Source organism: Nerophis ophidion, linkage group LG09, assembly GCF_033978795.1.
Source record: "Nerophis ophidion isolate RoL-2023_Sa linkage group LG09, RoL_Noph_v1.0, whole genome shotgun sequence".
Classification (NCBI taxonomy): domain Eukaryota; kingdom Metazoa; phylum Chordata; class Actinopteri; order Syngnathiformes; family Syngnathidae; genus Nerophis; species Nerophis ophidion.
This window is the reverse complement of record NC_084619.1, coordinates 57,415,917-57,560,095: the sequence shown is the minus strand read 5'-3', so window position 1 is coordinate 57,560,095 and position 144,179 is coordinate 57,415,917. Positions and strand designations below refer to the sequence as shown.

General features: G+C 40.7%; 2 protein-coding genes across 9 annotated transcripts in view; both read right to left on the bottom strand.

The window, feature by feature from the left end:
• The window catches only part of ehbp1 (EH domain binding protein 1), a 360,301-nt gene extending 333,396 nt beyond the window's left edge, over positions 1 to 26,905 (bottom strand). For 2 of the 6 annotated variants that reach the window (XM_061911324.1, XM_061911326.1), the window contains exons 1-4: positions 26,523 to 26,905; positions 23,826 to 24,249; positions 1,285 to 1,342; positions 905 to 1,000 (exon numbers count right to left, since the gene is read on the bottom strand). In XM_061911324.1, the coding sequence (XP_061767308.1) occupies positions 905 to 1,000; positions 1,285 to 1,342; positions 23,826 to 23,929 (258 nt within the window). In that variant the 5' untranslated portion in view covers positions 23,930 to 24,249; positions 26,523 to 26,905. The remainder of the gene's footprint in view (positions 1 to 904; positions 1,001 to 1,284; positions 1,343 to 23,825; positions 24,250 to 26,522) is intronic. The other 4 variants (XM_061911325.1, XM_061911327.1, XM_061911329.1 and 1 more) reach the window with 2 other exon arrangements.
• Positions 26,906 to 55,633: 28,728 nt separating this feature from the next.
• On the bottom strand, positions 55,634 to 121,181 carry b3gnt2b (UDP-GlcNAc:betaGal beta-1,3-N-acetylglucosaminyltransferase 2b). Of its 3 annotated transcripts, none has more exons than XM_061911319.1 (3): positions 120,543 to 121,181; positions 94,117 to 94,225; positions 55,634 to 64,643 (listed from the first exon to the last, which is right to left on the bottom strand). In XM_061911319.1, the coding sequence occupies exon 3, from the start codon at positions 64,638 to 64,640 to the stop codon at positions 63,450 to 63,452; it is 1,191 nt and encodes a 396-aa protein (XP_061767303.1). In that variant the 5' UTR covers positions 64,641 to 64,643; positions 94,117 to 94,225; positions 120,543 to 121,181; the 3' UTR covers positions 55,634 to 63,449. The 3 variants fall into 3 exon arrangements, with proteins under 3 accessions (XP_061767303.1, XP_061767302.1, XP_061767304.1); XM_061911318.1 differs by having other exon boundaries at positions 120,533 to 121,180; XM_061911320.1 differs by lacking the exon at positions 120,543 to 121,181 and adding an exon at positions 113,583 to 113,668.
• Between the last annotated feature and the right edge of the window lie 22,998 nt (positions 121,182 to 144,179).

Below are 144,179 nucleotides of genomic sequence, written 5' to 3'. Positions count from 1 at the left end.
GTGTCGCAAAAAATATACATATTTAAACACAACATAAGTCCATACAATAAGTTGATTGGCAACTCTAAATTGACCCTAGTGTGTGAATGTGAGTGTGAATGTTGTCTGTCTATCTGTGTTGGCACTGCGATGAGGGGGCAACTTGTCCAGTGTGTACCCGCCTTCACCCGAATGAAGCTGAGATAGGCTTCAGCGACCGCCCGCGTCCCCGAAAGGGACAAGCGGTAGAAAAAGGGATGGATGGATGTATATGTCCATACAGTTAATAATAAATAGGTTAGTGTTTTTCATACCAACTCTTGTTCTGGGCTTGACTCATTTCAGGTGATCAAACATTTTCTAACATTTCACACCACAAAATAATACAGTATGTCTGATTGGTGCTGATATCACATCAGGTCAATACTCAAAGCTCGTATTGGAAGAGCTAAAGTGCAATCGGTACGCCGCTAGTATATTCCTATATTGTTACAAACTTTAAGTGTTTGGTTATTTTGCACAGTTGACTTTTTTTTATAACAATTGTATGCAATAAAAAGGGAAGCAATGTAATATTGTATTGATATTTTCCCTTTGTATGATATTGTTGAATTTCTAAGAAATCTTTGTTTGCATTAGACATTAGTCCTGTGTTTTATTCTGAGTACCATCATAGAAAAAAAAATACTGGCAAAAATCATATCCAAGTAAAAAGTATCAATATTGGTATTGATGATACTAACCCTATTTGATATCAGAATAGTACGACCATTTTTAGGAATTGCCCACCTGTATTATCCAATTTATAATACGTTTCATGCTTTTACTTTATGGTGGAACCTTGTTTGCATCACAGCAACAAAGGAGGAGAAGTACTACACACGATACTAAATATAAATATATATGTATTTAAACACACAAGTACCTTAAAGAGAGTGACAGTGATTTCAATGTTCTCCGGTACGGGCCACACCACCACACCTCTGTAGGGGTTTTTGATGCCAGGCTGCCAGCTGTGGGACTGCAGGACAGAACAAACACAGTCAGCAGAATACAGGCATGTGGTAAAAAAAAATTCATAGCAGTTACAGTCATAACAGCAAAACTGTGACATGAACAGAAAGTCAAGTGAGGCAAATATGGACATCCCTGAAGCATTTCTAAACATCTATTAGCGAGGTTGGAACGCCCCCTAGTGGACTAAAAGGATGAACCGTGTCGCCACGGGAAACACTTGAGGGCAGGATGACTTATTCTGAAAGTGATTTTACAATCCCATTATTCAAATGACAGTGAAATACAAACCTTGGAGGATTTCCGTCGACTCCTGCGCGTCCAAACCACCACCAGTTTGTCTGGTTGCCTGAAAGAGAAGATGGAGTCTTGAGTAAAAGTAACACCATCATATGCAGATATATATATATATATATATATATATATATATATATATATATATATATATAGCCATCACAATTGTTTTAGTTTTTTTTAAATGGTTTACAAATAATTATGTATTTTTTGTGGAAAGAGTAAAGGTCAATAGAGGCCCTCAGTTTAATAGATAAAATGTTCTTGATAGGGGAAGTTTTAGCCCAACCCTTGCATTAAAAAAAATATGAAAGGATACACTAAAGGACAAACTTGCAAGGGGCGATAATGTGAAATAAAAAGAACAATTACTGCCAAAATATTGTATTATTATTATTGCCACTAGGGAAGAAGAGTGTGTGTGTGTCAATTTGTGCGCGTGTAATTTTCTTCTTCTTTTTTTTTAATCTGTCTGTCCGTATCTCAAATGGTGTGTGTCTGTATGTGTGTAATCACATCCGTGTGCGTGTTTTAACTTGCGTCCGTATTTTAATTTGTGCGTGTGTTAAAAAAAATTAAAATAAAATCTGTCTCGTCTGTATCCCAAACGAGGTGAGTGTGCGCGTGTATTCAGATTTGTGTGTCCATATTTTGATTTGTGCGCGTGTAAAAAATAAATAAGGTTTGTCCGTCATATCTCAATCTGTGTGTGTATGTGTGTAATAAAATCCGTGAGTGCGTGTTTTAACTTTTGTCCGTATTTCGATTTGTGCGTGTGTGAAAAAAACAAAAAAAAATCTGTCTGTATCCCAAAGGAAGTGGGTGTGTGTGTGTGTGTGTGTGTGTGTGTGTGTGTATTCAGATTTGTGTGTCCATGTTTAAATTTGTGCGTGTGTAAAACAATAAATCAAAATTGTTCGTCCATATCTCAATCCGTTAGTGTGTGTGTTAGTGTGTTTAATCGGATCTGTGTGTGCGTGTTTTAACTTGTGTTAACTTCGATGTGTAAAAACAAACAAAAAAATCTGTCTCTCCGTTTCTCAATCAGAGTGTGTGTGTGTGTGTGTGTGTGTGTGTGTGTGTGTATATGTGTGTGTATGTGTGTGTGTGTGTGTGTGTGTGTGTGTGTGTGTGTGTAAAATCAGGTCTATGTGTGCGTGTTTTAACTTGTGTGTCCGTATTTTGAAGTGTTTGTGTATAAAAAAAAGTGGATGTCTGTATCAATCAGTGTATGTTTATGTGTAATCAGATCGTTGTGTGTGTTTTAACTTGTGTCCGTATTTCAATTTGTTTATGGAAAAAAAAGGTCTGTCCGTATCTCAATCCGTTTGTGTATGTCTGCAATCAGATCCATGTGTGCATATTATAATTTGTGTGTCTGTATTTCAATTTGTGTGTATGTAAAAAAAAAAAAAAATCTGTCTGTTCGTATCTCACTACGTGTGTGTGTGTGTGTGATCAGATCCTGGTGTCCATGTTTGAATTTGTGTGTCTGTATTTCAATTTGTGCGTGTAAAAAATTAAAGAAATAGGTCTATAGGTGTGTGTGTTTAGTCATATTCGTGTATGCGTGTTTTAATTTGTGTGTCCTTATTTTGATTTTTTTATATGTAAAGAAACATATCTGTCTGTCCTTATCTTAATCTGTATGTGTGTGTGTTCAGATTCATGTGTGCGTGTTTTAATTTTATAGTCCATATTTCAATTTGTGCATATGTAAAGAAAAATATATCTGTCTGTCCGTATCTCAATCTGTCTATGTGTGTGTGTGTGTGTGTGTGTGTGTGTGTGATCAGGTCTATGTGTGCGTGTTTTAACTTGTGTTCATATTTGGAAGTGTGTGTGTGTAAAAAAAATGTGTCCGTCCGTATTAATCTGTGTGTGTAATCAGATCAGTGTTTGTGTTTTAACTTGTGTCCGTATTTCGATTTGTGTATCAAAAAATGTCTGTCCGTATCTCAAACTCTGTGTGTGTGTGTGTGTGTGTGTGTGTGTGTGTGTGTGTGTGTGTGTGTGTTAACTTGTGTCCGTAGTTTGAAGTGTGTGTGTATAAATAAAAGCTTATGTCCATATCAGTGTATGTTTATGTGTGCAATCAGATCCTTGTGTGCATATTATAATTTGTGTGTCCGTATTTTGATTTATGTGTATGTAAAAAAAATCTGTCTGTTCGTATCTCACTCGGTGTGTGTGTGTGTGTGTGTGTGTGTGTGTGTGTGTGTGTGTGTGTGTGTGTGTGTGTGTGTGTGATCAGATCCTGGTGTCCGTGTTGGAATTTGTGTGTCTGTATTTCAATTTGTGCGTGTAAAAAACAAAAAAAATAGGTCTATCGGTGTGTATGTGTGTGTGTTTTAATTTGTGTGTCATTTCGATTTGTGTATATGTAAAGAAACATATCTGGTTGTCCTTATCTTGATCTGTGTGTGTGTTCAGATTCATGTGTGCGTGTTTTAATTTTATAGTCCGTATTTCAATTTGTGCATATGTAAAGAAAAATATATCTGTTTGTCCATATCTCAATCTGTGTGTGTGTGTGTGTGTGTGTGTGTGTGTGTGTGTGTGTGTGTGTAATCAGATCCTGGTGTCCGTGTTTGAATTTGTGTGTCTGTATTTCAATTTGTGCGGGTAAAAAACAAAAAAATAGGTCTATCGCTGTGTATTTGTGTGTATTTTAATTTGTGTGTCCTTATTTCAATTTGTGTATATGTAAAGAAACATATCTGGTTGTCCTTATCTTGATCTGTGTGTGTTCAGATTCATGTGTGCGTGTTTTAATTTTATAGTCCGTATTTTAATTTGTGCATGTGTAAAGAAAAATATATCTGTTTGTCCATATCTCAATCTGTGCGTGCGTGCGTGTGTGTGTGTGTGTGTGTGTGTGTGTGTGAGGATGTTGTGGCAAGACCAGAGCTTCCTGTGAGGCGGCAGGAAGGAAGCACTTCACATCCAATACGAGCGGCCAGACAGCGATTGCGAGTGTAAACACAAACAGCAGCGTCGGGTTCATTTGAGGTCGCTGGCAGGGCAACAAAACAACCGCGAGACTCAAGTTTGCTGATAATGTCATCTCAAACTAACAAGTGTATAACGTTTATCGTTGTTTGCCGCACGTTCATTGTTTGCCTTCCCTCATAAACACATAATAAAAGGGACTAAATGTAGCTTGCCTTAACAACTCTATACCGTATGTAAACCGCGTGGTTCAGATTTACACTACTTAACACTTCTCATACATCTTGGGCCTCATGTAATAAGAATTGCGTGGATTTCCGACTAAAAATTGTTGTAAGTTCAAATCGTGAGACCTTGAGCCTGTCGATTGTGTGGAGTTAGAGAATTGCACAAGGGAACAAATAAGAAAGAAAGTGAAAAAGAAGATATGTGCATGGCCAAAACAGGCGAGGGGACGACAGATAAAGTAGTACTGCATCTAGGGCTATTAATATTTAATATTTTTAGGCCATGTCACAATACACGATATATATCGCAATATTTTGCCTTAGCCTTGAATGAACACTTGAGGCATATAATCACAGCAGTATGATGATTCCATGTGTCTACATTAAAACATTCTTCTTCATACTGCATTAATATATGCTACTTTTAAACTTTCATGCAGAGAGGGTAATCACAACTAAGTCAATTGACCAAACCTGTATTTATTAAACAGTTATTAAGCAGTGGCACAAACATTCATGTCATTTCAAAACAGAAAGTGCAATATTGTCAGAGACATTTTAAAACAAGCTATGAGTCCACTTTTGTGCATGATGTCACTAAGATGACATATCAAAACAACACTAAATTAAAGTGCACTTTTTGTACAGAACGCCACCAGAATAGTTTAAAATAAATAAAGTGCACATTTGTGAATGATGTCACACAAGATATTTCAATAACTATAAAAAATAAAAATGAGCTGCATAATAGGAAATCAAATAGTGTATGTCCTTCGCTATGTGGTAGGTTACTGCGGACGTTATCTCCTTCTGTTTTTGACTATTTTATTCATACGGTGTTGCTTTGGAAATGGTTGCTTTGGAATTTTGTGGGTGTGGCACCGAACGGAGATGTTGACATGCGGAGTTTCAAGCACTTGAGCAACCTAACTCATCATGCTTATTGGGACAAATGAAAAGCTATGGCAAGTCAGATGTGGCCCATGGGCCCCCAGTTGAATCGGCCTGACATAGAAAGAATGGCGATTCTTTTTTCCCCATTGGCATTAGCCAGCGTGCGAGTCCTCAGGTCACCATAACAAACTTGAATTAATATTTACAATAGCCTTTTTATAGAGACACATTTTGGCACGAGCGGTTACATCCACGTCCTGGCAAACAACATTGATGTTTTTTCCGTTTTTGGAATCAAGGGCTGCGTCTGTGTGAGGGACATTAAGGTGCAGGTTTGACTCCGCTCGCCCGGAGGGGAAGAAGGCCAGTTCAGAGGTAGCTTGCACCGGCAGGGAGGAAGAGAGACGTGAGTGCGGTGACTGATGGCTAAGAGGAGAGACTGAAATGTCTTTGCAAGCATCGCCGTGATCAAAGTACTCTTCTATCCCGAGTGTCCTCTGAGGGGTAAGGTAAAGACAAGAATGAAATTGCATTATATAATGCGAGCAATTAGACAAAGAGGTGCATAGCCCGCCGCACAAGTTAGCCTTTAAAATAAAAGGACCAGCATAAATGAGCGTGAATGGCATTAGGTTTCTTCAAAGTCTGCATAAAGGCCAGTTGTATGTTCAGAGTAGGACTTGATTTGCCTCTATTCTTTTTTTTAATGTTAGGATAATCTCTGATCCCCCAGTGCCACTACCTTTTAGCAGGCTGATTAACTATTGAGAGGGTTTTAATACAAAAAAAAAAAACAATAAGACAATTACCACACCAGAAAACACTTGGCTCTCCAAGTACCACCATAATCACCAACATTAAAATACAGTAGTGTAGTAATCGGAATATAGAATACAATAGAATAGAGTTTTATTGTCATTATTGCAGTGAACAGGTTCAAAGAACAACGAAATTGGAGCAGATCCCCTAAGGTGCATACGCAATAATTTGGTAACATAAACAGTAAAAGAAAGATAAAAAAGAAGATATGTATCTATATATATGTATATATATCCACACACATGCATATATCCATACATATGCATATATGTTAAGTAAACGTGTGGCGTTCCCCAGGGTTCGGTTCTTGGCCCTGCACTCTTCAGCATCTACATGCTGCCGCTAGTTGACATCATACGCCAATATGGTGTTAGCTTTCACTGTGACGCTGATGACTCTACATGCCCCTAAAGCTGACCAACACGCCGGATTGTAGTCAGCTGGAGGCGTGTCTTAATGAAATTAAACAATGGATGTCCGCTAACTTTTTTCAACTCAACGCTAAGAAAACGGAAATACTGCTTATCGGTCCTGCTCGACACCGACACCTATTTAATAATACCAACTTAATATTTGACAACCAAAAACAAAGCGACTCGGTAAAGAATCTGGGTATTATCTTCGACCCAACTCTCTAGTTTGAGTCACACATTAAGAGTGTTTCTAAAACGGCCTTCTTTCATCTCCATAATATCGCTAAAATTTGTTCCATTTGGCCCACTAGTGACGCAGAGATCATTATTCATGCATTCCTTACGTCTCGTCTCAATTACTGTAACGTATTATTTTCAGGTCTCCCAATGTCTAGCATTAAAAGATTACAGTTGGTACAAAATGCGACTGCTAGACTTTTGACAAGAACAAGAAAGTTTGATCATATTAGGCCTATACTGGCTCACCTGCACTGGCTTCTTGTGCACTTAAGATGTGACTTTAAGGTTTTACTACTTACGTATAAAATACTACACGGTCTAGCTCCAGGCCATCTTGCCGATTATATTGTACCATATGTCCCGGCAAGAAATCCGCATTCAAAGAACTATGGCTTATTAGTGATTCCCAGAGCCCAAAAAAAGTCTGCGGGCTATAGAGCTTTTTCTATTCGGGCTCCAGTACTCTGGAATGCCCTCCCGGTAACAGTTAGAGATGGTACCACAGTAGAAGCATTTAAGTCCCATCTTAAAACTCATTTGTATACTCTAGCCCAGGGGTTGGGAACCATTTTGGCTGAGAGAGCCATGAAAGCCAAATATTTCAAAATGTATTTCCGTGAGAGCCATATAATATTTTTAAACACTGAATACAACTAAATGTGTGCATTTTTAAGTCAGACCAACATTTTTAGAGTATAATAAGTCTCTTATTCTTTTTAAGAACATTGGTATTCTAAAGTTAACCAATAATAAATATAATACTTCTTACCACTAATGCGACATCTTGAACAGGTGCAATAGAAAACGGATGGTTGGATTAAAATGCATGAGAATGTTTTATAATTTGAACGTTATTTTTAACACTGTGATTACCAGCGGAATTATCAATTACTTATCGTGTTAAGCAATGTCAGCTAAGATTTATCTGAGAGCCAGATACAGTCATCAAAAGAGCCACATCTGGCTCCAGAGCCATTGGTTCCCTACCCCTGCTCTAGCCTTTAAATAGACCTCCCTTTTAGACCAGTTGACCTGCCGTTTCTTTTCTACTCTACCCCCCTCTCCTTCGTGGAGGGGGTGGGGGGGGGGGGGGGGCACAGGTTCGGTGGCCAGGGATGAAGCGCTGGCTGTCCAAAGTCGGGACCCCGGGTGGACCGCTCGTCTGTACATCGGTTGGGGACGTCTCTGCGCTGCTGATCTGTCTCCGCTCGAGACAATCTCCTGTTGGCCCTACTATGGACTGGACTCTACTATTATGTTAGATCCACTATGGACTGGACCCTCACAATATTATGCAAGAACCACTCGACGTCCATTGCACCAATCACCCCACATCTCCGTTCCCCCCCAAGGTTTTTTCATTGTCCCATTGGGTTGAGTTCTTCCTTGCCCTGATGTGGGATCTGAGCAGAGGATGTTGTTGTGGCTTGTGCAGCCCTTTGAGACACTCGTGATTTAGGGCTATATAAGTAAACATTGATTGATTGATTGATTGATTCGTTAGAAACAAGGCAGAGGTTTTATTTAAAATGTTTATTTATTCTATAATCTATATTTAATATTTTTGGCCACTGTAACACTACACAGACAGTTTGAACAGTAACACAGTGGGTTTTTTTATATAAAAAAAATTAAACACTGTACTTTAATCAAGTGATTCCTTGACGTACTACTAGATGGAGCCTGCATTCCACTAGAACCACATTGAGAATCCCTGGCCTAGATCACTTTTTTTTTTTAAAGTTTTTTTATATTCCCGTGAAATGTTTCCACAAATGTAAATGTCTTTAAACATTGATCCACAACACTTACACATTGTACCTCCCAGGTTTGAAAACAAAAAGAAGAAGAATAGATGAATTTTCATGGTCGCATTGAAGATAGTTAGCTGTTTTTACGTAAGTTAGCAGCTAGCGATTAGCGGCATAATACTGTCATTTTTTAATATCTGTACTGCTCATTATCAATGTTTTTTTTTCTTTTTTTAAAACAGTAACATTTAAAACACACTTTTATTCAAAATATTTAAGGAAACTTTTCTCACCGAGGGCTGCATATTGGAAAGTCAAGTGACATTTTGATATTTGTTTTGTTTTATATTTTTTTAAAAAAACTAAAAACAAACAGATATATTTAAAGACAAAACATTGTGTTTGTGCTAGGGTATTATTATTAGTAATTAGTAGAAAAAGTTCAGCTTTTACATCATTACATTACATGTTTATTCTCTTTTTTACCCCACATTTATACTGTTTTTTTTAGTTAAGTTTATTTCAACACTGCTGTGGGCCAACAAAGATTCAGCAATTGATCCACACTTTGGACACTCCTGAATAAGAGGTTCTCTCTCTATCAGTTTGGGCATTGGCCTGAAAAAACATTGAAGAACCCTGTTTTAGAAGACATTTTTTTTCATAAAAAATGAACAGACAAGTGTATTTAGCCCAAAAGATAAAGTACCGTAAATTTTAGACTACAAACCCCGTTTCCATATGAGTTGGGAAATTGTGTTAGATGTAAATATAAACAGAATACAATGATTTGCAAATCATTTTCAACCCATATTCAGTTGAATATGCTACAAAGACAACATATTTGATGTTCGAACTGACAAACATTTTTTTTGTGCAAATAATCATTAACTTTAGAATTTGATGCCAGCAACACGTGACAAAGAATTTGGGAAAGGTGGCAATAAATACTGATAAAGTTGAGAAATGCTCATCAAACACATATTTGGAACATCCCACGGGTGTGCAGGCTAATTGGGAACAGGTGGGTGCCAAGATTGGGTATAAAAGCAGCTTCCATGAAATGCTAAGTAATTCACAAACAAGGATGAGGCGAGGGTCACCAATTTGTAAGCAAATTGTCGAACAGTTTTAGAACAACATTTCTCAACGAGCTATTGCAAGGAATTTAGGGATTTTACCATCTACGGTCCGTAAAATCATTAAAAGGTTCAGAGAATCTGGAGAAATCACTGCACGTAAGCGATGATATTGCGGACCATTGATCCCTCAGACGGTACTGCATCAAAAACCGACATCAGTGTGTAAATATATCACCTCATGGGCTCAGGAACGCTTCATAAAACCACTGTCAGTAACTACAGTTGGTTGCTACGTCTGTAAGTGCAAGTTAAAACTCTGCTATGCAAAGCAAAACCCATTTGTCCACAACATCAAGGAACGCCGCTGGCTTCGCTGGGCCTGAGCTCATCTAAGATGGACTGATGCAAAGTGTAAAAGTGTTCTGTTATCTGACGAGTCCACATTTCAAATTATATTTGGAAACTGTGGATGTGGTGTCCTCCGGAACAAAGAGGAAAATAACCATCCGGATTGTTATAGGCGCAAAGTTCAAAAGCCAGCATCTGTGATGGTATGGGGGTGTACCAGTGCCCAAGGCATGGGTAACTTACACATCTGTGAAGGCACCATTAATGCTGAATGGTCTATACAGGTTTTGGAGCAACATATGTTGTCATTAAAGCAATGTTATCATTGACGCCCCTGCTTATTTCAGCAAGACAATGCCAAGCTACGTGTTACAACAGCGTGGTTTCGTAGTAAAAGAGTGCGGGTACTTTCCTGTCCCGCCTGCAGTCCAGAGCTGTCTCCCATCAAAAATGTGTGGCGCATTGTGAAGCGTAAAACACGACAACAGAGACCCGGGACTGTTGAACAACTGAAGCTCTACATAAAACAAGAATGGGAAAGAATTCCACTTTCAAAGCTTCAACAATTAGTTTCCTCAGTTCCCAAACGTTTATTGAGTGTTGTTAAAAGAAAAGGTGATGTAACACAGTGGTGAACATGCCCTTTCCCAACTACTGTGGCACATGTTGCAGCCATGAAATTCTAAGTTAATTATTATTTGCAAAAAAAAAAAAAGTTTCTGAGTTTGAACATCAAATATCTTGTCTTTGCAGTGCATTCAACTGAATATGGGTGCAAAAGGATTTGCAAATCATTGTATTCCGTTTAAATTTACACCTAACACAATTTCCCAACTCATATAGAAACGGGGTTTGTTTATATAGACAATATTTGTAAAGTTACAAAGAACCTAAAACTAGTATTATTCACACAAACAACAAAACATCTTGATGTCAAAAAGCAAAAGACAGTCAGTGAGGAGCAAGCTGCAGTCCAGCAAAGTTCTAACAGCAAACTTTCAAGGCAGGAACATGACGTCAGGCAAGCTGGCAGGGAAATGTTTGTCTGGCAGAGATGACGGACGCAGCGTGCTGAACAGAAGAAACGTGTCACAGCCTGACACGCGCCAGCCGTCTGCACTACAAACACTGACTCCATTTTTACTGCAAGTTGTTCCATGCGAATAAAGCGTCATATTGGCCGTAATGCAACACAGCTCTCCTCAATGCAAACCAAACATTCTGGACCACCAGCGTTTGGAGCTATACAGCTCAAAAGTCACCCCAATAATGCAAAAGATAAAAATGAGGTTAAATAATCATAACTTCTTTCTGTGCCAAACACACACTGAACTCATTATTAAATTAGCTAGCATCCAAACATCTAAAAAAAAAAAAAGGCAGTCAAACATTTCAGAAGAGCGGAGGTGTGGAGAAGAAGCGTAAGATGATACCTCTACAAGCACTGAGGTCATCAATGTGGATAAATTACCCAAATAGTTATTAGGAAACATGCAGCACTATGTGTTAGCAGGATTGCAATCTGTAGTTCGAGGTTTCTTTAATGGTGCCTGCAGGTAAAATGGTTGTGCTGACAGTAGTGATTCAAAGAAACACACACAAAACATATAAAAACATTAAAAACCACAAACAATTATCAGCATACAAGCACTCTGTGGTGCGGGGTTGATGCACACAAGTACTTGTGTACAAAAAGTGTCAATAAAGTGTAATTTTAAATCAGCATGTGCAAGTTAGCCATAACAGGTCATTAGGAGTAAGATGCTATTTACTAAATAAACACAGCAGGCATTCTGGCTGTGATGACATCAGTAGGGATGGAACCATATTAAAATTCTATATCACGGGTCATTGTGATCGAAATGATCCGGTATTGTTGAATGTGTTAAAAAAGTACTTATGCACACACTGAAAACATTTAACCAAATAATATTTCAAAATAAAATGAATCATTGTTCTGACTTCTTAAGAGCAGTATTATTTTTATTTATATGGGGAAACAACTACAAATGTGTGCTACTTTCGTTAACTGTGTTGCAAAAAAGATCAATTAGAATAATACACAATGTTGGATATAGAGAACATACAAACCCTTTCTTTATTGAGTCAAAACTATTAAAGCTCGATGATTTGATAAAATTGCAAACAGCTAAAATGATGTACAAAGCAAATTATAACCTGCTACCAAAGAATGTACAACAACTCTTCTCAACTAAAGAGGAGAAATGTAACCTTCGAGGAAAATCTAATTTAAAACATTTGTATGCACGTACAACACTTAAAACCTTTAGCATTACAGTATGTGGAATTAAATTATGGAATGGATTAAGTAAAGAAATTAAACATTGTACTGATATGATCCAGTTTAAGATGTTCAAATTAATAGTGCTTACAAAGTACAAAGAAGAAGAATTATGAGAAACACTTTCAACCTTATTGAAAATAAGATATTCCTTATCTCGGTATGTTGGTAATGACTGAATTAATTATTTACATGTTACAGAACTGTTGTATTATTCATTCAGGGATGTCATTTTGCTATTTTGCTGTAAGGAAAGTCAGTAGATGAATGTTAATATTTGTGGGCACTGACGTGGGAAAGGGGTAGGATTAAATAAGCTTTGCTTCTTCCTGCTCCTTTTCGGACATGATGCGATGTAAGGTGATATGAAACTGTGTGCTGTATTTTGTTGTAAATGTGCTCATGTTCGAAATAAACTATGAAAAGAAAGAAAGAAAGAAAGAAAGAATTTAAGTGTTTAAATATGTTTTAGATGTTATGGTGTGTTTATTATTGATAAAGTTAAAGTTAAAGTACCAATGATTGTCACTTACACACTAGGTGTGGTGAAATGTGTCCTCTGCATTTGACCCATCCCCTTGTTCACCTGTGGTGAGGGGAGCAGTGAGCAGCAGCGGTGGCTGCGCCCAGGAATCTTTTTTGGTGATTTAAACCCCAATTCCAACCCTTGATGCTGAGTGCCAAACAGGGAGGTAATGGGTCCCATTTTTATAGTCTTTGGTATGACTCGGCCGGGGTTTGAACTCGCAACCTACCGATCTCAGGGCGGACACTCTAACCACAAGGCCACTGAGTAGGTAAAGGCAAAAAGAGGGGTGCACTTCCGGTTTATAGGATTCACGCGGTTTAATTTTTTGTTTGAGACACCTCCAAGTCAAATTCCACTAAGTATAGATCACACAGCTTGTAGCGCCAATGTGCACAATTCAACAACTTAGCTCTGACAGAATGTTTTTATACACGTTTACATTGGGGTATGTTGTTTTTAAATGGGAGAAGACGTTAATGTATCTTGTAATAATGTTAGCAGTTAAGTTAAGTAAACATTAGCACACTAGCTTAATTCTCCAGTAAATAGGCAGTATCAGAGGTTTGTGAGTTTACCAAAGTGAGGTTATATATAACGGTTTTATAATACCGTAAATTCCAAACTATAAGCTGTTACTTTTTTCCTGCGCATTGAATCCTACGGCTTATAAAACCGTGTGGCTATTGAATGGATTTTTCTTCACTGACGGCTATAAAGCAAATACACATGCAAAGACACTTACATTGTGTGTTATTGTTTGTTCTATGGCGCCGTCTTTTGGATGGGTTTGCTTATAGCAGGTGCGGCTGGTTGAATGCCTACAGGTAATTCCTGCTGTGTAAAGCTTTGAATTGGAAGTAGGAGTACAGTTCTGTCTTTTAATAGTCCTTAGTTTTTTCTACAAGTATGGATTCTTCATTAAATACTCCAAACAAGGTTTGTAAGTTTTACAATATAACTAAAACAAATCTTACCTACTAAACCGTCCCATGTGTGAGGTCTGTGGGTAGTGTTTTCATGCATATTTGTACGCGCTATCGTAATGTAATGAAGCTAGCGTCGTTAGCATTAGCTAATATGTCCACAAATTTACAAGTGTCTGTGTTAGTATTATTAACTTACAATGGAATTTTTTTGTATTGTTTCAGATTCAGAAATTCCCCAGTAAACCTCACCATGGAGTTATTGAGTCTTTTTTGCTCATTGGAGAGCTTGCTTACGCAGCTAGTGGGTCCATGAAGATGACTTCTCTTTTGTTTGATCTACCGTTTTTCTGCCCTGTCATAGACACTGTTTGGAAACCATATGATTATGTAATTATGTATAACTAATTTCACAACACATATATATATATATATATATATATTAGGCGTGTAACGGTACGTGTATTTGTATTGAACTGTTTCGGTACGGGGGTTTCGGTTCGGTTCGGAGGTGTACCGAACGACATGGACATATTAAGTAGCGCACTGCACGTTGTGTAAACAATGCACACCGAGGCACCATGAATTGATTTACATGGACCCCAACTTAAACAAGTTGAAAAACTTAATTTGGGTGTTACCATTTAGTGGTCAATTGTAGGGAATGTGTATTGTACTGTCCAATCTACTAATAAAAGTTTCAATCAATAAAAAAAACAACACACGGCATGCTAGAAACGACTAGGCTATGATAGACTGACCACACCTCCTCTTTTCACAGGATATGTCCTCCTTGCGGAGCTGTCCAGGTGGAGTTTCTTAAATGCCTTGAATGTCCGGCATTTTAAGTAAGGGTTGCATGTATTTTCAATGTACGTTCAGGGTTAAGAAAGGGTTAAAAACAAACAAAAAAAAGTGTTGCACAAAGCAACATTCGTGAGGGAGGGGCAGAGACAGACAGAGTGAGAGAGTTATGATAAATGCGCATGCGTCTCCAGGCTCTGCTTTTTACCCATAGATTTATCAGATTTTATTTTTTATTATCTATAGCAGGGGTGTCAAAAGTGTGCCCCGGAGGCCATTTGCGACCCACAGGTAATGTTTAAAAGGCCCACGGCACATTCTAAAAATACTATCAAAATAAGCAAAAACATAAACAAAAGTGAAATAAAAAAGCTTAAAGGCTAAATGTAATTTAGAAAAAGTTACAACGTTGACTAATAAAACAAAGCTGTTTTTTTTTCTTTCGAACTGTCATTGCTCAAAACATAATATTGAATCAAAATCAATATTATGAATTATTGACCTATCCAAGATTCCGATTACTTCACATCAAATATTCAACTAAGAAAAATATTTTTGGTGGGAGATTTAGCAAATGTGTTAAATCAAAAAATGTATATTTTGTTGTTTTCTTACTGTACTGAAAATGAACCGAACCGTGACCTCTGAACCGAGGTACATACCGAACCAAAATTTTTGTGTACCGTTACACTCCTAGTATATATATACACACACAGATACACACACACATACAGTACATACATGTCTATGGCTTGTAATCCGGTGAGGCTAATATATGGTGGAAAACATTTTTCTAAACTTTTGTGTGTGTGGCTTATATGCCAGTGGGCTCTATCCATCTATCCATTTTCTACCGCTTATTCCCTTTGGGGTCGCGGGGGGCGCTGGTGCCTATCCCAGCTACAATCGGGCGGAAGGCGGTGTACACGCGGTGTACACCCTGGACAGTCCCCACTTCATCGCAGGGCCAACGCAGATAGACAGACAACATTCACACTCACATTCACACCCTAGGGCCAATTTAGTGTTGCCAAACAATCTATCCCCAGGTGCATGTTTTTGGAGGGGGGAGGAAGCCGGAGTACCCGGAGGGAACCCACGCATTCACGGAGAGGACATGCAAACTCCACACAGAAAGATCCCGAGCCCGGGATTGAACCCAGGACTACTCAGGACCTTCGTATTGTGAGGCAGACGCACTAACCCCTCTTCCACCGTGAAGCCTCGGTGCACTCTATAGTTTGGAAAATACGACAATTATCATTTAAAATGTAATACTAACCGTCGGGAGGTTAATCTATAATACCTCTAATCATTACATCCCTAATGTATGGGAAATCTCAACTTCGAAGCTTCGGATATTGAACTTGTTGTGGTTCCACCTGCTAGTCTACAAAGTGGATGTTGTCAAATCAAAATAGTGAGCGTGTGTGTTGCTGTATCCCACATGCGGCGCACTATGAACTCACTGTAAATACTGCATATTTCTTGCCCAGACCATCAAGTAGCGGCAAAGAGCTGAGGACACGTTGAAAAACTAAGTGGAGCGTCAACTAGAAGCCGAGCCCACCCACTCCTCTCTGCTCTGGGAAGCCTTGCACATTTTTCTCATTCCATTCCCAAACACGCCAACATCTGTCCCAGGTTGTGAGCGCTGTGTCGGGGCCGAGTTAGTATCCGCCTACGGTGGGCCGCTCAAAGAAGCTCTGCACGTCCTTCTCGAGCCTCTGGGTTTAAGTGTAACAAAATCTCCACAGGATCTTCCCCGCTGGAAAACACAGCTTCTACGCCTTCTTGCAGGACCTCTACTCCAGCTTTCACCACTCTGTGCCTTTTGTCCTTTTGAAATCAAATCGATGTTCTGTGCATACATTGTTTCAACATTCTTGCACGTGTGAACGCACCGGTATATTCAGATGTGGGTCGATACGGTACCAATTTCTGTTAGCTTAGTCAGAGGTTCTGGGACATGCCTAAAATTCCGGATGAGGGAATCGATACCTGTACTCAGCTGTACCAATTTACAGTACTTTTGTGAGCAATACATGTTAAGTTGTATAATAATAACATATAAATCATTTAAAACTGAGCTGATAACTGTGCTGTCCTGGTATATCTTGTTTACCAACACTTATAAGTCTCATTTGCAAGCATGCATTGATTTCAGTTTGTCCTAGGTGTGTTGCCGTAGTCTGGAAGTAGTCTTTGTAGTCTTGGTGCGTTCCAATTGTACTGGAAAGTCGGAATTTATTTTCTTAGTCGGAAATTTCAACTGTAACTTCCCACGAGGTCGCATTTCCTTCTTGGAAAGTGGAAGACTCCTCAACATTCCTGAGTTGGCTTCGAAGAAGAGTGTAAACAATAATAGAAGCTTTTGTAAAGTCCATTATTTGCACTTCTGGCTATTTTTAGTTGCACTAAATCAGCCGTATCCGATTTATTGTTGGAGGTTTATACAAGGTAATGAGTGTTGTCCCGATACGGATATATGTATTTTGATACTTTTCAAAATAAAGGGGACAATAAAAAATTGTATTATTTGTTTTAGTAAAAATAACATTTTATGATACATTAAACATGTTTTTTTATTGCAATCAAAGAACACATTTTGTCATGAAATAAGATAGTGAACATACTAGACAACTTCTCTTTAGTATTAAAGGGGAACATTATCACAATTTCAAAAGGGTTAAAAACAATAAAAATCAGTTCCCAGTGGCTTGTTGTATTTTTGGAAGTTTTTTTCAAAATTTTACCGGTCTCGGTCCCTAAATAAAGCTTTAAAGTGCCTTATTTTCGGCTCTCTGCGAAGACACTGGCCATTTCCCTGTGATGTCACACAGTGCTGCCAATGTAAACAAACAATGAGAATACCACAGCAAGATATAGTGACATTAGCTCGGATTCAAACTCGGATTTCAGCGATTTAAGCGATTCAACAGATTACGCATGTATTGAAACAGATGGTAGGAGTATGAAAGTATTGAAGAAGAAACTGAAGCTATTGACGCTATTCATAGCCATAGCATGGCCGAATAGCTGCGTTAGCATCGCCGGTAAAATGTGCGGACCAAACGATCAGGACTTTCGCATCTTTTGACACTGGAGCAACTTAAATCCGTCGATTGGTAAGTGTTTTTTTCGCATTAAATGTGGGTGGAAGGAAACGTAATATAGTTGCAAATGCATTTACAGGTTATCCATACATCTCTGTTCCATGTCTGCCTTAGCACCCCCGGTAAATAGCATGTTAGCATCGATTAGCTGGCAGTCAACATCAACAAAACTCACCTTTGTGATTTCGTTGACTATCGTTGCAAATGCATTTGCAGGTTATCCATACATCTCTGTGCCATGTCTGCCTTAGCATCGCCGGTCAAATGTGGAGACACTCTGGCACATTCAATGAGGGTCTGGCGGCAGACACTTTCACATCTTCGGGCCAGTGGTGCAACTTGAATCCCTCCCTGTTAGTGTTGTTACACCCTCCGACAACACACCGTCGAGGCATGATGTCTCCAAGGTTCCAAAAAATAGTCAAAAAACGGAAAATAACTGAGCTGAGACCCGGTGTTTGTAATGTGCTGAAAATGAAAATGGTGGGTGTGTTACCTCGGCGACGTCACATTCTGACGTCATCGCCTCCAGCGCGATAAACAGAAAGGCATTTAATTCGCCAAAATTCACCCATTTAGAGTTCGGAAATCGGTTAAAAAAATAAATGGTCTTTTTTCTGCACCATCAAGGTATATATTGACGCTTACATAGGTCTGGTGATAATGTTCCCCTTTAAGTAAGCAAACAAAAGCTCCTAATTTGGCTGTTGTCGTATGCAGTAACATGTGTCATTCTATTATTTTGCCAAAATTATGAGGGACAAGCAGTAGAAAATTGATTATTAATCTACTTGTTCATTTTCTGTTAATATCTGCTTACTTTCTGTTTTAACAAGTTAAAGTCAAAAAGTTAAAGTACCAATGATTGTCTCACACACACACAATAGGTGTGGTGAAATTTTTCCTCTGTATTCAACCCATCCCTTAGTCACCCCCTAGGAGGTGAGGGGAGCAGTGGGCAGCAGCGTTGGCCGCGCCCGGGTATCATTTTTTGTGATTCAACCCCCAATTCCAACCCTTGATGCGGAGTGCCAAGCAGGGAGGTAATGGGTCCCATTTTTAGAGTCTTTGGTTTGACTCGGCCGAGGTTTGAACTCACAATGTACCGATCTCAGGGTAGACACTTTAACCACTAATCCACTGAGTAGGTATGTTCTATCTACAGATCTGTTAAAATGTAATAATCACTTATTCTTCTGTTTGATACTTTACGTAAGTATTGTGGGATACTACAAATTAGAGTATAGATCCAATACCAAGTAGTTACAGGGTCATACATCAGTCATAATTAAAGTTCTTTCTCCAGAGACGTATTTCCTAAGTTTACAAACAAAACAAAAAAGACAAAAGATTTTGTGATAACACTATCAACTACATATGTCTCTTGTCCGTGGTATCGTTACAGTCGATATTTGTACAGATCCACCCATTTGTTTCCAATCCCGAGCGCTATCTTGCTGCTAGCAGTTAACTATTGTATCTTCCTACAGTGTGTAGTGAAGCATGTTTAGCTATTCCTCATCCTGCAGGGATGATGCTTGAGAGAAAAGTAGTTCATCACCATTGAGGCGACGATTAGTGGATTAGACATAGCTAAAACACTGTGGACGGACGTTAGCTGCTGGACTCTGCAGTGCATTGAGGAAGTGGTAATTCTATTGTGACTGTCAAATTTTTCCGGGTATCAACATGCTATAGCAATAAAAAATATTGTGATTTATAATATCATTTATATCGCCCAACCCAAAATGTTTTAAAGCATCTCTGGAGCGGCACTACAGTGTTTATTGTTTCACCTTTATCATTACTTTTGAAGCCAAAATATGTCCATTCTCCATCTTCCGTCTCCACACTGTTTCCACTTTAAAAGCACTCTCTGTGTGTGTATTGACTTAAAATCGTATTACCTGCAATGTCACCACAACACGCTACCATACCCATGAATTAAAAAAAGAAATACTGGTATTTTTCAAAAGGCAGTATATTACCTTTTGAATTAATTAGTACCGCAATACTTTATTAGTAGCAGTATACCGTACAACTTTAATAATGTTACTGTAGTGTAAATACATTTTTCCATGCGTCAGCAATAGCCTATGTATTTCCTCCTCATCCCCCTTGTTTGAAAGTTGCAAAAAGAGTGTATATTTCTCCATAAGTTATTTACATCCAGATAAGGCAAGATGTGGCCATCTTGATTTCCGACCTAGTAATTGCAACGCTCATAACTCGGCTGTGACAATTCCCAGCTCCGACTTGTAATGTCTGACGTAATGGGGACGCACCATCAGGCTTGTCTTTTGTTGAGTCCTAAAAAGTGTTTATTAGGAGTGCACAAAAATTGGCCTGCGAGAGGAAAGTCTGAGCTTTTCTGCTTAGCCTGCCACCTCTGCTAGACAGACAGACAAAAATATAAACCATAAACATATACACGCACACACAGTTGTTGTCAAAAGTTTACATACAGTTGTAAAAAACAATGTCATGGCGTTTCCAATAATTTCTACAACTCTTATTTTTTTGTGATAGAGTGATTGGAGCACATACTTGTTAGTCACAAATTTCATTCATGAAGTTTGATTCTTTTATGAATTTATTATGGGTCTACTGAAAATGTGACCAAATCTGCTGTGTCAAAAGTATTCATACAACAACATACATTATCAATTTTGGAGATGTAATAAAGTTGCAATTAAATCAAATGAGCTTCATGGCAAGGCCTCTTAACTTCATGTGAGTGATTATGATTGACAACACCTGTTGACTTCTCTGAGCCCATTTAAATAGGGCTCATGTGATGCAGTCATTAGAATCGGTTACGAACGCGACTACAGGGAAGTCAAAGGAACTCAGCACAGATCTGAAAAAACAAATCATTGACTTGTACAAGTCAGGATAGTCACTTGGAGCCAATTCAAAGCAGCTTAAGGTCCCAAGAGCAACTGTGCAGACAATTGTTTGTATGTATAAAGTGCATGGCACAGTTTTGTCACTGCCACTATCAGAAAGAAAAAGCAAGCTATCACTTGCTGCTGAGAGAAAATATATGCTCCAATCACTCTATCACAAAAAATAAGATTTGTAGAAATTATTGGAAACTCAAGAAAACCATTATATTATGTTCTTTACAAGTGTATGCCAACTTTTGACCAAGACTGTATATACAGACACACATACATATATATACACATACATATATATACACTCACACACACATCCTTTTTCTATAAGAATTTTCAAGAAGATATTTTAGGCCATATATATATATATATATATATATATATACACACATACATACACACACACACACACACATCCTTTTTCTATAAGAATTTTCAAGAAGACATTCTAGGCCATCTCCATGCCACCAGAAAGTGCCATTCTATCTTGTAAACTTGTTTAGAAAAAGTATTGTCATACCAAATAATACATTGCAAGATACGGTTTGAATCGAATCGTCACCACAGGAATCAGGAATCCAATCGAATCATTGGGTGCCCATAGATATACACCTCTGGTGTCTATATTGCAAGTAATGTACTCGTTACGCACCAGCTGTTTGTAACGTTAATCTTATATGTGTTTTTTTTAATACCAAATTTGGAGGTGTTTAATTTGCCATGTTAAATCGGCAATAGTAATGAATAGCATGTATCTTTTTTTTTATTGTGTAAATGACCGTGTGTGAATGGGTGAATGGGATGTATAATGTAAAGCGCTGTGGGTATAATTTCAGGTACAGAAAAGCGCTATATAAGCACGGACCATTTACCATTTCGAAAAGTGGAGCCTAACTTTTGAGCACTTTCTATAAGGAATGCTTGCTTTTTTGGCATGGAAAATTGTGACATTACATAGAGGATGCCCGGCACAGATACGCCTGTTTGCTCGCCAAGCGCTTCAGCCAGTGCCAGGTTTGCAACCGGATGTCCCCTCACGTGCAATTAAAGGTATCAAAATGGGGAAATTTCTGATTTTAGGTGAATCGGTACCCAGTCACGACTGAATTCATCAAGTACAGATTTGAGTACCCATCACTAATTCAGGGTGGTGTTATATTCAGGTCAATATGGTCATTAGATGCCTGATGACATCATCTGTTGGTACGTGTATAACATTTACACATCCCCAACTGCTTACAACAGCACGAACGAATGTCATGTTGTTAAAGCATCTCGTCTGTGCCGTACCCACAGAAACAGACGCCTTTTAAGCGCTGTGTGTTAAAGGCGCCTTACTTCCGGCTCATGAATAATGATTCAGAAGCGCTTGCACGGCTTTCCTCCTTGCATCAGGGTCAGATGTCAAGATCAGATAGCCAGCACCGTCCCTGGAGCTTGAAAGCAGCCTTGCACACTCATCCCTCAAGCCCTAAAAGCAACCCTCGGTGGCCGGGAAAATGACCATTGCAACTTTGCTTTAAGGCAGGGGCGGCCAAACTTTTGCAACTGAGGAACGCAAACTAAAAAATCTAAGCATAAGGGGGACATTTTTACATTTTTCATTTTCAAAACCATTAAAAAAAATAGTTTTACCTTTAAGGCTCCCTCAAGTTTAGTCGCAGGGACCTGTAAGGTTCTCAGTTACATAAAGTCTTTAAAATTAAGTCATATAATTTTTGTTCTTTCTTAAATCTCTAGATCAACGTCAGTTACTTTATGTTATATGCCCTTTTTGTTAAAAAAAACAACAATGCATTTCAAAGTGGATCATTTGATGTGAAATAATTGGAGCCTTTAAAATAAGTCAATTAATCATGAAAACATTTTTTATTTTTTTTTTTAAGTCCCACAAAAATTTTCAGGCATCCAAAATTGTCTCACTCACAAAAGTTTTAAAAATAAGTCAAACATTTTTTTTTCTTTCCATGCCCAAATCACTAGATCAGGGGTCCTCATACTGCCCGCAGGCCAAATGTGGACCGCCAGCGTCCAAAATTGGCCCGCAAGAAGTCCCAAGTTAAAAATATATATATATATTGTTTTTAATTATTATTATTTTAAATGTGTACTTTCTAATCCATTTTCTACCCTTGTTACTCTTGATGTCTCCTAACCGCTCAGGCAAATCATATTGTGTAAAAATACATTTTCCCATTGATAACATGACATCATCGCGCTTGCTCCTTAAGTCAATTAGTGTGCAAGGAATGAATGAATGAATGCATATTATATATATATATATATATATATATATATATATATATATATATATATATATATATATTGTAGGTGAGATTGGCGCCAGCGCCCCCCGCGACCCCGAAAGGGAATAAGCGGTAGAAAATGGATGGATGGATATATATATATACATATATGGAGCCTATCTCAGCTGCATTCGGGCGGAAGGCGAGTTACACCCTGGACAAGTCGCCACCTCATTACATATACATACGTATATACACACACACACACACACACACACACACACACACACAGTCCGGCCCCCGACAAAATTGTTTTAGCCCAATGCGGACCCCAAGTCAAAAAGTTTGGAGACCCCTGTTCTAGATGAACTTCAAATCTATCAGCCAATTAAGTTTTTATGGGGAGTTTTTTTTGTTTGTTTTTTTAAGTCCTTTTGGTTTTTTATGGAAAACACTCTAAATATGAAATATTTTCTGTAAAATATTTCAAATTGGAATATCTGTTGTAAAGTAATTAAAGCCTTTACTATGTCATTATTATTTTTTGGCAGTGACAGTTATAAAAAAACAGCCTGCTTTGTTTTATTAGAGTCAACATTTCAACTTTTTCTTGTTACATTTTACCTTTTTGCTCGTTTATTCCACTTGTATTGTTTTTTTTTTTTGTAATAGTATTTTTACAATGTGCTGCGGATAGTTAAATAATTAGCTGCGGGCCACAAATGCCCCCCCAGCTACATTTAGGACACCTCTGTTTTAAGGCGTCCGAGCCCCTCCCAACATGCTGACAAGTCTGCACACCAAGGAGTGTGTGTGTGTGTGTGTGTGTGTGTGTGTGTGTGTGTGTGTGTGTGTGTGTGTGTGTGTGTGTGAGAGAGAATTATGAAATGAGCTCCGCATTCCAGCGAGGACACACATACACACTCTCACAAACACACACACGGCTTCCATGGGGCTTAAATGACAGCACTGTCGTCGCCCCCAGAACTCACCATTTCTTGGTGCATTCCACCATCAGCTCCTGATAGGAAGCCACAAACTGAAACTTGGAGGCGTGCTTCCCCACACGTTGGAGTCTCTTCCAAACTGAAGCCATGCTTTCCCGGGGAGCAGATATCCCGTCCTGGGGCTCCTTCTTTGGGCTTTTTGTTTCTTTTTTTCCCCACAAGACTGTACGCCAATGTTTACCCCAGCAAGTCCGAGGCGACCAGACACATAGTCAACGTCTCACCGGAAGCACGCGAGATAAGACGTCCATCCAGCGGTAATTATTGTCAGAGAAATGCCGACTGCGAGCGCTCAAAGTCTCTGCAGCGCGGGTCTGGCGTGACGAGCATTATCTGGCGGGGAAAAACATTCCACAGTTTCCAGTGGCATGATGAGTAATGTGCTGGGTGTAGATGCGAGTCTGACGTCCTGCAAAAAGGAGAGAAAAGACCAGATAGTGAATCCATCAGAATGCTCATGCTGGCCAGACAAATCAAAGTTAGAAGTCGTTCCAAACCTGTGATGAGCTCGCCGTTTTAATAGCTTTTTCATACCGTGGCCAACAGGGTCAAACAAAAAAATGATCCAAAGACAAAAAAATCTAAGATATATGCAACAGGGAAATGGCAATAAACCCCAAAAACAATTGCATGAGAAATGCTGCAAGTTCACGGGACAAAACGAAAAGTTAGCCAAGCTATCGGGTAAAAAAATTATCGATTCGCCGATGCATCAAGATTAGATTTGTGGGAGACTCACGAATCGATGGACAAATGTCCAAATATCGATTATTTACATATATTAAATAAAGTAGTACATATGATACTAAAATGTGGCATTAATGCTAATGTTCTCTAAACGTTAGTTCTATTAGATTTGGTTTTAACTAACGATGGGAGAACCATACAAACAACAACATAAACATACTGTATATACATGATACATACATACATACGCACTAAATATACACGGATATATACCCAGTTTACGAAACACAGGATAAAGTGTAAAGTCCTTTGTGTTTGCACATACTTGAGAGTGTGCATTGTTTTGTTTATGACTATGGACTGGACTATCACTATTATGTTAGATCCACTATGGATTGGACTTTCACAATATTATGCTAGATCCCCTCCACGTCCATTGCACCGGTCGTCCTAGAGAGGGAAGGGGGGTATTCCACATCTACGGTCCTCTCCAAGGTTTTTCATTGTCATCCCACTGGGTTGAGTTTTTCCTTGCCCTGATGTGGAATCTGAACAGAGGATGTCGTTGTGGCGTGTGCAGCCCTTCGAAGCACTTGTGATGTAGGGCTATATAAATAAACATTGATTGATTGATGACTGGTGGAATGGTGGATAGATGTGTTGCAATTTGAAGGTTGCAAGGAGAACGGTACATTTCGGACTGCATTGTGCAGAGTGTGAAATTTGGTGTAGGAGGAATTATGGTGTGGGGATGTTTTCCAGGAGTTGGGCTTAACCACTAAGTTCCAGTGAAAGGAACTTTGAATGGGTCAGGATACCAAAACATTTTGGACAATTCCATGCTCCCAACCTTGTGGGAACAGTTTGGAGCGGGCCCCTTCCTCTTCCAACATGACTGTGCACCAGTGCCCAAAACAAGGTCCATAAAGACATGGATGACAGAGTCTGGTGTGGATGAACTTGACTGGCCTGCACAGAGTCCAGACCTGAACCCGATAGAACACCTTTGAGATGAATTAGAATGGAGACTGAGAGCCAGGCCTTCTCCACCAACATCAGTGTGTGACCACACCAATGCGCTTTTGGAAGAATGGTCGAAAAAATTCCTATAAACACACTCCGCAACCTTGTGGACAGCCTTCCCAGAAGAGTTGAAGCTGTAATAGCTGCAAAAGGTGGACCCACATCATATTGAACCCTATGGGTTAGGATTGAGATGGCACTTCAACTTCATATGTGAGTCAAGGCAGGTGGCTAAATACTTTTGGCAATATAGTGTACGTTCTACATTGCTAGCATTAGCAGCTGTTTCCTCTTCAACCAACGTGTTAGAATGTTGCAGAAAAAGTGCATATTTCCCCGTAAGTTGTATATAGGCAGCGCACCTGGCCATATTGATTTCCAACATCGAAATTGGAATGCTCACATCCATACTTGCCAACCCTCCCGATTTTCCCAGGGCACTCCCGAACTGTAGTGCCCCTCCCGAAAATCTCCCGGGGCAACAATTCTTCCGAATTTCTCCCAATTTCCACCCAGACAACACTATTGGGGGTGTGCCTTAAAGGCACTGCCTTTAGCGTCCTCTACAACCTGAAAAGGAGACTATTATATACTGTATGTCTCCGCCCACATATGTAGTCCTCTCCAAGGTTTCTCATAGTCATCATTGTCGACATCCTACTGGGGTGAGTTTTTCCTTGCCCTTATGTGGGCTCTACTGAGGATGTCGTTGTGGTTTGTGCAGCCCTTTGAGACACTTGTTATTTAGGGCTATATAAATAAACATTGATTGATTAATTGATTGACCTCACCTGCCAAACCGGCAAAGAGCAGCGGTGTAAAATGAGAGCCCAGCAGGCATGTTTTTTGTGTTTTTTTGCCACATGGAATATTTAGTGGAGTGATGCCGAGTCCAGGGAATAGTCGGCGCCAAGCTAGGCTAACATCTCGCCGTGCCCCAAAACGCAACAACCGTGCTCGAGTGACACTCACCTTGTTGTGACGCCCGACGCGGTGCCTCCAAAGTGGAGCCAGAGAGGAGCTGTGACGAACCGTCGGAGAGTAATTACGAGCGCTGCTTTTTTTAATGGTCGCCTTCGTTAGGGTTGCTAGCCTGCTAGCTTGTAGCCATCATAACATTAGCGCCAATGTTTGGCTGGCGTCATGACACATTTGTTCCCCCGGTTCAGAGGCGGCTCCGGAGGTCAAAAATGACTCAGAAGTGACATTTTGCGGGAAGTTGTCCTCACGGTGGTGAATAAACAGCGAGCCGCCTCGCACAAACCGGGTGTAATTCTCACGACAAAGTAGTTGGGACGGGGTGTACTGTACTTTAAGCGAATTTGCAGACATATGCACTGATGGCGTTTTTCAGAATAAAACCGGAAGCTGCCACACACGGTTTGATGGCTTAAAAAATGGGGCGTGTACATTCACAAACATATAATTTATATACGCGTACATGTTGCTCAAAGATGAACCCGTCGACTTTTTTCAGTGGACTCTGACATCTTACTAGTGGCGGGAGAGTTTATCTTGTTTTATTTTGCAGGCTCATTGACCAGATTCCGGCAGGATGTGTGCTTCTTCACTGAGCTTGATTGCAGCTTCTTCTTGATGTTTCCATCACCTGGATGATTTAAAGGCAGTGGTTCTTAACCTTTTTTTCAGTGATTTCATTTTTTTAATTCAAGTACCCTCTAATCAGAGCAAAGCATTTTTGGTTGAAAAAAAAAAAGAGATAAAGAAGTCAAATACAGCACTATGTCATCAGTTTCTGATTTATTCAATCTGTGTTGGCCCTGCGATGAGGTGGCGACTTGTCCAGGGTGTACCCCGCCTTCCGCCCAATTGTAGCTGAGGTAGGCGCCAGCGCCCCCCGCGACCCCGAAAGGGAATAAGCGGTAGAAAATGGATGGATGGATGGATGTATAACAGTGCAACATATTGCTCATTTGTAGTGGTCTTTCTTGAACTATATGGAAAAAAAGATATAAAAATATCTAAAAACTTATTGAAAAATAAACAAGTGATTCAATTATAAATAAATATTTCTACACATAGAAGTAATCATCAACTTAAAGAGCCCTCTTTGGGGATTGTAATAGAGATCCATCTGGATTCATGAACTTAATTCTAAACATTTATTCATAAAAAAAGAAATCTTTAACATCAATATTTATGGAACATGTCCACAAAAAAATCTAGCTGTCAACACTGAATATTGCATTGTTGTATTTTTTTCACAGTTTATGAACTTACATTCATATTTTGTTGAAGTATTATTAAATAAATATATCTATAAAGGATTTTTGAATTGTTGCTATTTTTAGAATATTTTTGAAAAATCTCACGTACCCCTTGGCATACCTTCAAGTACCCCCAGGGGTAGGCGTACCCCCATTTGAGAACCACTGATTTAAAGGTGAAGAAAAATATTGTGTCTTTATTACAAAAAAAAATTTGACACTAAATTGATGTAACTTTTATTTATTTTTTTGAGTTTGAAATTTGTGGTCTGAATTTTTTCACATCAATTTATGCTGTCAATTTTTTTGAGCAAAATGTGTGGTACATTTTAACAAACTTTATATACAGTGTTTTAAAATTCAGTGTGTATTTTTTTTTTTCAAATTCAGTGTAAAAAATGACTGTATTGAAATTTTGTGTAAAAGATAAATAAACAGTGCACCAAATTTTTCCGTAAAATAATTTAGTGCAAAAAAATATCTGTGTTGACAAATGTAATCAGTGCACAAAAACTAAAAGTAAAAAAAAAAAATGATGCTAAAAATTCAGTGGAGAAAAATTCCATCCATCCATCCATTTTCTACCTCTTGTCCCTTTCGGGGTTGCGGGGGTCGCTGGAGCCTATCTCAGCTGCTTTTCGGGCGAAAGGCAGGGTACACCCTGGACAAGTTGCCAACTCATCGCAGGTTCGTTGTACAAAAATTGAGCGCAGAAAAAAATCAGTGTAAAGAAAATCCAAGAGAGAACAAAACAGTGTGAAGAAAAATTCAGTGTAAAAAAAATAGTTCAGTGTAAAAAAAAACTGAGTGCAGAAAACTTCAGTGCAAAATTATCGGTTGCTTCAAAACTCAAGACCCACTTCCAGTAAAACAAGACTGAAGTGCCTCATTGGCTGGTTCTAGTTCAGTATCGATTCCTCCATGCAGTCTTAACTTACCAGAATGGATTATTGAGTTTTGAAGCAATTAATATTTCTGCACTGTATTCCTATACAATACATTTTTTTGCACATAACTTTTATACATGAATTTTTATACACTGAATTTTAAAACACCGTTTGTTTTTTTAAAACACACACATTATGCGTCTCAAAAAAATGTTGAAACATGTTTTAGCATAATATGGACAAATTTCAAATGCAACAAAAATCAATGACAGTGTAAAAAAAAAGCATTTTTTATAAATGTACATATTAACTTCCATTAAATACCATCCGTCCATCCATCTTTTTACCGCTTATTCGAGGTCGGGTCGCGGGGGCAGCAGCCTAAGCATCGAAGCCCAGACTTCCCTCTCCCCAGCCACTTGGTCCAGCTCCTCCCGGGGGATCCCGAGGCATTCCCAGGCCAGCCGGGAGACATAATCTTCCCAACGTGTCCTGGGTCTTCCCTGTGGCCTCCTACCGGTCGCACGTGCCCGAAACACGATAAAAATCATCATTAAAAAAAATTATAAAAATGTACAAATAATAAAAACCTCCATAAAAAGCGTCCTAGAATCTCTCGTTTATTGGGAATTTTGCAACATTATGTCCACACTCTCCTATTGTTGTTGTTGTTGTTGTTGTTGTTAAACTGCAGAAAAATATAACATATGGATTTTTACCGCTATTTATTCTCTTTGGAATATATATATGCATATATATATATATATATGTGTGTGTGTGTGTGTGTGTGTGTGTGTGTGTGTGTGTGTGTGTGTGTGTGTGTGTGTGTGTGTGTGTGTGTGTGTGTGTGTGTGTGTATATGTATGTATGTATGTATATATATATATGTATATATATGTATATACATATATATACACACATATATGTATATATATTTATATACATACATATATATGTGTATATACACTATGTATATATGTACATGTATATATCTATGTGTGGGAAAAATCACAAGACTTCTTCATCTCTACAGAACTGTTTCATGAGGGGTTCCCTCAATCATCAGGAGAAAAAAAAAATCTTCTGATGATTGAGGGATCCCCTCATGAAACAGTTCTGTAGAGATGAAGTAGTCTTGTGATTTTTCCCACACATACATATTGCGCTCTACCACGGTATCGAGCACTATTCTCTGGATAATCCAATCTATTTTTGTATATATATGGGTATATACATATATATATATATATATATATATATATATATATATATATATATATATGTATATAAAAATATAGATATATACATACGTTTATATATATAAATACATATACATACAAATGTATATATATATATATATATATATATATATATATATATATACACACGTACACACAAATGTGAGATTAAAATTAAATCTACATACATTTAAAAAAATACAAAAAGAAAACACTTGTCTTGTCTAAAACAACTTTTTTATTTATTACACTTTAAGTTTTTTTTTTTACTTGTAACAGTTTTCCAGGATTCTATTAAAAATTTGCAATCTCTGATCCAATGTGAGAATTGGGGTTTTACTTCCAGAAATCAAATTTTATGTATGAAAAATAAAGCTTGCAACATAACAACAATATTCCCAGTTGAACACACAGGTTCCCTTTGTACTTCCTTTATTGGTTATTATCGCACGCACGATTATTGGTAAACGACAGATCAACTTCTTCATAAACAAAAAGATGACGTGTTTAGTTGTGATCTTTTTATTCATGAAATATGAGCCTGACTTTAAAGTATTTGGAGGCTTTTATTTCCTGCTCTCACTGCATCCATAAGTGATGGTACATTGTCGTCACGTGCAGGGAGGATGTAGAATACTCAGCAGCATCTATTAGGGATCAATATACACGACCTTGTAGACATGCCCCCCAACACACACACACACACACACACACACACACACACACACACACACACACACACACACACACACACACACACACACACACACACACACATCCCAGGGGCAAGTGGAGGCCCACAGGAAGCAGACCAACCCGATATGAAAAAGACGTTAGCTTAATAAGAGGAAATTGACATTTGGACAATCACACAATTTACACACACACTTTTACACCGGGGGTGTAAAAGATGAGACTCGGGGGCCATTTGTGGCACACGAGTCATATTTTTGTATCGTTTATTTACAGGGCCGCCGAAATACATGTTTCTCAGCTGTGGCCCGTGCTCAGTTGTAATACACTCTTCCGCCACTTGTGGCAGTAATGACAATATCACACAGACAGAAGAGGTCTTGAGTTGAAGTCATCGAGAAGTTTTTTAGTTAAGCGCCAAAATTATGACTAACTTTAAGACATATATTATTATTTTTTGTTGTTTTTAAATCTCTTTTTTCATAAATCTCTTCTTTTGCAGTACATTTGATTATATTTATTTTTGTAATCAGCCTGACCTAAGCCTTGACAACAAACTTTGTGATTAACACATGCTTTCATACTATTTGATGACGTTTATCCTGTTAAATTGTAAGTAGGTTAGATATAATTGTTGAATACCATTAAAATCAAGAATAAGATGACTAATTCAGTGTTCATACTGGTGTGGGTCCCGGGCCCCTGTGTAGTGGAAAAGGTTAAGAACCCCTGATTCACAGCGTAATAATATCAAAACAAGTACCAACTCCTGTAATTGCTTGTTTCCTATAAAACAAAGCTGAGGTAAATACGTAGCATATTTTGACCGACTTTGCAGTCAAACCCCTGACCAATCGCAGCCGAGTATGAGTGGTAAGGGGAGGAGCCTAAGTTTCGGCCATCTTTGTACGTACAGTAAATGCTTCAAAATGTAAACCATCGTCAAATGTGATGTTTGTAAAACTTTAGAATATTTCAACTCAGGGCTGACATTTTTTTTAATGAGGAAGAGGAAAAATGTGATGATAACCATAGAACCAGAAACAAATCTTACACCTGCCTGGTCACTGCAATATGATATATATATTCCATCCATCCATCCATCATCTTCCGTTTATCCGAGGTCGGGTCGCGGGGGCAACAGCCTAAGCAGGGAAGCCCAGACTTCCCTCTCCCCAGCCACTTCGTCTAGCTCTTCCCGGAGGATCCCGAGGCGTTCCCAGGCCAGCCGGGAGACATGGTCTTCCCAACGTGTCCTGGGTCTTCCCCGTGGCCTCCTACCGACTGGACGTGCCCTAAACACCTCCCTAGGGAGGTGTTCGGGTGGCATCCTGACCAGATGCCCGAGCCACCTCATCTGGCTCCTCTCGATGTGGAGAAGCAGCGGCTTTTCTTTGAGTTCCTCCCGGATGGCAGAGCTTCTCACCCTATCTCTGAGGGAGAGCCCCGCCACACGGCGGAGGAATCTCATTTCGGCCGCTTGTACCCGTGATCTTATCCTTTCGGTCATGACCCAAAGCTCATGACCATAGGTGAGGATGGGAACGTAGATCGACCGGTAAATTGAGAGCTTTGCCTTCCGGCTCAGCTCCTTCTTCCCCACAACGGATCGATACAACGTTCGCATTACTGAAGACGCCGCACCGATCCGCCGGTCGATCTCACGATCCACTCTTTCCCCACTCGTGAACAAGACTCCTTGGTACTTGAACTCCTCCACTTGGGGCAGGGTCTCCTCCCCAACCCGGAGATGGCACTCCACCCTTTTCCGGGCGAGAACCATGGACTCGGACTTGGAGGTGCTGATTCTCATTCCGGTCGCTTCACACTCGGCTGGGAACCGATCCAGTGAGAGCTGAAGATCCCGGCCAGATGAAGCCATCAGGACCACATCATCTGCAAAAAGCAGAGACCCAATCCCGCGGCCACCAAACCGGAACCCCTCAACGCCTTGGCTGCGCCTAGAGATTCTGTCCATAAAAGTTATGAACAGAATCGGTGACAAAGGACAGCCTTGGCGGAGTCCAACCCTCACTGGAAACGTGTCCGACTTACTGCCAGCAATGCGGACCAAGCTCTGACACTGATCATACAGGGAGCGGACCGCCACAATAAGACAGTCCGATACCCCATACTCTCTGAGCACTCCCCACAGGACTTTCCGAGGGACACGGTCGAATGCCTTCTCCAAGTCCACAAAGCACATGTAGACTGGTTGGGCAAACTCCCATGCACCCTCAAGAACCCTGCCGAGAGTAAAGAGCTGGTCCACAGTTCCACGACCAGGACGAAAACCACACTGCTCCTCCTGGATCCGAGGTTCAACCATCCAGCGTAGCCTCCTCTCCAGTACACCTGAATAAACCTCACCGGGAAGGCTGAGGAGTGTGATCCCACGATAGTTGGAACACACCCTCCGGTCCCCCTTCTTAAAGAGAGGGACCACCACCCCGGTCTGCCAATCCAGAGGTACCGCCCCCGATGTCCATGCGATGCTGCAGAGTCTTGTCAACCAAGACAGCCCCACAGCATCCAGAGCCTTAAGGAACTCCGGGCGGATCTCATCTACCCCCGGGGCCTTGCCGCCGAGGAGCTTTTTGACTACCTCAGCAACCTCAGCCCCAGAAATAGGAGAGCCCACCACAGATTCACCAGGCACCGCTTCCTCAAAGGAAGACGTGTTGGTGGGATTGAGGAGGTCTTCGAAGTATTCCTACACCGATCCACAACATCCGCAGTCGAAGTCAGCAGAACACCATCCGCACCATACACGGTGTTGATAGTGCACTGCTTCCCCTTCCTGAGGCGGCGTATGGTGGTCCAGAATCGCTTCGAAGCCGTCCGGAAGTCGTTTTCCATGGCTTCCCCGAACTCTTCCCATGTCCGAGTTTTTGCCTCTGCGACCGCTAAAGCTGCACACCGCTTGGCCCGTCGGTACCCGTCCACTGCCTCCGGAGTCCTATGAGCCAAAAGAACCCGATAGGACTCCTTCTTCAGCTTGACGGCATCCCTCACTGCTGGTGTCCACCAACGGGTTCTGGGATTACCGCCAGGACAGGCACCAACTACCTTGCGGCCACAGCTCCGATCTGCCGCCTCAACAATAGAGGTTCGGAACATGGTCCACTCGGACTCAATGTCCCGCACCTCCCTCGTGACATGTTCAAAGTTCTCCCGGAGGTGTGAATTGAAACTTTGTCTGACAGGAGACTCTGCCAGACGTTCCCAGCAGACCCTCACAATGCGTTTGGGCCTGCCAGGTCTGTCCGGCATCCTCCCCCACCATCGCAGCCAACTCACCACCAGGTGGTGATCGGTAGAAAGCTCCGCCCCTCTCTTCACCCGAGTGTCCAAAACATGAGGCCGCAAATCCGATGACACAACTACAAAGTCGATCATGGAACTGCGGCCTAGGGTGTCCTGGTGCCAAGTGCACATATGGACACCCTTATGTTTGAACATGGTGTTTGTTATGGACAATCCGTGATGAGCACAAAAGTCCAATAACAAAACACCACTCGGGTTTAGATCCGGGCGACCATTCTTCCCAATCACGCCTCTCCAGGTTTCACTGTCGTTTCCAACATGAGCGTTGAAGTCCCCCAGTAGGAAAAGGAATCACCCGTAGGAGCACTTTCCAGTACTCCCTCGAGTGTACCCAAAAAGGGTGGGTACTCTGAACTGCTGTTTGGTGCGTAAGCAAAAACAACAGTCAGGACCCGTCCCCCCACCCGAAGGCGGAGGGAAGCTACAACAATACATAAATAGTAATAATACTATTAAAATAACAATGAAAATGGTAATAGATTTAGATAAAAAATAAATACGAATAAAAATAATAAAAATATAAATAAAATAAACAGTAATACATTAATAACAATGAAAAAGAAAACACAAATAAATAGTTATAGTAATAATAACAACCCTAACAATAATAACAAAAATATAAACAACAATAAATGATAATAATGAAAAATAATAATTATATCAACAATAATAATGATTATTGTATAATAATCAACAAAAATGGATGGAAACCCTGAAAGTATTTATGCTCAGCGCCTGGTCTGTGCTTTATCACTGCTAAATGTCAGCGAAAGCTTCGTCGCTTGTCCTATTTGTGTGTTTCTGCAGGGACACACCTTCCTGCAGCTATCAGCCGGGCAAAGTGTGTGTTGTCATCAGAGCACTTGAGAAGAGCCGTGAACAAAGCCGAGTCCTTCGCAGAGTGTGTGGACACTTCATGCCTGCAGAGATGCAATCGAGCACCCTGACAAGAAAAGGGGAAAAAAAATCCTCAAAAAGAAACCGGCTTCCTTCCTCGCTTTAGTCTTATTTTTTTTCTTCTTATACTGCGCACTTTCTGCTCAGTCATGTTCGTGTGTGCTGCATACAGGAAGCCGGGATGTTTCCTCAAGGATGACTAAATGGATTCACGGGCGTGGTGGCACTTTCCTCTTTGGCCTGCTGCCACACCGGCCTCATATTTCCACAGCAAATGTATCATATCGAGCGCATACTCTCAAATAGTCTGTGTGCATCTTGTGACATACTTTATTGTGCAAAGACCCGGCTAAATAACCCTGAAACGCCTAATGTATCATAAGTGATACATATGTTTTTAGACCTTTGCATCATTTGTTTATTACTAAAAGCCTGACGGATCAAATTAGATACATGCAATATATGTGTAGTCCACATGGGGGCAGTTTTTGACTGATTAGAGGGCTGTCCAGTGATCATGCAAGAGTGCCAAAAAGAAACCAGACACCAGATTTTTGAGGAAAAACTTTGCCAAATTTGAAAAGAAAAATGTGATAAAAAAATTTATTTTTTTACTGACGCATCAGTATGAACAGTTAATCTGTGAAATTAATTAATATTTTACAATATATTTTATGTAAAACTGTGTTGAAAATGACTGTATCAAATTTGAAACAGCAGGTATTTAAGGTAATGTAACTGTAAATTAGTTAATTGGTCTTTTATTGCATTTCATGCATTAAACAAAACATGGCGCAACATACAGTATTTAGATGTTTCAAATAAACAAGTATAGTTTTTACATTACACGTCCATCCCATCCATTTTCTACCGCTTAGTTCCTTTGGGGCCGCGGGGGGCGCTGGCACCTATCTCCGCTACAAACGGGCGGAAGGCAGGGTACACCCTGGACAAGTCGCCATCTCATCACAGGGCCTACATTACACATTATGGTATATTTAAAGGTAAAATACATAGATTTAACTTGCTGTATTATTTTGTGGTGATCGCACGGTGTGTGTTGCCATAATTAATTATAGCTTTCTGAAAAAAAATAAATCTTACTAAAAAAAATACATAATGACGTTAACTTTATGTAAGTTTTTTTTAATAAATGAAAATAACAACATTCGAGATGCTTCGAAAATGATTTTAAAAACAGTGAATTCTACTGACCTGATTCAAATGTTCTTTTTATGTTTGGAAATAACATGATAGGTATGTCTGTGTGTTACATTGTGTTTTGGTTTGTTGGAAAAATAACATTAGAAAAATATTTTTGGACCGGCAGTGTCAAATATGATACAAATTGAAAAAACAAAACAAAAAACCTGTCATGATCCGTAGTCTGGATCATGTTTAGTTTAGTTATTTTCTGTTAGTTTGGACTCCCTTTGTTGTTTGTGTACCTTTTTGTGAGTCAGTTTGGTCACCATGGCAACATATTAATTTCACCTGCTGAGGGTTCCAGACGCACACCTGTTTTTGTTAATTACTTCCTTATCCAAGCCTGCCTTGTCCCGTCAGTTGGTCTTGGTTCCTTGTTTGCAGTATGCAACTGTTTCGTTGGTAATTACTAGGTTTCTTGTTACCTGATCCTGTGCTAGTGTTAGCATTAGCTTCTGTGCTTTCGCCACGCGTTTCTTTTCGTCTGTTTTTGTACCAGTGTTTTGTTATTAAATCATTCTTACCTTTTAGTTGTTGTCCGGAGTGTCTATGTTTGCGTTGGAGAAACGATCCCGCATTAAAATGCGACCCCCACGTGACAGAAGGGACCAAGCTTACAGTTCCTTCGCCATAGACTCTGAAGATGTGGAGCAAGGTATGTGGAGAGCAATGGAAGCGGAGACTCTACGCCACTCGCCCTTGGAGCGCCAGGACCTGATGTGGGGTCCTAATGGCAAGTTGATTCCGATCACCTCCGTATGGCCCGAGGACATCGATCCACCACAGTACCGGACGCGTCAGCGAAGACGGAAGCCGTCCAAAAGGGCTCCACTTCGCTACCGGGACGCACCGCTCCCTCAGACTCCTCCGGACAGCAAGACGCCACAAGCAGCAAAGTTTTCCTCGCCGCCGATTTTTGGTAATCCAGTCACTCATTTTGCCAAACAATTTTCTGATTGGGCTGCTAACAAAATCAACTCCGGCTACGACTTCACTCCATCCACTCTTCATGACGTCACTCCGCCCACTTCTGATGACGTCACTGAATCGGCGCGCGGCGATGACATCATTCCGCCGGCGTCATCTAAGGAAGTCACGGACCATAATGTTCTTGTTGTGCCTTTTGTCTCCAGGTGTAAGTCACCTACAAAAGACTATAATTCAAAGATAAAACACTACCAGGACATTTTTTTGAAATTTAGATTTCCTCAGTCTTCTTTTGATTGCCAAGCTCCGCCCCCCATGGCTCTAGTCCCGCCCACGACACGGACGTTTTCTTCTTGTCCTCCCACACAATCTCAGGTGGGAGAGGGAGATGCACTTGCTGAACATTTTTTAGGGGAGGAAAATGAACTGGCTGAACATTTTTTAGGGGAGGAAAATGAACTGGCTAAACATTTTTTAGGAGAGGATTCTACCCACCTCCTAACCTCCCTCCACCCACCCCGAAAGACGGTTCCAGACCGCAAGAAGTGCGTCTGGTATCCGCCCCTTGGGGGGGGGCTGGGGCAGGGGGGCGGTGCGGGGGGAGTGGCACAACTGCGCCCAGCCAAGCCGCAACCTCCTCCTAGGCCGCCTCCACCAGCTCCAGCACCAGCTCCACGACCAGTACCAGCTCCACGACCAGTACCAGCACCAGCTCCACGACCAGTACCAGCACCAGCTCCACGACCAGTACCAGCTCTACGACGAGTACCAGTACCAGCTCCACGCCACCAAGCTCCGCCATGCCAAGAACCAAGCCATGACACGTCGTCTTCTGCTGCGTCCACGCCTGACACGTCGTCTTCTGCTGCGTCCACGCCTGACTCCTCGTCTTCTGCTGCGTCCACGCCTGACTCCTCGTCTTCTGCTGCGTCCACGCCTGTTACGACGGCGCCGACGTGCCAACTTCCACGTCGACCATGGATGTGGCCGCCCCCTGGTCGTCCGCCATGCCAAGTGCATCCACCTCCCTGTCGGCCACGGATGTGGCCGCTCCCTGGTCGCCCGCCTCGCCGGCTGCAGCAGCGTTCCACTCGCCGCCGCCACTTGACTTTGCCTCGGTGGATTCGGGGACACTTGGCCTGGCGACCCACCGCCAATTCCTCCCTCCGCCCTCCCGTGACTCCTCACCCTGCTTGTTTTTGTTTATGGACATCTGGTATCTGTCCTTGAGGAGGGGGTACTGTCATGATCCGTAGTCTGGATCATGTTTAGTTTAGTTATTTTCTGTTAGTTTGGACTCCCATTGTTGTTTGTGTACCTTTTTGTGAGTCAGTTTGGTCACCATGGCAACATATTAATTTCACCTGCTGAGGGTTCCAGACGCACACCTGTTTTTGTTAATTACTTCCTTATTTAAGCCTGCCTTGTCCCGTCAGTCGGTCTTGGTCCCTTGTTTGCAGTATGCAACTGTTTCGTTGGTAATTAGTAGGTTTCTTGTTACCTGATCCTCTGCTAGTGTTAGCATTAGCTTCTGTGCTTTCGCCACGTGTTTCTTTTCGTCTGTTTTTGTACCAGTGTTTTGTTATTAAATCATTCTTACCTTTTAGTTGTTGTCCGGAGTGTCTATGTTTGCGTTGGAGGAACGATCCCGCATTAAGATGCGACCCCCGCGTGACAAAACCTAGTTTTAAATAAATGGAATTTTCTGACAAGTATTTAGTGGTTTTGGTAATGACCAAAATTCAATGGTCAAATGAACGTCAAAACCCGACATTGAATAAACGTTGTCAAAAAGCATGCTGTTTTAACGTATTTGTGTTGTAGAATATTGGTTGGGAAATGATCAAAATTCAATGGTCAAATCAATGTCAGAACACAACATTGATTAAACCTTGTCAAAAAGTATGTTGTTTCAACGTTGTTTTTGTGTTGCAAAATATTGGTTCGTAAATGACTAAAATTCAATGGTTACATCTTCGTCAGAACCCAACATTGAATAAACGCTATCAAAAAGTATGTTGTTTCCACGTTGTATTTGTGTTGTAGAATATTGGTTGGAAAATGACCAAAATTCAATAGTTGTATCAACGTCACAACCTGACATTGAATAAACATTGTCAAAAAGCATGTTGTTTAAACGTAATGTTTGTGTTGTAGAATATTGTTTGAGAGATGAGCAGAATTCAATGTTCAAATCAACGACAGAACCCAACATTGAATAAACATTGTCAAAAAGCATTAAGTTTCAACGTTGTATTTATGTTGTAGAATATTGGTTGGAGAATGACCAAAATTCAATGGTTAAATCATTGTCAGAGCCCAACATTGAATAAACGTTATCAAAAAGTATGTTGTTTCAACGTATTTGTGTTGTAGAATATTGGTTGGGAAATGACCAAAATTCAATAGTCAAATCAAAGTCAGAACACAACATTGATTAAACCTTGTCAAAAAGTATGTTGTTAAGACGTTCTTTTTGTGTTGCAAAATATTGGTTTGTAAATGACTAAAATTCAATGGTTACATTATCGTCAGAACCCAACGTTGAATAAACGCTATCAAAAAGTATGTTGTTTCAACGTTGTATTTGTGTTGTAGAAAATTGGTTGGGGAATGACCAAAATTCAACGGTCAAATCAACGTCAGAATTGAATAAATGTTGTCAAAAAGCTTGTTTCTACGTTGTATTTGTGTTGTAGAATATTGGTTGGGAAATGACCAAATTTCAATGGTCAAATCAACATCAGAACCCGACATTGATTAAACTCATCACAAAGCATGTTGTTTCAACATTGTTTTTGTGTTGCAAAATATTGGTTCGTAAGTGACCAAAATTCAATGGTTAAATCATCGTCAGAACCCAACATTGAATAAACGTTATCAAAAAGTATGTTGTTTCAACGTTGTATTTGTGTTGTAGAATATTGGTTAGGGAATGACCAAAATTCAATGGTCAAATCATTGCATTGCAGAACACAACTTTGATTAAACGTTGTCAAATAGTATGTTGTTTCGACGTTGTGTTTGTGTTGTAAAATATTGGTTAGTAAATGACTAAAATTCAATGGTTAAATCATTGTCAGAAGCCAACATTGAATAAATGTTATCAAAAAGTATGTTCTTTCAACGTTGTATTTGTGTTGTAGAATATTGGTTGGGAAATTACCAAAATTCAATGGTCAAAACAACATCACAACCTGACATTGAAGATACGTTGTCAAAAAGCATGTTGTTTCAACGTTGTATTTGTGTTGTAGAATATTGGTTGAGAAATGACCAAAATTCAATGTTGCAGGACACAACATTGATTAAACGTCTTCAAAAAGCATGTTGTTTCAACATTGTATTTGTGTTGTAGAATATTGGTTGGGGAATGACCAAAATTCAACGGTAAAATCAACGTCAAAACCATATTGTGGCTTGTGCAACCCTTTGAGACACTTGTGATTTGGGGCTATGTAGGTTAACTTTGATTGATTGATTGATTAATGTTGTTTCAACGTTGAATTTGTATTGTAGAATATTTGTTGGGGAATGACCAAAATTCAATGGTCAAAACAACGTCACAACCTTACATTGAAGATACGTTGTCAAAAAGCATGTTGTTTCAACGTTGTATTTGTGTTGTAGAATATTGGTTGGGAAATGACCAAAATTCAATGTTGCAGAACACAACATTGATTAAACGTCATCAAAAAGCATTTCGTTTCAACATTGTATTTGTTTTGTAGAATATTGGGTGGGGAATGACCAAAATTCAACGGTCAAATCTAAGTCAATCAATCAATCAATCAATCAATGTTTACTTATATAGCCCTAAATCACTAGTGTCTCAAAGGGCTGCACAAACCACCACGACATCCTCGGTAGGCCCACATAAGGGCAAGGAAAACTCACACCCAGTGGGACATCGGTGACAATAATGATCCAGTGGGACGTCTGTGACAATAATGATTATGAGAACCTTAGAGAGGAGGAAAGCAATGGATGTCGAGCGGGTCTAACATGATACTGTGAAAGTTCAATCCACAATGGATCCAACATAGTCGCGAGAGTCCAGTCCAAAGCGGGTCCAACTCAGCAGCGAGAGTCCCGTTCACAGCGGAGCCAGCAGGAAACCATCCCAAGCGGAGGCGGATCAGCAGCGCAGAGATGTCGAGGCGGATCAGCAGCGCAGAGATGTCCCCAGCCGATACACAGGCAAGCAGTACATGGCCACCGGATCGGACCGGACCCCCTCCACAGGGGAGAGTGGGACATAGAAGAAAAAGAAAAGAAACAGCAGATCAACTGGTCTAAAAAGGGAGTCTATTTAAAGGCTACAGTATACAAATGAGTTTTAAGGTGAGACTTAAATGCTTCTACTGAGGTGGCATCTCGAACTGTTACCGGGAGGGCATTCCAGAGTACTGGAGCCCGAACGGAAAACGCTCTATAGCCCGCAGACTTTTTTTGGGCTTTGGGAATCACTAACAAGCCGGAGTCCTTTGAACGCAGATTTCTTGCCGGGACATATGGTACAATACAATCGGCAAGATAGGATGGAGCTAGACCGTGTAGTATTTTATACGTAAGTAGTAAAACCTTAAAGTCACATCTTAAGTGCACAGGAAGCCAGTGCAGGTGAGCCAGTACAGGCGTAATGTGATCAAACTTTCTTGTTCTTGTCAAAAGTCTAGCAGCCGCATTTTGTACCAACTGTAATCTTTTAATGCTAGACATGGGGAGACCCGAAAATAATACGTTACAGTAGTCGAGGCGAGACGTAACAAACGCATGGATAATGATCTCAGCATCTTTAGTGGACAGAATGGAGCGAATTTTAGCGATATTACGGAGATGAAAGAAGGCCGTTTTAGTAACGCTTTTAATGTGTGCCTCAAAGGAGAGAGTTGGGTCGAAGATAATACCCAGATTCTTTACCGTGTCGCCTTGTTTAATTGTTTGGTTGTCAAATGTTAGAGTTGGATTATTAAATAGAGTTCGGTGTCTAGCAGGACCGATAATCAGCATTTCCGTTTTTTTGGCGTTGAGTTGCAAAAAGTTAGCGGACATCCATTGTTTAATTTCATTAAGACACGCCTCCAGCTGACTACAATCCGGCGTGTTGGTCAGCTTTAGGGGCATGTAGAGTTGGGTGTCATCAGCATAACAGTGAAAGCTAACACCGTATTTGCGTATGATGTCACCTAGCGGCAGCATGTAGATGCTGAAGAGTGCAGGGCCAAGGACCGAACCCTGGGGAACTCCACACGTTACCTTAACGTAGTCCGAGGTCACATTGTTATGGGAGACACACTGCATCCTATCAGTAAGATAAGAGTTAAACCAAGACAGGGCTAAGTCTGACATACCAATTCGTGTTTTGATACGTTCTAATAAAATATTATGATCGACGGTATCGAAAGCAGCGCTAAGATCGAGGAGCAGCAACATAGATGACGCATCAGAATCCATCGTTAGCAATAGATCATTAGTCATTTTTGCGAGGGCTGTCTCCGTCGAGTGATTTGCCCTGAAACCGGATTGAAAGGTTTCACATAGATTGTTAGACGCTAAGTGTTCATTTAACTGCTCCGCAACAATTTTTTCGAGGATTTTTGAAATAAAGGGAAGGTGAGACACCGGTCGGTAGTTTACCATGAGGTCAGGATCGAGGTTAGGTCTTTTAAGAAGAGGATGAATAACCGCTTTTTTGAATGCTAGGGGAACAGTGCCCGAGGAAAGTGATAAGTTTATAATATTTAGCACTGATGGACCTAATAATACAAAGAGCTCCTTGATCAGTTTCCCTGGAAGAGGGTCAAGTAAACATGTTGTTTGTTTTATTCCATTTACACGTTGTAACAATTCCTCTAATGTTATTTCCTCAAAACGAGAGAAACGAGAGAAACTATTTTGGAGGGCAGTATCTGACACGATGGCGAGGCATAATGGATGCGTGTTGCTACCCCAGGGATGCAAGAGGACCAGGACAGGCAGGAGTTGCAGGTAAGATTAGATTTAATACAAAAAACAAAAATAATACTGGTACAAAATGCAAAGAAAAGGCGTGCCGAATGCACGGAGAGCTATGCTAAGAATTAGCAACGAGAGCAGAGTACAGGAATAGAGGTGCAGAGCGCACGCAAAGCTAAGGCGAGACTTAGCAATAGTGATTACAAAAATAAGAACCAACGTGCGTGTTGCAAGTAGCAAACAAAACAGCCAGGAGGAACTAAGGTAGCAGGTGGTCTTAAATACAACACAAATAATTCAAAACAGGTGTGCGTAATGAGTCCGTGCAGGAGGCATACTTAGGTTGCCATGGTGACAATACAAAACAAGGAAGTGCGCTAACAAACGGGATCGGTAGAGTCCAAAACATGATCAAAACATAGTAGGACAATACAAAAAAGACAAACATGCTAGAGATGTGTGATCCGGAAGCCGGATCACAACATTACCCCCCCCTTAAGGGGCAGATCCCAGATGCCCCCAAAAAACTGCAATAAAGAGAACCCCCTCCCAAAACCAGAAAGTTCACAAACGAAGGGAGGGCGGAAGGAGTCCACGGTGGAGGGTCGCCAGATCGCATGTCCCCGAATCCACCGAGGACACATCATGTGGCGGCGGCGGGTGGAACGCTGCTGCCGAAAAAGTTTTGGCGGGCGACCTCGAAAAGGCCACATTAGTGGCCGCCTCGCAGGATGAGGTGCCCGGCGAGGCGGACGACCCGGGCACGGCCACATCCGTGGCCGACATGGAGGAGGGAGTATCTGGCGAGGAGGATGACCTCGCAGAGGCCACGCCCGTGGTCGACGTGGTGGACGACGCCTCAGCACCGAAATCCCAGCAGGCTTGGAAGCAGCAGACGAGGGTGCGGGGACTGCAGCCAAAGCAGGCCCGAGTGCAGCTGGCGAGGATGATGCGGGTGCTGCAGCCGCAGGAGTCGTCGGAGGCGGCCTGGGAGCCGCAGGAGTCGTCGGAGGCGGCCTGGGAGCCGCAGGAGTCGTCGGTGGTGCTGGTGTGGGCTCCAGCCCCGTCGTCGACGCTGGTGTGGGCTCCAGCCCCGTCGTCGGCGCTGGTGTGGGCTCCAGCCCCGTCGTCGGCGCTGGTGTGGGCTCCAGCCCCGTCGTCGGCGCTGGTGTGGGCTCCAGCCCCGTCGTCGGCGCTGGTGTGGGCTCCAGCCCCGTCGTCGGCGGTGCTTGGCGGCACGGAGCTGGCACCGGTGCTTGGCGGCACGGAGCTGGCACCGGTACCTGTCGTGGTGCTGGTACCGGAGTGGGCTCCAGCCTTGGAGTTTGTGCTGGTGTGAGAACCAGACTGGGAGCTGGTGTGAGAACCAGACTGGGAGCTGGTGTGAGAACCAGACTGGGAGCTGGTGTGAGAACCAGACTGGGAGCAGGTGTCGGCTTCAGCCGAGGAGCAGGTGTCGGCTTCAGCCGAGGAGCAGGTGTCGGCTTCAGCCGAGGAGCAGGTGTCGGCTTCAGCCGAGGAGCAGGTGTCGGCTTCAGCCGAGGAGCAGGTGTCGGCTTCAGCCGAGGAGCAGGTGTCGGCTTCAGCCGAGGAGCAGGTGTCGGCTTCAGCCGAGGAGCAGGTGTCGGCTTCAGCCGAGGAGCAGGTGTCGGCTTCAGCCGAGGAGCAGGTGTCGGCTTCAGCCGAGGAGCAGGTGTCGGCTTCAGCCGAGGAGCAGGTGTCGGCTTCAGCCGAGGAGCAGGTGTCGGCGTCAGCCGAGGAGCAGGTGTCGGCGTCAGCCGAGGAGCAGGTGTCGGCGTCAGCCGAGGAGCAGGTGTCGGCGTCAGCCGAGGAGCAGGTGTCGGCGTCAGCCGAGGAGCAGGTGTCGGCGTCAGCCGAGGAGCAGGTGTCGGCGTCAGCCGAGGAGCAGGTGTCGGCGTCAGCCGAGGAGCAGGTGTCGGCGTCAGCCGAGGAGCAGGTGTCGGCGTCAGCCGAGGAGCAGGTGTCGGCGTCAGCCGAGGAGCAGGAGTCGGCGTCAGCCGAGGAGCAGGAGTCGGCGTCAGCCGAGGAGCAGGAGTCGGCGTCAGCCGAGGAGCACTAAGAGACTGGCAGAGAGGAGGACTAGGACTACTATGAGGATTTAGACTAACACTAGGACTTGGGCAAGGACTTGTGTGAGGACCAGTACTTACAATCAAACTAGTGCTTTTATAAGGACTTGGGCAAGGACCAGGACTTACAGTCGAACCAGGGCTTGGGCAGGAACTAGGACTTGAGGTCAACCTAGGGCAAGGACTGGGACTTACAATCATACTGGTGCTCGGGCAAGGACTTGGACAAAGACTAGGACTTACAGTGACACTGGGGCTCGGACAAGAATTTGGGCAAGGACTAGGGTTACTGTGAGGACTAAGACCACGAGGGGAATTAGGACACGGACTACGATCAAGACTACACGAAGGTACGTAACTGGGACCGGGACTTGGACTACCATTAAGAGAATGACTTGAGCAAGGACTTGGGCTAGGACTCGGACTACGACTCAGTCTACGAGTTGATCTACAATGTTGGCCAGAAGTCGGACCAGGACTGGGACTAGGCTTGAACACCGGTGGTGGAGGGCGCACTGGAGGTAGTGGACTAGCGAGTCGAAAAGTCGGTGGAGGAGGTCTAGGTGGCCTTAGTGGCTTGACCGGGGGAAACACAGGTGGAGGAAGAAAAGTAGGTAGCTCATGTTGCCTTAGTTTGCATCTAGAAATAACATCTGTATAGAACTTAGTTGTGTCTATAGAGTCCAAAAAATCATAGTCAATATTTGAAACAGGTTGAGAATAAGACTCAACAATATAAAAATCCTCAGAAAAAATATCATCGACAGGGGGTGGTATTGAGTCACCAGGGGGCGTTGACGAAATGACGTCACCGTGATGGACCGGTGGGCCGGAGGTATGCCCTGGCCTTACAGCCCAGTCGGAAGAGTGGTTGGAATATGGAGAAAAAACAAAACTTCCAAACCTCAGGGAAGAGTACTGGGCTGTTGTCTGCGCGCTGCTGTCCGGGGAAAAAGTATTCGCGGCTTGGCGAAGGGAAGACTTTTGGTGGTCCACTGCGAGGCGGCGTTGTGCTGGCTGTTTTCTGACACGATGGCGAGGCATAATGGATGCGTGTTGCTACCCCAGGGATGCAAGAGGACCAGGACAGGCAGGAGTTGCAGGTAAGATTAGATTTAATACAAAAAACAAAAATAATACTGGTACAAAATGCAAAGAAAAGGCGTGCCGAATGCACGGAGAGCTATGCTAAGAATTAGCAACGAGAGCAGAGTACAGGAATAGAGGTGCAGAGCGCACGCAAAGCTAAGGCGAGACTTAGCAATAGTGATTACAAAAATAAGAACCAACGTGCGTGTTGCAAGTAGCAAACAAAACAGCCAGGAGGAACTAAGGTAGCAGGTGGTCTTAAATACAACACAAATAATTCAAAACAGGTGTGCGTAATGAGTCCGTGCAGGAGGCATACTTAGGTTGCCATGGTGACAATACAAAACAAGGAAGTGCGCTAACAAACGGGATCGGTAGAGTCCAAAACATGATCAAAACATAGTAGGACAATACAAAAAAAGACAAACATGCTAGAGATGTGTGATCCGGAAGCCGGATCACAACAGTATCCGCCGTATATACAATCGTGTCAGTGTTAATAGAACCCCGTTGTAGCTGGGACGCATTGTCTTTAATCTCCTTTCTAATGACTTCAATTTTCTTACTAAAGAATTGCATAAAGTCATCAGCTGAGTGGGTGGAGCTACTGGAAGGAGTCCCTTGTTGGGTTAGCGATGCTACCGTACTAAACAAAAATTTAGGATCGTTTTTATTGCGGTGGATGAGATTTGAGTAATAATTAGCTTTAGCTAAGGTAAGCATGCGTTTATAAGTTATTAAACCATCACTCCATGCTTGATGGTGCACGTCAAGTTTAGTCGTGCGCCATTTGCGTTCCAGCTTTCTGCATAATAATTTCTGAGCTCTAGTTTCTTCTGTAAACCACGGGGTCCGCTTTTTTGGAGCCTTTTTTAACTTTAGCGGTGCTATGTTATCAATGGTTTCGCGCAGGGCGTCGTTAAAGTTGTTAGTGAGGTTATCAATAGAGCCCACATACTTTGGGAATGGTGCCATTACCGAGGGCAGTAGGTCAGCAAGAGCTGTCGTTGTGGCCGTATTAATGTTGCGGCTGCTATAGCAGTTATTATTATTATTAGTTTGACGAACATGCGTCTGAACCTCGAATTTTATAAGGTAATGATCGGACAATACTTTAGTATACGGGAGTATCGTAACTTTGGAAGCGGTGATACCCCTGACAAGCACTAGGTCTATCGTATTACCGTTGCGATGCGTGGGTTCATTTATTATTTGTGTGAGACCACAGCTATCAATTACAGTCTGGAGCGCTACGCACGGTGGGTCCGATGGGGTATTCATATGGATATTAAAGTCCCCCATTATGATTATATTATCGGCGTGTGTCACTAGATCAGCAACGAACTCTGAGAATTCATTGATAAAGTCCGAACAGGGCCCTGGGGGGCGGTAGATAACAGCCAGGTGTAGAGGCAGCGGTGTGACAGACCTCATAGTAAGCACCTCAAACGATTTATATTTATTATTTATGTTAGGACTAAGGTTAAAGTTTTCGTTGTATATTAGTGCGACCCCCCCACCCCTTTTAAACGGACGGGCAATATGCGCATGTGTAAAGTTAGGAGGACATGCCTCATTTAGCGCAAAAAAGTCGTTTGGTTTAAGCCAGGTTTCGCTGAGACCGATGACGTTAAGGTTGTTGTCTCTGATGATATCATTTACTAACAACGTTTTGGGAGACAATGATCTTATGTTTAAAAAACCTATATTATAGGTAGTGGGCTGTTTTAGGGAATTTTTGATCAAATTATCCGTAGTAGCAATATTAATAATGTTGTGTTTATTATGCCCAGTGCATTCAGTATAATTACGGCCATATCTAGGAATTGATACGACGGGAATGTTCCGATTGTTTGTTTGTTGCTTTGATAAACTGCACGCATCATGGTTAGCCTCCTCAGTAACGGGGATTTTCCGATTGTTTGTTTGTTGCTTTGATAAACTGCACGCATCATAGTTAGCCACCTCAGTAAAACACATGTCCAACTCTGAAACACTCAAAGCAGAAAAAACTTGTTCTAATTTAACTGACTCCTTACCCAGACCGGTAGTCTCGCATCCCTTATTTAAATCCGTCTTCAGGGTGGAGGAAAGTGGTGTTCTGTGGGGATTAGCCTTCTGCTTTGTTTTTAGCCCCGCTCGACATCCGCGTTTCCGATCACACCGCTGGCGTCTGCTCCGTAGACGGCCCCCGCTGCCACTAGACTCCGCTGCTTCACAGGCCGCTGGATGTAGCCGCCGACGTATCCCCATGCTAGTTAGCATGTTTAGCACGCCCGCGTCTATCAGTCCAAAACGGCCCGATGTGTCCATATCCAGAAGTGTCTGGCGGTCGTACGTGATCACGGAGTGACCACGATGCGAGCCAGCCATGAAGTCTGTAGAACTATCCGGCATTTCCGCCAAATGTTCCATCTTTAGCAAGAGCACCGCAGTGTCGCAGCCCGTCCGGGCGCCGCCATCTTGCGTCAAAACCATGTTGTGGCTTGTGCAACCCATTGAGACACTTGTGATTTGGGGCTGTGTAGGTTAACTTTGATTGATTGATTGATGTTGTTTCAACGTTGTATTTGTGTTGTAGAATATTTGTTGGGGAATGACCAAAATTCAAAGGTCAAAAGAACGTCACAACCTGACATTGATTAAACGTTGTAAAAAAGAATGTTGTTTGAAGGTTGTATTTGTGTTGTAGAATATTGGTTGGGAAATTACCAAAATTCAATGGTCAAATCAACGTCAGAACTCCACATTGATCAAACATTGTAAAAAAGAATGTTGTTTCGACGTTGTGTTTGAGTTGCAAAATATTGGTTCGTAAATGACTAAAATTCAAATGGTTAAATCATCGTCAGAACCCGACATTGAATAAACGTAATCCATGTTGTTTCAACGTTGTTTTTGTGTTGTAGAATATTGGTTGGGAAATGACCAAAATTCAATGGTGAAATCAACGTCAGAACCCAACATTGATTAAACATTGTCAAAAAGTATGTTGTTTCAACGTTGTATTTATGATGTAGAATATTGGTTGGGTAATAACCAAAATTCAACGGTCAAATCAACATCAGAACCATGTTGTGGCTTGTGCAGCCCTTTGAGGCACTTGTGATTTAGGGCTATGTAAGTGAACTTCGATTGATTGATTGATGTTGTTTCAACGTTGTATTTGTGTTGTAGAATATTGTTTGGGAAATTACCAAAATTCAATGGTTAAATCATCGTCAGAACCCAACATTGAATAAATGTTATCAAAAAGTATGTTGTTTCAACGTTGTATTTGTGTTGTAGAATATTGGTTGAGAAATGACCAAAATTCAACGATCAAATCAACGTCAGAACCCGACATTGATTAAACGTCGTCAAAAAGCACGTTGTTTCAACGTTGTGTTTGAGTTGCTCAAAGTCAGGACATAATTCAACAAGTTGTTTCAATGTCTTGTGCCTGCTGGCTGGGTGTGCAACATGCTGGCCGACAAGAAGACGCACTCTGACTTGCTTTGACTGACGGCGGCTGGGCGAGCTCGCACACGTCGCAGGCCGACACGCAGGCCAAGTATGCGTGGAGATGTTACGCAACTTCCAAGATGAAAGGTCGCGTGACAGGTGTGCTCCCACAGACATGGCTCCGAGTGAAGGCTGCACAGGCGTCACTCGAGCGGCTTATCACGTGTACGTGGAAAGCGTCACACTCTACCCAACACAAATTATTCACAATATTTGTGTCACAAAATTTGGTGTAGTTTTAGTTTATGGTTTGCCAACACCACTTTCCCTTTCTCACTTGAGACAAAAATGACACATTTAAAGGAACGCGAACCCACAAAATATCCATGCTGACTTTGTTTGCTGCTGCTCTCTGCTGGTAAAAGGCCGTCACTGCACCAAACATAATACATGTTTGGAAATATTAAAAATAGGTTTGAGTTGAACAAAAAGATCTAGTCAAAGATTTTTTACATAAAATAATCTGTTTTCATGACAAAATAAAACACATAAATAATAAACACTTGTCAAAGTTTTTCTTCAAGAGTGCTCTACGGTTTTTTAATGACCTACTGCAAACTTCCATCCATCCATCATTTTACTATTGCTTATTCCCTGAAAATTGTAAATATATATATATATATATATATATATATATATATATATATATATATATATATATATATATTCACTCATATACATACATACATATACAAACAAATATATATATATATATACATACATACACATATTTACATATATATATGCACACACATATACTGTATATACACATATATACACACACACACACACAAATGTATATTTACACATACATATACACACATTTATACATACGTATATATATACATACATATATGTATATATACACACACACATATATATACAAACATTTATACATACATACATATATGTACATATGTATACATATATATATGTATATATGCACATATATACATATGTATATACATATATATAAACACACATATATATACATACATATATGTACATTAATTCATATATATGTATATATACACACATATATACACTTATATATACACACATACATATATATATACACACATTTATATACATACATACATATACATACATATATACATACATACATATACACACACATACATATATATATACACACATTTATATACATACATACATATATATACATACATACATACATACATACATACATACATATACACACACACATACATATATATCCTTATATTTTTATCAAACATTCTTTAAAATGACTGTTTTGCTGTTTTTAAAGACACATTGCAAAAGAACACTAGTCAAAGATCCTCTAAATGAGAGAGCCGTCTGCTCTTTCTCTAATAGACCTAAACTGCAAATTAAAAAATTAAATAAAAATAAAACCACTTGTCATAAATCATCCTAATAACGAATGCTCTGTTGTTTTTAAATATGTACTGCAAAAAAAAAAACAATATGCGACCCACTGCTAATTTGAGGAAAACAAAAACGTCACTCGTCAAAGATCGTCTATATAACAGGAGCTCCGTTGTTTTTAAGGGCTTACTTAGAAAGATCCTGCATGACAGACAGTGGTGTGGTGAAACTGCTTCAAAGATCCTCCGACGAGTCGACTGGCAGCTGTGAAGAGATTCCTGGCTCAGATTTGCAGATGTTTGAGGAGAGCAAAGACGGCGGAAGCTTCCACGTGTCTTACTTTGTTTATTCATGTTGCAACACAGACAAGTACATCCCACCACCACCACAACAACAACAACAACAACACATTTCATGACATCATTAACGTGTTTGTGAAATCATGAATAATCAGGCGCACATTTGGTCGGCCACTAGTCAGTCACGCCTTACCTGAGATTCTCCAACAAGTTGTCAATACCTTTAGCAGTACAACAAGTTATCTCTACCTTTACCAGTACAACAAATAGTTGTCTATATCTTTACCAATACAACAATTAGTTGTATATACCTTTACCAGTGCAGCAAATAGTTGCGTATACTTTCACCAGTACAACATTGAGTTGTCTGCACCTTTACCAGCACAGCAACTAGTTCCCAATTCCTTTACCAATACAACAACTAGTTGTATATACCTTTACCAGTACAGCAACTAGTTGTCAATATTTTTAGCAGTACAACATCAAGTTGCCTGTACCTTTACCAGCACAACAACTAGTTCCCAATACCTTTACTTTACCAATACAACAACTAGTTGTATATACCTTTACCAGTACAGCAACTAGTTGTCAATACTTTTAGCAGTACAACAAGTTGCCTGTACCTTTACCAGTACAACAACTAGTTGTCAATACCTTTACATGTTTTCTATACCCTTACCAGTACAACTAGTTTGTCAACACCTTTACCAGTACATGTGTATATACCTTTACCAGTATAACAACACGTTGTATATACCTTTACCAGTACAGCAATATGTTAATATCTTTACCAGTACTTCAACATGTTGTTAATACGTTTACCAGTACAACATGTTGTCAATATCTTTACCAGTATTACATGTTGTTAATACCTTTACCAGTACAACAACATGTTGTCAATATCTTTACCAGTATTACATGTTGTTAATAACTTTACCAGTACGACATGTTGTCAATACCTTTACCAGTACGATAAGTAGTAAATACCTTTACCAGTACATCAACATGTTAATACTTTTACCAGTACAGCAATATGTTGTTAATACCTTTACCAGTATAACAACATGTTAATACCTTTCCCAGTACAGAAACATGTTGTTAATACCTTTACCAGTACAGCAACATGTTGTTAATACCTTTACCAGTACAACACATTGGTACAACTTTACTAGTATAACAAGTTGGTAATATTTTTATCAGTACAACAAGTTAGTAATACCTTTACCAGCACAAAATCAAGTAGTAAATATCTACTAGTACTTTGTAATACTGGTAAAGGTATTAACTACTTGATTTTGCCAGCAGTTAGCAATACAACCATGTTGTTGTACTGATAAAGGTATTACAACATGTTAATACCTTCACCAGTATAAAATAAAGTTGTAATAGCAAGTTGACCATTTACCACAGCACATACTAATAAAAATATTACGTGTTGTTGCACTGGTAAAGGTATTACAACTTGTTGTTGCACTGGTAAAGGTATTACAACATGATTTTCTACTTGTAAAAGTAATAACATGTTGTACTGGAAACAGTACTATAAAATGTAGTTACAATAGCTTTGCCAGTAGGTATTGTTGTACTGGTAATGGTATTAAAAATGTGTTGTCTGGTAAACGGTATAACAACTTGTTGTACTGGTAAAGGTATAAGCTACTTGATTTTGTACTGGTAAAAGTATTAGAACTTTCTGTTTTTAATACACGTTAATACCTTTACCACGACAACACACATTGATAATACATTTACCAATACAACAGTGCATACTGGTAAAAGTCATACTTGTAGTGGTAATGTGTTACAACTTGTTGAAGTTAGTACTAGTAAAAAAACTAGTTGATACCTTTATAATACCTTTACCAGTACAACAGCACATACTGGTAAAGGTAATACAACTTTTTGTACTGGTAGCGTGTTACAACTTGTTAATACCAGTAAAACATCACATTGTTGATACCTTTGCCACTACAACACAGATTGTTAATACCTTTAACAGTACAACAACACATATTGGTAAATGTGTTAAAATTTGTTGATGTACTAGTAAAGGTATTAACAAGTTATAATGCCTATGCAAGTACAACAAGTTGACAATACTAAGGTATTACAAATTGTTGTTGTATTGGTAAAGGTATTAACAAGTTGTAATGCCTTTAACAGTACCACAAGTTGTAATACCTTCACCAGTATAATAAGTTGTAATACCTTTACCAGTATAACACGTAATAGCTTTACCAGTATGACAAGTTGTAATAACTTTACCAATATACAAGTTGTAATAACTTTACCAATACAACAAGTTGTAATACCTTTACCAGTATAACAACAAGTTGTAATACCTTTACCAGTATAACAACAAGTTGTAATACCTTTACCAGTATAACAAGTTGTAATACATTTACCAGGATAACAAGATGTAATACCTTTACCAGTATAACAATTTGTAATACCTTTACCAGTACAACAAGTTGTAATAGCTTTACCAGTATGGAAAGTTGTAATAACTTTACCAATATACAAGTTGTAATAACTTTACCAATACAACAAGTTGTAATACCTTTACCAGTATAACAACAAGTTGTAATACCTTTACCAGTATAACAAGTTGTAATACATTTACCAGGATAACAAGATGTAATACATTTACCAGTATAACAAGATGTAATACATTTACCAGTATAACAATTTGTAATACCTTTACCAGTACAACAAGTTGTAATACCTTTACCAGTACAACAAGTTGTAATACCTTTACCAGTATAACAAGTTGTAATAACTTTACCAATATACAAGTTGTAATAACTTTACCAATACAAGTTGTAATAACTTTACCAGTATAACAAGTTGTAATACCTTTACCAGTACCACAAGTTGTAATACATTTACCAGTATAACAATTTGTAATACCTTTACCAGTACAACAAGTTGTAATACCTTTAACAGTATAACAAGTTGTAATACCTTTTCCAATATACAAGTTGTAATAACTTTACCAATACAAGTTGTAATAACTTTACCAGTATAACACGTAATACCTTTACCAGTACCACAAGTTGTAATACATTTACTAGTATAATAATTTGTAATACCTTTACCAGTACAATTAATACCTTTACCAGTATAACAAGTTGTAATAACTTTTCCAATATACAAGTTGTAATAACTTTACCAATTCAAGTTGTAATAACTTTACCAGTATAACAAGTTGTAATACCTTTACCAGTACCACAAGTTCTAATACCTTTACCAGTATAATAAGTTGTAATACCTTTACCAGTATAACAAGTTGTAATAACTTTACCAATACAACAAGTTGTAATACCTTTACCAGTACCACAAGTTGTAATACATTTACCAGTATAACAATTTGTAATACCTTTACCAGTACAACAAGTTGTAATACCTTTAACAGTATAACAAGTTGTAATACCTTTTCCAATATACAAGTTGTAATAACTTTACCAATACAAGTTGTAATAACTTTACCAGTATAACACGTAATACCTTTACCAGTACCACAAGTTGTAATACATTTACTAGTATAATAATTTGTAATACCTTTACCAGTACAATTAATACCTTTACCAGTATAACAAGTTGTAATAACTTTTCCAATATACAAGTTGTAATAACTTTACCAATTCAAGTTGTAATAACTTTACCAGTATAACAAGTTGTAATACCTTTACCAGTACCACAAGTTCTAATACCTTTACCAGTATAATAAGTTGTAATACCTTTACCAGTATAACAAGTTGTAATAACTTTACCAATACAACAAGTTGTAATACCTTTACCAGTATAACAAGTTGTAATAACTTTACCAATACAACAAGTTGTAATACCTTTACCAGTACAACTACAAGTTGTATTACCTTTACCAGTATAACAACAACTTGTAATACCTTTACCAGTATAACAAGTTGTAATACCTTTACCAGTATAACAAGTTGTAATAACATTACCAATACAACAAGTTGTAATACCTTTACCAGTATAACAAGTTGTAGTACCTTTCCAGTACAAAAACAATTTGTAATACCTTTACCAGCATAACAACGTGTAATACATTTACCAGTGTACTGGTAAAGGTATTACAACTTCTTGTTATATATAACAAGAACTTGTAATACCTTTACCAGTACAACAACAATGTGTAATACTTTTACCAGTATGACAAGTTTTAATACCTTTACCAGCATAACAACTTGTAATACATTTACAAGCATAACTACTTGTAATACCTTTACCAGTACAACAAGTTGTAATACCTTTACTAGTACAAGTTGTAATACATTTACCAGTACAACAAGTTGTAGTATATTTACCAGTAGAAGTTGTTAAAACATTTTGCAGCACAACAACAAATTGTTAAAGATTTTTATCAGTAAAACAAGTTGTAATACCTCTACCAGTCAAAGTTGCAAAAGCTTTCCCAGTACAACACCTTTACCAGTACAACAAGTTAACAACATTACCAGTGTTTGCATCAGCAAAAAACAAGCCAGCGTTTAAAGAAAATTAAAAAAATGAGTTGAAGTCCAAGTCTGTCAATCATGGACGACCTTTGAAGTCTTCAAGTATCTGATCAAGTGACACCGAGGGAGCCGATTGTCCACCAGGGAGTCGACCGGACTAGTTCGACAGGGTCAAAGGTTGCATCACGTGATCACCGAGACTGGCTTAACGCAAACGGAACAAACCCAAGAAGATCAAGAAAGTCTGGAGAACACTTCTCCAAAAACACCATGGTACTGTTGCATGTAGGTGAGCACCCTGACCAGCAGGGGGAGTCTTAACATTCATTGTCACATAAAGCTGAAACCTAATAGTACTAATAGTACTGATAGTACTAATGGTACTAATAGTACTAATGGTACTAATGGTAGTAATGCAGTGGGGGGGATTGAAAAAGAAAATATAATTTTCCAGTTAAATGTGAGGCCAAAATGATTCCATAGCTGCACACAATTGCATGAAAGTGATCAAAAATAGTGAAAAGCGAAAAAAAAATTAGAATATTAGAGACACGCATATGAAATTATTGTAGCAATAGACAATCATGGCTGAATGAAATAAAACGCTAAGGCACTAATAAGTAGGAAAATACTTCTGGAAAGTTCCAATCAGACCATAAACATTTACAACGCCGCGTATACTTTCTCTTCTTTTGACAAAAAAAAAAACAAACAATGAAAATATTAAGATTTTTTTTGTAAAATAATATTTAAGTCTCGGCTGAGGTGATCTTCAATACAAAACAAAATATATATATATATATACATATATATATAGATAGACATATGAGCAATTTTTGAGCATCATCTTGAGTTTATAGAGTTTTAGCTTTCATGTTTCTTTCCTATTGTGACCTTTCGGAATAAAAATCTTTCCTGTGCAGCAACATGGATCCGTCATGGACGCACTTGCAGCAGGGGGTGGGCGATACAGCCTTACATCGATATCACCATACATATTCCAGCCTCCTGCCTTAAACGGTAAAATATTTGGAATTAAAAATATTTCCTGTCATCATGGATGCTCTTAAAGCAGGGGGCGGTGATACGGCATTACATCGATATCGCTATACATATTCCAGCCTCCTGCCATTAACGCTGTATTATTTGGAATTGAAAAAAAATCTTTCCCATCATCATGGACGCAATTGAAGCAGGGGGCGGGCGATACGGCCTTACATCGATATCGCCATACAAATTCCAGCCTCCTGCCATTAATGGTGTATTATTTGGAATAAAAAAATTTCCCTGTCATCATGGATGCATTTGAAGCAGGGGTTGGCGATACGGCATTACATTGATATCGCCATACATATTCCAGCCTCCTGCCAGTAACGGTGTATTATTTGGAATAAGAATGTTTTCCTGTCACCATGGATGCACTTAAGGAAGGGAGTGGGCGATACGGCCTTACACCGATATCGCTATACAAATTCTAGCCTCCTGCCATTGACGGTGTATTATTTGGAATTAAAAAGCTTTCCTGTCATCATGGATGCACTTGAAGCAAGGGGTGGGCGATACGGCCTTACATCGATATCGCTATACAAATTCTAGCCTCCTGCCATTGACGGTGTATTATTTGGAATTGAAAATATTTCCTGTCATCATGGATGCACTTGAAGCAGGGGATGTGCGATATGGCCTTACATCGATATCGCTATACAAATTCCAGCCTCCTGCCATTAACGGTATATTATTTGGAATAAATATCTTTCCTGTCATCATGGACGCACTTAAAACAGGGGGTGGGCGATACGGCCTTACATTGATATTGCCATACATATTCCAGCATACATATTCCAGCCTCCTGCCATTAACGGTGTATTATTTGTAATAAAAATCTTTCCTGTCATCATGGATGCACTTAAAGCAGGGGGTGGGCGATACGGCCTTATATCGATATCGCCATACATATTCCAGCGTCCTGCCATTGACGGTGTATTATTTGGAATAAGAAGCTTTGCTGTCATCATGGACGCACTTGAAGCAAAGGGTGTGCGATACGGCCTTACATCGATATCGTCATACATATTCCAGCCTCCTGCCATTGACGGTATATTATTTGGAATAAGAATCTTTGCTGTCATCACGGCCTTACATTGATATCGCCATACATATTCCAGCCTCCTGCCATTAACGGGGTATTATTTGGAACTAAAATACTTTCCTGTCATTATGGATGCACTTGAAGCAGGGGATGTGCGATACGGCCTTACATCTATATTCCAGCCTCCTGCCATTAACGCTGTATTATTTGGAATTGAAAAAAATCTTTCCCATCATCATGGATGCACTTGAAGCAGGGGGTGGGCGATACGGCCTTACATCGATATCGCCATACAAATTCCAGCCTCCTGCCATTAACGGGATATTATTTGGAATAAATATCTTTCCTGTCATCATGGACGCACTTGAAGCAGGGGGTGGGCGATACGGCCTTACATCGATATCGCCATACAAATTCCAGCTTCCTGCCATTAACGGTATAATATTTGGAATTAAAAATATTTCCTGTCATCATGGATGCACTTAAGGCGGGGGTGGGCGATACGGCCTTACATCGATATCGCCATATATATTCCACCCTCCTGCCATTAACGGCATATTATTTGGAATAAGAAACTTTGCTGTCATCGCCATACATATTCCAGCCTCCTGCCATTAACGGGGTATTATTTGGAATTAAAAAACTTTTCTGTCATCATGGATGCACCTGAAGCAGGTGATGGGCGATACGGCTTTACATCTATATTCCAGCCTCCTACCATTAACGGTGTATTATTGGGAATAAAAATCTTTGCTGTCATTATGGACGCACTTAAAGCAGAGGGTGGGCGATACGGCCTTACATCGATATCGCCATACATATTCCAGCCTCCTGCCATAAACGGTATATTATTTGGAATTAAAAATATTTCCTGTCATCATGGATGCTCTTAAAGCAGGGGGTGGTGATACGGCATTACATCGATATCGCTATACATATTCCAGCCTCCTGCCATTAACGGTATATTATTTGGAATAAATATCTTTCCTGTCATCATGGACGCACTTAAAACAGGGGGTGGGCGATACGGCCTTACATTGATATTGCCATACATATTCCAGCATACATATTCCAGCCTCCTGCCATTAACGGTGTATTATTTGTAATAAAAATCTTTCCTGTCATCATGGATGCACTTAAAGCAGGGGGTGGGCGATACGGCCTTACATCGATATCGCCATATATATCTTTGCTGTCATCGCCATACATATTCCAGCCTCCTGCCATTAACGGGGTATTATTTGGAATTAAAAAACTTTTCTGTCATCATGGATGCACCTGAAGCAGGTGATGGGCGATACGGCTTTACATCTATATTCCAGCCTCCTACCATTAACGGTGTATTATTGGGAATAAAAATCTTTGCTGTCATCATGGATGCACCTGAAGCAGGGGATGTGCGATACGGCCTTACATCGATATCGCCATACAAATTCCAGCCTCCTGCAATTAACGGTGTATTATTTGGAATTAAAAATCTTTCCTGTCATCATGGATGCACTTGAAGCAGGGGGTGGGCGATACGGCCTTACATCTATATTCCAGCCTCCTGCCCTTAACGGTATATTATTTGTAATAAATATCTTTCCTGTCATCATGGACGCACTTGAAGCATGGGGTGGGCGATACAGCCTTACATCGATATCGCCATACAAATTCCAGCCTCTTGCCATTAACGGTATAATATTTGGAATTAAAAATATTTCCTGTCATCATGGATGCACTTAAGGCGGGGGTGGGCGATACGGCCTTACATTGATATCGCCATACATATTCCACCCTCCTGCCATTGAAGGTGTATTATTTGGAATAAGAAACTTTGCTGTCATCGCCATACATATTCCATCCTCCTGCCATTAACGGTGTATTATTTGGAATTAAAAATATTTCCTGTCATCATGGATGCACTTGAAGCAGGGGATGTGCGATACGGCCTTACATCTATATTCCAGCCTCCTGCCATTAACGGTATATTATTTGGAATAAATATATTTTCTGTCATCTTGGACGCACTTGAAACAGGGGGTGGGCGATACAGCCTTACATCGATATCGCCTTACAATTCCAGCCTCCTGCCATTAACGGTGTATTATTTGGAATTAAAAATCTTTCCTGTCATCATGGATGCACTTAAAGCAGGGGGTGGGCGATACGGCCTTACATCGATATCGCCATACAAATTCCAGCCTCTTGCCATTAACGGTATAATATTTGGAATTAAAAATACTTCATGTCATCATGGATGCACTTAAGGCGGGGGTGGGCGATACGGCCTTACATTGATATCGCCATACATATTCCACCCTCCTGCCATTGATGGTGTATTATTTGGAATAAGAAACTTTGCTGTCATCGCCATACATATTCCAGCCTCCTGCCATTAACGGTGTATTATTTGGAATTAAAAACATTTCCTGTCATCATGGATGCACTTGAAGCAGGGGATGTGCGATACGGCCTTACATCTATATTCCAGCCTCCTGCCATTAACGGTATATTATTTTGAATAAATATATTTTCTGTCATCATGGACGCACTTGAAACAGGGGGTGGGCGATACAGCCTTACATCGATATCGCCTTACAATTCCAGCCTCCTGCCATTAACGGTGTATTATTTGGAATTAAAAATCTTTCCTGTCATCATGGATGCACTTAAAGCAGGGGGTGGGCGATACGGCCTTACATCGATATCGCCATACAAATTCCAGCCTCTTGCCATTAACGGTATAATATTTGGAAATAAAAATATTTCATGTCATCATGGATGCACTTAAGGCGGGGGTGGGCGATACGGCCTTACATTGATATCGCCATACATATTCCACCCTCCTGCCATTGATGGTGTATTATTTGGAATAAGAAACTTTGCTGTCATCGCCATACATATTCCAGCCTCCTGCCATTAACGGTGTATTATTTGGAATTAAAAATCTTTCCTGTCATCATGGATGCACTTAAAGCAGGGGGTGGGCGATACGGCCTTACATCGATATCGCCATACAAATTCCAGCCTCTTGCCATTAACGGTATAATATTTGGAATTAAAAATATTTCATGTCATCATGGATGCACTTAAGGCGGGGGTGGGCGATACGGCCTTACATTGATATCGCCATACATATTCCACCCTCCTGCCATTGACGGTGTATTATTTGGAATAAGAAACTTTGCTGTCATCGCCATACATATTCCAGCCTCCTGCCATTAACGGTGTATTATTTGGAATTAAAAATATTTCCTGTCATCATGGATGCACTTGAAGCAGGGGATGGGCGATACGGCCTTACTTCTATATTCCAGCCTCCTGCCATTAACGGTGTATTATTTGGAATAAAAATCTCTCCTGTCGGCATGGAGGCACTTGAAACAGGGGGTGGGCGATACGGCCTTAAAATCGATATCGCCATACATATTTCAGCCTCCTGCCATTGACGGTATATTATTTGGAATAAAAATGATTATAGACGCATTTCAAAACGGGTCACAAAGGGTCCTAATGTGGCTGCTGATGTGTGCAGTAAAATATTACATAATTTCCGCTTGTAGTATTGTCTGAAAACCTAGTATTAATTTACTGTTTATATCTGGTTACTTTCTGTTGTAACATGTTCTATAAACACTTTTGTTAAAATAATAAACCCTAATTCTAGGGTTGTTTGGACACTTTACATCCGTTTTTGGGTGATAGTACGAATTTGATATCGAATCAATACTGTATATTTAGAGGCAGTGTCGGTCATATTAATGCTATATCACAATCATAATCAGTAAAAATATAAATTAAACATGTTAATTATTTCCTTATTCCCTTTAATTATGTACAATATTTGGAGCAAAATAAATTCAAAAGTGCAAAATAACTAAACCACTATTGGCGGATTTAAATCCTTTAGTCATTGCACTAAAACTAATAACTTCCAGAGTTTGTTAACAATAACAAAAACTATTTTGTGGTATTGACCATTCACTGACGCTAAACTTGGTATTAGTACTGTGGATATTTGTATCGATCCGTCCACCCCGTTTACATTCAAAAGCTCTATCACAGCGTCCTCTATCCTCCTGTGGTGAGTAGTCTAGCATGTTTTGCCCTTCCGCTAGTCCTCCAGTGATAGTTGTAAAAGTAGTTAATTTTTCCGTCAGAATTAGTGACTCGCATTGCGGAGGGACGTTAGCTGCCAGCTCACTAGCGAGGACGCTAAGAGTGCATAGACGCTGTCAAATGTGTCAACACGCATTTTACTAAAAGCTCTATAAGCTAATTTTCAGTTTTGTCCTTTTATTCCGCCATGGAACGATGAGGACCAGAGAAGTCCAACGTAAATACTGGGGGGCCCTGAGGGACCAGCAGCAGACTGTTAGCCTGCAGCCACAAGGAAGTACCGTAAATTTCGGACTATAAGCCGCTACTCTTTTTCTACACTTTGAACCCTGCGACTTACAAAACGGTGCGGCAAATTTGTGGATTTACTTTTGCCTAATGGCCAAAAGGTTGTGTTTTACTTTTAATCAAACCCAAGCACTGAAAAGGTGTGCCCACTGCACGTGCTGAAAACGCTATGTCCTGTTTTAATGCCTTAAACCGGAAGTATAACGTCTCAAAGCGTTTCAACTCGTAGGGATTCGTCATTCATCACTCCAAGCAATTGTAAGTTTTACAATATAACTAAAACAATTCTTACTCACTAGACCGTCCCATGTGCGATGTCGGTAGGAATGTTTTCACGCATATTTGTACGTGCCATCGTGATGTAATGAAGCTAGCTAATATGCTAACACATTTACGAGTGTCTATGTTGGTATTATTAACTTAAAGTGGCCTTCTTTTTGTTTAGTTTCAGTTTCGTAAATTTACCAACACGTCACCGTGGGGTTATTGAGTCTGTTTAGCTGATTGGAGCTCGCTTACGCAGCAAGTGGGTCCATGACGATGACTTGTGTTTTGTTTGATCAGCCGTTTTACTGCCGTGTTACAGACAGTTTGGAAACAATTAAGGTATGAACATTTACAATGTAAATAACTAATTTCACAATGTATATATATCTGCGGCTAATTAATGGAAGAATTTATTTTTTTATTTATTTTGTGGAGGCGGCTTATATAGTTCTATAGTCTGGAAAATACAGCATTACCTTTGTTGAGTGTTAACTTTGAAAAAAGACAGGCCTCTTAACATTTGACATCTGCGACCGAGCTGAAAACCCTCAGGTAACCCGGGAGTAGAACTCAGGACTACTTCCAACATTACAGACCTTTCCGTTTAAAAATAACTTTATTCATGTAATGTTCCTGGGTAAGCTAGCGTCCCGGCAGCAATAACCCCATGAACACAACCTGGACTTGTTTCCTCACAGAGTATACAATACAGCGTTTGGGCGCCCCCTTGTGGAACAGCCAGTGTTAAAGCGTGACATTTAAATATTTCATAAATAAATATGTGCGCGCACGCGGATGAAGACGCCGACGATTTGGTGGCAGCTCTCTGTACAGCAAAGCAGACGTTTTTAATACTAACACTTTCATTCCGGGCTTCAAACTGCTATCGTGAAAAGTCGTGACCCCGGCTCGAGTGAGACGTTTGACCTTTTGGAAAGCGCTCAGCCCGCCGATGCTCACTGGCAGCTGAGGTCTGGTTGGCTGAGCCAGGACCAGATCCGGATCATCTCCTGCGGCGTCCTCGGGTGGACGAGCATGAGGCTCTTGTAGGCGCAGGGGTTGTTCCTGTACTTCTCCTCGATGTTGAAGGTCCGGAAGCCTTTGTGCTTCTCGGGGGCCAGCGCCACCTTCAGCAGGCACATGCCCGTGTACACGTCGTCTATCGGGTACAGCGCCACGCGGGCCGACGCCTCGTGCAGGCGAGCGGCCACGCTCCTGGAGTAGAGGTATCCGCCGCCCCCGGCGTACGGAGGGTAGGACCCCACGAACATGCTGTCCGGGATGAAGTACTTGCCCTTCTTGTCCCGGTGCGGCCCCGCGTTGGTGATGACGTCGCCCACGAAAAGGTCGGCCGCTTTGGCCTCCGAAAGGCTGTGCAGGAAGCTCAAGATGCCGTACGTGTTGACGAAGACGTCGTCGTCCCCTTTGAAGACGAAGCTGGCGTTGGGACAGCGCGCCTGAACCCAGTCCAGGAACAGGACCTCCTTGAGGGTTAGGTTGAAGAAGGAGTCCCTGTAGTCCCACTGGAGGATGTCTCGGTAGAGGGTGCTCTCGTAGGCCAGCATGTCAGACACGTCCGGGTGGTCGTCTCCCGTCAAGGCTCGGCCCAGGAGGAAGACGGTGACCACGGTCCGATTGGCCACCACGCCCGCCCGCCCCCACGACTGGCGGATGGCCTGGCGGCGGGCGAAATTCAGCGCCAGTGATTTGACGGCCAGGAGCAGGAAGGGGGGCTTGTTGCAGATGTCGGGCTGGTCCACCAGAATGGGGTAGGAGCGGCAGTGCATGTGAAGCAGGAAGTCCTTGAAGCGCTCGGGCAGGGTGTTGTAGTCCTTCACCTGAGTGCTGACAGAGACGTCTGGCCGGCAGGCGTCGTAGTGCACCTGGGTGCCGTTCAGCCAGTCGGGCAGTTCCCCCTGGCTGCGGTTGGACAGGATCGGGTTGTTCCAAAAGTCCAAGATCTGCTGCTGACGGTTCCAGTAAGCCGGACTGGGCGCCATTCTTCTCCAGAAGGGCTTCAAGGTGAATATGATTTTGAAGAGGCTACTCTTGTCCCGGCTGCCGTGACAGAACACCAGGAGGAAGATGAAGAGGTTCACCATCATCACCATCACCACCACCTTCAGCCTCACCCGCAGCACCGCCATGACCTGACACACACACACACACACACACACACACACACACACACACACACACACACACAGGTTATCATTTGGAATGGGGACCAAGTTTTTGATCATGACTTGTGGGGACCACTTTTTCTACAGATTGTGGAGACATTAAAAAAATGAGGTAAACATATGGCCGCTGCCCAGTTAGCTCATACACGTCTTTAAATCTCTGGATTGATGAAGTAATGTGCTGACCATTCTTACTGGGGACCCTGGGGAAAAATAGTTTACATGGTTCACGGGGGACCAAATTTAAATCATTTTGCATAATTCACACAAATTTGTACGGATGCAATTTGGGCTGCTGTGCAAATGTCTCACCCTCAAACTAACTAGTAAACATGTTTTATGGGCCAAAGCTCAAAAATCACTTAGGCATCTTCAGAATGGACCCGACTATCATTTAAAAAGGTTTCCCTTTAGGGCAGTGGTTCTCAAATGGGGGTACACGTACCACTGGGGGTACTTGAAGGTATGCCAAGGGATACGTGACATTTTTTCAAAATATTCTAAAAATAGCAACAATTCAAAAATCCTTTATAAATATCCATCTATCCATTTTCTGCTGCTTATTCCCTTTGGAGTCGTGGGGGGCGCTGGTGCCTATCTCAGCTACAATCGGGCGGAAGGCGGCGTACACCCTGGACAAGTCGCCACCTCATCGCAGGGCCAACACCGATAGACAGACAACATTCACACACTAGGGCCAATTTAGTGTTGCCAATCAACCTATCCCCAGGTGCATGTCTTTGGAGGTGGGAGGAAGCCGGAGTATCCAGAGGGAACCCACGCATTCACGGGGAGAACATGCAAACTCCACACAGAAAGATCCCGAGCCCGGGATTGAACCCAGGACTACTCAGGATTTTCGTATTATGAGGCAGATGCACTAACCCCTCTTCCACCGTGAAGCCCCTTTATAAATATATTTATTGAATAGTACTTCAACAAAATGTGAATGTAAGTTCATAAACTGTGAAATGAAATGCAACAATGCAATATTCAGTGTTGACAGATTGATTTTTTGTGGACATGTGCCATAAATATTGATGTTAAAGATTTCTTTTTTGTGAAGAAATGTTTAGAATTAAGTTCATGAATCCAGATGGATCTCTATTACAATCCCCAAAGAGGGCACTTTAAGTTGATGATTACTTCTGTGTAGAAATCTTTATTTATAATTGAATCTCTTGTTTATTTTTCAACAAGTTTTTAGTTATTTTTATATTTTTTTCCAAATAGTTCAAGAAAGACCACTGCAAATGAGCAATATTTTGCACTGTTGTACAATTTAATAAATCAGAAACTGATGACATAGTGCTGTATTTTACTTCTTTATCTCTTTTTTTCAACCAAAAATGCTTTGCTCTGATTAGGGGGTAACAGTGCAAAATATTGCTCATTTGTAGTGGTCTTTCTTGAACTATTTGGAAAAAAAAATAAAAATAACTAAAAACTTGTTGAAAAATAAACAAGTGATTCAATTATAAATAAAGATTTCTACACATAGAAGTAATCATCAACTTAAAGTGCCCTCTTTGGGGATTGTAATAGAGATCCATCTGTATTCATGAACTTAATTCTAAACATTTCTTCACAAAAAAAGAAATCTTTAACATCAATATTTATGGAACATGTCCACAAAAAATCTAGCTGTCAACACTGAATATTGCATTGTTGCATTTCTTTTCACAGTTTTATGAACTTATATTCATATTTTGTTGAAATATTATTCAATAAATATATTTATAAAGGATTTTTGAATTGTTGCTATTTTTAGAATATTTAAAAAGAAATCTCACGTACCCCTTGGCATACCTTCAAGTACCCCCAGGGGTACGGGTACCCCCATTTGAGAACCACTGGTCTAAACAATAACAAAATAGTCTCATGTGTTTGTGCAGTTGAAATGCTTGACTGTGCTGCTATACCTCATGAATTATTAACGATTTATTATTTAGGAAGTGACATCACGACCGAGCCGGAATTCAATTTTGCGACCAAAACAGTCTCATTTGTGGTCCAAACAGTAAGAAAAATAGTCTCATTTGTTGTGTGCTAGGTTTGTGCAGTTGAAATGATCGATTGTGCTACTATACTTTACGAATTATTAACGATTATTTAGGAAGTGACATCGAGAGGAGCCAGATGAGGTGGTTCAGGCATCTGGTCAGGATGCCACCCGAACCCCTCCCTAGGGAGGTTTTTTAGGGCATGTCCAACCTGTAGGAGGCCACGGGGAAGACCCAGGACACGTTGGGAAGACTATGTCTCCGGGGTGGCCTGGGAACGCCTCGGGATCCCCCGTGAAGAGCTGGACAAAGTAGCTGGGGAGAGGGAAGTCTGGGCTTCCCTGTTTAGGCTGCTGCCCCCGCGACCCGACCTCGGATAAGCGGAGGAAGATGGATGGATGGATGGCATCACAACCGAGCCAAAATTTAGTTTTACACCAAATTTTTGGTCAAAACAATTACAAAATAGTCTCATTTGTTTGTGCTAGGTGTGTGCAGTTGAAATGCTCAACTGTGCTGCTATACTTCACGAATTATTAACGATTGATTATTTAGGAAGTGATGTCACGACTGAACTGGAATTCTGTTTTCCTTCAAAACAGTCTCACTTGTGGTCTAAACAATAATGAAATAGTCTCATTTGTTTGTGCAGTTGAAATGCTTGACTGTGTTGCCAGACCTCATGAATTATTAACAATTTATTATTTAGAAAGTGACATCACAACCGAGCTGGAATTCAATTTTGCGACCAAAACAGTCTCATTCAAGGTCCAAACAATAACAAAAATAGTCTAATTTATTTTGTGCTAGGTTTTTGCAGTTGAATTGATCGATTGTGCTACTATACTTTTACGAATTATTAACAATTTAGGAAGTGACATCATGAGGAGCCAGATGAGGTGGTTCGGGCATCTGGTCAGGATGCCACCTGAACGCCTTCCTAAAGGAGATGTTGAGGGCACGTCCAACCGGTAGGAGGCCACGGGTAAGACCCAGGACACGTTGGGAAGACTATGTCTCCTGGCGGGCCTGGGAACGACTAGGGATCGCCCGGGCGGAGCTGGACAAAGTCGCTGGGGAGAGGGAAGTCTGGAATTCCCTGCTTAGGCTGCTGCCCCCGCGACCCGACCTTGGATAAGCGGAAGAAGATGGATGGATGGCATCACAACCGAGCCAAAATTTTGTTTTACACCAAATTGTTGGTCCAAACAATTACAAAATAGTCTCATTTGTTTGTGGTAGGTGTGTGCAGTTGAAATGCTCAACTGTGCTGCTATACTTCACGAATTATTAACGATTGATTATTTAGGAAGTGATGTCACGACTGAACTGGAATTCTGTTTTCCTCCAAAACAGTCTCACTTGTGGTCTAAACAATAACAAAATAGTCAAATTTGTTTGTGCAGTTGAAATGATTGACTGTGCTGCTATACCTCATGAATTATTAACAATTTATTATTTAGAAAGTGACATCACGACCGAGCTGGAATTCAATTTTGCGACCAAAACAGTCTCATTCGTGGTCCAAACAATAACAAAAATAGTCTCATTTATTTTGTGCTAGGTTTGTGCAGTTGAAATGATCGATTTTGCTACTATACTTTTACGAATTATTAACGATTTAGGAAGCGACATCATGAGGAGCCAGATGAGGTGGTTTGGGCATCTGGTCAGGATGCCACCTGAACGCCTTCCTAGAGAGGTGTTTAGGGCACGTCCAACCGGTAGGAGGCCACGGGGAAAACCCAGGACACGTTGGGAAGACTATGTCTCCCGGCTGGCCTGGAAACGCCTCGGGATCCCCCGTGAAGAGCTGGACCTAATGGCTGGGGAGAGGGAAGTATGGGCTTCCCTACTTAGGCTTCTGCCCCCGCGACCCGACCTTGGATAAGCGGAAGGAGATGGATGGATGGATGGATGGCATCACAACTGAGCCAAAATTTTGTTTTAGACCAAATTTTTGGTCCAAACAATTACAAAATAGTCTCCTTTGTTTGTGCTAGGTGTGTGCAGTTGAAATGCTCAACTGTGCTGCTATACTTTATGAATTATTAACGACTGATTATTTAGGAAGTGACGTCACGACTGAACTGGAATTCTGTTTTCCACCAAAACAGTCTCATATTTGGTCTTTTAATTCAAGTACCCCTTAATCAGAGCAAATAATTTTTGGTTGAAAAAAAGAGAAAAAGAAGAAAATACAAGACTATATCAGTTTCTGATTTTTTAAATTGTATAACAGTGCAAATTATTAATCATTTGTAGTGGTCTTTCTTGAACTATTTTGAAAAAAAGATAAAAATAACTAAAAACTTTTTGAAAAATAAATAAGTGATTCAATTATAAATAAGGATTTCTACACATAGAAGTCATCATCAACTTAAAGTGCCCTCTTTGGGGATTTTAATAGAGATCCATCTGGATTCATGTACTTAATTTTAAACATTTCTTCACAAAAAATAAATCTTTAACATCAATATTTATGGCACATGTCCACAAAAAAATCTATCTGTCAACACTGAATATTGCATTGTTGCATTTTTTTTCACAGTTTTATGAATTTATATTCATATTTTGTTGAAGTTATTCAATAAATATATTTATAAAGGATTTTTAAATTGTTGCTATTTTAAAAAAAAATCTCACGTACCCCTTGGGATACCTTCAAGTACCCCCATTTGAGAACCACTTGTCTAAACAATAACAAAATAGTCTCATGTTTGTGCAGTTGAAATGCTTGACTGTGCTGCTATACCTCATGAATTATTAACAATGTATTATTTAGGAAGTGACATCACGACCGAGCCGGAATTCAATTTTGCGACCAAAACAGTCTCATTTGTGGTTCAAACAGTAACAAAAAATAGTCTCATTTGTTGTGTGCTAGGTTTGTGCAGTTAAAATGATCGATTGTGCTACTATACTTTACGAATTATTAACGATTCTTTACGAAGTGACGTGAGGACCAATCCAAAAATTATGTTTTTGACCTAAAGTCTCATTCGTGGTCCGAGGAATAACAAAATCGTCTCGTTTATTTCTGCAAGGTTTTTGCTGTTGTGTGACGTTTAAAAACTCTCGATTGTGTTGCTTTAAATGTATGAGTTTAAGATTACGATACCCAAAGTGAAGTCATTGCTGGCATTATCAATCAATCAATCAATGTTTACTTATATAGCCCTAAATCACTAGTGTCTCAAAGGGCTGCACAAACCACTACGACATCCTCGGTAGGCCCACATAAGGGCAAGGAGAACTCACACCCAGTGGGACATCGGTGACAATAATGACCCAGTGGGACGTCGGTGACAATGATGACTATGAGAACCTTGGAGAAAAGGAAAGCAATGGATGTCGAGCGGGTCTAACATGATACTGTGAAAGTTAAATCCATAATGGATCCAGCACAGTCGCGAGAGTCCAGTCCAAAGCGGATCCAACACAGCAGCGAGAGTCCCGTTCACAGCGGAGCCAGCAGGAAACCATCCCAAGCGGAGGCGGATCAGCAGCGCAGAGATGTCCACAGCCAATACACAGGCAAGCAGTACATGGCCACCGGATCGGACCGGACCCCCTCCACAAGGGAGAGTGGGACATAGAAGAAAAAGAAAAGAAACGGCAGATCAACTGGTCTAAAAAGGGAGTCTATTTAAAGGCTAGAGTATACAAATGAGTTTTAAGGTGAGACTTAAATGCTTCTACTGAGGTGGCATCTCGAACTTTTACCGGGAGGGCATTCCAGAGTACTGGAGCCCGAACGGAAAACGCTCTATAGCCCGCAGACTTTTTTTGGGCTTTGGGAATCACTAATAAGCCGGAGTCCTTTGAACGCAGATTTCTTGCCGGGACATATGGTACAATACAATCGGCAAGATAGGATGCGGCTAGACCGTGTAGTATTTTATACGTAAGTAGTAAAACCTTAAAGTCACATCTTAAGTGCACAGGAAGCCAGTGCAGGCGAGCCAGTACAGGCGTAATGTGATCAAACTTTCTTGTTCTTGTCAAAAGTCTAGCAGCCGCATTTTGTACCAACTGTAATCTTTTAATGCTAGACATGGGGAGACCCGAAAATAATACGTTACAGTAGTCGAGGCGAGACGTAACAAACGCATGGATAATGATCTCAGCGTCTTTAGTGGACAGAATGGAGCGAATTTTAGCGATATTACGGAGATGAAAGAAGGCCGTTTTAGTAACGCTTTTAATGTGTGACTCAAAGGAGAGAGTTGGGTCGAAGATAATACCCAGATTCTTTACCGTGTCGCCTTGTTTAATTGTTTGGTTGTCAAATGTTAGAGTTGGATTATTAAATGGAGTTTGGTGTCTAGCAGGACCGATAATCAGCATTTCCGTTTTTTTGGCGTTGAGTTGCAAAAAGTTAGCGGACATCCATTGTTTAATTTCATTAAGACACGCCTCCAGCTGACTACAATCCGGCGTGTTGGTCAGCTTTAGGGGCATGTAGAGTTGGGTGTCATCAGCATAACAGTGAAAGCTAACACCGTATTTGCGTATGATGTCACCTAGCGGCTGCATGTAGATGCTGAAGAGTGCAGGGCCAAGGACCGGACCCTGGGGAACTCCACACGTTACCTTAACGTAGTCCGAGGTCACATTGTTATGGGAGACACACTGCATCCTATCAGTAAGATAAGAGTTAAACCAAGACAGGGCTAAGTCTGACATACCAATTTGTGTTTTGATACGTTCTAATAAAATATTATGATCGACAGTATCGAAAGCAGCGCTAAGATCGAGGAGCAGCAACATAGATGACGCATCAGAATCCATCGTTAGCAATAGATCATTAGTCATTTTTGCGAGGGCTGTCTCCGTGGAGTGATTTGCCCTGAAACCGGATTGAAAGGTTTCACATAGATTGTTAGACGCTAAGTGTTCATTTAACTGCTCCGCAACAATTTTTTCGAGGATTTTTGAAATAAAGGGAAGGTGAGTTTACCATGAGGTCAGGATCGAGGTTAGGTCTTTTAAGAAGAGGATGAATAACCGCTTTTTTGAATGCTAGGGGAACAGTGCCCGAGGAAAGTGATAAGTTTATAATATTTAGCACTGATGGACCTAATAATACAAAGAGCTCCTTGATCAGTTTCCCAGGAAGAGGGTCAAGTAAACATGTTGTTTGTTTTATTCCATTTACACGTTGTAACAATTCCTCTAATGTTATTTCCTCAAAACGAGAGAAACTATTTTGGAGGGCAGTATCCGCCGTATATACCATCGTATATACCATCGTATATACCATCGTATCAGTGTTAATAGAACCCCGTTGTAGACCAGGAAGTTGCTTTCTTGTTGTTGCTGCTGCGCTCCTATCCTAAGTGCTGCTGCCACTAACGTTCATTGTTGTCCACTTTTGAAAAAGTTTGTTCTTTTCTGCTTTTTTTTTTTAAACACTTTGTTCTCAGAACACACACTGTCGTATACAAGCCGTGTCACCGCCACCGGAAGAACTTTGTTTTCTCGCTTTGATACGTACTTCTTTTATATCAGTGTTTTCACGTCTTTGTTACTTATGTGAAATGTTTGGTAATGTAGCGGATTTTAAAAAATACGTATCAACATAATACATATAGTCTTAGACTTAGTTAGTAGGGACTGAGAACACCACTTAAATGCCATTCATCCATCCGTTTTCTACTGCTTGATCAGTAAGTAATAGCCTGTTTTTACACAGTCTTTGTTTTTATTTGACAAACTTCCTAATCCGTCTTGTCCAGACAACTGGAACAACTGTGAATTTGTCGATACATATTTTCTTTCTTTCTTTCTTTAGTTTATTTCGAACATGAACACACAGTGGTTCTCAAATGGGGGTACGCGTACCCCTGGGGGTACTTGAAGGTATGCCAAGGGGTACGTGAGATTTTTCAAAAATATTGTACAAATAGCAATAATTTAAAAAATCCTTTGAACGTATATTTATTGAATAATGCGTTAACAAAATATGAATGTAAGTTCATAAACTGTGAAAAGAAATGCAATATTCAGTGTTGACAGCTCGATTTTTTGTGGACATGTTCCATTAATACTGATGTTAAAGATTTCTTTTTTTTGTGGGGAAATGTTTAGAAAAGTTCGTGAATCCAGATGGATCTCTATTACAATCCCCAAAGAGGGCACTTTAAGTTGATTACTTCTATGTGTAGAAATTTTTATTTATATTTGAATCACTTGTTTATTTTTCAACAAGTTTTTAGTTTTTTTTATATATTTTTTTCCAAATAGTTCAAGAAAGTCCACTACAAATGAGCAATATTTTGCACTGTTATAAAATTTAATAAATCAGAAACTGATGACATGGTGCTGTATTTTACCATTTATGTCTTTTTTCAACCAAAAATGCTTTGCTCTGATTAGGGGGTACTTGAATTAAAAAAATGTTCACAGTGGGTTCATCACTGAAAAAATGTTGAGAACCACTAGTATAATACATCACACAGTTTCATATCATTTCACTTTACATCATGTCCGAAAAGGAGTAGGAAGAAGCAAAACTTATTTAATCCTAACCCTTTCCCACTTCAAAAGTGTTTACAAATATACAGAATCATTTACTGACCTTTTAATAATAAAATAACATCTGTGAATTAGTATACACAACAGTTTTGTAATATGTAATCAATTCGTTCGGTCATTATTAACATACTAAGATGCAGAATATCTTATTTTCAATAAGGTTGAATGTATTTCTCATAATTCTTCTTCTTTGTACTTTTTAAGCACTATTAATTTGAACAACCTCTTAAACTGGATCATATCAGTACAATGTTTTTACTTAATCCATTCAATAATTTAATTCCACATACTGATATGCTCAAATTTTTAAGTGTTGTACGTGCATACAAATGTTTTAAATGAGATTTTCCTCTAAGGTTATATTTCTCCTCTTTAGTTGGGAAAAATAATTATACATTTTTTGGTAGCAGGTTATAATTTGCTTTGTACATCATTTTAGCTGTTTGCGAACTTTAATATTTTTGACTCAATAAATAAAGGGTTTGTATGTTCTCTATATCTAACATTATGTATTATTCTTATTGAGCTTTTTTGTAACACAGTTAACGAATTTAGCGCACATTTGTAGTTATTTCCCCATATTTCTGCACAATAACTCCGATATGGTAACACTAGCGAGCAGTAGAGAATATGAAGGGAGTTTTGGCCCAGGACGTATTTTGCTTTATTCATTATTGAAATGTTTTTCGCCACCTTATGTTTTGTGTATGAGATTTCCAGTTCATCATATGCAGTCACCTTTCAATTTGAAAGGTGACTGCATATAAAATATAAAGATTGAACATTTAAATATGAATGCGGAACAAAAAATGAACGTAAACACTGAATCAGGAGAAAGTTTCCAGTTCTTTGTGTACAACACAGCATGTAGGAAGAGCATTGTCTTTCCTCATCCTGTTTGTACACCACTTTTCATGTCCTCATATAGCTCCCAGACCAGTGGTTCTTAATCTGGGTTTAATCAAACCCCCGGGGTTCGGTGGAGCCTCCACCGCAGAGGTCAAGACACATCTGACTCATCGTGTAAATGAAAACTTCTCCCTATCGGCGTATTATGGATACGGCAACAGCAGAAGTCACACTGATTTTCAGGTGTGTAATTTGTTCCGAGTTCATGCACTGTGCTAATTTTGTGCACCAGTAAAAATAACATAACTTTGTCTTGAATTTGAAAAATACATATATTTTGTTGGGCAGTACGGAGACACAGGGGTTAGTGCATGTGCCTCAAAATACGAAGGTCCTGAGTTGTCCAGGGCCCAATCCCGGGCTTGAGATCTTTCTGTGTGTAGTTTGCATGTTCTCCCCGTGACTGTGTGGGTTCCCTACGGGTACTCCGGCTTCTTCCCACTACCAAAGACATGCACCTTGGGATAGGTTGATTGGCAACACTAACATTGGCCCTAGTGTGTGAATGTTGTCTGTCTATCTGTGTTGGTCCTGCGATGAGGTGGAGACTTGTCCAGGGTGTACACCGCCTTCCACCCGAATGCAGCCGAGATAGGCTCCAGCGCCCCCCTGCGATCTCAAACGGGACAAGCGGTACAAAATGGATGGATATATTTTCTTTTCACTAAAAAAAGGGTTCAGTGAATACGCATATGAAACTGATGGGGTTCGGTACCTCCAACAAGGTTAAGAACTACTGTCCCAGACACATGCAGCCCTCTTGCAGTAGGATACATCATATGCAACCGCATCCTGGGTCAAGCCTGCCGGAGAAACAATGACTGCCCCCAATGTGAAGGTCAGTCCTGTGAACATCATGTTGGAGGGGAAATCACACGGGGGAAATTCTCTCTGGTGGACCTCCCTTTGTGCTGGACTGGCTGAGCAATGGCTGCCAAGGTCAATGTCAATCCAAATAAGTTCTCCCAGCCTGTAACTGTGGGTAGCCCTCCATGCACATTAACTATTTCCTGTTTTGGTGTCTCTGATTTGGCCAGAGGCAGTCAGAGCCAGGAAGGCTGAGTCCGTCTTCCTCTGCTGTCGCAAGATGAGAGATGCCAGAAGTCCGGAGGACACCAATGGCGTTAGAGATGAATGCAATCGTTTTGTGCTTTGTTTGCTTAGGTAGCCATACAGTGAAGAACATTGTTTTGACAAATAAGCACTTGCGATGCTTTGCAATGTTCTCTGTCTCATAGTGGAGATGTTGCAATGTGCATCTTTTTGTAGATTACCAGATGTTAGTTGGACAGCTTCAAATTTTTTCTTCTACACAGACCTGGTGCGTCACACACGGTGTGGAGATGTCTTTTACCAGTTTAGGGAACTGGATGCTGGGTTCGTTGCAACCTACAACATTTTCAGAAGAAATGCTGTCACAGAAAGCATCAAATGCTCAAGTGTTAAGCACAGAGACGTTCGCTTTATCTACTTTAAAGGCCTACTGAAACCTACTACTACCAACCACACAGTCTGATAGTTTATACATCAATGATGAAATATTAACTATGCAACACATGCCAATACGGCCGGTTTAGTTTAGTAATTGCAATTTAAAATTTCCCGCGAGTTTCTTGTTGAAAACGTCGCGGAATGATGACGCGTGCGCGTGACGTCACGGACTGTCAGGAAATATTAGCACACCACCATTTGCGGCTAAAAGTCGTCTCTTTTCATCGCACAAATGAACAGTATTCTGGACCTCTAAGTTGATGAATCATTTGCCATTAGTTCAATTAATAATGGAGACTATAAAGAACAATGCTGTTGGTGGAAAGCGGTGTATTGCAGCTGTCTTTGTTTCTTTGTTTTTAACACAGAGCGGTCAAGCGAACATGTTTATCTACGTCAACCAGCATGTTTTTGGATGGGAACATTGTGATATATATCTTACCGGAGACATCATTGGATTATTCGTCCTCCTGCAGTAGCTGTTTAAAAGGCAGCTGTGAGCTTGGCTCCTCGGCTTCTCTGAGACACTGCGTGTTCACCGCAGCCATCCGACCTCAAGGTATGTCTTTACAATCTCACTAAAACACTATTTAAACAATAAGCAGATAAAGGATCTTCCAGAATTATCCGAGTAAATGTGTGTAATTACATCTGAAACGCTCACACTGCCGCTGCCCAGAGCCGTCGCTTTTTATTTAATTTTTTTTTTTTTTTCTGATCCTTCGCTATCAATATCATCATCCCCAAATCTTTCATCCTCGCTCAAATTAATGGAGAAATTGTCGTTTTCTCGGTCCGAATAGCTCTTGCTGCTGGTGGCTCCCATTAAAAACAATGTGAGGACGTGAGGAGCCCTCACCCTTGTGACGTCCTCGTCTGCGACTTCCGGTAAAGGTGAGACTTTTTTATCAGCACCAAATGTTGCAAACTTTATCACCGATGTTCTCTACTATATCCTTTCAGCAAAAATATGGCAATATCGCGAAATGATCAAGTATGACACATAGAATGGACCTGCTATCCCTGTTTAAAAAAAGAAAATCTCATTTCAGTAGGCCTTTAAGAGGCTGCTTTTATCAATTGCAGTTTTACTTTTTTCCGGTTCGCAGCCGGAAGTGCCCGCTGCCATTTTTTGGGGTGGAACCACTTGGCCTATCCAATTTTCCACGGCATCTCTCTATGTTTGGTGTGTGTTTGTGGCAGCATCAGACTTCTCACAGGGCTAAGCATCCTTTTGTCTCTTCTTTTTTTAAGATAACAAACCGGCATGTTTCCTTCGATGAAGGAAAGACGGCGAGCAATAAAACCATCCACCCTTATAGGTAAGTTTTCATGTTTAAAAATATCTTGTTTTATATTTTTGAACTCTGCTTCAACTGTGGCTGAACTGAAATAGTGGCGCCATTATTCCTGTCCAGAGTGGTAAGTAACTCACATTTGGTATTATATGGGGAATAATCCCAGGAAAGGAGGTGGATGTTATCGCGCTCCCCATCAGCCATGGCAAGTGACCTGCTCACCTCACACATTTCAGTTACCTACTGCGGGACATTGGTCTGGATCTGAGCACATGCATTCACTTGTTGCTGTTCCTCACCCTTGTCATCTGGGACGGTGACACACTCTTGTGCAATTTGTGCCCTCCGGTATTTCTTGCACCTTTCTAATGAGAAACGGACTCCAGAACTATCATTACCTTCGGCTTAAATAGTGATAGTGCATAACAGTTCCTTTGCATGCTCCACAGACTGTGATTTAAATAAGCTGCACTAAGGAAAGACCTTATAAAAAATCTTTAATCCTGTGTTTTTTTCTTCAGGCAAGTCCCAGTTGCAGATCATCTTGATGCAGTGTGCAACATTAACCCTGAAAAAACAAGGTGGTAGTTTTGCATCTTGTTCACAAAGTAAAATCTTTAGGAATTAATTGATGTAACTTTTAGGGCAGGATAAGGAGTGAACACTTTCACAAGAGCTCCTAGAATGGCCAGAGGAAAAAAATCACTCAACTTCTTTTTAAACAGGTGCACAAAAGCCAATGTGCGATGGCATCAACGTCATGTTTCTCTGACAGCATTTGCACCACTGGGAGATTGCTGTGCCCTGTCAGAACACCCTGATACAGAAATATGAGCTATTTGGCCTTGTCAGTTTTCTTACAACTGATCCAGTTGCATCAAAACATACTGTCTGGTGGGTTTTCTTTATGAAAGTCTTGTACACTTACATCTGTGTTTAACTCCAATAGTGACAGAAAAGCTTGTCCAGTACAATGTCTCTGATGCTACCACAGTGAGGTGAACTGTATGTTAACAGCTGCCATAATTAAATTGGGTTTTTGTCACCTAATTCCAAATCATTCTTTTCTTGTTTTGCTTTGCGCAGGGTGGACAAATTGGGTAGATGAGTTAGGCTCTGGATCTCCAAAGTCCATACGCCTGTGATGCCCTCCAGACATTGGGTTGCATACTGCCCTCGCACAGTTCAATGGTTCCAGACATAAAACGCTTTGAACAGCCAGTGTGCAGGGAGTCATCTGTGTTTTGCAGCATTTGAACACCATGGGGCTGTTAATTGCAGGCTCTCTGTCACATGTTAATTGGACATGACCGTGGCACTCATTACAGAATAGCCTTTTATGTCAATGTAATTGCTGGCGATTGATGGATAGACCTTGGCTCTCTTAAAAACAAATGTACAGGGACTCTTCATCACCTTCAAAATATGCTCAGTAATAACATGAGTCCAAGGGCCAGGCTTTAAAATTGTATATTCCCCTCATTTTGCTTGATATTGTTTGTTTGAATTTTCAACCTTTTCCGGAATGAATTCGATTCATTTTTCAAAAGGAACATCATGCTTTTCAGCTTGATGATTTGGTCCATCAGAAAGAGAAGCTGAAGAATCGGTGTCATCAATAGTCAAAGGATCACTTGTTTGATGACTAAAGCTGCGTTTAATTTAACAAAAGTTATAGAGGGCTTTTGCAGTCATGCCGTTCCCCAGCTGCTCACGCAGCGCGGTCCAAATACTGGCATTTGGAGTGGATATGTTGCCATTTTGCATTTGGAGTGGATATGTTGCCATTTTGGAGTATGGCATCTTTTGATGTGCAGAAAACTTAAATGATGGAATCCCAGTCTACTGCTGATTTTTTGGCCATCTAGTTTTAAGAAATAAATACTATTAGTATTAAATACTTTATTTCTGCAATGTATTTTACTATCAATTAAAGTGTCATGTACGCAACATGGGGCCTGATTACAATCACAAAAAATCGATCTATCTAAACCTTACAGCAAATGCCATACATTTGAAACCACTTACATTCTATGTTTTACATGCATAGGTAACGCTTACCCATGTTCTTTTTTTTGCAAATTAGCTTGTATTTAGGTCTGTTGCATTTGCAAATGAGTAAATGTGAAATGCCAGCAGAAAATTAGAAAAATAATTCACCTTGCATTTCTGTATTATCAGTGTGCATTAAGCTCTGTATACCTAACTACTTTTTATAATTACTGCAAAAGTTGAGTTAAAACTTTCAATTCCATAGGTGTACCGTCTCTTACCGCCACCAAGAGGCGGTGAAGACTCATGATACTAATTTGAAACGTAATTAATAACTCATAATTTAGAGCAACACAATCAAAAGTTTGAACGGCACAAACCAGAAAAAGCATAACACAAACAAATGAGACCATTTTTTTTGTTTGGACCACAAAGGAGACTGTTTAGGTCAAAAACTGAGTATTCCGGTTAGGTCAAGTCAAACGTTAATAATTCATAAAGTATAGCAGCACAATCGATCATTTCAACTGCAAAAATCTAGCACAGACGAATGAGACTATTTTGGCTTACTTTGAGATTATTTTGGCCTAATTTGAGGAACTCTGAGGGGTTTAGGTTCACGATGACATCACTTCCGGAAATGTGAAACATTAATATCTTGAAAAACAAAAGCAGCTCAATCAATTATTGCTGCACAAACCAGCAAAATTATAGCACAAACAAATGGGACCAATTTGACTTAATTTGGAGAACGGGGGGACTGAGTCACCTTTGATTGACCTGTAAAAGAATCGTTAACTCAGAAACGAAAGCAGCACAAACAATCATTTCAACTGCTTAAACCAGCACAAACGAAGGAGACCATCCTATCCATCCATTTCTACCGCTTGTCCCTTTTGGGGCAAGGGCTGGGTGAACTTTGACCTGTAAAAGGATCTTTAATAACTCAGATTTTTTTCAGTCACACCAATGTGGTCTGTAAATGATGCAAAACCACACCCTTTTTTCCGCACTCACCCTAAAGAGCACAGCTGTTACTTCCTGGCACTAAACATGCAGAAAGTAGGTCTCAGGTTTCTCTAAGCTTCCATTTTCACACTTTGCACTATTTTCTTACACTTTATTAAGCATATTCCCTATTTTTGCACCTTCCTTTTAAGATGTTATTGTTAAGTGTTCAATGTGATTTTACAGTTGTGTTGACATTTCCTTTCCTTTCTGCCTTGATAGCTGAGAGGTTTATAACCAGAAGGTTACAATTGAAATAAAAATAATTACACAAATGTTTTTTTCCCCTGGTCTTATCGATATCGTGATCATTTTCAGCCATGTCGCTCAGCCCTACTCCTTAGTCCAGGGTTGTCAAACTAATTTTAGATCGGGGGCCACATGGAGAAAAATGTACTACCAAGTTATCCGGACTGGTAAAATCACAGCACGATAACTTAAGAAAGGCTACTTCGGATAGTTTTCTTTGTTTAATAATAGAACAAGCACATTTTGAAAATGTACTAATCCTAATGTTTTCTTTACACTTACATGTTGCAGTTAATAGTATTCTACCTTTATTTGTCATTATTTATACTTTCTGAATAAATTATGTGATAATGTTAATCAGTAACTCATTGGTGTTATTTTTAAATCTATTCAAGATGAAACAAATACTATCAAAATCAGAATACAAGATGTTATTTATGTATGTTGCTCATTTTCCTCGACTGGTGTGTTTTTTTTTTTTAACATATGTAGTAGAGATGCGCGGATAGGCAATTATATCATTCGAAACCGCATTACAAAAGTCGTCAACCAATCGCCACGCACCCGAACCAACATTTCATCAAAGCCACACCTACACCCACCAGCCCGTTGTTGTATATCTAATATAGACGATGCAAGGCATTATTGAGGTTAGAAAGTGTAACTCCCTCCAAATAGCACAGACACAATGGCTTTCTTGAACTGATTTATTTAAAGGCTTCCTTTCCCTTCAAATTCACCGTGAAAACTGTAATAAATAAAGCAGGTTACAAATGTAAAAATAATAACATGCACAGCATGTGGATCAAACATTTTACCAAGTAAAATACCAACAAATGACAAATATCTCGTTGGCCACACTCGGAAGTAGCTTCCTTACATCCGTCGACAAACCAAACGAGACACTTCAAAATAAAAGTATGCCCACATACTGTTTCAAAGAGTGCTGCTCGTTTTTCGTATGTGGGTAACTACATTTAACTATTTATAAATGGTTGATTTCTATAGGCTAGTAAGGTAAAGTGTTGTACCTGACAAGTTTGGGCTACCTTGCTTCTGCAGCCTTCATCAGAGGTGTCACGTGATTTTAGCGGGACGTTGTCTGTGACGTGTTATATGGATTGTACCATCAAGAGTTGTCAGTTACAACACTTTACCTACTAGCCTGTATAAATCAACCATTTATAAATACACGTCAGTAGGCTAAATTAACCTCTTCAACATAACATTTAACTATGTATAATGTAGCGGCTGGCTACAGGGTGTTAGCCAATGACTTTGGCTGGGGGGCGGGACTTCCGGGAGAGATAGGAAGTGACGTTATCGAGAGGAAGTGAGAGTTTGCGTTGTCCCGGGAAAAGCGTTATAGAGACATGAGAGCTGTTGTGTGGTTGTATTACATCTTGTGCAATAAAGACAAGAAAAACAAAGTTTTATGAGCCTACATTCCTGGGATTATTACAATATATATTTCCGAATTGGTTCAACCGCCACCCGCCCGAATCTATTTAAAATCTTTTTTTTCATCATGTCACCCGCCCGACCCGCGGTTTATCCGCGCACTCCGCGGTTGTGACCGCAAACCACGCATCTCTTAATATGTAGCATCTACAAAGATACAAATAATTGCTATTGCGACATTCAGTGGACACATTTAGAACAGCAGTTTCTTCCATTCAAAAATTTTGCCTAATTTTTATACTCAGCAAACCTCCTGCGGGCCGGATAAAACTTGTTTGCGGGCCTGATCCTTAGGTTTGACACCCCTGCCTTAGTCATTACTTCCTCCCCCAGCACTCATATAAATAATTTTCAATTAAAGACAAACAGCTGGCTGGCTGCTCTGTGAAGTTGCATTAGCATTTTTCAAGTTTGCAATTTCAAGTTTGAACTTGTTGATAATTAACACAATGCGAGGAAACTCCACCTGCTAGATCAAAGTCAATATGAGCTAAAGCGCTTCCTGTCCAACCGACTCCTAGCAACATGTCTGCACTGCCACTCCCGTATAAATCCTTGTTTCGGCTCTGAAACGGTGCTCCTAAACACAGCCGACTATCAGAGAACCAGCACGAGACATGGCCTCCCTCTCCCCAGGATAATTATCCCCCTGTTCCCAGCATCGCCTGCCAGACACACACACAAAAAACAAGAAGACTCTTGGGGATGGAGGGCAACAAGGGAAAGAGGATGAAGGCTGAACATGTTGACAAGAGCAGAGCTTGCTAACGTCTAATTAACCCCCAGTAGCACCAAGCTAAACACACAGCAACTGCATCGCATATGGTGCACTGACTCATGACTTCAAACATTTATCACGGCAGTAACAGTCAAGGATGCATTTTATTATCTGACTAGAAGATTCATAGGACATAAAACAAGATAATTCGAATAGGTTCCGTATAATAAAAAGCGGCCATTGTGGCTGTGATTCATGAACTCTGCAGGCTCCCTGTGTAAAGGAGGCGACAGATTATTCATTGACTTGACGTGTGCAAAGTGCAGCCTGGGGGGACGTTTGCAGCCCGACTGCTTTGTTCTATTGACCACTGGCACATTATGCAAACACAATTAAACCAAAAAGATAAAACACAAAAAATTATGTTACAGGTGACAAAGAGTGATATTATTACTGCTATTAAATGCAAAAAAAAAAGAAACTAACTGGTAATAACCAGCGGTGTGAATCTTTGGGCACCTAATGAGTCAATCCAATTCCGATTCCTGGGGTGACGATTTGATTTAGCACAATTCTTGATTCAAAAAGATTCTTGCAATGTATTATTTGGTATAATATTTGTAATGAAACTTTCTCAAAATAGCTTACAGGTTCCAAAAGCCCCTTCTGGTTGCATGGAGAAGGCCTAAAAGCAACTTAAAAAAATGATCGTAATATATATAATAAAAAAAAAAAAAAGAAAAAAAAAATATATCTATATATATTTTTTTTTATTTTTTTATTTATATATATATTTATATATATATAAATAAATACAAATACACATATTAAAAATATATATATATTTAAAAGAAAAATTAAAACAAATAAAATAAAATAAATATATAGACGCGCACACACACACACACACACACACACACACACACACACACACACACACACACACACACACACACACACACACACACACACACACACACACACTCACACTCACACACACACACACACACACTTTTCCGGACTGTAGAGCTATATAAGCCGCACCCAATACATTTGAGAAGAAAAAATATTTTTCCATGTATTAGCTGCACTGGACATATGCCGAATATACATACACGTTGTGAAATTAGTTATTTATACAATATTTATTTACATACCTTAATTGTTTCAAAACAGTGTCTGTAACACGGCAGATCCAAAAAAAAGTAATCGTCATGGACCCACAAGCTGTGGAAGCTAGCTCTCCAATCATCTTAACAGATTCAATAACTCCACGGTAACACTTTGGTGAATCTATGAAGCTGAAACAATGCCAAAAGAAAGCTATTGTAAGTTAATAATACACTCCCAGACACTCGCAAATGTGTTAGCGCATTAGCTAATGCTAACGACTCTAGTTTGATTACATTACAATAGCATGTACAAATATGTATGAAAACACTCCTACAGACATCACACATGGGATGGTTTAGTAAGTAAAAAGTGTTTTAGCTATACTTTAATACTTAAAAACGTTGCTTGGAGTGATGACTGAAGAATCCAAATGAGTAGAAATGCTATGGACAACTAGAAGACGAAACGGCACATGTACATCCGGTTCAAAGTTCTAAACAGAAGTGCACTGCAGCACTACATCGCCTGCAGTGAGCAAACATGTCCAAAAGATGACATTATAGCACACACAACACTTTTTTAAAGTTTTTTTTGCTAGTTTATTTTTTATTTAAACTATTTGTATTTCGGCCAACAGAGGAAAAATCCATAAATTAGCCGCTCCGTTTTATCAGCCGCAGGGATTATAGTGGAGTAAAAACTTAGCGATTTATAGTCCGAAAGTTTACAGTATATGTTTTTTTTTTTCCAAGTCGATTTTTGAAAATTACAAATTGATTTGGAATTGGGATGAATAAGAACACCTTTGTACACCAGAGAAGCGTATGCAGTGGTTTTTGGTTCAGAATTGATTTTTCCTAATCCAGTAGTGAAATATTTCTAATCGTCCATAACGTTCATACTTGTATAGATTCCTCATTCATCAGTCCAAACAACGTTTGTAAACTTTAAAATATAACAAACAATTCTTTCTTACTAAACCGTCCCATGTGTGGTGTCCGTATAAGTGCTTTCATGCATATTTGTGTGTGCTATCGTAATTTAATCAAGCTAGCATTGTTAGCATTAGTTTATATGCAAACGCGTTTACAAATGGCTGTGTTTGTAATATTAAAATGCAACGGCATTATTTTGTATTGTTCCAATTTCACAAATTCCTCAGTAAATTCAGCAAAACGTTATTAAATCTGCTTAGCTGATTGGAGAGCGAGCCTCCGTAGCTAATGGGTCCATGAAGATGACTTCTGTTTTGTTTGATCAGCCGTTTTGATGCCCTGTTACAGACACCGTTTGGAAACAATTACAGTATGTAATTAAACATTTACAGGATATTTCTGTGTAAATAAATTTCACAATGTACTTTTATGTCTGCGGCTAATATTTTAAAAATATTTTTCTTCTTCTAAAATTTAGCGGGGTGCGGCTTATATACCAGTGCGCTCTATAGTCCGGAAAATACGATATTAGGTGTGAATCTTTCGAGGTCATTGGTATGTAAATTGAATAAATCTGGTCCAAGGACTGACCCTTGGGATAAACCACAAGATACATGTAAACCCCCTGATGTGTGCTGGTGGTGAAACATTATATGACTTGACATGACTTATGGTTGGTCAGACGCCGTGTGGATGGGATTCTTTTTATAATCCGGCAAAAAAACAAAACAAATGTTCCTGTGTGGACGGAAGGGGGCGGGAATCGATTTTTAGATGCATCGCAATTCGGACATGGACAATTAATAGAATCGATTAGTAAACGCCTATAATCGATTTATTTATTGTAACTAAACTAATGCAGACCGTTCTGAAATTTGACTGACTGAAGCGAGCCACCTCACCCGAGAGATCCGACCAGCTCCTTTATTTTGGGGCACTTATGTTCCAGTTTTGCACACATTTACATTACATTTAATACATGTGGGAATTATTTTGATTGTTTCTTGTTACAAATGCACAGTTTGTTTTTTTTAAATGGCAACGCTTATTCAGTGAAACAAAAAAAAGTGTAAAAATGCATCAATATACATTAATTAAAGATGCATCAATGATCGATTTTTAATCGAATCGTAGCTCCTGAATCGTAATCGTAACCGCAATTAAATCGTGAGGTACCCAGAGATTCCCACCTCCAGTGGACAGGGTCTAAGCCTAAAACATAAAAATCCTTAAACTACGATTTCTGGTATGCATTCGTGTTTATTGTTAATCACCCCTGCACACCCAAACATCGCAGCAGTGTGAAACCAACAGCAACTTCCGTTGACAACCACAAAAAAGGGAAGCACACGCAGTGATGTTGGGACATAAACCCAAATGATTGCGTAGAGGAAGTTACCTTATTTGGACGTTTATGTTGCCATTCAAGTGACAGTGTAAGTTTGTATTATTAAAAAGTTGCACTTGTTTTAGGCCACTGCATTGACGCCCGCTACAATGCCTTCCACACTCTCCCACGTAGCCTCACATGCACCCCCCCCAAATAAAAACACAACTTTGCATCGTAAGGATTGTGATTGGTCGACTTTTAGTACATGATTTATTATGTTTATTAAGTTTGAACTGAACCTTTTAAAGGCCTACTGAAATTAGATTTTCATATTTAAACGGGGATAGCAGGTCCATTCTATGTCATACTTGATAATTTCGCGATATTGCCATATTTTTGCTGAAAGGATTTAGTAGAGAAAATCGGCCATAAAGTTCGCAACTTTTGGTCGCTCTTAAAAAAGCCTTGCCTTTCCCGGAAGTAGTGCGCGTGACGTCACAGATTGTCGGACTCCTCACATCCACCCATTGACGCCAGCAGCACAGGTGATTCTGACCGAGAAAGCGACAATTTCCCCATTAATTTGAGCGACGATGAAAGATTCGTGTTTGAGGATATTGATAGCGACGGACTAGAAAAAAATAAAAATAAAAAGCGACAGCTCTGGGCGATGGCAGTGTGAGCGTTTCAGATGTAATTAGACACATGTACTAGGATAACTCTGGAAGATACCTTATCTGCTTATTGTTTTAATAGTGTTCTAGTGAGATTTTAAAGATTGTAAAGTAAAGATTGTAAAGACATACCTCGAGGTCGGATGGATGCGTTAAACACACTGTGTCTCAGAGAGAAGCCAAGGAGCCAAGCTCACAGCTGCTGCAGAACGACGAATAATCCATGGATGTCTTCGGTAAGATATATATATCACAATCTCCCCATCCAAAAACATGCTGGTTGACGTAGAGAAAACATGTTCGCTTGACCGCTCTGCTTTCACAACAAACAAAGAAACGCCGGCTGGGTCTCGGTGCTAAAGACAGCTGGAATCCACCGCTTTCCACCAACAACATTGTTCTTTATAGTCTACATTATTAAATGAACAAAATGCAAAAGATTCAGCAACACAGATGTCCAAAATACTGTATAATTATGCGGTTAAAGCAGACGACTTCTAGCTGTGTGTGTGCGCAGCGCTAATATTTCCTCACAGTCCGTGACGTCACGCGTATACGTCATCATTCCGCGACGTTTTCAACAACAAACTCCCTGGAAATTTAAAATTGCAATTTAGTAAACTAAAAAGGCCGTATTGGCATGTTTTGCAATGTTAATATTTCATCATTGATATATAAACTATCAGACTGTGTGGTCGTTAGTAGTGGGTTTCAGTAGGCCTTTAATATGATACAACACCAAACTTTAACTGAATATATGCAAAGTGTTGTATATATACTGCAGGTACATGCAATCATGGGAGGCATGTATATGAAAAACATAAAATAAATATCAATTATGTGATATAAATAATATACATTTGGCCGACGATAGTTTTGAATACTATCATTGTATCGTGACAATGCATGTTAATGACACATTCCTGCTGCGTCTCCAAATTTGACAGAGCCAAGTGAACAGTCCAAAGCCACTTCTAAGTCAGCAATCCTGCCCTCCGTGGCGGAAAAATAAACTGCGTTTTGTACGTATCATTATTCCCGGGGAATGGGAAATGGCTTAAGGTGCTACGGTACACACTGTAGGAGGTTAAGCTAACCGCTAACCACTAAACGCAAGCGAGAGCGCTTGAACATAAACAATGTTGGGCGGATTGATACAAATATCAACAGCAACGATACCAAGTACAATATCCTTATTTGGTCGATGCTACAGTGGTTAGATCGATATGTTTTATTATCAAAAAATATTTTGTCTTTTTTGTTATTGTTAACAAACTTAGGAAATAAGTCCCCAGGTAAAAACTAAATGATTTAAATCAAAGCCAATCATAGGAATAATTTAATTACACACTGTTTTCTTGTCGGATTATAAATTTGATCAAAAATGCAATCATTCATTGGTACGACTGATAATACCTGTGGGACTTGGTATTAGATCCCTAGTACCAAATGTGTCATATCAGCCCAAAACTAATATAAAGTACTTAAACAGAAGAATAAGTGCAGATGGCATCATAACTAACCAGATATTAGCAGTGAACTAGCAAGTAGATTAATATCGAATCCGTTACTGCATACGTCAGCAGCCGAATTATGAGCCTTTGTAACTCATTTTGGAATTATTCAATAATCAATTACATACCAAAAAATATATTGTCATTATCGCAGGAAGCTGCAATATATATCGCCATATAGATTTTAGGCCAAATAGCCCATCTTTAATGGTGGTATAAATGAATTTTCCAAATGATTTCCATTGTTTTTGACATGTTCTCAGCTGGAAATTGCATAATTTACGTGTTTAAAGATCAAATGCAGGGCAGAAACAGCCAAGGTTTTTCCACCAAAGGAACCTCTACAGGAACTTTGCCCTGCATTTCTGTCAAAAAACTACCCACATAAAGTTCCAACAGGAAGTAATTGGGTACTTTGGAAAATTCCAAGGGGCAGGCCGTGCTGTCGAGCGCTGACTGGTTGAACACATTTGGAGCCTTTTTCAAAATTTTTTGCCGCCTTTTGAGTCTGTGTTTATTTCTTAATACTTTTATATTTTTATTAAAGAATATAGTTTTGAGGGACATCAGTGTGTTGAAGAACGCCGATAACTGTTTTTACTCAGCTCTAGAGTTAAAACTTTTTTGCAGCTTAATGCTGTGTATTAATGTTTACAATCTTTATTTAAAGGTATTTACAAAGGAATATTAAGTATTAAGTCGTGCTTACTGGGACTCGGCGACCTCGTTGTTTGAGGATAATTGTAAAATAGGAGGCAGAAAGCAAATGGAACAAAGGAAAATCACATCAAATAATCACGATTGACTTTATTACAAGCTGTAAAAATAGTCAGCTAAAGGCCATTTGTGTAGTTAGTGTCAACCCGGGTGAACCAAATGCCAATCAGAACAGGTGAGAGTTAAATCTGATTTATTTTGTTGCTGTGAAATAAACACTGAGGTTTATTCTTTATATATTGTTATCTACAGCTAAAATGCACCGTAAGAACTCACCTGACGCTCATGAATTCTTCATTTACTGACACTAAGGACAAAAGCCAAACTTTTTATATAAACTTAAGGACACTTTGTTATTAAATCATATATTATTGCTTCATATTCCATTTACTTACACTTTAGTGAACAAAATATGAACTAATACTGTGTCTTTATTTACATAGTATCAATGTCGAGAAATAATGTACCACTTCTCTATAAGTCATCAGCTTTATTCGTATAAAATAACAGGAACTGTGAGATGCTGTGGCAACACAAACCACATGTCTACAAGAAACTATAGTTCCAGGAACTCAAAGTTCCTGAATTTTTAGTAGAAGACTGCCTATTTTTCTATAACATGACTATGCCGTCCCCATGACTATGGGGACAGCATGGCGCAGTGGGAGAGTGGCCGTGCGCAACCCGAGGGTCACTGGTTCAAATCCCACCTAGTACCAACCTCGTCACGTCCGTTGTGTCCTGAGCAAGACACTTCACCCTTGCTCCTGATGGGTGCTGGTTGGCGCCTTGCAGGGCAGCTCCCTCCATCAGTGTGTGAATGTGTGTGTGAATGGGTAAATGTGGAAATAGTGTCAAAGCGCTTTGAGTACCTTGAAGGTAGAAAAGCGCTATACAAGTACAACCCATTTATCATTTATTTATTCAATGCAAAATGTCTTATGCGTAAGTGTGACATCATTATTATTGCTAATCAATCAAAAACTGCAGACTTATGCCATATGATAAGGCGCACTGTGTCTCCTGAGTATATCTTTCTACAACACGGCACTACGGTGGCCAGGAAGATTATAACGATACCAAAAAGCAGCTAAGAGTCTTTTAAAACTAAAATAAAGTAAAAATTGACCGATTATGGGCTGGGCAAATATTTGTTATTTTCAATCAATCAATCAATCAATCAATGTTTAGTTATACAGCCCTAAATCACTAGTGTCTCAAAGGGCTGCAGAAACCAAAACACAAACCACTACGACATCCTCGGTAGGCTCACATAAGGCCAAGGAAAACTCACACCCTGTGGGACGTCGGTGACAATGATGACTATGAGAACCTTGGAGAGGACGAAAGCAATGGATGTCGAGCGGGTCTAACATGATACTGTGAAAGTTCAATCCATAATGGATCCAACACAGCAGCGAGAGTCCCGTTCACAGCGGACTAATGCCATATTTTGGCGTATATTGGTATCGGCATTTTTAAAAATATAACACAGGTACTGTAAATTGTTGTCTATAAGCAGCTACCTTTTTCCTACGGTTTGAACCCTGCGGCTTATAAAATGGTGCGGCTAGTTGGGTTTTTCTAGTTCTGTGTTCAATAATTTTCATTAAACCCAGGCAGACACTAAAATGGTGTGTTATTGTTTGTGCTGTAGCGCCATCTTTTGGAAAAGTTCTCTCACTGCAGGTGTTGCGGGTTGAAAATGTACTTCCTGTTTTAAACATTTCATCACTCCAAGCAACATTTGTAAATTCTACAATATAACTAAATCAATTCTTATTTACTAAACCGTCCCATGTGTGATGTCTGTATAAGTGGTTCCACGCATATTGGTATATGCTGTCGTAATGTAATCAAGCAAGTGTCGTTAGCATTAGCTAATATGCATACACATTTACGAGTGTATGTGTTATTATTAACTTACAATGGCATTATCTTAGTATTGTTTCAGTTTCACAAATTCCTCAGTAAATTCACCAAAATGTCCATGTTCTAATTGAATCCGTTTAGCTGATTGGAGAGCTAGCATCCACAGCTAGAGGGTCCATGACGATGACTTCTGTTTTGTTTGATCAGCCGTTTTACTGCCGTGTTAAAGACATCATTTGAAAACAATTAGGCTACAGATATGTAAATACATTTTTTTACAAATATTTGTGTAAATAACTAATTTCTTAACATACTGTATATAAATGTGGCCTATTGTCCAGTACGGTTAATATATGGAAAAATATTTTTTTCTTAAATAATTTAGTGGGTGCGGTTTATATACCAGTGCATTTTATAATTCGGTAAATACAGTACATCAGCAGATACAACATATATACATGTGATGCCACTGTTTTGTATCTAAAATAAAAAAATAAAAAAAATTGTGAAGTAGATAGTAATAACCACTGCTCAAGCCCCAGTCTGAGTAAAGTTACTTTTTTTCCTTTTCCGAATATAAAAATTACTTTCTTTGTCAATAATAAACTCCAAATATGTTTGATATCTGACAGGACATTTTTTTGAGTTTTTGTGAGAATTATTCTCTGGTCTGCTCCGCAGATTTATGTTCCTCTTGCAGTGCTGATCGCCTGCAGTACAACTCTGCACACCTTTCAAAACTTTCCATTTTCTCTGGAAAATCCTTTTTTTGTCCTTCTATACCGGTGTCTTCCCGGACCCGTTTTGTTTTTGTTTTGACAAACCTCGGTCCGCAACACTCAGTTTGTGGGCTCTTTAAAAGAAGCGCTGCGAGTTTCATGTTCCGTGATTAAATCAAATAACGCGACAGAGATGGATAGACAAGAAGACGACAGCATTGAGCCAAAAATCAAAACTTTGTGTAAATCTATTGAAAAATGTGAACCTTTTATAAGTTAAGAGCAGGCAGCAGCTTACACATTCTTATACTTTCTATTAAAGCGAGGAAAAACTTTAAAGGCCTACTGAAACCCACTACTACCGACCACGCAGTCTGATAGTTTATATATCAATGATGAAATATTAACAGTGCAAGACATGCCAATACGGCCGGTTTAGTTTAGTAAATTGCAATTTTAAATTTCCCGCGGAGTTTATTGTTGAAAACGTCGCGGAATGATAACGCATGCGCGTGACGTCACAGACTGTCAGGAATTATTAGCGCTGCAACACTCGCGGATAAAAGTCCTCTGCTTTAACCGCATAATTACACAGTATTTTGGACATCTGTGTTGCTGAATATTTTGCAATTTGTTCAATTAATAATGGAGAAGTCAAAGTAGAAAGATGGAGTTGGGAAGCTTTAGCCTTTGGCCACACAATCACACGGTGATTCCTTGTTTAAAATTCTCGGAGGTGAAACTTTAATATGGATCAGAGCGGTCAAGCGAACATGGATCCCGACCAAATGTCAACCAGCAGTTTTCGGTGAGAAAATTGTGGTAAAAAGTCGCCTCTTACCGGAGATCAGCTGAGCTTGCGTCGTCCATACAGCTGCCGTCGACTTCCCTCAGACACTGGCCTCAAGACACCCGTGGGCACCCCTCTCTGACTATCAGGTACTATTAAACTCACTAAAACACTAGCAACACAATAGAAAGATAAGGGATTTCCCAGAATTTCCCTAATAAATGTGTCTAAAAAAATCTGAATCCGTCCCAATGCAATCGCCTTTTTTTTTTTTAACTTGATTTTTTTTTCAAATTTCTAGTCCATCGCTATCAATATCCTCAAACACGAATCTTTCATCCTCGCTCAAATTAATGGGGAAATTGATGTTTTCTCGGTCCGAATAGCTCTTACTGCTGGTGGCTCCCATTAAAAACAATGTAAAATTGTGTGGACCCCTGCAACTCGTGATGTCACGCGCACATACTTCCGGTAAAGGCAGGGCTTTTCTCTTAGAGACCAAAAGTTGCAAACTTTATCGTCGATGTTCTCTACTAAATCCTTTCAGCAAAAATATGGCAATATCGCGAAATGATCAAGTATGACACATAGAATGGACCTGCTATTCCCGTTTAAATAAGAAAATCTCATTTCAGTAGGCCTTTAAAGTAAGAGGAAAAATTAAAATATTTCACTCAATATGGCAGCAATTTATAGATTATTATAACAAACGGAATCTCTTGAATGTATAATAATGGTAAATGGGTCATACTTGTATAGAGCTTTTAAAACCTTCAAGGTACTCAAAGCGTTTTGACACTATTTCCACATTGACCCATTCTCACACACATTCACACACTGATGGTGGGAGCTGCCATGCAAGGCCCTAACCACGACGCATCAGGAGCAAGGGTGAAGTGTCTTGCTCAAGGACACAACGGATGTGACGAGGTTGGTAGAAGGTGGGGATTGAACCAGGAACCCTCAGGTTGCTGGCATAGCCACTCTCCCAACTGCACCACGCCATTCCCAATAATTTGGTAAAGATCTAGTGACATTCTCCAAGTGGTATTATTTAAAAAAAAAAAAAAAAAAAGTTTCCCTCTTTGCAGCACGGTGAAAGAGGGGTTAGTGCGTCTGCCTCACAATACGAAAGTCCTGAGTAGTCCTGGGTTCAATCCCGGGCTCTGATCTTTCTGTGTGGAGTTTGCATGTTCTCCCCGTGACTGCGGGGGTTCCCTCCGGGTACTCCGGCTTCCTCCCACCTCCAAAAACATACACCTGGGGATAGGTTAATTGGCAACACTAAATTGGCCCTAGTGTGTGAATGTGAGTGTGAATGTTGTCTGTCTATCTGTGTTGGCCCTGCGATGAAGTGGAGACTTGTCCAAGGTGTACCCCGCCTTCCGCCCGATTGTAGCTGAGATAGGCACCAGCGCCCCCGCCACCCCAAAAGGGAATAAGCGGTAGAAAATGGATGGATGGATGTTTCCCTCTTTGGAATGGTATCTGGTTTTTCTTGTGTTTTTTATGTTTTGTCTTTAACTATGTATTATCATATAGCCTTTTGTGGTGATTTGATGTATCTGGAAAAGAAAAACCTCAATAAAAAAGTTTAAAAAAAATAAACTTATGTCAACCAGCTGGAGGCTGGAGCCTATTCCAGCTGCACTCGGGCGAAAGGCATTTGAAAAATACCACATTTTTGTAAATTTTTCCAGCAGATTTCCCATATTTTAATATACAAATGTTGATGCTGTTCTTACACACATGCAAAGAAGGTGTTTTTTGGGAAATCTGTTTTTGTGAAAATTGTTTGGCTCTAAATTAACCGCGATATTAACGCAGCAGGAAACATTTTGTTGCTACTGGGCTGACGTTTGCTGAATTTTTTTAATTTTTTTTTTAAACAAGTTAAAGCCTTGTCCAGCTGTTTACTGACATACACTAGTTACGTTTAGCTATTTCTTCCGCAATTTAATAAATCAATATTGTCTTTTATATTGGCTATCATGTATAAACACGTTATGGTCCCCCAAATACCTTGAAACGGGCCTGATCCCATGGTATACCTACAGTAAGTGTGTTGTGGTGTGACTTTAAGAAGTGCTGTGATGTGAAATCTTACCTGTGCTGTAATGTTGCCTCTCTGCCTTCTTACCCCATACTTGGCCGTGCCCTGTGCAGCAGAGCAGTCGAACGGGCTCGAGGCGGGGGAAGGCTGGGGGAGCTCCAACCTGGAAACAAACAACACGGCCACTGTGTCAACATGGGAAATAGAACCAAACGAAAAAGACCAAAAACTGCACGGCAGGAGGTGCAAATGGAGTCGACAAAATATTAGAGGAGTACAACCTGGAGGGCTAAGATTACTTTTAAAGTGAGGGACTTCCATAATACACACAGTCTGCGTCATGATACATTTAACCACCTGAGCCAATTGGTTCCAGAGTTTCTCAAAGCGTCATGCATGCTTTGGCACAAGAAACCATCTGCAGGCCAGAGGAGGGTAGAGGGAACATGCTTTATCAGTATCATGCTTCAAACCCCGCTTCCAAAAGCGTGCTCATTGGGGCATTCAGCTTTTTCCCGATACCAAAATTTTGGCATCTGGACCGATACCAAAATGTATTTCGATACTTTGATACTTTTCAAAATAAAGGGGACCACTAAAAATGGTCATAACTAGCTATATTTTAACAACAAACCTTATGATACATTAAACTTATAAATAACTATTCTAGAACACCAAAATAAAATGTCATTAAAAACAATAGTGAACACATTGACAACTTATCTTTTATTAGTAAGTAACGGATTAAAAAAGGTTTTATGTTATTGTTTGTGCTATGGAGCCATCTTTAGGACAAGTTTGTTCACTGCAGGTGCTGCAGTGATCCTCTTTTTAAAGATTTTAACTGGAAGTAGAAGTGCTGTTCCATATTTTAGCAATCCATAGTATTTCTACTCGTATGGATTCTTCATTCACCACTCTAAGCATCAACGTTTGCAAGTTTTACAATATAATTAAATTCTTATCTACTAAACCGTCCCATTATTAACTTAAAGTCGCATTCTTTTTGTAATGTTTCAGTTTTGTAAATTTACCAACACGTCACTGTGGACTTATTGAGTCTGTTTGGCTGATTGGAGAGCTGGCTTGCGTAGCTAGTGGGTCCATGACGATGACTTCTGTTTTTGTTTGATCAGCCGTTTTACTGCCGTGTTACAGGAACTGTTTGGGAACAATTAAGATATGTAAATAAACATTGATGTGTAAATAACTCATTTTACAACATGTATATCTGCCGCTACTACGTGGGGAAAAAAAAATCTTAAGAAATTTGGTGGTGCGGCTTATATACCGGTGCGCTCAATAGTCCGGAAAATACAGTGCTCAGTGTTTTTCACTGAAAAAAAAGAATTAAAAACAATGCAATAGATGATGTTTGAGGTCCAGCACTGCATTTTACCCACCATAATAAACATTTTAAACCCTTAAAAATGCAAGATTCAAACATTTGTGCAATCTGTTTGGTGTAATCTACCACACACACGACTACCAATTAAATAGGCCTTCTTAGGAGGGATAAAAAGAGCCTAAGAGGATGCTACGGCCTTATAGAATGTGGGCCTAACAGCACCATAAATAGCCTGCGGACCGCCGCTGGGACGAGCACGGCTTGAGCTGGAGTGTGAGCAGCAAATATCTCAACAACAGCATTCACGCAGGCACAAAGGTCGCATTGTGGATTACAGACACGGGGGCTTGACAGGTGCTGTCGAGGTTCTACTTCTTGCTAGGTTCTGTCCAAGTCTGACTATAAACCACATAGATTTTGTTTCAAGGAATCTTTAGAAACTATAGCTAAAACAAAAAAAAACAGGCTGTAGTTATTAAGTACATTCTGAGCTATACCAACAAGAAAAACAAAAGGGCTTTAAACCAATTGTCCAGTTAATCCTATTGGAGTATTGCCCAAAAACTTGTACAATTTGGAATCAGACTTTATTTTTGGGGGGAAAACTATGCCAAAACGCTGTTGGTAGGTTTGAGGTTGTGTTTTTGTGTTAACGTTTTACAGTAGCTAACTTCTTTTTTCACTTGCACAATTTAATAATGTTAAAAACATTAAAATGTGTCATTTGACGCCATATGAAGAAGGATATCTAGACGTTCACTAAAACCTTCCATGTGCTGTTGTTAAAAATATCATGATGGCAACAGTTTGACCCATGAAGTGAATATTTTAAAGGGACGTGACCTTATGCTGTGAACTGGCTTGTTTACATCACTTGTTTTAACTGACCAATAAACTGTGATAAGAGGTGCAGCCAGGCTGAACTAAAAACAAACTATTACATAAATACTCATGTAAGTATTTGCTCTGTAGTGTTGGTTTTTTTTTTTTGCTTTGTTTTTCAATAACACACGTGGTGCTGTGTTATCTTTTCTGTTCTATAATATTAATAGCATTTTATTATTTCCTAATGGTTCTTGTCTCTGTTTTATTACATAACAATATTTGGTTTGAGTGTAGTCCAGACAGGGGTAGACCGTTCATTTTTTCAATAGGCCACACATAACACAGATCTAGATTATACTTTTTTTTTTTTTTTTAAGATATATGTATATGTTATTTTATATACACACCAGTTTGTGGTTCACCTACTACCTTCTAGGTGTGTTGCAGATTAATAATTGTAAAGAGTTATTTGTTTTATCATTTTAATTGCGCTGCCAGCTAAAACAATTTTGCCTGCATGACCCACTATTGGCTGATAGTGAACAACCAGAGCACTTTGTTCCATCTGTTCCATCTGATTGGATAGCGACCAATGCATCAGTTTCTTCTGTGAGTGTGAGCTGTTTTGTTTTGGGGGAAATTTTGGTCCAAGACTTAAATGATTTCCTACGATCTCGACCCAAGGTTCTGCACCTGATATTGAACCCAAGCGCCAAAAAGAGAGGGTGAACTGTCACGCAAAGGGTAGAACTAATATAGGAACTATCTTAGGCCAGCATGGTTGCCATTAGCCTACGTTTGCGTTATTGAATATATCAACTTTTTTCCACGGAGGGCCACAGACTGACAAATCAAAGTATACAGGGGCCATTTTGGTGGTTTCCAACTTTAAAACCGGTACAACATATAGAATTATTTCAAGGAACTACAACCTTTCGGACATGTTGAACTGTGAACTGTAAACTATTCTCATGTCAATTTGTAAGCATTTCAACGTAAACTACCACAACTACTAAATACAATATTCGTATAACTAGGGCTGAGCGATAAAACAATATCAATATATATTGCCATAGACACGTAGACCATAATCAATAAAAAATGCGTTCGATAAAACGTCCGACATATTTTTCTTCAGGTTGGTTGCATGAACAAAGGCACTCACTTTGGTAACCGAGCAATGCAGTAAGTAATCACTGATTTGTGGTAGTGACACGCTAACAGCCAATCAAGTAACAGTATCAACTATCCTGTTGGGTTGCACAATCTTGTTGTCTCGCAGTTGGTTTGTTGTATGGGGTGAGAAGAGAAAGTCAAACTGAAGAAATTGTGGATAAAACAGGGAAAGTCACCTGGACAGTATGGCATTTCTTGGCACTCTTTTAAAACGGACCGTAGTCAGACCAAGGCGCTAAGCCTAGTGAAAATAGTTCTCAGGTTTTCTCTATGTTTACATTTTCACTATTTCCTACACTTTATTAAATATTTCTTAAATATTCATTGTTTTTGCACCCTCAACGTAATAGCTTATTGTTAAGTGTTCAATGTGATTTTGTTTACATTGCGTGTTTGTCATGCTGGTGTTGACATTTCCCTTCCTTTCTGCCTCCATAGCAGAGGGGATTACAATCAGAGGAAGGCTACAATTGAAATAAAAATGTGGACTTTTGTTCTGGTCCTTATTTTTGATAGGTCATAAAAATATAAACAAAAATATGTATATATTTTTTCACCAAGTACCACTTCAAAAAACAGTTGGCTCTCAAGAGTACCACAATAATAAATAGGTAGGTAGGTATGTAGATAGATAGATAGATAGATAGATAGATAGATAGATAGATAGATAGATAGATAGTAGGGCTGCGAATCCTTGGGTGTCCCACAATTCGATTCAATATCGATTCTTGGGGTCGCGATTCAATTATATATCGCTTTTTTCCGATTTAACGCGATTCTCGATTCAAAAACGATATTTGTCCGATTCAAAATTAATCTGTATTCATTCAATACATAGGATTTCAGCCAGATCTACCCCAGTCTGCTGACATGCTAGCAGAGTAGTAGATTTTTTTTTAAAAGCTTTTATAATTGTAAAGGACAATGTTTTATCAACTGATTGCAGTAATGTAAATTTGTTTTAACTATTAAACGAACCAAAAATACGACTTATTTTATCTTTGTGAAAACATTGGACACAGTGTGTTGTCAAGCTTATGAAATGCGATGCATGTGTAAGCCACTGTGACACTATTGTTTTTTTGTTTTTTTATAAATGTCTAATGATAATGTCAATGAGGGATTTTTAATCACTGCTATGCTGAAATCATAACTAATATTGATACTGTTGTTGATAATATTAATTTTTGTTTCACTACTTTTGGTTTGTTCTGTGTCGTGTTTGTGTCTCCTCTCAATTGCTCTGTTTATTGCAGTTCCGAGTGTTGCTGGGTCAGGTTTGGTTTTGAAATTGATTGCATTGTTATGGTCATGCATGTATATTGTTTTGTTGGATTTTTTAAAAACAAAAACAAAACAAAAAATAAAAAACAATTAAAAAAAAAGAGAATCGATTCTGAATCGCACAACGTGAGAATCGCGATTCGTATTCGAATCGATTTTTTCCCACACCCCTAATAGATAGATAGATAGATAGAACTTTGATTCCTTCAGGAGAGTTCCCTGAGGAAAATTAAAAATGACCAACATTTAAATAAGTATATTTGATACTTTGGCCACTGTAACATTACACCCAAAATTGAACAGTAACACTGTGTCAAACTATTTCATTAAGTGATACAACTAGATGGAGCCCACGTACCACAGTTTTAGAATTTGTGATCTATATCGACCGATTTAAAACACTTATCGTAAAACAGTTTTCAGCCATATCGCCCAGCCGTACCTATAATGTGTATTTAGCTTTTTTGTAAGTATATACCATAATTAAAAAAAATGTGATGTCTTATCAAGTAGATTGCTGACCTGTGACACTATGTTTCACTTGACGGAGCAGTCTCCATTAGAGGTAACAATTGGAATAATGTTGATAGTTCAGGACTTACGATAATTGAAAATAGCATTGCAAATCCTTTTGACGGCTAATAGTTTAAGAAAATCAATGGGAAATGTCAAACATAAAGCAGCACAACGGGCTGTAGTTTGCCCACCAATGGGCTAAGGGGCTACTTGCACGAGATCACTTGGGACACTCAAACTTTTCATGCGCAGGCTCGTTCAATAGCAACACAAATCCACGAGGCGCAGCTCAAGTGAGTGTTGGCGACCAGACAAAAAGTTACGTCAGCCGCGTGGCGCGAAGGCGGGCGTTTTAAATAGAACGGAATTTCTCATTATCAACAAATACTTGCCACTGAGACGGCGCTCGCTCAAAGGTCATCTCTATGTATGGTGTGACACGCGGGCTGTAAGTGTACCGACAGAAAGGAGGTGCACGCGAGGGGCGCCGTAGCGGTGCACGTCCACTCTCAAGCGACCTGTCACACAAACGTGCCTGTCAAATTCTTTAGAACTGCAGCCTGCTTGAACTTGAAAAGGCTAAAAAGCGTGTATTTGATACCTCAACTATTTACAGGAGCTTACCATGTTGGTTTGATAACCCTAAATCAAAGAGGAATAGCACCTAAATAATCCTTATAATGAACATTATTTATGCAGTGTTTCTTAACCATTGTTTGTCCGCCAAAAAATATCGGTTTCTTGCCTGTGGTCCGCAGTGGCACCGTATTTTTCGGACCACAGGGCCAAGGCGCATAGCTGATGAGTGGTCCTATTTTCATACAAAAGGCGCACCGGATTATAAGGCGCATAAAGCAGTTATATTATGATTTTTTTCTACATTTAAAACACTGCCTTGTGGTCTACATAACATGTAAAGATGGTTCAAATGTTTCATTGATTATGTTTTACAGACCATCTTCAAGTCACTTTCTAACAGTTGTTTCAGGATGCGCCGTTTTGTGGGCGGTCTTATTTACGTGGCTCCACTTTGACAGCGTCTTCTTCCCGTCATCTTTGTTGTAGCGGTGTAGCGTGCAAGAACAGGTGTCAAAGAAGTGTCAAAAGTTGGAGCTAACCGTTTTATATGAGATTCAGACTTTACTTAACTCAATAACAGAGCAGCATCTCCTCCTTCGTGGCTCACTAGTTCAACAACAACGCTGGAAATGTCTCCCGTGAAAACCGTCCGGAACTCTCTAATAACTTAAGTTCCGTGGGTGAATTATGTAAACTCACTACACCGGTAGTTTTTAACACTTCCATAGCGAGTCTACTGACGGGTATAAATTAGAACTTTACGCCACTTTATATTAGAAATGGCAACAGCGGAGGATGAATGCCCCATAACAAAGAGACAGACTACAATGGTGGAGCCACGCAAATTTTCAGGACTTATGCAGATCCCAAATACACATCAGCAGGTACCGGAAGGTCAGAAAAGTTGTTTTTTCATAATATTCCAAAACAAAACGCCAGATCATATGAATGCTAATAGGTTGGTAATACTTTGACAATCCATTAACCTGTACGGCTTTGTAGCTTACCAAAGTTGTACTTAAACATTTTGACAGATTTTAAAGTGCCTTGTGTAATGTTCTATATTCTCAATTGAACATTTAAAGTTTTGGTGTTGTTTACTGGTGTCACCTTGCAGTCTCCACGTATCTCTTGTGTGCCATCTATTGGTCACACATCATGAAACAATGTACCAAATAAAATAGCTTTGAGGTCGGTAAGCACAACCAGAATTATTCTGTACATTAGGCGCACTGGGTTATAAGGTTTTTTGAGAAGAATTAAGTATTATAAGTGTGCCTTACAGTCTGAAAAATACGGTACTCAATTGTAATACACTTTTCCACCACTTGTGGCAGTAATGACAACATAAAACAGAAGAAGTCTGGAGCTAAAGTCATTGAAAAGTTTCTTAAGCGCCAAAATTATGGTGAAAGTAGTGAAGCTGTATTTTCATTTGTCCTTAATTTTATTGACAGTTTATGTAAGTAATATTAATATTCTAACTTTGTATTTATTAATTACAATATATTTATTTTAGCACTGTAAGTATGTACATTTTTCAATCATATTTTTTTCAGAATATATTATTTTATAATCAGTCAGACCTAAGTCTTGATGATAATCTTTGTGATTTACACATGTTTTAATATCATTCGACAATGTGTATCCTAGTAAGTAGGTTGCATAAGTATTGAATACAATCAAAATTAAGGCTAAGGTGACTAATTCACTGGTAATATTTGAGTGGGCCCTGGGTCCCCCTGGAGTGGAAAAGTTGGGCCCCGAGGGGAAAAAAGTTAAGAATCCCCTGTTTAATACTTTGTAAATAATCAATACTGTACATCCAACTAGGGCTCAGTAGCATGGACAATTTTCCTTGAAATCAAACCATGGAGGCATTGCAGAGATATTCATAAAACAATCTCGCCTTTCTTCATACTTCCTCCAAATGATCTGTTTAAAATTCGCGCAAATGTTGACGTTATTCCCACTGCTGACGACAGTGGATTATCCATATACGTTAGAAATCTAACCGAAGTTCTTTGCGCAAGTCCGCCATTGTAGTCCAAAGTTGTAGTCAGTAAGCTCATTATTTTACTCTATCCTCTTGTTGCAGGGCAGACAGTCTCATACATGCACATGCAACCTCCGCTATTGCCATTTGTAATACAGAGTAGCATACAGTACGAACCTATATCTGTCAGTAGACTTGCTATGTAAGCGCTAAAAACTACAACATGGCTGACAGGGAGACAAGAGGCATGTAAATAAGGCTGCCCACAAAACGGCACATCATAAAGAGACCGTCAGAAAGCAGCCTGAAAACAATATGTGAAACAGATTCTATGTAAATGTTAAATGAAGAACCACCATATTATGTTCACCATAAGGAAGTGTTTTTATTGTAAAAAATAAAAACAAAACAGCAACCTAAAATTAAGGGACTTACCGGACTGTGATAATGGCATACCATTACACATCTACATACTAAACATTGTTAAAAGCTCAGAGGAACATTTTCGGTTTGCATGTCTCTTTTTATCAGAGAAAGCCATCACTCATCTGTATTTATACCAAAACATTTCCAATTCATTCCCCGTTATGCCTGAGCCGATAAATTTAGCTGGACGATATATTGACCTGCAAATCATTGTCGATAAACCTTATTATTGCCTTTATTATTTTGACCAAATTACCAATTGATGAAATAATAATACAGAATATTAATGCAATCGATCGATCCGTTGTGGTGAAGAAGGAGCTGAGCCGGAAGGCAAAGCTCTCAATTTACCGGTCGATCTACGTTCCCATCCTCACCTATGGTCATGAGCTTTGGGTCATGACCGAAAGGATAAGATCACGGGTACAATCGGCCGAAATGAGTTTCCTCCGCCGGGTGGCGGGGCTCTCCCTTAGAGATAGGGTGAGAAGCTCTGCCATCCGAGAGGAGCTCAACGTAAATCCGCTGCTCCTCCACATCGAGAGGAGCCAGATGAGGTGGTTCGGGCATCTGGTCAGGATGCCACCCGAACGCCTCCCTAGGGAGGTGTTTAGGGCACGTCCAGCTGGTAGGAGGCCACGGGGAAGACCCAGGACACGTTGGGAAGACTATGTCTCCCGGCTGGCCTGGGAACGCCTCGGGATCCCCCGGGAAGAGCTGGACGAAGTGGCTGGAGAGAGGGAAGTCTGGGCTTCCCTGCTTAGGCTGCTGCCCCCGCGACCCGACCTCGGATAAGCGGAAGATGATGGATGGATGGATGGATGGATAATACAAGTGAACCCTTCCAAATGCAATACATTTGTATTTCTAATATATTTTAACATTGTAATTGAAATGCAAACTATTAAACACCAAGTTAAAAAAAGAAATGCTACAAAAAAATATACTCTGTAAGCAAAATCTTGCACTTAAATAAAAAACACAACCAAAAGGAATAATGTATGTTCCGTCTCTGTTAGGGATGGAGGGTGACCCTCAAATATACACATCCAAATCAATAACTAAAATGTCTAAATGAAGTTATTTTGACCAAAATGATCACTGTTATCATTATTATTGTGGCATTGTATATTATGCTCAAGAAGTAAATATACACACCCTAAAATATTTTACCCAAGTTGTATTTTTTCTAACAACTATAATAAATACCCAACAGATAGTCCAGGGTGTACCCCGCCTTCCGCTCGAATGCAGCTGAGATAGGCTACAGTATTCCCCGTCACCCCAAAAGGTAGAAAATGGATGGATAATAAATATCCAAACAATATACTTTATCTGCAGAACAAAAATCCAATTTTGTTCTGGCTCCATGAGAGCCATATTATTTGTATTTCTGTGTTTACATGTTTTTATTTTTTTCCATTTTAATTTGTTAACGTTTTAGAATGTCTTTTTTATTTTTTGTTTTAATTGCGTGATCAGTTATTTTTCCTCCGGTTTAAGTGATGATGCGAGTTCGCTTCCTGTTGAACGGAGTCCATGTCCATCTATTTCAACTTGACACTGTGGAGTTTATATTGATTACTTTGTGCAAAACAGAAAAGCCTTTGCGTTTAATATGAATATGGTAGCTCAGTTGTTTAGAGGGTTATGTGCCTGTACAGGTTTAGATTTGGGAATGACGTTTCTTAAAACGTTAATGTATCTTGTTTACATGTTAGCATTTAAGCTAGCGCGCAAGCTAACGCAAGTTCTAGTAATTTGTCTGTATAATTTTATCCAAGGGGCTTCACGGTGGAAGAGGGGTTAGTGCGCCTGCCTCACAACACGAAGGTTCAGAGTAGCCCTGGGTTCAATCCCGAGCTCGGGATCTTTCTGTGTAGAGTTTGCATGTTCTCCCCGTGACTGCGTGGGTTCCCTCCGGGTACTCCGGCTTTCTCCCACCTCCAAAAACATGCACCTGGGGATAGGTTGATTGGCAACACTAAATTGGCCCTAGTTTTTGAATGTGAATGTGAATGGTGTCTGTCTATCTGTGTTGGCCCTGCGATGAGTTGGCGACTTGTCCAGGGTGTACACCGCCTTCCGCCCGATTGTAGCTGAGGTAAGCCCCAGCGCCCCCCGCGACCCCAAAGGAAATAAGCGGTAGAAAATGGATGGATGGTATTTTATCCAAGTGTTGTTATCAATCACAATTTTTCAAATAATTTTAAATTGATATGGTTACCATCACTACTGTACCGTTTATTTGTTCTACAAATAAACGGTACTACAAATAAACGGTACTGAGATTATTGTGCTAAAACTCTATATTTGCGCAGCTGCTGAAACCAATGCAAATGAGTAATCACCCTTGATATCTGCATAAACACATACTGTACATAAGCCGATTATCAAGGTCGGAAAACGTACTGACTTCATTTTAATTTATCGTCCGGTTATTTGACTTTTGACAAATATTGCAGATTTATGTTTCAGGTACTAAAGCTGTCTCTACAGTTGTTTGTGGTGTTTTTTTTTTTTTTAGGAAACACTATAACTGATTCTGTAAAATATGTGTAATGTTTGAAATAAGTTGAATACAACAGCACAAGACAATATGTTTGAATTTAGAATTTCAGTCACGATTCATGTTCAAAACAAACAATATATATACACCATGTGTCAAGCAATTACGACTTTGTTAGAAACAAGTCCACTGCCTTCAGTAAATGGAAAGCCATTTGGGAACAAGTCTGATGGGTTTCTGAGCAAACACACCAGTAGTGGAATATCCGGCCCGGTATCTGCTTATTAACTTGAGGCTGCTAAACAAGTCCCATCCTCCGGGAGTAACGACAGGAAGGAGGGAGCCTCAAAGGGAGGAGGGGAGACAGTGCTGCAAACGGTGGCTAAGACCTTAAAAGAGCAATGGGGGAAAAATTATTTAGTCGTCGGCGGAAAAGAAAGCTCTTTGATGCAAGAGTGAAGTGAGCCTTGCCTATCTGGCAGGAAGTCCTTCCAGGATGCACAGACTTGTTGTGCTTGTCAATTTGTTGGGCGGGACTCTCAAGTTCAACTGTGTACTCACGAGCTTTCATGTGGGGGCTGGGTGGTACGCCGGGCCCCAAATATATACAAATTATTGCCAAACTCTCTGATGAGTGACTAGGACATGTTTCACATAGTTTGCAAGTGTTTTAAGAACATCTCAAACAAAAGCTATCTTCCTGCTACAGCGACTCTTAAGACAAGGGTTGTACGGTATACCGGTAATAATAAAGCACCCAGTTACTAATTAATTTTCAAAATAGTACCATACTGCCTTTGAAAAATACCAGTACTTTTTTACACAAGGCACATGTTGCCAGTCAACACACACAAAGACCAAATAAAAGCGGAAACAGTGTGGAGAGAAAGAGGGAGAACGGAAGTATTTTGGCTTTAAAACTAACAAAAAAGGTGAAGCTATAAACACTGGAGCGTTGTTTTGAAAGCGGTGGTTTAAAACATAGCCAGCTAGTAGCTAGCTAGTTACTAAACTTTTTCCACAGTGTATTAGCTACTTCTAAATCCCTATTTAAGACAAATAAACTGTGTTTCTTACAAATATCCTTCCTGCAGGAGCTAAACATGCTTCAGTACACACCGTAGGAGAATACAATGGCTAACCGCTAACAGCAAGCTAGTGCTCCTGAATTTAAACAAATGGATGGATCTAAAAAGGACGGTAATGATACCAAGTACAAAAGGCGTAAATTGTCGATACTACAATGATTACATCAATATGTTTACTAACACAAAATCTTTCAAACTTAAAATATGACCAATGTATGACCCTGTAACAACTTGGTATTGGATCAATACCCAAATTTGTAGTACCAATCAAAATGTATGTAAATAACAGAATAATAAGTGCTTATCACATTTTAACAGAAGTGTAGATAGACCATGTTGAAACAGAAAGTAACCAGATATCAACAGTAAATGAACAAGTAGATTAATAATCCATCTTTTACCGCTTGTCCCTCATATTTTGGACAACATTTGCAAAAGGATCAAAATACATTTTGGTACCGGGAGAATCCTCATTGAGACTAAAACAGTTTCTCAACAAAGGCTCTGAATGGTTTCCAGAGACATGGCTAGTCAGTCGCATGGAGAACTTCTTTTGGAGACTTGTTGCATCAACTGTCAATACCTTCAGCTAAATCTGGACTGTGGTAGTCATATCCTGTTTTTCCAAGAGCTGAGGGCTGACTCGGGGCTTTCCTTGCCATCAACAGACTTTCGATTGCACGAAAAAATGGATCCAGACTTTTCATCGCCACGGCGGAAAGAAAAGCTTCAATACACCTCGTGAAACTATTTCCACTTGGGTTTGTGCAATGGTGAGAGAAGTATCCATTAGCTGGAGCCTGCACAGAGTCTGTGCAATCCCTGATTAAGTTAAGTGTATAACAGCACCCAAAAAATCACCAGGCATTTTAATAAAGTACAACCTTGCTAAGCTACTGAGTGTTTGAGTGCTTGACTTGCCGCCATCAGGGGTCACATGGCAGACGTAGCATGGCTAAAAACTTCACTTCTAACGTCAACTAGTTTAACATTCCCTTTTACTAATCCAGTGTACGAGACTAAATGATCCGCAGCTCACACGTGAGGTGGCCATTACTATGGAATGAAATTACTGCTAAATCTCCACAAACACTCAAAAATCATCTTCAAGCCGCTTTCTGACAGTGGCTTTCGGATGCGCAGTTTTGTGGGCGGTCACATTTGCGTGGCTCACCTTTGGCAGCGTCTTCTCCCTGTCATCTTTTTTGTAGCAGTATAGCGGGCAAGGACGGGAGTGGAAGAAGTGTCTAAAGACTGTTTTAATAACATTTACACTTTACTTAAATCAATAACAGGGCAGCATCTCCTCATCCGGAAACAACCACACTGGAAATGAGTCACGTGAAAAAATGTGTAACCGGAACTCTCATAATTAAAGTTCCTTGGGTGATTATTATAAACTCACTACACCGGTATGTTTTAGCGCTTTCATGGCGAGTTTACTGACAGATATAAGTAAGGACTTTACACAACTTTATATTAGAAATGGCAACCGCGGAGGATGAATGTCTCATAAAAAGAAGATAGAGAAAAAGAAGAAGCTTATCAACTACGGCGTCGACGCGTGCAATTTTTCAGGATTTACGCAGATCCCAAATACAGACCAGCAGGTACCAAAAGGTAGGAAAAGTCGCTTTTGCATAATATTGCGAAACAAAACGCCAGATAATGTGACTTACCTTTTACACACACCATAATAATACTAATATGTTTAATGCGCCGACAATCCTTCAAGTCGTACTATAACATTTTAATAGATTTTTGAGCGCCGTGTGTAATGTTCTATATTTTCAATGGAACATTTAAAATGTTTGTGTTGTTTACATGAGACCCATCATAGTGCAGCCTACACTTATCTTATGTTTAGTCACACTTATCATTACACCATGTACCAAAATAAAATAGGTTCGAGGTGGGTGAGCTCAACCAAATGTATTCCTTACATTAGCCGCACAGGGTTATAAGGTGCACTGTCGAGTTTTGAGTAAAAAAATAAGGATTTTAAGTGCGCCTTACAGTCCGGAAAATACGGTATATTGATGCAGTTTTACTTTTTTTTTTCGTTTCACTAAATAAGCGACTATCACTAGCAGCTTAAAAAAAAAAGAACAATTAAAACCTATATGAACAGTTCAAGTCTGGTTTCCGCCTCCTGCACAGCACTGGTAAAAATCACAAATTATCTCCTCCTGGCAGCGGATTCTGGTATTCTCACTATCCTAATCCTCTTAGATCTCACTGCAGCCTTTCACACCATTTCACACACTGTCCTCCTCCATAGATTGCACAGTATTGGCATCACTAACACACCCCTTCACTGGTTCAGATCATAGCTCTCCGACCGCACTCAGTTTGTTCAACTCCGTTCGTTCAAATCCCCTCCGTCTCCCGTTTCATCTGGTGTCCCCCAGGGCTCTGTTCTTGGTCCCTTGCTTTTTATCATTTACATTTTTCCCCTTGGCAATATTTTCCATAAATTAAAAAATACATTTTCCCTGTTATGCGGATGACACCTCGCTATACATTTCAACCAAACCAAGTGCTTCTCCTCCTTTCTTCCTTACAGACTGCCACAGTAAACTCAAGCAGTGGTTCTCATCCAATTTTCTTCAACTTAATAGTAATAAAACCGAAATCTTACTTGTCGGTACAAAAAACATTCTTGCCAAAACCAACAGCTTGTCCGTTACTCTCTGCAATTTCTCTGTCTCACCATCTTCCCAAGTCAAGAGTCTGGATGTCATCCTCCACAGCACACTCTCCTTTCAAGCCCACATAAACAACATTACCCGGTCTGCTTACTTTCATCTACGAAACATTAATCGACTTCTCCCATCCCTTAACCCACATACTGCTGCCATACTAGTCCATAGCCTGGACTAGTATTATATAGTACAGGGGTCGGCAAGCTTTACCACTTAAAGAGCCATTTTGACCCGTTTCACAAAATAAAGAAAATAATGTGGGCCACAAGACTATTGAAATTTATAATGAAATAACACTGCATACAGAGTTTTTTTTTTGCTTTGTGCTATGTATAAACCAGGGGTCTCAGACACGCGGCCCGCAATTAAATATGAAGATTTGATGTTAGTGCAGCCAGTGAGTTTTGTATCAATGCTGCTTATTAGCTTCACGCGAACAATTCCTCCTGACTTGACCGGAAGACTAGCGGGTTACAGAGTGACTATTCCCTCGGATGTCTGCTGAGTAAACCCATTCAACGAAAGTAAGGGCGTGCTACGATGGCACTGTCTTTAGTGCCCTCCACAAACTGTACAAACAGCTTACCAGTCAGTTCACGTTTGTATGTAGCTTCTGCAAGGCATTCTTGTTCAACAGCCATACAGGTCACACTGAGGGTGCCAGTTTAAACAACTTTAACACTGTTACAAATACGCACCACACTGTGAACCCACACCAAACAAGAATGACAAACACTTTTCGGAAGACATCTGCACTGTAGCACAACACAAACACAACATAACAAATACCCAGAATCCCATGCAACCCTGACTCTTCCTGGCTCCATTATAAACCCCGCTAGCACCAACTGACCCCTGATATACAGTAGTTTTATACTACTGCAACTCTTGCCTGTTTGGTCTCCCTCACAAGTCTCTTCACAAACTTCAGCTTCTCCAGAACTCTGCAGCCCGGATAATCACCAGAACCCCTTCAATTCACCACATCACCCCTGTTCTGCAGCGACATCGCTGTCTACCAATCAAACATCGTATCCACTTTAAAAATAATTCTCCTCACTTTCAAAGCCATCCATAACCTCTCTCCGTCATATCTCTCTGACCTGCTCCATGTCGCCACGCCCTCACGTTCTCTAAGATCTTCCTCATCCATCCATCTCACTGTCCAGTTATTTAAACTGTCCACCATGGGTGCCCGAGCTTTCAGCCGCTCTGCCCCACATCTTTGGAACTCTCTACCACCAGACCTTTGTAACTTACACTCAATATCCCTCTTCAAATCAAGACTCAAAACACACCTATTCTTGACTGCTTATTCACTGTAATCACCTTATCTTATCTATCTTTGTTGTTGTCGTTTTTATCCAATTTAATTTTATTGTTTTAATTTTGAACGGTGTCTTTGAGTGCCCAGAAAGGCGCCTTAAAAGTAAAATTTATTATTAGTATTAATTCATTTGGAATAATAAACAGTTCAATTAACAGACCAGCTAACCATTTTCAAGATCCTGTGTTGACGAGGTTACTGAGTCAGTGTTTCATAGCAGACCAACAGAAAATGAGTAAATCTTTGGAGCTAAAAATAATTTGCGCAGATTTCGGTGTCAGAGTCACTTGTTACTCTACATAATTGAAAGGATGTCACCAGAATTAGCAGCACAATTGTAAGTCTCCTGGCCTCCCCATTGGCTTGTGCTACAACGACTGACCTTAAAACACGAGCGAGGCGACTGAGGACGAGGTATTCCAGATAGGACACTCGCAATAAGAGATTTCATTTGAAATAATAATCAATTTTAAGTACGCTTATTCCAGCTCAGGAAGATTATTTATTACTCAGCGATGTTTGTCTCTGCCTTCCTGGAAGCAGACATTATCCTGAGTGTCTGGACACACGGTGATGAATAGTTTATTAGGGGACATGCATTAGGTGAGATGAATGGAGGGGGAAAAAGAGAATGGGCATGAGGAAACGTCCTTCATGCTATTAAAAAAGACAGATGTTTAGTATAATAGAGTTTTTATGCAACTGCCCTTGAGCTGCCCAGGATGACGACAGCTCTCGGAAAAATAAAAAGAGCAGAAAGTTTCCCGGGCGACGCCGATACTTCTGTGTGTTGCATATCATCTAGCGGGGAATACCAACGTGGAGTGTCAGTTTTAACACTGGCGCTCTGAAATAGAATCAGTACTGATCACATATGCGCCTTCGGGTAAGACGACGCTGCACACGAGCGCCTAAGTGGATCTTTAAAAAGCTTGACACACACAAATACCTCTGGCGGACAAGCAAAAGCACTGAGTTGACATTGATCGTTTGTTATCCAATGTAGTTTGCATTACGGGGCGTACATGTGCAATAACAGGGCTACTCGAGCAGTGGCCCATGGGCTAAATCATTTTCTAAAAAGGGAAAAACTGAAGCCATATCAATATGTATCACGATAGACACGCAGTCGGTATCAATAAAAATTGCGTCCGATTTTTTTATTGGTTCCTTCTATGTCGGAAGAAAGGGGAGGTTGCGAAGGTTGCATGGACAAAGACACTCGCTCTCCGGTAACCCAGCAACGCAGGAAGTGATCACTGATCAGTAGGAGTGACTCGCTGACAGCCAATCAGGTAATAGTGTCAACTATCAAGTTCGGTTGCGTTGTCTTGTTGTCTGGCGGTTGATTCTTTGCATGAAGTGAGAAGAGAAAGTCAAATTGGGGAAATTGGGGATAAAACAGGTAAAGTCACCTGGACAGTATGGCACTTTTTCGGGATTTAAAAAAAAAAAAAATAGGGACCGTAGTCAGACTAATGTGGTCTGTAAATGATGCAAGGCGCTCGTACCCGCCTAGACTGGTAATACCAAACCAATGTAAGTAGTAGCTGTAAGTTCCTGGCACTAAACCTGCAGAAAATTGTTATTCTCAGGTCTATCTATGGCTACACTCATACTGCAAGTTCGGATGTCTAATTCAGATTTTTCTGTTAAATCCCGTCTTTTAGGTGGTCGTTAAGATTTAAAAAAAATAATAATAATAATCTAATGTGAATGCAGTCTGACGTGACATGGCACACATTGCAGTGTTCACGAAAGTAAATATGGCTTCAACTCGAGTCGGTCTCATTACTGGCACATTTGTGACCATTTCAAGGATTTTGTGCAATCTTTGACAACATTTGCACTTTAGGCCAAAGTGGCCCAAATCAGATTTTTGGAGATCTGCTTTTTGTGCGGCTGACTGTTTACACTTCGAGTAAAATGTGATTTAAATCAGACCCGAGTGTAAACACGCACAGGCCCCAACGTGGCCTTGACATCACTTGCATGCGCACTTCAATGAGTGGAAACAAAGGAAGTTGACCGGGAGGAAGTCGCTACTACCACAAAATGAAATAAAAGTCTCAACAACTTAAGAATGTATGTTTTTTTTACGTGAAAATATATGAAAGTAATATAATGTATGACGGAATGTATATAGTGTAATATGTTTGGGAGGGTTGTTATCTTTTTATAACTGTTAAGTAGAGGAGACACGGGCATCAGCGTGGATCTACGGGAACTTTATTTGTCAACTCACATGTAAGCAATTGCGCCACAGCGTCAATTTCGGTCTTTCAACAATCGCTGTTTCTTCGGAATCACAATATATATTCATATATTACATATAGCCTAATATTTGCGCACTACTAGCAAGTGATGCACCAAAAATGTGGTCGTCTTAAATAAAAAAACTTCCTCACAATGGATTGCCAAAACGAGTCATCTAATCATACTTATAATATGACGATTACTAAGTCTTCCTATGACTCAAATCAGTTCATTTTTTATGAAAAAACATTCCAGATGTGAAAAGTGTGTTCCAATAAAATATCCTGCGTGAGTTAACTTGACTTTAAAATAGTGCCGTCAAAAATCACATTAATCCAGTGCTTCTTATTTTCTGTTACGCCCCCACCAAGGAAGGAGGAAACATTTTGTGACCCCCTACTATCTATAAAGAGTGTCATTTGTCTATTAAATTGTTAAGTAACATTAAAGAAAAAAAAAAAAACAAGTGTTTTGGCTCTTGATTTTTACGGAATATTTTGCTTCCATGTCTGCTTGAAGATTGTGTCTTTGGGCGACCAGTCGGAGACAGGAGTGGTGGAAGGTTCTTCTTAAAATATATATTTTTTAAAGTTAACAATAGTCGGCCCTGCGATGAAGTGGCGACTTGTCCAGGGTGTAAACCCGCCTTCCGCCCATTTGTAGTTAAGATAGGCTCCAGCGCCCCCCACGATCCCGAAGGGAATAAGCGGTAGACAAATGGATGGATGGATAAATGATAGTCACACGCACACGAGGTGTGGTGAAATTATCCTTTGCATTCGACCCATCCCCATGTTCATCCCGTGGGAGCTGAGGGCAGCAGTGAGCACCAGCGGTGGCCGCCGGTCGGGAATCATTTGATGCTGAGTGCCAAGCAGGGAGGCAATGGGTCCCATTGTTATAGTCTTTGGTATGACGCGCACGACCTTCCAGTCTCAGGGCGGACACTCTAACCACAAGGTCGGTGAGCAGGTTTTCACCTGTTTTGTGCTCCGTTGTCAACTAGTTATTTTGTAACCGTCTATTTTGGTGAGTAATTACGACGCTAATTGCTTTTTGACGACGTTCTGGTCGGATGAATGTGACATTGAGGACGCATCGCATGTATGCCCGATTTATTTCCACATGCGAAAGAGGCCTGGGTCGGACATTAACATTTTTTGGAACTGCATTCCTTACACAGACATGAAAATTGACTTGATAAAGCTCGCACATGGCCAAAAAAATCGGAATTGACCTGCAGTGTGAACAAGCGCTGTTTACATTTTCACTCTTGCACTATTTTTTTACTTTTTATGAAGCATTTATTACATACTCCTTATTTTTGCACCTTACTTTTAAGAGCTCATTAAATAGTGTTTAATATGATTTAACAATTTTGTTTATCAACCTTTAGCTTATTGGATAATTGTCGTCAACCTGAGAAGTACGACTTTCAATTTGATACCCATGATTTGTTGTTACATAATAACCAGCTTTACAGACCCTATAATTGCTTGAAGAGGGAATTCAGCTCTGCGACAGAATCGACAGTCCCGAGGGAGTCCTGTAGGAGCAGCACGTCTCGAGCCGTCAAAACCTGATTAACCAGAACCAAAGACATGTTGGACTTGTAATCAACTCGTTGAGCATGTTGACAACAAGCGAAACACACAAATAAAGAGCGAATGGTCTAAGGCTGTAACCATTAATCAACACTGTCAACAAATGTCGACAATAAACTTTGTCGCCGACATTACGTCGGATGTTTTGAGGGAGGATGCGGTCTCAACCTCGGTGAGAGAGTTAGGTTCGACCTTGTTAGCTAGACAGCCAACACGAGTGAGACAAAGTTGTGTGAAAAATAAATGTTACTACTATTTTAGCTAAAGTCAACCAGCTGAACTTTGTTTACATCAATTAAACTAAGTTTTAAAGCAGCGTCAATTTGCAATGGCGAAAAAAAAAGGACTTTAACAAACACAAACGCGAACCGCGCCCGAGTACACACATACAGAGAGAGAGAGAGAGAGAAAGAGAGAGAGAGAGAGAAACAAACATGCACCAATGCGGAGGTATCATAAGATTAAACATACAATCTGTTAGGGTTATCATAAGATTAAACATACAATCTATTAGGGTTGTACGGTATACTGCTATTAGTATAGTATCGCGATACTAATGAATCATATTCGGTACTATATTGCCTCTAAAAAGTACCGGTCTGCCACCCCCAATCACGATATCTTATTTTGTTTTTAAAAAATGTATATTATGTTTATGAACTCAGTAAATATGTCCCTGGACACATGAGGACTTTGAATACTACCAATGTATGATCCTGTAACTACTTGGTATCGGATTGATACCCAAATTTGTGGTATGATCCAAAACTAATAAAGTATCCAAACAATAAGAATAAGTGATTATTACATTTTAACAGAAGTGTAGATAAAACATGTTAAAAGAGAAAGTAAGCAGATATTAACAGTAAATGAACAAGTAGATTAATAGTTAATTTTCTACCACTTGTCCTAAATAATGTTGACAAAATAATAGAATGGAAAATGACACAATATGTTACTGCATATGTCAGCAGCTAAATTAGGAGCCTTTGTTTGCTTGCTTACTAATAAAAGACCAGTTGTCTTGTATGTTCACTATTTTATTTAAGGACTAAATTGCAATAAGAAACATATGTTTAATGTACCCTAAGATTTTTTTGTTATATAAAACAACAATAATGCAATTTTTTGTGGTCCCCTTTATTTAGAAAAGTACCGACAAGTATCAAAATAATTTTGGTATCTGGACAACATTACAATCTATTAAATAGCCAACATTTTAGGGATTAATCAAAAATATGATTTTACACATTGAGTCTATTAGAGTGCTAAAACTGCCAATAAATAATTAATAGTCAATAAACCAGTATGCAGCTTTTTAAACATCACAAAATACTTTTCTTTGTGAGGAAGTTAAATTCTGTGTTTGTTTGTTTTCATTGCTGCTATTCTAACTGCTTTTTAAATACACAAAGAAGGTTAATTGTTTTTCTTTTAGCACTTTAGCTCTTTTAGCCTTTCCTTTCTTTAACACGGACATTTTATTAGTCATTTTAATTTTCGTAACAGCTGAGTGAGCAGCACAGTTACAGTATAAATAAATATTTATGAATGAATTAGTCATCTTTGTTGTTCGTAAGCACATGCCTAAAATCACTTGAGCTGCATTTACAAGTCAATGGAAAGATTGGAGTCATTAAATATGTAAACGCTTTACTATCCGATTTGTCCACTAATCGTTAGGATAATCGTTGACTAATCGACTATCAAAATAATCGTTAGTTGCAACCCTAGAATGCACGTTTCAACATGTGACATCCTTGACTGGGCGAATAATCTAATCCCAGCAATGTTAAAACAGCTGACCAGTGTGGAAATGTTCTTCATGTGATTAACGCACTATCTGGGAGTCATATGAGTCATCCAATCAGAAATGAAAGCACACATTTCCTCAAAATGGATTGCCAAAACGAGTCATCTAATCATACTTATAATATGACGATTACTAACTCTTCCTATGACTCAAATCAGTTCATTAATTATGAAAAAACATTCCAGATGTGGAACGTGTGTTCCAATAAAATATCTTGCGTGAGTTAACCTGACTTTAAAATGGTGCTGTCAAAAATCACATTAATCCAGTGCTTCTTATTTTCTGTTACGCCCCCACCAAGGAAGAAGGAAACATTTGCGACCCCCTACTATCCACCTACTATCTATAAAGAGTATCATTTGTCTATTAAATTGTTAAGTAACATTAAAGAAAACTAAAAAAAAGCGAAATACAGTTCAACTTACAACAAAAACTTGTTTGACCTTTATGTACATGTTTTAGTCTGTAACAGCAAATATTTGAAGTACAAAAATTTGCCTGAATTGTTTTTTAGTATCCTTATTTAACTATCAACATGTTTTGATCAACTTGAACCATTTGATATTGAAAACTTTAATAAACTCAATAAGTAACACTATTATCAGCAACATTAAACTAGGAGCACATAAAAAATTAGTTCAATAAAACGTTCGATACTTCTTTGTTGAAGTTGCAAAGCAAGGTTGGTTGCATGAACAAAGGCAATCCTCTGGTAAACCAGCAATGCAGGACGTGATCACTGATTAGTAGGAGTGACATGCTTACTGCCCAATCAGGTAAGAGTATCAACTATCAAGTTTGGTTGCACCATCTTGTTGTCTGGCAGTTGATTCTTTGCATGGAGAAGAGAAAGTCAAAATGAAGAAAATGTGGATAAAAGACAAAATGTCGTCGGGATAGTATGGCAGTTTGTTTGGATGTTTTAAAAAAAGGAACCATAGTCAGACCAATGTGGTCTGTAAATGATGCAAGGCGCTCGTCTATACCACACAACCTTCGCTGTGCTTACCGTTTAGAGCACAGCTGTAACTTCCTGGCACTAAACCTGCAGATAATAGTTCTCAGGTTTCTCTATGTTTACACTTTGCACTATTCTCTTACACTTAATAAAGCATTTCGTATGTATTCCTTATTTTTGCACCTTCATTTTAAGAGCTTGTTGTTACATTTTCAACGTGATTTTACAATTTTGTTTACATTGATTGAGTATTTTCCATGTTTGTGTTGACATTTCCTTTCCTCTCTGCCTTGATAGCTGAGCGGATAATAATTAGGGGAAGGTTTCATTGGAAACAAAAATGTTTACATTTAATAAATGTTTCTCCTGCTCTTTATTATCCAGAGGTCATAAAAAATATCAATAGCTATGGATATCGGCCACTATAAACACGTATGGTGTGATACAGTTTTCCGCCTAGCCCTGAATTCAAAATGTGTTCATGCATTTAAAATGTTTTTATTTTGTTATTTACAGGTTTTTTGTTTCCTTTTTGCACTACACAGGTGACCCACCCTTTAAAAAGTAACCTTTTTACTTGATCAGACTGGCACTTAACTCCAAGTACGTTTGATAATAACATTTCCTAATTAGGTGACACTAAAAACGCTTACCTTGGCCAACTTTTGATACTTATCTTACCTGGCCACTTCCTAGCCGACTTGGTCACACTTAATGACACCTACCTTAGCCAACTTTTGATACTTAACTTATCTTACCTTGCCACGCTTACCTTAGCCAACTTTTGATACCGAACTTATCTTACCTTGCCACTTCCTAGCCAACTTGGTCACACTTAAAGACACTTAACTTAGCCAACTTTTGATACTTAACCTATCTTACCTTGCCCCTTCCTAGTCTACTTGGTCCCACTTAATGACACTTGCTTACCTTAGCCAACTCTTGATACTTAACCTATCTTACCTTGCTACTTCCTAGCTTACTTGGTCACACTTACATTGGCTTACTTAATGATGCTTACCTTAGCCAACTTTTGATACTTAACTTAACTTTCCACTTCCTAGTCTACTTGGTGACACTTAATGACACTTACCTTAGCCAACTTTTGATATTTAACTTATCTTACCTTGCCCCTTCCTAGTCTACTTGGTCACACTTAATGACACTTACCTTAGCCCAGCGTTTTTGCAACCACTGTGCCGCGGCACACTGGTGTGCCGTGAGATACAGTCTGGTGTGCCGTGGAAAATGATCCAATCTCACCTATTAGGGCTAAAAATATTTTTTATGCAAACCAGAAATTATAGTCTGCAAATGATGTGCCATTGTTGAGTGCTTACACTCAACAATATTGTGTGTAAGCATGCAATATATACATTTTCGTATTGTCTAAATAAAGTAAATAGTCCCCTTTTGACTAAATAAACATAAAGCACCTTCCATAAAATGTAAATTAACTTATATATATAATAAATAAATAGCATTTAGGCTCCTACAACTTCAAAAGGCTGATGCCGTTTGACACCAATATTTTAAGTATTGCTAGAGCAGTGTTTTTCAACCATTGTGCCGCGCGGCACACTAGTGTGCCGTGGGAGATGATCTAATTTCACCTATTTGGGTTAAAAATATTTTTTGCAAACCAGTAATTATAGTCTGCAAATAATGTGCCGTTGATGAGTATCTGCACTGTCTGGAGATCGGCAGAGTAACCTTGTAATACTGCTCCAGATCAATAGGTGGCAGCAGATAGCTAATTGCTTTGTAGATGTCGGAAACAGCGGGAGGCAGTGTGCAGGTAAAAAGGTATCTAATGCTTAAACAAAAAATTAACAAAAGGTAAGCACCCCTAAGAAAAGGCATTGAAGCTTAGGGAAGGCAATGCGGAACTAAACTAAAACTGAACTGACTACAAAGTAAACAAAAACAGAATGCTGGACGACAGCAAATACTTACTGTGGAGCAGAGACAGCGCCCACAATATACATCCAAACATGACATGACAATCGACAATGTCCCCGCAAAGAAGGACAAAAACAACTGAAATGGAGGTGTGAGGAATAGCGCTCAAAGGAAGACATGAAACTGCTATAGGAAAATACCAAATAAAGAGAAAAAGCCACCAAAATAGGAGCGCAAGACAAGATGTAAAACACTACACACAGGAAAAGAGCAAAAAAGTGAAAATAAGTCAGGGTGTGATGTGACAGGTGGTGACAGTACACCTACTTTGAGACAAGAGCTATCGTGATGCATGCTTGTTTGTGGTTTTAAGTCATATGCAACAATTGCGACGACAACTCTTTTCTGTCAACTGAGTTTCATTTTGAATGATTTCTGCTGGTGATGTGCCTCTGCATTTTTTTCAACGAAAAAAAATGTGCCTGGGCTCAAAAAAGGTTGAATAACACTGTCTTGGCCAACTTTTGATACTTAACTTATCTTGCCTTGTCACTGCCCAGCCTACTTGGTCACACTTACATTGGCTTACTTAATGAAGCTTACCTTAGCCAACTTTTGATACTTAACTTGCCACTTTCTAGTCTACTTGGTCACACTTAATGACACTCACCTTAGCCAACTTTTGATACTTAACTTATCTTGCCTTGCCACTGATTCGCCGACTTGGTCACACTTACATTGGCTTACTTAATGATGCTTAACTTAGCCAACTTTTGATACTTAAGTTGCCACTTTCTAGTATACTTGGTCACACTTAATGACACTTACCTTAGCCAACTTTTGATACTTATCTTGCCTTGCCACTGCCTAGCCTACTTGGTCACACTTACATTGACTTACTTAATGAATTACCTAAGCCAACTTTTGATACTTATCTTATCTTACATTGCCCCTTCCTAGCCGACTTGGTGACACTTACATTAGCTTACTTAATGCACTTACCGTAGCCAAATTTTGATACTTAACTTGCCACTTCCTAGTCTACTTGGTGACACTTAATGACACTTACCTTAGCCAACTTTTGATACTTAACTTGCCACTTCCTAGTCTACTTGGTCACACTTAATGACACTTACCTTAACCAACTTTTGATACTTAACTTGCCACTTCCTAGTCTACTGGGACGGCGTGGCGCCGTGGGAGCGTTGCCGTGCGCAACCCGAGGGTCCCTGGTTCAAATCCCACCTAGTACCAACCTCGTCACGTCCGTTGTGTCCTGAGCAAGACACTTCACCCTTGCTCCTGATGGGTGCTGGTTGGCGCCTTGCATGGCAGCTCCCTCCATCAGTGTGTGAATGTGTGTGTGAATGGGTAAATGTGGAAGTAGTGTCAAAGCGCTTTGAGTACCTTGAAGGTAGAAAAGCGCTATACAAGTACAGCCCATTTATCATTTATTTACTTGGTCACACTTAATGACACTTACCTAAGCCAACTTTTGATACTTATCTTGCCTTGCCATTGCCTAGCCTACTTGGTCACACTTACATTGGCTTACTTAATGAAGCTTACCTTAGCCAACTTTTGATACTTAACTTATCTTACCTTGTACCTTCCTAGCCGATTTGGTGACACTTATATTAGCTTACTTAATGCACTTATCTTAGCCAAATTTTAATACTTAACTTGCCACTTCCTAGTCTACTTGGTCACAGTTAATGACACTTACCTTAGCCAACTTTTGATACTTAACTTATCTTACCTTGCCCGTTCCTAGCCGACTTGGTGACACTTACATTAGCTTACTTAATGCACTTATCTTAGCCAAATTTTAATACTTAACATGCCACTTCCTAGTCTACTTGGTCACACTTAATGACACTTACCTAAGCCAACTTTTGATACTTGACTTATCTTGCCTTGCCACTGCCTAGCCTACTTGGTCACACTTACATTAACTTACTTAAAGACAATTACCTTAGCTTACGTTTGATACTTAACTTATCTTACCTTGCCACTTCTTAGCCTACTTGGTCACACTTACATTTAGGTTACTTAATGACACTTACCTTATTCAACTTTTGATACTTAACTTATCTTAACTTGCCACTTCTTAGTCTACTTGGTCACACTTACATTTAGGTTACTTAATGACACTTACCTACGCTTACTTTGGAACACAAACTCCTTCGGTTTTCCTCACTCGCCGAAGAGCCTGGAGTCTCCGTCAGGGGGGAAAAAAAAAGGAGTCCTGTGTTTGTTCCTTGGCGGTCTTTTTTGAAGGAAAGAGACAGATATTTAGCCCGGATAGTGGACTACCAACAGCACCGCCATTGGGGACGAGGAGGACGGAAGTGTTGCTGACTTGAACGCGCTCTCGTCTGGAAGCTCGTGCTCGCAGCCAGCGTCACGCGCTCGCTGGGCGTGGCCAGGCTACACCCACGAACACACACACACACATGCGCGCGCACGCACAAAGTTTGTCTCACAATGATAAACTGAGTAATATTAGAAAAAGGTAGCACCTCAACAGGTAGAATATCCTTAGAGCACACTCACACACACCTGCGGACCTCTCAGGGTTCTTCCATGACGTCACTGCGGACCTAATCCAACACTTTCATACGGAGGGTCTTTGGCGAGCCTTCATTTTTTTGTAATTGGTCCTCAAAAATAGCAGCAAAACTTTTGTCAGATGCAGGATCTTTGACTTGCATTTTTGCTGTATCTCCTTCAAAACACTATAGTGTCCTGTTGTATACAGGATCTTTGACTATCATTTTTGCAGTGTCTCCTTAAAACGCACACTAGTATGCTGCAGTATATCTTTGACTGGCATTTTTGCAGTATCTCCTTAAAAATGCACAATAGTGGAGGAACAAGGTCGGAGTCCAACATTTACATGCTCTTACCATCCAATTATATTAATTATATAACCATTATAACCATTATATATGACAATTATATAATGTCATATATATGTCATATGTCATATAATGTCATTATATAATTGTATTATATAATGACAATTATATAATATGTATACATACATATATATATATATATATATATATATATATATATATATATATATATATATATATATATATAGTTACTTTACATGCCTTTTGGCTCCTTTCTTGGTCCAATGCAGCTCCCAAGTCTAATATACAAACCCCGTTTCCATATGAGTTGGGAAATTGTGTTAGATGTAAATATAAACGGAATACAATGATTTGCAAATAATTGTTAACCCATATTTAGTTGAATATGCTACAAAGACAACATATTTAATGTTCAAACTGATAAACATTTTTTTTTTTTCAAATAATCATTCAGTTTAGAAAATGATGCCAGCAACACGTGACAAAAGAAGTTGGGAAAGGTGGCAATAAATACTGATAAAGTTGAGGAATGATCATCAAACATTTATTTGGAACATCCCACAGGTGTGCAGGCTAATTGGGAACAGGTGGATGCCATGATTGGGTATAAAACTAGCTTCCCAAAAACTACCAAGTAATTCACAAACAAGGATGGGGCAAGGGTCACCACTTTGTAAGCAAATTGTCAAACAGTTTTAGAACAACAATTCTCATCGAGCTATTACAAGGAATTTAGGGATCTGTAAGTGCAAGTTAAAACTCTACTATGCACAGCAAAACCCATTTATCAACAACACCCAGAAACGCCCCCGGCTTCGCTGGGTCCGAGCTCACCCAAGATGGACTGATTCAAAGTGGAAAAGTGTTCTGTGGTCTGACGAGTCCACATTTCAAATTATATTTGGAAACTGTGAACGTGGTGTGCTCTGGAACAAAGAGGAAAATAAACATCCGGATTGTTATAGGCGCAAAGTTCAAAAGCCAGCATTTGTGATGGTATGGGGGTGTATTAACCCCTGTTTATTTTAGCAAGACAATGCCAAGCCACATGTTACAACAGCGTGGCTTCGTAGTAAAAGAGTGTGGGTACTTTCCTGGCCCGCCTGCAGTCCAGACCTGTCTCCCATCAAAAATGTGTGGCACATTATGAAGCGTAAAATACGACTGAAGCTCAACATAAAACAAGAATGGGAAAGAATTCTACTTTCAAAATTTCAATAATTAGTTTCCTCAGTTCCCAAAAGTTTATTGAGTGTTGTTGAAGGGGAACATTATCACCAGACCTATGTAAGCGTCAATATATACCTTGATGGTGCAGAAAAAAGACCATATATTTTTTTAACCGATTTCCGAACTCTAAATGGGTGAATTTTGGCGAATTAAATGCCTTTCTGTTTATCGCGCTGGAGGCGATGACGTCAGAATGTGACGTCACCGAGGTAACACCCCCGCCATTTTCATTTTCAACACATTACAAACACCGGGTCTCAGCTCTGTTATTTTCCGTTTTTTTGACTATTTTTTGGAACCTTGGAGACATCATACCTCGACGGTGTGTTGTCGGAGGGTGTAAAAACACTAACAGGGAGGGATTCAAGTTGCACCACTGGCCCGAAGATGTGAAAGTGTCTGCCGCCAGACCCCCATTGAATGTGCTGGAGCGTCTCCACATTTTACCGGCGGTGCTAAGGCAGACATGGCACAGAGATGTATGGATAACCTGCAGATGCATTTGTAACGATAGTCAACAAAATCACAAAGGTGAGTTTTGTTGATGTTGACTGCCAGCTAATCGATGCTAACATGCTATGCTAATTGATGCTAACATGCTATTTACCGGCAGTGCTAAAGCAGACATGGCACAGAGATGTATGGATAACCTGTAGATGCATTTGCAATTATATTACGTTTCCTTCCACCCACATTTAATGCGAAAAAAACACTTACCAATCGACGGATTTAAGTTGCTCCAGTGTCAAAAGATGCGAAAGTCCTGATCGTTTGGTCCGCACATTTTACCGGCGATGCTAACGCAGCTATTCGGCCATGCTATGGCTATGAATAGCGTCAATAACTATTCGCTCAATAGCTTCAGTTTCTTCTTCAATACTTTCATACTCCAACCATATGTTTCAATGCATGCGTAATCTGTTGAATCGCTTAAGTCGCTGAAATCCGAGTTTGAATCCGAGTTAATGTCACTATATCTTGCTGTGGTATTCCCATTGTTTGTTTACATTGGCAGCACTGTGTGACGTCACAGGGAAATGGCCAGTGTCTTCGCAGAGAGCGAAAATAAGGCACTTTATTTAGGGATATTCCGAGACCAGTAAAATTTAGAAAAAACTTTAAAAAATACAACAAGCCACTGGGAACTGATTTTTATTGTTTTTAACCCTTTTTAAATTGTGATAATGTTCCCCTTTAAAAGAAAAGGTGATGCAACACAGTGCTGAACATGCCCTTTCCCAACTACTTTGGCACGTGTTGCAGCCATGAAATTGTAAGTTAATTATTATTTGAAAAAAAAAAAAGGTTATGAGTTTGAACATCAAATATGTTGTCTTTGTAGTTCATTCAATTGAATATGGGTTGAAAAGGATTTGCAAATAATTGTATTCTGTTTATATTTACATCCAACACAATTTCCTAAACTCATATGGAAACAGGGTTTGTAGAAGATACTTACATTGGTGTACATAAATGAAACAAGACAAGGATATATTTGTACTGATTAACTTGTTGGTATTGTGTGTCTTCAAACAGCAGGGGGCCGGTTGTCGCCAGGCTGTCCCTTCTTAACGACCAAGGTCAGGACAAAGAGGGTCCGCTGTGAGCAGACAGCTGCTCCCCCTGTGGAAACAATGGACGCCGTCACTTCCCAATGTCAAGTATCAAAGCAAGTGTTTGCATTCCCCGTGCTTTTGGGCTCAGGGCTGATTTGAGCTAATTGCTCCACGTGCAGCATATGTAGCGCGTATGGCGCACGCACGTATCCTAGCAACCAGAGTCAACTAAATGATGAGAACCGGGACTCAGACGTGTTTCTGCTGGGTTTGAGTCTCAGGTGGCCCAGGATGTTGTCTTCTGGCAACAATAAAGCGCGCTGGAATCAATGAGGCCTCGAAGAGAAGGTGTAAAAGTAACTATGCACATGTTTATTGACTCAACACACTATTGTGACAACACGCCATAGCACATATTGTGACAACACACCACTGCTGACTTGCACATGCAGGAGACATGAAAACAGTCTCCCTTCCACCTCTTGAAAAGCCAAAGCCGCACGTGGGAGTGATCACATCCTCAGGATGGAGCGGCTACCAAAACTAACGGCCTGCAGCTTTAAGTTACAGTACTCGTACTCATGGTCCGCGAGAGTGACTAAGGTTCTTTAGTATTCAGGAAGCACGCGTCTAAATTGAATTATCTGAAAGCTTTTTAGTCCCCCAAGCCAGAAGACAGACATTATGGAAACCACAACGAAGTGCAGTAAAGTCGCCGCTTTCAAATTTATCGTGACAGCCGTCCACTGATTCATGTCCTGATGCTTTTCCACTTTACCATGACACATGCTGGGTGATAGGGGAAACAATTTCCTTCTAATGCTTGATTGAGCTTGGTATAGGAGGGGACTGTCAGAGGGAAAGACAGAAAACACAAATAGGTTTCATAACAAGAGGGCGAAGACGGAAGGAAAATAATGCAAAAATCAAAACAACAATAATAAAAGCTGCTATTTTGTGGTTTAAATGGGGACAGGCCGAGAGGAAGGAAAAGGAGCGTTAACAAACACAGTCCTGCTCGTTGTGGTTAAAATGGGGCCGACAGACAGGCAACATTTACGTTAACAATAACAATGTTGGCTTTTTCTGTGGTTTAAAAGGGGACAGACCAAGAGGAAAATGCACTTTACTGTCTGCTTTTCTTTGGTTTAAAAGGGGACAGACAGAGAGGCAAAATTTACGTTAACAATAACGCTGTCTGCCAGTTCTGTGGTTCAAAAGGGGACAGACCAAGAGGAAAATGTAGGTTACTGTCTGCTTTTCTTTGGTTTAAAAGGGGACAGGCTGAGAGGAGGAGAAATAAGAGTTAACAACAACACTGTCTGCTCGTCGTGGTTAAAATAGGGGACAGACCAAGAGGAAAATGTATGTTACTGTCTGCTTTTCTTTGGTTTAAAAGGGGACAGACTGAGAGGAGGAGAAATTAGAGTTAACCACAACACTGTCTGCTCGTCGTGGTTAAAAAAGGGGACAGACCAAGAGGAAAAATGTATGTTACTGTCTGCTTTTCTTTGGTTTAAAAGGGGACAGGCTGAGAGGAGGAGAAATAAGAGTTAACAACAACACTGTCTGCTCGTCGTGGTTAAAATAGGGGACAGACAAAGAGGAAAATGTACGTTACTGTCTGCTTTTCTTTGGTTTAAAGGGGGACGGACTGAGAGGAGGAGAAATTAGAGTTAACCACAACACTGTCTGCTCGTCGTGGTTAAAAAAGGGGACAGACCAGGAGGTAAAATGCATGTTACTGTCTGCTTTTCTTTGGTTTAAAAGGGGACAGGCTGAGAAGATGAGAAATAAGAGTTAACAACAACACTGTCTGCTCGTCGTGGTTAAAAACGGGGACAGACCAAGAGGAAAAAAGTATGTTACTGTTTGCTTTTCTTTGGTTTAAAGGGGGACAGGCTGAGAGGAGGAGAAATAAGAGTTAACAACAACACTGTCTGCTCGTCGTGGTTAAAAAAGGGGACAGACCAAGAGGAAAAACGTATGTTACTGTCTGCTTTTCTTTGGTTTAAAAGGGGACAGGCTGAGAGGAGGAGAAAAAAGAGTTAACAACAACACTGTCTGCTCGTCATGGTTAAAAAAGGGGACGGACCAAGAGGAAAATGTACGTTACTGTCTGCTTTTCTTTGGTTTAAAAGGGGACAGGCTGAGAGGAGGAGAAATAAGAGTTAACAACGACACTGTCTGCTCGTCGTAGTTAAAAAGGGAACAGACCAAGAGGAAAATGTACGTTTCTGTCTGCTTTTCTTTGGTTTAAAAGGGGGCAGACTGAGAGGAGGAGAAATAAGAGTTAACAACAACACTGTCTGCTCGTCGTGGTTAAAAAAGGAGACAGACCAAGAGGAAAAACGTGTTAGTGTCTGCTTTTCTTTGGTTTAAAAGGGGACAGGCTGAGAGGAAGAGAAATAAGAGTTAACAACGACACTGTCTGCTCGTCGTGGTTAAAATAGAGGACAGACCAAAAGGAAAATGTATGTTACTGTCTGCTTTTCTTTGGTTTAAAAGGGGACAGACTGAGAGGAGGAGAAATAAGAGTTAACAACAACACTGTCTGCTCGTCGTGGTTAAAAAAGGGGACAGACCAAGAGGAAAAATGTATGTTACTGTCTGCTTTTCTTTGGTTTAAAAGGGGACAGGCTGAGAGGATGAGAAATAAGAGTTAACAACAACACTGTCTGCTCGTCATGGTTAAAAAAGGGGACTGACCAAGAGGAAAAAAGTATGTTACTGTCTGCTTTTCTTTGGTATAAAAGGGGAAAAACTGAGAGGAGGAGAAATAAGAGTTAACAACAACACTGTCTGCTCGTCGTGGTTAAAATAGGGGACAGACCAAGAGGAAAATGTACGTTGCTGTCTGCTTTTCTTTGTTTTAAAAGGGGACATGCTGAGAGGAGGAGAAATAAGAGTTAACAACCACACTGTCTGCTCGTCGTAGTTAAAAAAGGGGACAGACCAAGAGGAAAATGTACGTTTCTGTCTGCTTTTCTTTGGTTTAAAAGGGGACAGGCTGAGAGGACGAGAAATAAGAGTTAACAACAACACTGTCTGCTCGTCGTGGTTAAAAAAGGGGACAGACCAAGAGGAAAAACGTATGTTACTGTCTGCTTTTCTTTGGTATTAAAGGGGACAAACTGAGAGGAGGAGAAATAAGAGTTAACAACAACACTGTCTGCTCGTCGTGGTTAAAAAAGGGGGCCGACCAAGAGGAAAATGTACGTTACTGTCTGCTTTTCTTTGGTTTAAAAGGGGACAGACTGAGAGGAGGAGAAATAAGAGTTAACAACAACACTGTCTGCTCGTCGTGGTTAAAAAAGGGGACAGACCAAGAGGAAAAACGTATGTTACTGTCTGCTTTTCTTTGGTTTAAAAGGGGACAGGCTGAGAGGAGGAGAAATAAGAGTTAACAACGACACTGTCTGCTCGTCGTGGTTAAAATAGGGGACAGACCAAGAGGAAAATGTACGTTGCTGTCTGCTTTTCTTTGTTTTAAAAGGGGACATGCTGAGAGGAGGAGAAATAAGAGTTAACAACAACACTGTCTGCTCGTCGTAGTTAAAAAAGGGGACAGACCAAGAGGAAAATGTACGTTTCTGTCTGCTTTTCTTTGGTTTAAAAGGGGACAGGCTGAGAGGACGAGAAATAAGAGTTAACAACAACACTGTCTGCTCATCGTGGTTAAAAAAGGGGACAGACCAAGAGGAAAAACGTATGTTACTGTCTGCTTTTCTTTGGTATAAAAGGGGACAAACTGAGAGGAGGAGAAATAAGAGTTAACAACAACACTGTCTGCTCGTCGTGGTTAAAAAAGGGGACCGACCAAGAGGAAAATGTACGTTACTGTTTGCTTTTCTTTGGTTTAAAAGGGGACAGACTGAGAGGAGGAGAAATAAGACTTAACAACAACACTGTCTGCTCGTCGTGGTTAAAAAAGGGGACGGACCAAAAGGAAAAACGTATGTTACTGTCTAATTTTCTTTGGTTTAAAAGGGGACAGGCTGAGAGGAGGAGAAATAAGAGTTAACAACGACACTGTCTGCTCGTCGTGGTTAAAATAGGGGGCAGACCAAGAGGAAAATGTACGTTGCTGTCTGCTTTTCTTTGTTTTAAAAGGGGACATGCTGAGAGGAGGAGAAATAAGAGTTAACAACAACACTGTCTGCTCGTCGTAGTTAAAAAAGGGGACAGACCAAGAGGAAAATGTACGTTTCTGTCTGCTTTTCTTTGGTTTAAAAGGGGACAGGCTGAGAGGACGAGAAATAAGAGTTAACAACAACACTGTCTGCTCGTCGTGGTTAAAAAAGGGGACAGACCAAGAGGAAAAACGTATGTTACTGTCTGCTTTTCTTTGGTTTAAAAGGGGACAGGCTGAGAGGAGGAGAAATAAGAGTTAACAACGACACTGTCTGCTCGTCGTGGTTAAAATAGGGGGCAGACCAAGAGGAAAATGTACGTTGCTGTCTGCTTTTCTTTGTTTTAAAAGGGGACATGCTGAGAGGAGGAGAAATAAGAGTTAACAACAACACTGTCTGCTCATCGTGGTTAAAAAAGGGGACAGACCAAGAGGAAAAACGTATGTTACTGTCTGCTTTTCTTTGGTATAAAAGGGGACAAACTGAGAGGAGAAATAAGAGTTAACAACAACACTGTCTGCTCGTCGTGGTTAAAAAAGGGGACCGACCAAGAGGAAAATGTACGTTACTGTCTGCTTTTCTTTGGTTTAAAAGGGGACAGACTGAGAGGAGGAGAAAAAAGAGTTAACAACAACACTGTCTGCTCGTCGTGGTTAAAAAAGGGGACAGACCAAGAGGAAAAACGTATGTTACTGTCTGCTTTTCTTTGGTTTAAAAGGGGACAGGCTGAGAGGAGGAGAAATAAGAGTTAACAACGACACTGTCTGCTCGTCGTGGTTAAAAAAGGGGACGGACCAAGAGGAAAATGTACGTTATTGTCTGCTTTTCTTTGGTTTAAAAGGGGACAGACTGAGAGGAGGAGAAATAAGAGTTAACAACAACACTGTCTGCTCGTCGTGGTTAAAAAAGGGGACGGACCAAGAGGAAAATGTACGTTATTGTCTGCTTTTCTTTGGTTTAAAAGGGGACAGACTGAGAGGAGGAGAAATAAGAGTTAACAACAACACTGTCTGCTCGTCGTGGTTAAAAAAGGGGACAGACCAAGAGGAAAATGTACGTTACTGTCTGCTTTTGTTTGGTTTAAAAGGGGACAGGCTGAGAGGAGGAGAAATAAGAGTTAAAAACAACACTGTCTGCTCATCATGGTTAAAAAAGGGGACAGACCAAGAGGAAAAACGTATGTTACTGCCTGTTTTTCTTTGGTATAAAAGGGGACAAACTGAGAGGAGGAGAAATAAGAGTTAACAACAACACTGTCTGCTCGTCGTGGTTAAAAAAGGGGACCGACCAAGAGGAAAATGTACGTTACTGTCTGCTTTTCTTTGGTTTAAAAGGGGACAGACTGAGAGGAGGAGAAATAAGAGTTAACAACAACACTGTCTGCTCGTCGTATTTAAAAAAGGGGACAGACCAAGAGGAAAATGTACGTTTCTGTCTGCTTTTCTTTGGTTTAAAAGGGGACAGGCTGAGAGGACGAGAAATAAGAGTTAACAACAACACTGTCTGCTCATCATGGTTAAAAAAGGGGACAGACCAAGAGGACTCCTCTCTGAGCTGCTACCTTACCGTGGTAGAGGAGTTTCCGTGTCCCAATGATCCTAGGAGCTATGTTGTCTGAGGGCTTTTATGCCCCCTGGTAGGGTCTCCCAAGACAAACAGGTCCTAGGTGAGTGATCAGACAAAGAGCAGCTCAAAGACTTCTATGGAATTACAACAAAATGATCTCAGATTTCCCTCGCCCGGACGCGGGTCACCGGGGCCCCGCTCTGGAGCCAGGCCCGGAGTTGGGGCACGATGGCGAGCGCCTGGTGGCCGGGCCTGTCCCCATGGGGCCCGGCCGGGCACAGCCCGAAGAGGCAACGTGGGTCATCCCTCCAATGGGCTCACCACTCATAGGAGGGGCCATAGAGGTCGGGTGCATTGTGAGCTGGTCGGCAGCCGAAGGCAGGGCACTTGGCGGTCCGATCCTCGGCTACAGAAGCTAGCTCTTGGGACGTGGAACGTCACCTCACTGGGGGGGAAGGAGCCTGAGCTAGTCCGCGAGGTAGAAAAGTTCCGGCTGGATATAGTCGGACTCACCTCGACGCACAGCAAAGGCTCTGGAACCAGTTCTCTCGAGAGGGACTGGACCCTCTTCCACTCTGGCGTTGCCGGCAGTGAGAGGCGACAGGCTGGGGTAGCAATTCTCGTTGCCCCCCGGCTCAAAGCCTGCACGTTTGAGTTCAACCCAGTGGACGAGAGGGTAGCTTCCCTTCGCCTTCGGGTGGGGGGACGGGTCCTGACTGTTGTTTGTGCTTACGCACCAAACAGCAGTTCAGAATACCCACCCTTTTTGGGTACACTCGAGGGAGTACTGGAAAGTGCTTCCCCGGGTGATTCCCTTGTCCTACTGGGGGACTTCAACGCTCATGTTGGCAACGACAGTGAAACCTGGAGAGGCGTGATTGGGAAGAATGGTCGCCCGGATCTAAACCCGAGTGGTGTTTTGTTATTGGACTTTTGTGCTCGTCACGGATTGTCCATAACAAACACCATGTTCAAACATAAGGGTGTCCATATGTGCACTTGGCACCAGGACACCCTAGGCCGCAGTTCCATGATCGACTTTGTAGTTGTGTCATCGGATTTGCGGCCTTATGTTTTGGACACTCGGGTGAAGAGAGGGGCGGAGCTTTCTACCGATCACCACCTGGTGGTGAGTTGGCTGCGATGGTGGGGGAGGATGCCGGACAGACCTGGCAGGCCCAAGCGCATTGTGAGGGTCTGCTGGGAACGTCTGGCAGAGTCTCCTGTCAGAGAGAGTTTCAATTCACACCTCCGGGAGAACTTTGAACATGTCACGAGGGAGGTAAGGGACATTGAGTCCGAGTGGACCATGTTCCGAACCTCTATTGTCGAGGCGGCTGATTGGAGCTGTGGCCGCAAGGTTGTTGGTGCCTGTCGTGGTGGTAATCCCAGAACCCGTTGGTGGACACCAGCAGTGAGGGATGCCGTCAAGCTGAAGAAGGAGTCCTATCGGGTTCTTTTGGCTCATAGGACTCCGGAGGCAGTGGACGGGTACCGACGGGCCAAGCGGTGTGCAGCTTTAGCGGTCGCGGAGGCAAAAACTCGGACATGGGAAGAGTTCGGGGAAGCCATGGAAAACGACTTCCGGATGGCTTCGAAGCGATTCTGGACCACCATACGCCGCCTCAGGAAGGGGAAGTAGTGCACTATCAACACCGTGTATGGTGCGGATGGTGTTCTGCTGACTTCGACTGCGGATGTTGTGGATCGGTGGAGGGAATACTTCGAAGACCTCCTCAATCCCACCAACACGTCTTCCTTTGAGGAAGCAGTGCCTGGGGAAACTGTGGTGGACTCTCCTATCCTATTTCTGGGGATGAGGTCGCTGAGGTAGTTAAAAAGCTCCTCGGCGGCAAGGCCCCGGGGGTGGATGAGATCCGCCCGGAGTTCCTTAAGGCTCTGGATGCTGTGGGGCTGTCTTGGTTGACAAGACTCTGCAGCATCGCGTGGACATCGGGGGCGGTACCTCTGGATTGGCAGACCGGGGTGGTGGTCCCTCTCTTTAAGAAGGGGGACCGGAGGGTGTGTTCCAACTATCGTGGGATCACACTCCTCAGCCTTCCCGGTAAGGTTTATTCAGGTGTACTGGAGAGGAGGCTTCGCCGGATAGTCGAACCTCGGATTCAGGAGGAACAGTGTGGTTTTCGTCCTGGTCGTGGAACTGTGGACCAGCTCTATACTCTCGGCAGGGTTCTTGAGGGTGCATGGGAGTTTGCCCAACCAGTCTACATGTGCTTTGTGGACTTGGAGAAGGCATTCGACCGTGTCCCTCGGGAAGTCCTGTGGGGAGTGCTCAGAGAGTATGGGGTACCGGACTGTCTTATTGTGGCAGTCCGCTCCCTGTATGATCAGTGTCAGAGCTTGGTCCGCATTGCTGGCAGTAAGTCGGACACGTTTCCAGTGAGGGTTGGACTCCGCCAAGGCTGTCCTTTGTCACCGATTCTGTTCATAACTTTTATGGACAGAATTTCTAGGCGCAGCCAACGCGTTGAGGGGTTCCGGTTTGGTGGCCACGGGATTAGGTCTCTGCTTTTTGCAGATGATGTAGTCCTGATGGCTTCATCTGGCCGGGATCTTCAGCTCTCACTGGATCGGTTCGCAGCCGAGTGTGAAGCGACCGGAATGAGAATCAGCACCTCCAAGTCCGAGTCCATGGTTCTCGCCCGGAAAAGGGTGGAGTGCCATCTCCGGGTTGGGGAGGAGACCCTGCCCCAAGTGGAGGAGTTCAAGTACCTAGGAGTCTTGTTCACGAGTGGGGGAAGAGTGGATCGTGAGATCGACAGGCGGATCGGTGCGGCGTCTTCAGTAATGCGGACGTTGTATCGATCCGTTGTGGTGAAGAAGGAGCTGAGCCGGAAGGCAAAGCTCTCAATTTACCGGTCGATCTACGTTCCCATCCTCACCTACGGTCATGAGCTTTGGGTCATGACCGAAAGGATAAGATCACGGGTACAAGCGGCCGAAATGAGTTTCCTCCGCTGGGTGGCGGGGCTCTCCCTTAGATATAGGGTGAGAAGCTCTGCCATCCGGGAGGAGCTCAACGTAAAGCCGCTGCTCCTCCACATCGAGAGGAGCCAGATGAGGTGGTTCGGGCATCTGGTCAGGATGCCACCCGAACGCCTCCCTAGGGATGTGTTTAGGGCACGTCCAGCTGGTAGGAGGCCACGGGGAAGACCCAGGACACGTTGGGAAGACTAACAACAACACTGTCTGCTCGTCGTGGTTAAAAAAGGGGACAGACCAATAGGAAAAAAGTATGTTACGGTCTGCTTTTCTTTGGTTTAAAATGGGACAGGCTGAGAGGAGGAGAAATAAGAGCTAACAACAACACTGTCTGCTCATCGTGGTTAAAAAAAGGGGACAGACCAAGAGGAGAAAGGTATGTTACTGTCTGCTTTTCTTTGGTTTATTAAGGGAAGGACTAAGAGGAGGGAAAATGAGCATTAACAAAAGCAGTGTCTGCTCGTCGTGGTTAAAAAAGGGGACAGACCAAGAAGAAAAACGTATGTTACTGTCTGCTTTTCTTTGGTTTAAAAGGGGACAGGCTGAGAGGGGGAGAAATAAGAGTTAACAACGACACTGTCTGCTCGTCGTGGTTAAAATAGGGGACGGACCAAAAGGAAAATGTACGTTACTGTCTGCTTTTCTTTGGTTTAAAAGGGGACAGACTGAGAGGAGGAGAAAAAAGAGTTAACAACAACACTGTCTGCTCGTCGTGGTTAAAAAAGGGGACAGACCAAGAGGAAAAACGTATGTTACTGTCTGCTTTTCTTTGGTTTAAAAGGGGACAGGCTGAGAGGAGGAGAAATAAGAGTTAACAACGACACTGTCTGCTCGTCGTGGTTAAAATAGGGGACAGACCAAAAGGAAATGTACGTTACTGTCTGCTTTTCTTTGGTTTAAAAGGGGACAGACTGAGAGGAAGAGAAATAAGAGTTAACAACAACACTGTCTGCTCGTCGTGGTTAAAAAAGGGGACGGACCAAGAGGAAAATGTACGTTATTGTCTGCTTTTCTTTGGTTTAAAAGGGGACAGACTGAGAGGAGGAGAAATAAGAGTTAACAACAACACTGTCTGCTCGTCGTGGTTAAAAAAGGGGACAGACCAAGAGGAAAATGTATGTTACTGTCTGCTTTTCTTTGGTTTAAAAGGGGACAGGCTGAGAGGAGGAGAAATAAGAGTTAAAAACAACACTGTCTGCTCATCATGGTTAAAAAAGGGGACAGACCAAGAGGAAAAACGTATGTTACTGCCTGTTTTTCTTTGGTATAAAAGGGGACAAACTGAGAGGAGGAGAAATAAGAGTTAACAACAACACTGTCTGCTCGTCGTGGTTAAAAAAGGGGACCAACCAAGAGGAAAATGTACGTTACTGTCTGCTTTTCTTTGGTTTAAAAGGGGACAGACTGAGAGGAGGAGAAATAAGAGTTAACAACAACACTGTCTGCTCGTCGTATTTAAAAAAGGGGACAGACCAAGAGGAAAATGTACGTTTCTGTCTGCTTTTCTTTGGTTTAAAAGGGGACAGGCTGAGAGGACGAGAAATAAGAGTTAACAACAACACTGTCTGCTCATCATGGTTAAAAAAGGGGACAGACCAAGAGGACTCCTCTCTGAGCTGCTACCTTACCGTGGTAGAGGAGTTTCCGTGTCCCAATGATCCTAGGAGCTATGTTGTCTGGGGGCTTTCATGCCCCCTGGTAGGGTCTCCCAAGACAAACAGGTCCTTGGTGAGTGATCAGACAAAGAGCAGCTCAAAGACTTCTATGGAATTACAACAAAATGATCTCAGATTTCCCTCGCCCGGACGCGGGTCACCGGGGCCCCGCTCTGGAGCCAGGCCCGGAGTTGGGGCACGATGGCGAGCGCCTGGTGGCCGGGCCTGTCCCCCACAGCCCGAAGAGGCAACGTGGGTCATCCCTCCAATGGGCTCACCACTCATAGGAGGGGCCATAGAGGTCGGGTGCATTGTGAGCTGGGCGATAGCCGAAGGCAGGGCACTTGGTGGTCCGATCCTCGGCTACAGAAGCTAGCTCTTGGGACGTGGAACGTCACCTCACTGGGGGGGAAGGAGCCTGAGCTAGTCCGCGAAGTAGAAAAGTTCCGGCCGGATATAGTCGGACTCACCTCGACGCACAGCAAAGGCTCTGGAACCAGTTCTCTCGAGAGGGACTGGACCCTCTTCCACTCTGGCGTTGCCGGCAGTGAGAGGCGACGGGCCGGGGTAGCAATTCTCGTTGCCCCCCGGCTCAAAGCCTGCACGTTTGAGTTCAACCCAGTGGACGAGAGGGTAGCTTCCCTTCGCCTTCGGGTGGGGGGACGGGTCCTGACTGTTGTTTGTGCTTATGCACCAAACAGCAGTTCAGAATACCCACCCTTTTTGGGTACACTCGAGGGAGTACTGGAAAGTGCTCCCCTGGGTGATTCCCTTGTCCTACTGGGGGACTTCAACGCTCATGTTGGCAACGACAGTGAAACCTGGAGAGGCGTGATTGGGAAGAATGGTCGCCCGGATCTAAACCCGAGTGGTGTTTTGTTATTGGACTTTTGTGCTCGTCACGGATTGTCCATAACAAACACCATGTTCAAACATAAGGGTGTCCATATGTGCACTTGGCACCAGGACACCCTAGGCCGCAGTTCCATGATCGACTTTGTAGTTGTGTCATCGGATTTGCGGCCTTATGTTTTGGACACTCGGGTGAAGAGAGGGGCGGAGCTTTCTACCGATCACCACCTGGTGGTGAGTTGGCTGCGATGGTTGGGGAGGATGCCGGACAGACCTGGCAGGCCCAAGCGCATTGTGAGGGTCTGCTGGGAACGTCTGGCAGAGTCTCCTGTCAGAGAGAGTTTCAATTCACACCTCCGGGAGAACTTTGAACATGTCACGAGGGAGGTAAGGGACATTGAGTCCGAGTGGACCATGTTCCGAACCTCTATTGTCGAGGCGGCTGATTGGAGCTGTGGCCGCAAGGTTGTTGGTGCCTGTCGTGGTGGTAATCCCAGAACCCGTTGGTGGACACCAGCAGTGAGGGATGCCGTCAAGCTGAAGAAGGAGTCCTATCGGGTTCTTTTGGCTCATAGGACTCCGGAGGCAGTGGACGGGTACCGACGGGCCAAGCGGTGTGCAGCTTTAGCGGTCGCGGAGGCAAAAACTCGGACATGGGAAGAGTTCGGGGAAGCCATGGAAAACGACTTCCGGACGGCTTCGAAGCGATTCTGGACCACCATACGCCGCCTCAGGAAGGGGAAGCAGTGCACTATCAACACCGTGTATGGTGCGGATGGTGTTCTGCTGACTTCGACTGCGGATGTTGTGGATCGGTGGAGGGAATACTTCGAAGACCTCCTCAATCCCACCAACACGTCTTCCTTTGAGGAAGCAGTGCCTGGGGAATCTGTGGTGGATTCTCCTATCCTATTTCTGGGGATGAGGTCGCTGAGGTAGTTAAAAAGCTCCTCGGCGGCAAGGCCCCGGGGGTGGATGAGATCCGCCCGGAGTTCCTTAAGGCTCTGGATGCTGTGGGGCTGTCTTGGTTGACAAGACTCTGCAGCATCGCGTGGACATCGGGGGCGGTAACTCTGGATTGGCAGACCGGGGTGGTGGTCCCTCTCTTTAAGAAGGAGGACCGGAGGGTGTGTTCCAACTATCGTGGGATCACACTCCTCAGCCTTCCCGGTAAGGTTTATTCAGGTGTACTGGAGAGGAGGCTTCGCCGGATAGTCGAACCTCGGATTCAGGAGGAACAGTGTGGTTTTCGTCCTGGTCGTGGAACTGTGGACCAGCTCTATACTCTCGGCAGGGTTCTTGAGGGTGCATGGGAGTTTGCCCAACCAGTCTACATGTGCTTTGTGGACTTGGAGAAGGCATTCGACCGTGTCCCTCGGGAAGTCCTGTGGGGAGTGCTCAGAGAGTATGGGGTACCGGACTGTCTTATTGTGGCAGTCCGCTCCCTGTATGATCAGTGTCAGAGCTTGGTCCGCATTGCTGGCAGTAAGTCGGACACGTTTCCAGTGAGGGTTGGACTCTGCCAAGGCTGTCCTTTGTCACCGATTCTGTTCATAACTTTTATGGACAGAATTTCTAGGCGCAGCCAACGCGTTGAGGGGTTCCGGTTTGGTGGCCACGGGATTAGGTCTCTGCTTTTTGCAGATGATGTAGTCCTGATGGCTTCATCTGGCCGGGATCTTCAGCTCTCACTGGATCGGTTCGCAGCCGAGTGTGAAGCGACCGGAATGAGAATCAGCACCTCCAAGTCCGAGTCCATGGTTCTCGCCCGGAAAAGGGTGGAGTGCCATCTCCGGGTTGGGGAGGAGACCCTGCCCCAAGTGGAGGAGTTCAAGTACCTAGGAGTCTTGTTCACGAGTGGGGGAAGAGTGGATCGTGAGATCGACAGGCGGATCGGTGCGGCGTCTTCAGTAATGCGGACGTTGTATCGATCCGTTGTGGTGAAGAAGGAGCTGAGCCGGAAGGCAAAGCTCTCAATTTACCGGTCGATCTACGTTCCCATCCTCACCTACGGTCATGAGCTTTGGGTCATGACCGAAAGGATAAGATCACGGGTACAAGCGGCCGAAATGAGTTTCCTCCGCTGGGTGGCGGGGCTCTCCCTTAGATATAGGGTGAGAAGCTCTGCCATCCGGGAGGAGCTCAACGTAAAGCCGCTGCTCCTCCACATCGAGAGGAGCCAGATGAGGTGGTTCGGGCATCTGGTCAGGATGCCACCCGAACGCCTCCCTAGGGATGTGTTTAGGGCACGTCCAGCTGGTAGGAGGCCACGGGGAAGACCCAGGACACGTTGGGAAGACTAACAACAACACTGTCTGCTCGTCGTGGTTAAAAAAGGGGACAGACCAATAGGAAAAAAGTATGTTACGGTCTGATTTTCTTTGGTTTAAAATGGGACAGGCTGAGAGGAGGAGAAATAAGAGCTAACAACAACACTGTCTGCTCATCGTGGTTAAAAAAAGGGGACAGACCAAGAGGAAAAAGGTATGTTACTGTCTGCTTTTCTTTGGTTTATTAAGGGAAGGACTAAGAGGAGGGAAAATGAGCATTAACAAAAGCAGTGTCTGCTCGTCGTGGTTAAAAAAGGGGACAGACCAAGAGGAAAAACGTATGTTACTGTCTGCTTTTCTTTGGTTTAAAAGGGGACAGGCTGAGAGGGGGAGAAATAAGAGTTAACAACGACACTGTCTGCTCGTCGTGGTTAAAATAGGGGACGGACCAAAAGGAAAATGTACGTTACTGTCTGCTTTTCTTTGGTTTAAAAGGGGACAGACTGAGAGGAGGAGAAATAAGAGTTAACAACAACACTGTCTGCTCGTCGTGGTTAAAAAAGGGGACAGACCAAGAGGAAAATGTACGTTTCTGTCTGCTTTTCTTTGGTTTAAAAGGGAACAGGCTGAGAGGAGGAGAAATAAGAGTTAACAACAATACTTTCTGCTTGTCGTAGTTAAAAAAGGGGACAGACCAAGAGGAAAATGTACGTTTCTGTCTGCTTTTCTTTGGTTTAAAAGGAGACAGGCTGGGAGGACGAGAAATAAGAGTTAACAACAACACTGTCTGCTCGTCGTGGTTAAAAAAGGGGACAGACCAATAGGAAAAAAGTATGTTACTGTCTGCTTTTCTTTGGTTTAAAAGGGGACAGGCTGAGAGGAGGAGAAATAAGAGTTAACAACAACACTGTCTGCTCATCGTGGTTAAAAAAAGGGGACAGACCAAGAGGAAAAAGGTATGTTACTGTCTGCTTTTCTTTGGTTTATTAAGGGACGGACTAAGAGGAGGGAAAATGAGCGTTAACAAAAGCAGTGTCTGCTCGTCGTGGTTAAAAAAGGGGACAGACCAAGAGGAAAAACGCATGTTACTGTCTGCTTTTCTTTGGTTTAAAAGGGGACAGGCTGAGAGGAGGAGAAATAAGAGTTAACAACGACACTGTCTGCTCGTCGTGGTTAAAAAAGGGGACAGACCAAGAGGAAAATGTACGTTACTGTCTGCTTTTCTTTGGTTTAAAAGGGGACAGGCTGAGAGGAGGAGAAATAAGAGTTAACAACAATACTGTCTGCTTGTCGTAGTTAAAAAAGGGGACAGACCAAGAGGAAAATGTACGTTTCTGTCTGCTTTTCTTTGGTTTAAAAGGAGACAGGCTGGGAGGACGAGAAATAAGAGTTAACAACACTGTCTGCTCGTCGTGGTTAAAATAGGGGACAGACCAAAAGGAAAATGTACGTTACTGTCTGCTTTTCTTTGGTTTAAAAGGGGACAGACTGAGAGGAGGAGAAATAAGAGTTAACAACAACACTGTCTGCTCGTCGTGGTTAAAAAAGGGGACATACCAAGAGGAAAATGTACGTTACTGTCTGCTTTTCTTTGGTTTAAAAGGGGACAGGCTGAGAGGAGGAGAAATAAGAGTTAACAACAATACTGTCTGCTTGTCGTAGTTAAAAAAGGGGACAGACCAAGAGGAAAATGTACGTTTCTGTCTGCTTTTCTTTGGTTTAAAAGGAGACAGGCTGGGAGGACGAGAAATAAGAGTTAACAACAACACTGTCTGCTCGTCGTGGTTAAAAAAGGGGACAGACCAATAGGAAAAAAGTATGTTACTGTCTGCTTTTCTTTGGTTTAAAAGGGGATTGGCTGAGAGGAGGAGAAATAAGAGCTAACAACAACACTGTCTGCTCATCGTGGTTAAAAAAAGGGGACACACCAAGAGGAAATTGTATATTACTGTCTGCCTTTCTTTGGTTTAAAAGGGTACAGGCCGAGAGGAGGGTAGATGAGTGTTAATTACAACACTGTCTGCTAGTTGTGGTTTAAAAGGGGACCGACCGCCAGGGAGGAAAAATTCACTTTACTGTCTGCTTTTCTTTGGTTTAAAAGGGGACAGGCCGAGAGGAGGGAAAATGAGAGCTAACAACACTGTCTGCTAGTCGTGATTTAAAAGGGAACCGACACAGAGAAAAACATTTGGTTAACAATAACAAAGCCTGTTAGTGTTGTGGTTTAAAAGGGGACAGACTAAGAGGAAAATGTACATTACTATTTGCTTTCCTTTGGTTTATGAAGGGACAGGCTAAGAGGAGGGGAAATCGTGATGTATGGTTAGCATGTGTGACATGTATATGACTGGTATGATGCTGTGTGGTTAACATGTCTGATACATATCTGACATATGATACTGTGTGCTTAGCATGTGACGATGACAGGGAGGAGACACAAAAGTGATAAACACCCTTGGCAGAGAGGAGCAAACCAACCAGACAAACTTCTTCCCACACACCAGCTTCTCTTCGGCCTAATCCAATGTCAAACTCATTCTGCTCGCATTTCTTCGTCTTCACGCTAACATTACATGAAAACACGGGTGTGCATAATGCTCGTCAAACGCAAACTCACGAGAATTACATGACAGCTAAAACATACTTGATCTAAACCAGACATCTTCAAACATGTCGCTGCTTACTTAAAAGCTGGGACTTACTTGAATAGTCTTTGTCTTGTTGGTCGTTTAAACATGCTGAGAGTGAGGCAAGGTATGTGCTGTATATGCAACTTGTTATTAAATGTGCATAGATGTTGGATTCAATTTAGAATAGAATAGAATAGAATAGAATAGATTCATATTTTAATCAAAATTAATGATCAATTGCAATATAACTTTACAAAATGTAACAATTTATTCAGAATTTTTACCAAGTGATTAACAAACAATTAATTCAGATTTGTTTTCAATTAAAGGCAATTAATTAATAAGAATAAATTAAGAGTCATGCTGCCGATTCTGATACCAATCATCCATAAATGACATCCGCTGATACCAAAACCAATCACATGTGTCTAATGAGCATTTTAATGGTCAGTGTTTTGGACAGCGTAACTGTATCAACACAATAGCTAAAACAGTTCCTTATTGTACTATGTTACTTAAAATTGTTAGCAACAAAGTCAAACAAAGCGATTGTGCAAAATAACTTAACAAAATAAAAAAAAATGTTATCTACTACAATTTAAAATCCTTTGGTTTCTCCCCTCAAAGTCCTCCTGATGATTCCCTATACACACACATAGGTGTGGTGAAAATAATCTCTGCATTTGAACCATCACCCTTGATCACCCCCTGGGAGGTGAGGGAAGCAGTGAGCAGCAGTGGTGGCCGCGCCCGGGAATAATTTATGGAACGGCGTGGCGAAGTTGGGAAAGTGGCTGTGCCAGTAATCTGAGGGTTACTGGTTCAATCCCCACCTTCTACCATCCCAGTCCCGTCCGTTGTGTCCTTGAGGAAGACACTTCACCCTTGCTCCTGATGGGACCACGTTAGCGCCTTGCATGGCAGCTGCCGTCATCAGTGTGTGAATGTGTGTGTGAATGGGTGAATGTGGAAATACTGTCAAAGCGCTTTGGGCTCCTTAAAAAGGGGTAGAAAAGCGCTATACAAGTACAACCCATTTACCATGAAATTTTTGGTGATTTAACACCCAATTCCAACCCTTGATGCAGAGTGCCAAGCAGGGGGGTAATGGGTCCCATTTGTATAGTCTTTGTTATGTATAAATATATATATGTATATAAAAATGGATTGTACTTGTATAGCGCTTTTCTACCTTCAAGGTACTCAAAGCGTTTTGACACTACTTCCACATTTACCCATTCACACACTGATGGAGGGAGCTTCCATGCAAGGCGCTAACCAGCACCCATCAGGAGCAAGGGTGAAGTGTCTTGCTCAGGACACAACGGACGTGACGAGGTTGGTACTAGGTGGGATGTGAACCTGGGACCCTCGGGTTGCGCACGGCCACTCTCCCAATGCGCCACGCAGTATACATATATATATATATATATATATATATATATATACTGTATGTATATATCTACGCCTATATATATAATAATATATGTATGTATACACATATATATAAATGATATATATACAATTATAAATGTATACATATACACACATATAAACAAATACATACATACATGCACAAATATACATACATGTATACTTATATATGTATTTTTTATACATTCATACATATGTATATATTTATACATATATGTATACATTTATACACATATGTACATACATGCATACATATATATACAAATATATTTATTTCTATATATTTATACATATGTATATATACATATATATTTATTTTTATATACTTATACATATGTAAATACTTATACAAATATGTATACATTTATACACATACATACATACATACATACATACATGCATACACATATATATATATATATATATATATATATATATATATATATATATATTTTATATATATTTATACATATGTAAATATGTATACATATATGTATACATATATACACATATATACATATATATGTATTTGTTATATATTTATACATATGTAAATATCTATACATATACGTATACATATATATATACATATATATACATATAATAATATGTATATATATACGTATACATATATATACACATATATATATACATATATGTATATTTATATATATATATACATATATACATATATCCATCCACCCATCCATTTTCTACCGCTTATTCCCTTTTGGGATCGCGGGGGCGCTGGCGCCTATCTCAGCTACAGTCAGGCGGAAGGCGGGGTACACCCTGGACAAGTCGCCACCTCATCGCAGGGCCAACACAGATAGACAGACAACATTCACACTCACATTCACACACTAGGGCCAATTTAGTGTTGCCAATTAACCTATCCCCAGGTGCATGTCTTTGGAAGTGGGAGGAAGCCGGAGTACCCGGAGGGAACCCACATATATATGTATGTTATATATTTATACATATGTAAATATTTATACATATATGTATACATATACATACACATATACATATAATAATATGTATATTTATATATATATATATGTATATATATATATATATGAATAATATATTTACATATACATGTATATATATACATATATATGTATGTTATATATTTATACATATGTAAATATTTATACATATATGTATACATATATATACACATATATACATATAATAATATGTATATTTATATATATATATGTATATATATATATATATATATATGAATAATATATTTACATATACATGTATATATATATACACACACAATTATATAGTAGCGTGTTTGTTTTGATCGCATCCTGAGTGAGGTACAAGTTTGAGTTCTACACAAATAAATACTGTTTGAGTCCTTTTGATTCATGTGCCCAGGAGGTTTGTACCTTCTCGGAACTGCACACAACATTGATTCAGAAAAGGAGTGTGGGTTTTTGATGCGGCCAGACGAGGAGTTTCCCAGAATAAAGTCAGTGGTATTCTGAGTAAAAATGCTACTGATGCGAACAGGTTTCAACCACACTTTTCCTTTATAGCGGGACCAAGCAAACAAGCAAAAACATTATCTTGATGGATTGACCTGAAGTTGAAAAAAAACCCAAAACCTTGCGTTGAAAAATCTATAAAAATGTAAACATTTTTTTAATTTTTTAAAAACATTTTCTATGACTGAAGGGAGCCCAAAAGTACAAAAAACAAATGGTTTAAAGAACGAATACTTTCACAATGGTCCCCGCTTGCTTAGATTCTTCGGTGAGCGGCCCTACGGGGAAAAAGTTTGGACACCCCTGGTCTTTGGGTATTGACAATGTTGTTGTCAGTTGACACACAGTAAACAACTGCATTATCCAGAATAATAGGATTCATTTTCTGTGTGTGTGTGTGCGTGTGTGCGTGTGTGCGAATGTGTATGACTCTGCATTTTCCCCAGCGACACACAAGAAAGAGCGGCAAGACAACACCCAGGTTGTGTTGTGGAAGATTGAGAGAACACTTAACAGGAACTACATCAAGGCAATACACACACACACACACACACACACACACAAGATCCATTTCCTGTGTAGTTTTACAAAGACAGTTATCATCATTAGTGAGGGTGTGTCTGAAAAGTGTGTGCGTGTGTGTGTGTGTGTGGGCGTGCCTGTGTATGTATGTGTGTGTGTGTTCCTGATGTCACAAAGGGACAACTTCTACATGCCCACAGCTTGATGAAGGACAGCCTTGTTTAAAAAATAAAATCAGGCTTCACTACACATCTTGAAATAGGTTTTGAGGATAACTGTACGAACTTTGGCAAAGATTTGTTTTTCATGATCGTTTGGTAAATTTTAGAAGCGAACAGACTTCTCTGCAATTCATACTTTTCAACGTGTTTTGGCCTGTAAGCATGCTTTTGTCCTCCAAAACTTCGGCAGGGATTGGTACCGAACGCGTTACTTTTTTTGACATCGACGGGATCCCGCCGGTCCAAACCTAAAATCCAACATAATTCCGCACTGTTGGCGCTTGGCGATCACTCCAGCAGCACTGAGAGCGGACTGAGCCAAACTATCTCTAGGTAATGTCACGCC

Coding starts and splice junctions, on each gene's coding strand:
- b3gnt2b (XM_061911319.1), bottom strand. CDS start 64,640: ATGGCGGTGCTGCGGGTGAGGCTGAAGGTGGTGGTGATGGTGATGATG.